Here is a 144,179-nt window from a genome sequence, read left to right as displayed (position 1 = left end):
CGGGCCCAGTTTTGACTCTACCAAATCTCCAATGATGGCAGAATCCCCTGCAAACAGGAGTGGGAGTCAGAGGCTGGAATGACAGGTGTCCATAACACAGAGGACTCAAAAGACTTGGTGAGGAGATAGGGCAGGAGAGAGAGAGTAGGGGGACAGCCAGGACTCTGGCATAGGGAGCTGAGTAGATGATGCCATTGGATGTCTTCATCAAGGTAAGAAACACAGAAGGGATAATGTTTTGAGGGGAAAGGCATGACGTTCCATTTCACTCATGTGACGTTTGTCCTGAAGGAAGTAGATGATCTCCATCTAGAGCTCAGGAGTACAGCCTAATTGAGAGATAACAGATGTGGTAGAATCACTGATATGTAGGTGGTTGTTACAGCTATAATAGTTGAAGGAGACCTGTTTCAAAAGGGCAGAGAAGAAGGAGAGAAGAGTTTGGAGCTCAGATGCTAGAAAACACCAAAGTTTAAGAGCAAAGAAAGAGGAGCAGGCAAAGGCAATGAAAAGAAACAGAAAAATAGGAGAAGACCTAGGAGAAAAAAAAGAACCACGGCCTGGTTGATAGTATCAAATGTTATAGGGAGGCCCAGGAAGTCACTACCGCTCCCTGCATTTCCTGTAATGGACAATTCATGTGCTGTGTTCATGATACACGTCAAACATGGAACTTGAGCTGTCCTCTTCCCATTGAGGCATGGGCAGGTTGCACTGCCAGCGCACATGTGAGCGTGTGCAGAGTACCACCCCCCAGCGAAGCTCACCCAAGCCATTGGTGTCCAGTTTTTGGGGGGCTCCCTCACATACTGCCCACGTGGTTGACCTTTAGTCCAGTGCTTCTTAGTGGTCAAGCTATTAACTTTATTCCCCAGTCCTCTCTAGAGACAAAACTGATATGCCATGGCCTGACACCCCAACTAAATCATACTATTGACCCTCTTGTGGCCTAAGTCCCCAGGAAAACAAAGACACTCCAATCAAGTATGACCATCTTAGGGTCTAGAGATCGTCTTCCAGTAGCTGAGGGTAAAGGCCCAAACTCTCTTTGGGTAAAGCCAATTCTTCATGATACACCAGGTACTATGTTGATAAAGCATGGAAGAAAAAGGACAGGAGCTTATGCAGAAGAAAGTTTTGAATAATTGTCATAGGGAATAAAAAGAGAGTCAAAGGCAAAGATTACCGTGTACTAGTGGGCCGTTGCTAGTAGAGATCACTTGGCTTGGGTAGGAACAGGTAATTCAGACTAGGTATTTCTCAGAATACAGCCAACAGGGGCACCTGGGTGGCTCAATGGGTTAAACCTCTGCCTTCAGCTCAGGTCATGTTCTCAGGGTCCGGGGATCGAGCCCCGCATCAGGTTCTCTGCTCAGCGGGGAGCCTGCTTCCCCCACTCTCTCTGCCTGCCTCTCTACCTACTTGTGATCTCTCTCTCTCTCTCTCTGTCAAATAAATAAATAAAATCTTAAAAAAAAAAAGAATACAGCCAACAAATTGTGTATTGCATTTGCATAAACGATGACATAAGTGACATCCCATGGAGAAGACACAGCAGTGCTGGTGCCTCTAGGTGACTCATATAACAGGAAACCCCCTAAGCCATAAGCCGTTGGTGCACCTGTTTCATAAGAAACATGTTGTACATTTTGCCTGCTGTCACTGTCAGGTGTAGCCAATTTAGGTGACCCTCCTAAATCATACCAACAGAGATTGAGTCACGTCAACAAACAAACAAACTTACCATGAACACCACATGTTCTAGACTCTGCTTACAAAGATGAAAACTATAGGATACCTACCCTCAAATTGTTCACAGTCTGGCTAGGAAAATAACACCTGGGCAATTTGGGGTTTCTAAAGAAAGGTCTAACTACGAAAAGTGGAAAAATTCCCTATGAATGAAGCATATCTATGATAAGGTTCACGAAGACCTTCCCAAGACTATCTTATCCACCACCATATAGCCAGCAGCTAGCAACAACTGGCACATACCAGGCGTGAGAACTGCCATTCATGAAGTGGCTAAATGAGTGTGTGAAACACTATTAAACAGTTAAATATACACACACAGGGAAAATGCAAGTGACAAAGAGGTATAATTTCTTTACCCTGAGTGGTTACACAAGAGTCTGTTCTAATATGGGGCCAGATCGCTTTCCTTCCCAGCCCGATGTTTCACCCTCTGATTTACACCTGAGTTCCACATTAGTCTATTTCGGCTCTATTATCATTGCACAAGTTTGTTCCAGGCAACAGTTGCTGAACCCGAAACTTCACTGGAGTAAGAGCATCCGAATAAAACCCCTCGATCTATAAATCTCGTTTGCAAACACTTTATGTAGCTGATGTGAGAGAGGCTCTAAGATACCCTACTCTTTAAGGAAGTGAAGTAAAGGATTTTTTCAGATTGCAGATAGCCCAAGTCTGCTCTGAGTATGCAGAAATCCTTTCCTCTACGAAACAGAGGATCACAGGGGAAGAGAGGGAAAAATAAAACAAGATGAAACCAGAGAGGGAGACAAACCATGAGAGACTCTTAATCGTAGGAAACAAACTGAGGGTTGCTGGAGGGGACGGGGATGGGGTTACTGGGCGATGGACATTAAGGAGGACGTGGGATGTAGTGATTACTGAGTATTATATAAGACTAATGAATCACAGACCTGTACCTCTGAAACTAATAGCACTTTAAAAGTTAATTAATTAAATTAAAATTTAAAAAATTAAGAAAAAAAGATCCTTTCTTTTATGGGTGCAGCATACTTCAACATTGATTTGCAATCAGACAGATTTGGTCCAAGTCTTAAATCTGCCACTAAAATAAGAAAGACTCTGGAGATGTTGTTAGTATTTAAAAAAACAACAAAAAAAAAACATATCAAATAGGGGAGCCTGGATGGCTCAGGAGTTAAGCAGCTGCCTTTGGCTCAGGTCTTGACCCCAGGGTCCTGGGATGGTGCCCTACATTGGGCTCCTTGCTCAGCCAGGAGCCTGTTTCTCCCTCTCCCTCTACTTGCTGTTCCACCTGCTTGTGCTCTTTCTCTCTGCCAAAGAAATAAATAAGTTATTTTTAAAAAGACATTTGTTAAAAAAAAAAAAGTTTAGATGTTAAGATTTCATGTCCAAGCAAGCTTCTCTAAAAAGTAAGTGGTCCAGGGGTGCCTGGGTGGCTCGGTCGTTAAGCATCTGCCTTCGGCTCAGGTCAGGATCCCAGCGTCCTGAGATCGAGTCCCACATCCGGCTCCCTGCTCCACGGGAAGCCTGCTTCTCCCTCTCCCATTCCCCCTGCTTGTGTTCCCTCTCTCTCTGTCAAATAAATAAAATCTTTAAAAATATATAAAAATAAAAATATATGAAATAATAATATGGTATCTATCTTAGGCTTACATCCTGCCTCCAGTTAAAGCTAGAAGAAAAGAAAAAGGCCCACTAAAACAAAGAGGAGATTTTTTTTTTTAAGCCAAAAACCTGACGTATTTGTTTCATTAAAACTACTAAAGAGCTGTGCATGCAACAAGGTATAAAATAATTCCATTCCAGAGTAGGGCAAGCATTTCTAGGTGAGCAGCGATGAGCTGCTTTTATTCTTGGGGGTGTTCGTCTGGTCCACATGCAGATGAACCTGCGAGGGACAGTGCGAGGTGCTGCTGGGACAGGGAGACCCTAGCTAAATTTCGATGATCTCACGTGAAGCTGTGTTGGATTAGAATCTGGAAAAACCTCAAACTAAGATAGTCTTTTTCACTTTTCATTAATGTGAAAAGACAGCCTCCCGCATGGGAGAAAATATTTGCAAATTATATATCCCATCAGAGACTAGTATCAGGTTTGTATACAGAACTCTTATAGCTTGACAATAAAAAAGACAAACAATCTGACTAAAATATGAGCAAATGATCTAAACAGACATTTCTCCAGAGAAGATATACGGAGGCTCACAAACATACTAAAAGATGTTCAACATCATTAGTTATTAGGGAAATGTAAATCAAAACCACAATGAGATACTACTTAACTCCCATTAGGATGTCTATTAATCAAGATGACAGATAACTAGATAATTACAAGTGTTGCAAAGCACGTGGAGAAATTGCTGGTGAGAATTTAAGATGGTGCGGCTATTTTGGAAATTCCTCAAAAAGTTAATCATGGGGGCGCCTGGGTGGCTCAGTGGGTTAAAGCCTCTGCCTTTGGCTCAGGTCATGATCCCAGGATCCTGGGATCGAGCCCCGCGTCGGGCTCTCTGCTCTGTGGGGAGTCTGCTTCCTTGTCTCTCTCTTTCTGCCTGCCTCTCTGCCTACTTGTGATTTCTCTCTCTGTGTCAAATAGATAAAATCTTAAAAAAAAAAAAAAGTTAAACATGAAGTCAGCAATATGACCCAGCAGTTCCATTCCTAGATATATACCCATGATAACTGACAACATGTGTTTGCACAAAAACTAATACACGACTGTTCCTAGCAGCATTACTCATTGTGGCCCCAAAGCAGAAGCAATCCAACCGTCCACCATCCGGTGAATCAGTAAATAAAATGTGCTACAGTCATACAATGAACATATTATGCAGCCAGAAGAAAGGATGAAGTTCTGCTTTGGATTTCAACAAAATTTAAAACATCTTATCAAGAGATGCCATGAAGAAAATGAAATGATAAACCACTTAGGGGAAAAATATATTTTATATATACACACATGTAGAGACTCATATCTAGAAGATATGCTATATAAAGAACTCCTGCAAATCCAATAAAAAGAAATCAACCAATAAGATCATGCACAAAAAAGTCTACGATAGACCTTGACAAAAGAAGATATCTGAATGACCAATAAACATAGACAAAGGTGCTCAACAACATTAGTCACAGGGAAATGCAAATTAAAGCTGCCATCAGAAATTATTATGCACTTACCTGAAAGGCTGAAATTAAAAAGACTGATAATGCCAAGGGTTAGCTAGGATGCCGAGGAATTGGAACTATCACACATTGTTGATGAGAGTATAAAATCATATGACCACTTCGGAAAATTCAAAGTTTCAAATAAAGTCAAAAAGTCAACATCCTATCTCAGGGGCTTATTGGTAAAGCTGAGTGAGATGATGATGTAAACACTTGGTTCCTAGTACATTTTCTTTTTTTTTTTTTAATATTTTATTTACTTTTTTGACAGAGATCACAAGTAAGCAGAGAGGCAGGCAGAGAGAGAGAGAAGCAGGCTCCCCGCTGAGCAGAGAGCCCCATTCGGGGCGGATCCCAGGACCCTTGAGATCATGACCTGAGCTGAAGGCAGCGGCTTAACCCACTGAGCCACCCAGGCACCCCCCCTAGTACATTTTCAATAACATTTACAGTGGTAGTAACACTATCTTACACTTGTAAATATCTCCTCCAATGAAAATTGAAACTCAACCGACCACCCACTATGTTGTTTAACTACTACCACCGGGGCTAGGTTACACCTGCAGAGTGGGAAATCGGAGGTACTAAGTCTACCTAAGCTTGGGCAGGTGATTATGGAAACTAGAACATCTAAATAAACAGAACCCATACAGTGCCTAAAGCCCGTGAGTCAATTCCATGTATAAAGAAGAATACACAGTTTTCTGTGAATTTTGATGCGGTTGTTTTGGTAGATATCAAGCTCTAACTTCTAGAGTGTCTTTATTGCCAAGAATTGTACCTAATGGATATCTGCTCCCTGGAGGTGGAATGAGAGCGTGAAAGTCAGTGATATTTGTTCCAAATGTTACTTGCTTTAAAAAAAAGTCGTACTCACATTTTGATGCATACAGATGTTCCCCCATTTCAAAACTTCTGCATTAAAATGTTCATGTTTTCATTCTGATCTCCTACTTTTGAGGTGCTGATGAGCTCTAATGGATTCTTTTTTTTTTTTTTTTTTTTGACAAAGAAAGAGAGATCACAAGTAGGCAGAGAGAGGGGGGGAAGCAGGCTCCCTGCTGAGCAGAGAGCCTGCAGGGTTCAATCCCAGGATTGATCCTGAGATCATGACCTGAGCGGAAGGCAGACGCTTAACCCACTGAGACATCCAGGCGCCCTGATCTCTAATTGATTCTATAAAGATAAGCAAGCTTGGTCCCTGCCACCAAGATGCCTAAGCAAGAATGTATAGGCGGATACATAATTATTCTCCCTGAGAATGAAACTCAGAGGACCAATTACCACATACGATCCCAGAGAGCCCCATCAGCTCAATACATCTCAAGTTCACCATGCACACATGCAAGTTTCCTGGGACCACTGCAAAGGGGAAAAGTCACTATCCTGCCTTGTCCCAGAAGTCCTAGATGTCACAAAGAAGGCGAATAGTGCAATTTCTAAAAGATTCTTTCAAAACCCCAGAGGTTTCAAAGAATCTATGAGCTCCCTGAAGCTGTATGGAAAAGAATTTTTTATATCTTTAGGTGCACTTTGCAGGGAAGGAAATCTAGAACTTTCATTAGACTGTCATATGGCTCTGGGACTTGAAACAGATTTTCTTGTTCTAATTATAATTTCAGTTTATCTATGACCTCCCATTACTGACTTAATTGAGAGTTGCCCATAACATTAAAGGCAAAAATTGTTAAAGTCACAGAGATGAACAAGCTCCGTTAAGCAGCTGACACGGTTCCATCGACTGCAGACTATGGCTTCAGGATTCCTTGAAGTCTCTGAGTGCCTCGACAGAGTCTTGACGGATCAGTTTGAAATTGAGCTGGCAATGCCAAGTTTAATTGGCTTTACTCCTAATTAAGCATCTTAACAGTCATAATTAGATTTTACCTTACTTAGTAAATGGCCTAAACTGTTTCTTAACTATGTGCTTTGAGCTATTCAACTCTGTGCCTCAATTTCCTCACTTATAGAATAGGAATAGTAATCAAATCCACCACCAAAGTTAATTGAATGAATTAATATTCATACAACACTTAAGACTCACGCCTGGCACAAAGGATGTGACGTAGAAGTCGTGAATAAATAAGTACTTTGGGGGCGCCTGGGTGGCTCAGTGGGTTAAGCCGCTGCCTTCGGCTCAGGTCATGATCTCAGGGTCCTGGGATCGAGTCCCGCATCGGGCTCTCTGCTCAGCAGGGAGCCTGCTTCCCTCTCTCTCTCTCTGCCTGCCTCTCTGTCTACTTGTGATCTCTGTCTGTCAAATAAATAAATAAAATCTTTAAAAAAAAAATAAGTACTTTGGCTTTATTTTTGAGGCCTGTGGATTTATTCTAGTCTGCATTGTTAAATAGGTGTTGTTGAAGTTCTGGACAAACCCTCAGCAGCTGACTTCATATTAAAGCTTAGATGTGGGGTTCCTGGGTGGCTCAGTTGGTTAAGCGACTGCCTTGGGCTCAGATCATGATCCCAGGGTCCTAGGATCGAGCCCCATGTCGGGATCCTTGCTCAGTGGGGAGCCTGCTTCTCCCTCTCCCTCTACCTGTTATTCTACCTGCTTGTGCTCTCTCTGTGTCAAATAAATAAAAATTATTTTAAAAAAGACTTTTGTTTAAAAAGAAAAAAAAGCTTAGATGTTAAAGATTTCGTGCCCAAGGAATCTTCTCTAAAAAGTAAGTGGTCCAGGGGCACCTGAGTGGCTGGGTCGTTAAGCGTCTGCCTTCAGTTCAGGTCACGGTCCCAGGGTCCTGGAATCGAGTCCCGCATCCGGATTCCTGCTCAGTGAGAAGCCTGCTTCTCCCTCTCCCACTCCCCCTGCTTGTGTTCCCTCTCTCGCTGTCTCTCTCTCTCTGTCCAATAAATAAATAAAAGCTTAAAAAAAAAAAAAGTAAGCAGTCTATCCACTTCTTAGATAGTCTAAATTATGTCCCTGAGCCAGATTCAGCTTCCACTGAGATTTACACTTTGTCACGCTGTCTTGACACTTAATAGAAGTTCTTTTACTGAATTCTGCTTGTCCTATGTTCCTACCTCACCTCGCCAGGGACCCTTTAAGAAACAGTTATTCAGATTCTCCCTATGTGTTGATTAGGGACACTAGTGGGTTGTTGTTTGCCCTTGGAGACAGTGTTGGCACCCACCAGCACCACACACACAGCCCCCCCACAGCCCTTCACCAGCCTGGTACGTCTTCCAGTGCCTTCCATCCCCAGGTGCTGTGCTTGGCCACACCCTTCTCCAGAAAACTGCTCGCAGCTAACAGGAGCCTTTTCACCTGGGACTGTCTGGGAGCTGGCCCTTGGGGGACCACGGAGAGGTATGAAATCAATGTGGCCCTTCAGAGTAGTCTCAAGGAGGGCTGAGAAAGCGTGCCCTCATGCCCTGCCATCCAGCAGTCACCAGATCCATACCGCCACAGCAGGGAGCAAGCTATTAGGGAAGGCAGTTCTCCTCAGCTGGGGAGGTTCCTGAAGGGGCTGACAGCACAGGGCTGGCCGAGGACAGCACAAAATCCCTTCTTCCTGAAAGGGGACTAGAGCAGCAAGCACAGGGACACACAAGCAGTTGGCGGGGCGGGGTGGGGGGGTTCGGTGTGGAGGGGGAGCGTGTGTGTGACACAGCTTTGTCCCAGGCCCCACAAATTGAATCATCATTTCATTAACGTTAGCATCTATCAGTAAGAATGCCTAGTTAAAATTACAAAATTGACTGGAAGGAAGTTTTATCCTCTTGGCTCCAAGTGTTAGCTGGGCTCTGCTTGGGGACGATTTTTGTGGTTGTATTCTGTGCAAATTCTGAGTCAGTCAGGGATGGCAGCAGTCTGAACGTGGCTAGCAATTTCAAGGAGATCAAGATGAGTCAAGAGTGTCTGCCACTTGGAGGTAAGAGCTGGCCCTCAAGGTGTGCGTGTCCCGCCAAGTCCTTTTAGCTGCAATGTCTCTACCTCAACCAATGCAGTGTTTCCACAGAAAATGAGCTCAATATTTTTCTGTAACTCACAGACCTTATGATTTCAAGAGAAGACGATCAGATAGCCTCACAGTATGGGGGTGAAGGTGGGAGGGATGATACCATAAGTCAGTGATGGAACAGCCACACCAAAGTAAAAAATAAGAACGTCTTTCCTTCACCTTCCAGACTTGTCATTACCTATGAATCACAACAGTGAGCAGTGAAAGATTATTAATCACAAGAAAAATTTTTAATAGAGGCAGCCGGTAGGAGACAGGACTCAGAAAAATTGAACTTGTATGAGTAGGGAATGAACAACATTATCACTGGAAATATAATATATTTGAAGCAGGGAATGGTCAGAACCATAAGTGGGAAAGTATTTGGTTGACGAGCAGGCAAAGACATATAGTGGATAATTATGAAGACTTTCGGAGTTCATGCATGAATCTCTGAGGACGTGTTTGGGAATGGACTGCACATTAGAGGGAAGAAATGATTCACTACATGACTTACAAATCTGTAAACCTGTGACTTTGCCAATATTCAGAATGCATTTTTGTTTAAGACAAAGTTTCTAATATCAGAACTTTTTTGCTTGATTGGTTGGTTTGGTTTTTGTTCTTCTTTTTCTTTAATCAGAAAAAACCTAGGATCAGGCATCTGGGTGGCTCCGTCAGTTAAGCATCTGCCTTGGGCTCAGGTCATGGTCCTAGGGTCCTAGGATCGAGTCTCATGCTGAGCAAGGAGCCTGCTTCTCCTCTCCCTCTGCTGCTCCCCCTGCGTGTGCTCTCTCCCTGTCAAATAAAATAATAAAAAGAAAGAAAGAGAAAAGAAAAATCCTAAGATCTTTATTTTCAAGTTGTCCTAAGTTCTCTTCTAATTGTCCGTGACTATGCATATAACTTTGCCCAATCAATTGAAAGGTATAAATTCAAGGAATGGAAAATCCTTAATATCAATTTTTGAGTGTATGCTGTAGAATCAGGATAGTTCAGAAGTAGAGAAGACTCTGTAGTTCAGAGGAATTTGGAGTCAGACAGACCTACAGTCAATTCTCAGTTCTGCCACTTACCAGTTGTGTGGCTTTAGATGTTTCCTTAATCTGAGGTTATTTAACCATTGGTAAAGTGGATTTAACAAGAGTACCTACCACATAGGGTTATCACGGATATTCAATGAGGTAATGTGGGCCAAATGGCTAGCACAGAGCCCGGAAACCAGTATCCGTCCATCCACCAAAGAGGGACTGCCGCTACCATTCTGCTGTCATCATTGTTGTTACGTTGGTGTTATTCTGGTACTAAGTCTACAATTGGCAACCTCTGGAAGAAAAGGAGCATTCTGATCCATGCTTCAAGAAGAACATGTGTTTTAACCTTTCAGAGAAATCGTACCATCAAGGAAAAGGAATTAAAACAAGATTAGTTAAGAATCCTCCTTTTCCTGGGGAGCCTTCATGGCACAGTTGGCTAATCATCCAACTCGTGGTTTCAGCATGGGTCCTGATCTCGGGACCGTGGGATCGAACCCTTTGCGGGGCTCCTCGCTCAGCATGGAGTCTGCTTGAGATTCCCTCTCCCTCTGACCCACCCGCTTGTGCTCATGTTCTCTCTCTCCCTCTCAAAATAAATGATCTCTTTAAAAAAAGAACCCTGCTTTTTCTTTTCTTGACTTTTTTTACATTAGTAAAAGGCAACTTGAGTGCAGGGTTCTTCCTTAAAGCCCAGGATAGGTTCAAAAGGTGCAACTGCCACCCAGGGTTTCTGATTAAATGTCAGTAATGGGACAGCCTGGTTCTCATGTAGCATGTGTGGGAGGCAAAGGGAGTCCATTCTGTCTCAGTTGCCGAATCTTGTGGTGTGGAGGCACACAGTGGCGTCACCACCAGCTGGACACTACCCCCTGACTCCTATTAACCCACGGATTCTCCTTTCATGCCGTATGGATTAATGAAGGAAATCTGTGTTATTTTTGCAGGCTGAGATGCTCTTCCCCTCCATTCTTTTAGGACTTCAAACCTTTTGACATCAGCACAAGATGGATTATTGGTACTAAAATGAGAGTATGGGGAACGCCTGGGTGACTCAGTTAGTTAAGCATCTGCCTTTGGCTCAGGTGATGATCACAAGGTCCTGGAATCAAGTCCCGAGTCGGGCTCCCTGCTCAGCAGGGACCCTGCTTCCTCCTCTGTCTGCTGCTCCCCCTGCTTGTAGTCTCTCTCTCTCTCTCTGTCTGATAAATAAATAAATAAATAACAATAGATAAATGACAATAAACAAATAAAATCTTAAAATAGATAAATAAAATGTGTATTGGTAGCAAATAATTTTTAGAGGGGCTCATGACAGTCCCAGTATGATCTGCATGCCAATCTGTCATCAGTTGTTATTTTTACCATTTCTTTTCAGCAAATCCCAAAGCTGCCTGTACTCCAAGATGGTTAATGTGACTTGTCCAAGGTAAATTAATAAGTAAGTGGTTGAGCCAGTAGGCTCATGTAATTGAACTCCTCAAACAATGTTCTTTTTTCCCTCCAGCTTTTTTTTTTAAAGATTTTATTTATTTATTTGACAGACAGAGATCACAAGTAGGCAGAAAGGCAGGCAGAGAGAGAGGAGGAAACAGACTCCCTGCTGAGTGGAGAGCCCAATGCGGGCTCGATCCCAGGACCCTGGGATCATGACCTGAGCCAAAGGCAGAGGCTTTAACCCACTGAACCACCCAGGCGCCCCTCCCTCCAGCTTTATTGAGGCATAAATCACAAATAAAATTGTAAGATATTTGAAGTGTATATCATGATGATTTGATATAGTATCCACTGTGAAAAGATTCTGCCCATCTAGTTAATATATCCATCACAATATATCTGAATATATATATATATATATATATCTATATATATATATATTTGTGTGTGTAAGAACATTTGAGTTCTACTTTCTTAGCAAATTCCAATTAAACAATACGGTGCTATCAATTGCAGCCACCATGTTGTACAACAGATCCTCAGACCCTATGTAGAGCAATGTTCTCTTTACCATAATTAATGCATTTGTTTATTTATTCAACAAGCACAAACACACCTCCATACTATACTCCAGGCTCCAGGCTGGGTTCTCAGAATATAAAAGTGAAAAATTAGTTCCCAATATAGTAAGAAATTATTTGCCATTTATTTACATGTGCTGCACATGTAAATAAATGAAATAAAATATTTCAGGTACTAGGATCAAAGTAAGACTGGGAAAAATTTCTTTTACCTGGGAATATATTAGTTAAACATACCATAAATACTAAAAAAAAACAAAAGCAAAAACCCAACCCGATGTACCTAAGTAGCTACAAACAGCTGAGTAACACTAAAGCCTATCTTCAAAGGGAGGTATTGCATTAAAGTAGAGTGGCAATACACAGGGAGGGCTTTTATATTATCCTGGGAATTTAGACTTTACTTTGTAGGGGTAATGGGAGAAATTAAAGAGATTAATCATCATCAGCTTTGCATTTCAGAAAATGGATCTGGAAGTAGTGAAGGTTGGATCGGTTGGGTGAGGCGGGGTGGGGGGGGGGAAGAGACAATGGGTGGAATTGATTCCAACTACTAAGGCTCCAGAGGATGTGGTGGTTGAGATCATGGAGCTGGCAGTCGGGTGGAAGGTAGAGAAGATGTGAAAGATAGTAAGGTAGTGGAGAAGTGGGAGGAAGGGCATCAGTAAGGCACCCAACTCTCTTCTTTGAAGGAATGGATAGATGTTGTTATCTTTCGCTGAAAGAAGAACTGAAGATATTAGAGGAGAAATGGTGAGATCAGTTGCCCAAGGAACAAGCAAGGTGAAACATTTCACATTAACCTTCACAGGTGGGAAGGGAAGGAAAGGACAGGGAAGGGAGTCAGGGAAAGAACCCTCATGGGCAACAACACAAAGAGCCAGGAAGAGCAAATAAGATCCAAGGCAGAGAAGGATGAGAAAGCTGGCCACAGAGATGCCAGGAGAACTGTAGGAATGGTGCCACAGAAGACTAAAAAAAAAAAAAAAATGCTGAAATGGTCAACAATGTTAAATGACACAGAGAAATCAAGAAGATACAAGGAAATAAAAAGTGAAAAGAACTTGCTAGATTTGAGAAACAAGATCCTTGCTGACATAACATCTCTGGTGATACAGAGGAGGCAGAAACTTGATCACAGTTAAATGGGGAAGGAATCATTAAAAAGCAAAAGCAAAGATTCCAACCAGAATTGGTGATGGTAGAGGGGGTGTTCATATAATTAGAAGTATAAATAAGATCAATTTTTATGTCAAAAGTTTTCAGTATGATCACACCATTTCATCAAGCTATTCTACTTCTTTGAAATTATACAGAGGAGACAACCTATGAAAGGGGAGAAGATATTTTCAAATGACATATCAGATAATGGGTTAGTATCCAAAATCTATAAAGAACTTATCAAACTCAACACCCAAAAACCAAGAAATCCAGTCAAGAAATGGGCAGAATGAACAGACATTTCTCCAAAGAGTACATACAAATGGTCAAGAGACACATGAAAAAATGCTCCACATCACTTGGTATCAGAGAATTATAAATTAAAACCACAGTGAGATATAACCTCACACCAGTCAGAATGACTAAAATTAATAAATCAGGCAATAACAGAAATTGGTGAGAATGTGGAGAAAGAGGAATGCAAGCTGGAGCAGCTACTCTGGAAAACAATATGGAAATTTCTCAAAAAGTTAAAAAGAGAACTACCCTATGACCCAGCAATTACACTACTAGGTATTTGTCCAAAGGATACAAATATAGTGATTCAAAGGGGTACATGCATCCCAATGTTTATAGCAGCAATGTCCACAACAGCCAAACTGTGGAAAGAGTCCAGATGTCTGCTGACAGATGAATGGATAAAGAAGATGTGGTGTATAGTATATATATAAAATGGAATATTACTCAGCCATCAAAAAGAATGAAATCTTGCCATTTGCAACAACATGGATGGAATTAAGGGTATTATGCTAAGCAAAATAAGTCAGTCAGAGAAAGATAAATATCATGATTTCACTCATATATGGAATTTAAGAAACAAAGCAGATGAACAGAGAGGAAAGAAAAATAAAAGAAGTTGAAAACAGAGTGGGAGGCAAACCATAAAAGACTTTTAACTCTAGGAAGCAAACTGAGGGTTAATGGAGAGGAGGTGGATGAAGGATGAGGTAAATGGGTGATGGACATTAAGGAGGGCACTTGATGTAATGAGCATTGGGGATTATATGCAACTGATAAATCACTAAATTCTACCCCTGAGGGGTGTCTGGGTGGCTCAGTTGTTAAGCATCTGCCTTTGGCTCAGGTCATGATCCCAAGGTCCTGGGATGGAGCCCCATATCAGTCTGCCTGCTCAGGAGGAAGCCTGCTTCTACCTTTCCCTCTTCTGCTCCCCCTGCTTGTGTTCCCTCTCTTCCTGTCTCTCTCTGTCAAATAAATAAAATCTTTTAAAATAATAAATAAATAAATAAATAAATAAATAAATAAATTCTATCCCTGAAACTAATAATACAGTATTTAAATTGAACTTAAATTTAAAAAATTTAATTATATGGAAGAAATGAAAATTTATCTATGTTAAGATTCAACTGTAAGGTATTATTCATCTGAATGTGATTTTCAATGTTTTTTTTAAAGAATTTGCAGTCAAATGCTCTACCACTGAGCTATACCCCCTTTTTTAAAGAATTTGAATGTATAATAATAGGGTATTGAGTAATGTATGTCCTATCTAGATCAGATTTACAGTGAAGATAATGATAGTGAAGCTTTAGGACCCTCAAATAATGAATATTTGAATAATTTTATAGTCTCTTCTTTAAATAGGGCTCTCCAAATTGTATGCTTTAAGCTCTTCCAAACCCCGATCTCCTCTGGGTATATTCATATAGTTATAAAAATAAATTTGCATTCAATAAGACAAACAATTACCCACCCCCCCCCAAAATGGACAAATTATTTGAATGGACATTCCATCACAGAGGAAATATTGGTTGTCAAGGAAATGCAAAATACAACCACAATAAGATAACACTGTCACCTACTAGAATGGATGAAAATTCTTTTTTTTTTTTTTTAAAGATTTTATTTATTTATTTGACAGAGAGAGATCACAAGTAGACGGAGAGGAAGGCAGAGAGAGAGAGAGAGGGAAGCAAGCTTCTTGCTGAGCAGAGAGCCCGATGTGGGACTCGATCCTAGGACCCTGAGATCATGACCTGAGCCGAAGGCAGCGGCTTAACCCACTGAGCCACCCAGGTGCCCTGAAAATTCTTTTTAATGATGATGAGGATGCAGAGGAAATAGATCCCTCCTACCTTCCTGGTGGGATGCAAAATGGTAGCACTACTTTGTAAAAACGATTTGACAACTTTTTACACAATTAAATATATACTTACCATACGACTCAGTAACTTCAGTCCTCAGAATTTATCTAAAATGAATGAAGATGTGGGTTCACACAAAGACCTGTACGAGAACGTTTATAGATAGAAGTTTTATGAACGATCACCTAGAACTAGAAACAACTCAAATGTCCATTACCTGGTGAACAGATAATCTGTCCTCTACCCATGCAATGGAATACTACTCAACAATAAATAGGAACTAGTGATGCATTCAACAGCGTAAATGAATCTCAAAGGCCTAATTGTAAGTGAAAGAAGCCACGTACATAAAAGGCAATGTACTGTATGACTCCATTCCAAAGACATTTTGGAAAAGATCAAACTATAGGAATAGAAATCAGATCTATAGTTGTCAGGGACTGGGGCTGGGAAAGAAAATTTGGGGATGACAGAAATGTTCTGTTTCTTGGTTTTGTGGGGCTTACATGACTGTATATAATTTTTAAAATCATCAAAATAAGCACTTAAAAAGGGTAAGTTCTATTGCATGTAAATGATACCTCAATAAATCTGACCTAAAAGATTGAAGTAATAGGAAAATATTTAATGACATGAAATGGTGGTCATGTAGTGTTAATAAGCAAAGAAACCAGATTATAAAATAAGCTGTGTAAATTTTTATAAATCAAACATTTTATGCATAAAGAGATAATACATAATACATTGAACAGAAGAACATGTACCAACATTTCAACTATAGTTGCTTTTGAGGTATTGATTAATGGGTGAATTTTAATTTTATATTTTTAGTCACATGTATTTTCTAAATTTCCTTTAATAAGTACATAACTTGTGTAATTTTTTAAAAAGTGGATTTTTGTTAATGGTGATAGGTTGAAGGTTTTTAAGAAAAATATTAGGAGGGGGCATTCAGACACCTATATAGGGAGAAAGTTATCAGAAAGGACCGTAGTTCAAGGATAGGATTTTTTGTTTTGTTTTGCTTTTTCTTTTAAGGTGAGTCTTTTCCTATCAGGGAAGAGTGAGAACAAGTCTAGACACCTGTGCCATCAAGCACTGACGTGAGTCTCCCTAAGAGCCACGGTCATGGAATAGTGTTGGAAGCAAAGCCCGATTATGCTCAAAAGCCTTGATGACTCACCTCTTTTTCTGAATAAAACCACCTTAGTATTTCATTCAGTCTTTTTCCCTGGTACCCATCTGTACATACCTTGTGCCCTAGCAAAGGGCTAACCCACCATTCCCAGCCACAGCCTGAAGTTTCCTGATCCATGCTTCTGCTCTGTTCCTTCTGTCTGGAATGCTTACCCCTTTCTTCCCTCCAGTGGAAAGCAATAGTTAATTGCCTGCTCACTACAACAAGCCTATTCCTCATTGACACTCTCCCCTATGTATACTAACTATCTTGTCAATTGTCTGTGATTCCTGTCTCCCTCATTGATCTTAACTCCTCAGGCTCTATATCCTCCACAGCATGGAACACAGTGCCTTATGTATTTTTTTTAAAATATTTTATTTAGGGGCACCTGGGTGGCTCAGTGGTTTAAGGCTCTGCCTTGGGCTCAGGTCATGGTCTCAGGATCCTGGGACTGAGGCCCACATCAGGGGTGGGGGGGGGGGTCTCTGCTCAGCAGGGAGCCTGCTTCCCCCTCTCTCTCTGCCTGCCTCTCTGCCTGCTTGTGAGCTCTGTCTGTCAAATAAATAAATAACATCTTTAAAAAATATTTTTTATTTACTTATTTGAGAGAAAGAGAGAGATCACAAACAGAGGGGAGGGGTAGAGGGAGAAGCAGACTCCCCATTGACTGCTGAGCAGGGAGCCACATTGATGACCCATATCAGAGCAAAAGTCCTTACACCTTGAATCTAATAAGTGATATGATACAGAAAAGTTTTTCTAAAATAAAACTCAAGTATTAATATAACAAAGTTAACAAAAATTTTTACGCAAATAAAACAAAATTAGGATTTATTGAAACAATGTATGTAGTCAATTCCTTTTTCTTTTTTTAAACAAACAGATCTCTTAGATCTTTATCTATTTTCAAGTATGTTTTTCAGGGACAATTACGAGATTATTTTTATGATGGAGTCATGTCCACATGGTCTGCAAAAGAGGATCCAGCTGGACATTGTTTTTATAGGAGTGGGTGCTATAGATCATGAATTGGTCAATTAGGTGGTTCATTTCTTTTTTTTTTTTTTTTAAGATTTTATTTATTTATTTGACAGACAGAGATCACAAGTAGGCAGAGAGGCAGACAGAGAGAGGTGGAAGCAGGCTCCCCGCAGAGCAGAGAGCCCGATGTGGGGCTCGATCCCAGGACACCGGGACCATGACCTGAGCCGAAGGCAGAGGCTTTAACCCACTGAGCCACCCAGGTGCCCCAGGTGGTTCATTTCTTAACTGTAAAAGTGAAATTATGACAAAATGCAGTTAATAAAAATATGCCAATCATATCTATACTTCTTATAGTTGAATGAGTGACCTGGAAGTCACTGAATTCATATACTACAGTAGATATTTTAAAGACTCATGGAAACCATTCTTGTTCATACACCTAGTCAGCCTTCCCCTATCTTTTGGACATTTGGGGGTTCGAATACCTGGGTCATCCTGGAAATGTAGAAGTTGCCATAAATGTGTTACAGTTGGCTAGAAGCAGGAGACTCTCTCAGGAAAACAAAACAAGGAAGGCCCAACTAGCTTTAGGATAAAACCCATGGTTCTGCCCATGGGTGGGTAGGATCCCTACTAAGGTCACAAAGCCTGTTCAGACCACAGGTGTTGTAAAGGTTTCTTACAATATGAATCAGAGTATTTATAGATTTGGGGGATCACCAGTCTGAAGGTGGTGATTGAAGTCATAAGAATAGATATGATCATCAACGGTAAATGAGTAGAGAAAGGAAGGGGAACAGGATGTTCAAGTGATAGAAGAGGAAAGAAGATTGCATTGGAAAAGGTCAGAGAAAACTAGTCAGAGATCTAAGAAAAACCAGGGGGCATGTCATATCTTTCTAAATCCATGAAGGATAGTTGGAAGAGAGGTAGGCAGGGAAATGGGGCCTGGCCCAAAGAGGAAACCACCCTTAAAAGAATTTTACACCATGGAAGGAGGGACGCCTGGGTGGCTCAGTTGGTTAAGCAGCTGCCTTCGGCTCAGGTCATGATCCCGGCGTCCTGGGATCGAGTCCCACATTGGGCTCCTTGCTCGGCGGGGAGCCTGCTTCTCCCTCTGCCTCTGCCTGCCATTCTGTCTGCCTGTGCTCACTCTCTCTCCCTCTTTCTCTGACAAATAAATAAAATCTTTAAAAAAAAAAAAAAGAAATATACACCATGGAAGGAGCCCCACCCACCCTTTCCCATGTGGTAGATAGATGACAAAAACCTGATTGGATGATGGGCACCTGGAGGGTTAATCATATAAAAACAACCCACCAACAAGCCCATAAAAACCCCTAGACATAGAAACTCTGGTGGCAAACCTCTTGGGTCCCCTCACTCCTTAGGAACTTTGTACTATCGCCCAATAAACTTGGCTTTGCTGCCCATCACTCTTCATCTGGTCTACCTCTTTATTCTTTGAAGTGGTGTGACCAAGAACCAGAGGCACCCAAAGAAAAGAAATCCTATAACAGAACCAAGATGCAAGAAGTCTGACTTTCCTGAGATCACCACATTGTGAGAAAGCCCAAGCTAGCTAAAGAGAGAAATGCCCAGCCAGCCTTGGCTGCTTCAGCCAGCCCCGTCCAGGCCCCATCTGCCCAAGCCACAGCTGCCTTCTCACTGCACCTGCATGGGAGATCTTGGGTGAGAACTAATCAGCTGAGCTCAGTCAACTTGCAAAACTCAAGATTATGATTTTTATTTTGTTTTTAAAGATGTATTTGTTGATTTGGGAGAGAGAAAGAGAGAGAGAGCCCATGAGGGAGAGGGAGAAGCAGACTCCTGGCTGAGCAAGGATCCCGATGTGGGGCTTGATTCCAGGACCCTGGGATCATGACCCGACCCAAAGGCAGATGCTTAACTGACTGAGACCCCCAGGTGCCTCAATTTTCAAATTATTTTAAATAACGGGATAGTATGATGGTTCATTATACAGTGTTTCATTTCAACTCCATCTGGGTGTACTGCAATTCAACTCTAATACCATCCATCCAGAGGTAGCACAGATCACACAGGTTGAGGACAAAGTCCTCGACAAGACAGCCCTCACTTTAGATGCCAGTTGCAAAGCTTAAGAGGTCCCCAGGCCACGATCACTTCTGACTAACTGTATACAAATTCACAGGTTCTCATGACCCCCTCAGGTCCACTAGTCCACGAGAGTGACTCACAGCACTCAGGAAAGTGCTCTATTCATTATTATAGTTTTATTAACATGGAGATACATAGGACAAGGTCTGGGAGGGCCCCAAATGCACAGCTTGTATGCCCTGGCCCCATGGGATGAAGGTCCATCACCTTCCTGGTACATCAATATGTCTGCCAACCAGTAAACCCCTCCAAACCTCTGTGTGCAGAGGTTTTTGGGGGGTTTCATTACATAAGTATGGTTGATTAAATCATTGGCCACATGCCTGAACTCAATCTCCAGCCCCCCTCCCTAGAGGTGACTGAAGGTCCTAACCCTCTAATCCTTTGGTTGCCTTTCTGGTGACAAGCCTCTCCATCCAGAAGCTCTCTAGGGCACCCACCAGGACTCATTTCTTTAGCAGAACAAAGACACTCCTGTCACACAGGAAATTCCAAGGATTTGTGAAGCCCTACATCTGGTACCCGAGACAAGACCCACATTGGTTATTATATGACACACAGCCAGAGATCACTAGAGCTGAAGTCAAGCAAATTAAGAACTGAAACATAACCACTGGATTTGTCAATGTCCACCCACATTAAATAGAATTACGGGCTAAAGGGATGGAGCCGATAGAGAGGCAAGACCTAGCTTTTAGTTACCTGCAGGCCAAGCTGTCCTAACACAATGTAGTGATGAGACCTGTATGTATAACCAAATCATACACATGCATGTATATATGAACCAAGAATATTTTAGAAGCTACAGAATGGGAAAACACAGGGACACAAGAAAAAATTGCCAGGAGAGTCAGAGTATTTACATTTTATCTTGAAGGCTCAGGAGGATTTCATCAGATAGAGAAGTCAGGGAAGCATGATGTGGATAATCTGGGAAGTGCAAAAATACTGAGTAGTTATAGAAGATGGAATATTCTGGAATCAGTGAGAAGTTCAGTGTTGTTGAAGCATTGTCCAGAAGCGAGGGAGTCAGAGATGGGAGGCTGAGAGTGGGAGAGGAGTGACCAATAGCAGAAGCTTGTAAATGTAGTTTAAGGCCTGATTCTGACAGGTTTAGTAGACCATGATAAGGGATTTAGACTCTCACACAGGTAACACATAGCAGTCATAGACTTTTTTTATTGTGATAAAATGTACCCACCATAAAATTTCCCATTTTTAACCTGGTGTCAGATTTTAAACATAGGAGTCACATACTCAAATCTGGTAAGCTATCAAATGTATCTCAAGATAATAATATTATTAAAACAAATAATAATAGAGTATTTTTTAAAATAAATACACTGAAGGAAAACTTAAAATGAATAGCTCAGAGGTGTGTGTGGTAGACATGGGAGGGTATACTGACAAGAGCCCCTCAAGGAAGGATGGGCTGCCCAGCCTTGGGTTGTAGAGACATCAGACAGCCAGTTGGCAGCCATTTTGGGGCTGGCCTCAGCTGCCCAGAGCCACCGTTCCGGGAACATGCCCTTCCTGGGTATGTTATTCTTCAGAGAAAAACAACCAATAGAAGAGCTATATATCCCTCTTTTTTGTTCTGAGGGATGATGCCCACTCACACTGAGGAGGGCAGTCTGCTTCACTCCCTCTACCAATTCAAATACTAATCTCATTCGGAAACACTCCCACAGATACACCCAGAAATAATGTTTAGACAAACACCTGAGCTCGCCATGTCCCAGTCAAGTTAACACAAAATTATCCATCACACCAGGGCCGGCTGCTTCCCGTGCCTGTGTGAGGCAGAATGCAAGGCCCTGCCTTCTGCCTAAAGGGGACCCGTTATGGAGGTTTGTTCCAGGGCTCCTGTGGGGGACCCTGGAAGCCCGCAATCCAGCACAACCTCTCTATTTGCCTAATACCGCTTCCCCCCTTCCTTTCATGAGCATTGATCCCTAGTAAATATCTTGTACTCCAAACAAGGTCTCTGTGTCTTCCCCCAAATACATATCTTCTCCACGTCTGCCTGACCTGTGGCAGTAGGGCTCTGGTGAAAACACAAGGAGTTTTCTTTAAATATGTTATTTATTTGATAGATAGAGCACACAAGCAGGGGGAGAGGCAGAGGGAGAGGGAGAAGCAGACTCCCGACTGAGCAGGGACCCCAATGAGGGGCTCGATTCTAGGACCCTGGGGTCATTACCTGAGCTGAAGGCAGACGCTTAACCAACTGAGCCACCCAGGCATCCCTGAAAATGTATGAATTTTGGCAACAGACCCACCTGGGTTCAAAGACAGCTCTCCTACATATTAGCTGTGTGATTTTGGAAAGGTGATTCAGCCTCAGTGTTCCCATCTGGAAATGTGGATGAAACCTACCCACCTTGCAGGGTTGTCATACAGATTAGAAATCACCTATGTGATGTCTGTGGTACATGGAAGGAACTCAGTAAAGGGAGCTCATGTTGTTTAGCAGAGGACGTCATTGGGTGTCTGTCAGGGACATGTAGGGATTTCCCTTGGAGCCATTCTTCCCTTCAGAGGGAAAACCCAGCAAGAGGTTCCTGAGATAATCCCCCAGCAGAATCCGATGCCCAGGAACAAGGCTGGTGCCTGCCAACAATGAGATGTTAGCAGGGACAGTGCATCAGAATCCAAAGATCCCATATTAAGTTCTCCAGATAGCTTTTAAAATCCCTCCCACTGGACTAGAGGTGAGAGAGGAGCACTCCTGTCCTCTCAGTCATGATGGGGAAGGAGCACAAGGACACCTACCTCTCTCCAGAATGGTATGGAGGTGGGTGATCAACTAGCAATGGTCAGGTTGCTTTTGGACCAGTCTCCTTTGGCAAGTCCTGCATGGTGACACTATGGTTAAGTTCTCAGTCACCTGAGCTTTTTCAAAACCTCTCAAGTGCAAAAATAGAACAGAAAATTAAATTAAGAGATAAAAATTAAACTACTTTTAAGGGTCTGTTTCATGATGATTAGCAAAAATAAAATAAAATAAAATAAATCCCTGTTTTCCTGGTCTTGGAGTTTGTTGAGAGAGAGAAAACGAGAACACATACAAATATATCATCATAAACAATGATGAGTGCTATGAAGGAGAGGTTCACTGGATGGGGTAGCCCCCGAGGAATCATGCCTCCTGGTATTTTTCCCCTGTGCAGTATCCCCTTCCATACTGACATGATTTGGCCTTGTGACTGACTTTGACTATTGGGAAATTACAGATTTTATTTATTTATTTGTCAGAGAGAGAGAGAGAGAGACAGCACACAAAGCAGGGGAAGCAGAGGTAGAGGGAGAAGCAGGCTCCCCACTGAGCAGGGAGCCCAATGCAGGACCCGATCCCAGGACCCTGGGATCATGACCTGAGCTGAAGGCAGACCCTTAACCCATTGACTGTGCAGGCGTCCCAGACTACTGGGACATTACAAACACAGAGCCAGCAGAGGCTTGATGTGTCTGCACAATGGTACTAGATCCCTTGGAATGCACTTTCTTAGAGGCCAGTTGCCCTTCTGTGAAGAAGCTCTCTAACTAGTCGCTTTCTCCACCTGGGGCATCCCCCAAGGTCCCGGCCAACAACCCAGTGGAACTCTCAGTCAGTGGCCAACATGATGTGCCTATCTCCTGACCATTCAGCTGTCTCGTCACCTCAGTCAAGACCACGTGAATCAGAAGACCCACCTGAACCCAAGAATCATGGGAAAGAATACTGTTAGTAATTACACCATTGAATTTCGGGGTGGTCGGTAACCCAACAGTCGACAACAAAAACAAAGGTTCTGAAAACAAAAACAAAAGGTCCTATCTAGTCTGCAAAATTGGGAGGACTTCCAGAAAAATTGATGCTTTACATGGACTCTGAAAGAGAAGTATTATCCACCAGACAGAGAGAACAGAATGTACCAAGTCCTGTGTTTGGAAGGCAAGAAGATGCACTAGAATGAGGGGCATTACGCATCTTTACCTAATTATGGAACACATAGAAAGGCAAACATATGTGTGCATACATATTTTATTTATTATATATAGCAATAGTATATTTAAGAGGGAAATGAAAGCCCAAAGCTAAAACTGATATGTCTATTCTAGCTTATTAATACAGATTTGCTATTATGAACCATCTGTGACATGAGTACATCATACAGGGACCATCTGTAATGTTCCTGATCTAATGGTTTCAATGACAGCTCATGCTTTCATTAGCAGATATTAGCGCCTCAAAAAACATTTGTTGGAAACAGCAAAGTGCTGATCCCTTCAGATACTATCAAGTGGGTATACTATAAACTAATGCACGAAAGTCCAGGAAGAAAGGAAACACGTGTTGAATCCCTTCTGTGGCCCAGGACATTTGAGACTCTTTGCATCCATTCTCACATTAATCCACTCAGTAATCTATGGGGTAGTTATTATTCTATTTTTTTCTTATTCAAGAAAATAAGGCTTTTATTTTTTTTTAAAGATTTTATTTATTTGACAGACAGAGATCACAAGTAGGCAGAGAGGCAGGCAGAGAGAGGGGAGGAAGCAGGTTCCCTGCCGAGCAGAAAGCCCGATGCGGGGCTCGATCCCAGGACCCCGGGACCATGACCCAAGCCGAAGGCAGAGGCTTTAACCCACTGAGCCACCCAGGTGCCCCAAAAATAAGGCTTTTAAAGACTCATTAACTTGCCCAAGATCTTACAGCCACAAAGAGGTAGAGTCAGGATTTGAACCCCAGGCCCTCTGCTTCTGAGATCTGTGATACTTAGAGTAGTTGTTCATGGTTGACCATGTTGCACCTGCTTATCCCCTCCTTCCAGATTCTTGTTCAGATAGCCATTTCCTTTTGGGGTGTTTTCCAGCCCCACCAAGCTGTTCTGCAATGCCCAGCAGACATCAACGGGATGTCCTAAAAATTTCACTTGATTTGGTCATTATCTACTCAGAGATACCATCAGATCTTACAGTTTGAGGACTCAGACCCACCAGACTGCCCCCACTTTAGATGCTAATTGCAAGATCCAGGGTGACCTTCCTCCAGGAACTCTACTGCCTCCAGTTAATGCTAGATGCAAAAGGCAACCTTAGCTTGACATTAGCCCAAACTCCAGGATCCTGTAAGTCTCCTTTAACACATAAAAATCCCTTTGAGGGGCACCTGGGTGGCTCAGTGGGTTAAAGCCTCTGCCTTTGGCTCAGGTCATGATCCCAGGGTTCTGGGATCGAGCCCCGCATCGGGCTCTCTGCTCAGCGGGGAGCCTGCTTCCTCCTCTCTCTCTGCCTGCCTCTCTGCCTACTTGTGATCTCTGTCAAATAAATAAATAAAATCTTTAAAAAATTTTTTAAATGCCTTTGGAAACTTCCTTTATCTCTATCCCCCCCCCCCTGCAAGATACATGTTAGCAATCCTCCTCCAAACACATGGTCCACTGATAAACATCTGAAGGGTCTCCTAAGTTTTTTGTTTGTTTGTTTTGTTTTTCCTAAGTTTTTACTAGACAGGTAAATGACCCCTCAAGGTCCTAGAAACCTTGTTTCCAAATTCCTTAGAGACTTATGCTATACGTAACCCCCTCCCAACTTGAAAATATATACTCAGTCACTCCTGACAACCCCAGTGCATCTCTTTCTGCCCGTGGGTCCTGCCCTGTGCTTTAACAAAACCACCTTTTTTGCATCAAAGATGTCCCAAGAATTCTTTCTTGACCGTTAGCTCCTGGATCCCAACCTTTCACATCAGTTAGCATCATCGGGTGTGATAAAAGGGGCTCCTTATTTAAAAAAAAAAAAAAAAAAAAAGACACTCCTACTGCTCAGGAACTTCCAAGGGTTTTAGGAGCTCTAGGTCAGGAAGCAGGGACAAGACCAAATACATGTTTTATTGTACTGCACCTACTTGTGAAGCCAGTGAAATTCAAGGGTGGACCCCTTTGTTTACAGCAGTATTTCTTAGCCCCGGCCACAAGTGGTATTTCAGGCTGATCAGTTCTTTACTCCGCAGGACTTTGCCATTCATCTTAACATGTTTTTCATCTCGGCTTCCACCGGAAATCATTCTAACAACTCAAAATAACCAACACGCACCTGCATGTCAGTGTTCTTACTTGAGAATGTCTGTGTCATGGTGAGTGCAGTGCCTTCTGCCAGTGACAGTTCAGGAACTTACTTACCCTGCAGTTGGTAAACCAAGCATGGGACAGAATTTCCCCCCACAGGGAAATGTCCAGGAATGGGAATGCAATTTGGGCCGGTGGGATGCAGGGGGAGGTTTGCTAGCGAGTCCTCAGAAAAGAGCCCACCCGGAGGAAACAGCTTGTTTGCCTGGGAACCTTCCAGGTACGGTAGTGCACCCTAGCCTTCCTCAGCCACCGTGCCGCCAGCCTGCAGATGAAGCCAAATCCTGGAGGCGAGCGGAGCTGAAAAGCTCTTAGAAAGTCAGCGGGGCTACAACTGATCACTCACTCATCTCCCGACTTTCTCAGTTGAGCGAACCAATAAGTCACCTTGATTCCTGAAGCTAAGGAAGTTAAATAATAAATCCCAAATGCTGGGCTTTCTGTTGCTTACAGAGGTCAACCTCCTGCCTGATAAATCCTTTTGAGGCTTTGAGTTCCTACTCTTCTACCTAAAGTAGAGAACATGTCCCTGCAGGCTAGCGGCAGCAAAGGTCAGGACAAAGGTGTAGATTTCAGTTTGGAAACTTTCCTTTCTGGTCGCTACTCCAGCTTTCTTTCTGCTCTGGCTTCCCCGTCGCTCCATCCTCCATAGAAGCAGTGTTCCAGTTTCAGTCCAGGGTGGATTCCTCTGCTTGCCCTCTGGGTCTCCATGCCTCCTGCTTCTTCACATGTATGTCTCCATCATGTGATTTCCCTCTCTTGACTGTCCAGCTTCTCCCTTTCTACTGCTGTTTGCGCAAAGCACACTCTCTGTGCCCAGACCTCTTTCCTAGTAACCCAGCCCTCCCTCAGACTAGCATTAGTCTTTTTTACACCCTCGGACTAGCATTAGTCTTTTTACACGCTGCCTCGTACTTGCACTCCCGCCCCCCACTCACCCTTAAACTACTGTTATCTGATTTATGCCCCCAACTGCTCTAATGAAACTGCACTGTTTGCTGATGATCTCCTAAATGATAAACCCAATAAACATTTCCATCTTTATAATTTCTAACCTTTCCGCAAAGGGTATTAATCAGTTTCTCCTTCAAAAATTCTGTCTTCTTGGGGCACCTGGGTGGCTCAGCGGGTTAAGCCGCTGCCTTCGGCTCAGGTCATGATCTCGGGGTCCTGGGATCGAGCCCCGCATCGGGCTCTCTGCTCAGCGGTGAGCCTGCTTCTCCCTCTCTCGGCCTGCCTCTCTGCCTACTTGTGATCTCTCTCTCTCTCTGTCAAATAAATGAATAAAATCTTAAAAAAAAAAATTCTGTCTTCTTTTGGTGTCTGTCCTACCATCCTCTGATACATAGTTTCCTAATGTGGGGTCCATGAGCCATGTGGATATGGAGAAACTGCATCTTTATTTGTATTAACTCTAGTTGAAATATACCTTTCTTCCATTATGATTGTTGTTAACAAACCATGGTGGTCTTGGTAGCCCTTGCAGCTTTTCACCAATAGAAATACAGATGTTTTCATTATACGATATAAGAGGCACAAATGTCTTGTTATATTATTTATGCTCATCCCCGCTGCCACACTATGGGCATTATTAGGCCATAAAAAGATGTTAGATCTTTTCAATTAATGTATTAATAAGGAAGCTCAAAGATTCTCTAACACAAGTTTAGGGAATATTTGGTAATAATTCCAATATCATTTAATTTTTTATAATCCACTTTATTTTGTACCTCTTTATTTTTTAAGATTTATTTCTTTTAGAGAGAGAGAGAAAGAGAGAGAGTGAGTGGGGGACAGGCTGAGAGAGGGAGAGAGAGAGAAGCAGACTTCCCACTGAATGTGAAGCCCCACGCAGAGTTCAGTCTCACAATCCTGAGAATCATGACCTGAGCTGAAATCAAGAGTCAGATGCTCAACGTACTGAGCCACCCAGGGGCCCCTATTTTGTACCTTTAAAACCATTATTTTGAAACAGCATCCATGAAATTTACCAAACTGCTAAAAGGGGGCAATTACAAAAATGACGAAGGAGGAGAAGTAGGAGGAGGAAAAAGAAAGAGAAGAAGGAGGAGGAGGAGGAGGAAGAAGGAGAAGAAGAGGGAGAAGGAGGAGGAAGGAGGAGGAGCAGAAGGAGTAGAAGGAGGAGGAGGAAGAGGGAAGAAGAAGGAGGAGGAGGAGAAGAGGAAGAAGAAAAGGAAGAAGAAAAAGAAGAAGATAAAGAAGGGGAAAGGGAAGAAGAGGAAAGAAAACACTGTATGTTTCCTGCCTAATTTTAAAACATTTCTTTAACTGTTTCTCTACTCAATTTTGAAGCTCATGTACAAAGCCACTATCCATTTTTTTAAGGCTCAAAACCATCTGGGACTGCCATCATAGTCAATGGATTTTAAGAAACGGAAGTGTAGATGGAATCGAAGACTTGGCTATATCACATGGTTGGTAATTAATGAGGCTGAGGGCTTAATATACTGCAAAATAAAGTTATGGGAGTGACCTACAAATCCAGATTGGATCCCAGGGCCATGGCCTGATTATAATTTGATTGACTCTGTTAAAGTCTCTGAAGTGACTATATCAGAAGGAAGGGGGTCAGCCTCTAAGGCTCAAAAAGGAAGAGATAAAAATTGGCCTTCTTTATTGAAATACTACTCAGAGGAGTTTTCACTCATCAGAGTGTTTGATACTTGGTTAAGGCCATTGGGCCAAGGTCATAAATGCCATCAAAGGCCAAACAGATATGTCATGCAGGTCCAAGGGAGACACAATCAGAAGATGAAATGAGAGAGCAAATGAACTGATAAGCCAGATGTTCTTCCGTGGAAAGCTGATCCCAAAAGTGAGATGGATATCTCATATCCTCCTAGCTTAAAGTTATTAAATATTTCCATACACTTTATTCATTGTCCAGGATAAGCAAAAACTAATTGCATGGATTTTACATAGTTGTGTTTCTGGGACAGTGATTTCTCATTGCAATTTGACTTTCTGCATTTAAAAACCAGACCCATAAACTAGGTTAATGGGAGTCCATTCCTGAAAGATGGATTCACTCTTGGTATGCAGAGGTATCAGGCTTCTAATCCTGATTTACTATATATACCATCCTGTAAGTTCTCTTGGGAGACCCAATATATCCCTTCTTCATGAGCAGAAAGCGTCCATCACCTCCTTGTGGAGGACAAATCCGTTTCTCTTAGGTGTTACGTGCTGATGACTTCTAAATTTGTGTGTGGAGGTCAGAACTCTCCTTAGACCCATATATCCAGCTTCTGGCCCTGCCACTTACAAGCTGCCATGACATGAGAAATTACTTAATCTCTTTAAGCCTCCACCTCTTTCTCTTTAAAATAACAATTTAAAAAAAAACTGTATCAGATTTGTTGTGAAGATTGGGTGACTTGGCATGGTTTATCACACATTTTCAATGGTATTAAGCTGATAGGGAATTTTTAACAATAATTGTCAGAGACTTGGTAGATAAATAAGTAGATGATACAAATACATAATTCTCAATAGAGGAATTCCAAATGTCTGTTGAGCGCTTGAACAAATATTTGTCCCCAATGATAGTACCAGCTCTTTGGTATTTCTCTCTCGGGCTCAGACCACGCCTCACAAGCTCCAGGCTCAGATGTCCAGTTGCTTGTCAGACAAGTCTACTTGGATGCCTGTTGGTATTTCAATTCTATATGCCCAAAACAGATGTCTGATTCTGTCCCCTCTTTCCCACACACCAGGTCTTCTACCTCAATTCATTGTATTACCCTGTTCATTGGGCAAGATACCTAGGAACTGTGCTTAATTTTTCTCCTGCCCTGTCCTTCCATATACACTGTGTCAGCAAGCTGGGGTTAGCTAGACTTGGCCTCTTTGGTGGTGCCCGGGCCTACCTGGACGCCAGAGAAGAGTCACCTGGTCAAGTTCCTCAGGGAGCTAGGATGGGCATCTGTCTTTTCTCTTTCCTCACAAAAATCCATTCCCTTCAGAAGTTCACCTCTCAAAGCTACACCACCTGAGCAGAAGAGAGGGGGAAAAGAGCAAGTTCTAGGGAGACTGATCTGCCTGGAAACCCACCTAGTAACTTGGGATGACCAACTGGAAGCAGGCCCCCTTTCCATGGGCTGGGTTGCAGCTTTCCTCCTAATCCAAACCCTCTCTTCTGCTCTCAGTCACTCTACTCTGGCCTTGGGAACAGGCTTCTTACACATCTTCTTCTCATAGTGTCTGGTCCTCTGTTGGTTAGCAAACTTTCCTATGAGGTCAAAAAGAACATTCTTTTTGATGATCTCTGCGCTTCAGTATTTGGGGTTTTGTTTGTTGTTGTTTTTTTTTTTTTTAAAGATTTTATTTCTTTATCTGAGAGAGAGAGAGAGAGAGAGAGAGAGAGAGAGAGAGAGAAGGGTGGGGGGAGGGGCAGAGGGAGAAGCAGACACCCTGCTGAGCAGAGCTCCATCCCAGGACCCTGGGATCCTGGCCTGAGCTGCAGGCAGACTTTAACCAACTGAGCCATCCAAGGGTCCCTGTGCTTCAGGATTTGTAATGTGCAAGGTGCTCTCAGGTAGAGGGATCAGGGCAGGGCCCCTCTCCTCTGAATCCAAGACAGGTACTGAGACTACTTATTACCTCTTTTCCAAAATTTACTTCTTCTTTGTAATAAACAACTGGTGTGTTCTGTAAGACTCTTTCTTATAATTTAATTCTCCATGACAGGATACTTTTGATCAATTCTATCATTCATCTTTATTACTTTTATTGTGCAATCTGTTAATTTTTTATGAATGCTTTGTTTTTAATAAATAAAAACCTGTAGGTTTCTCATAAATAAATTAGGAGTCTGTAATTTTGTATTAGTTGTAGTCAAAACATTGCAGTTAAAATTGTATATCAGAGCTGTTTCAAATTTTTAAATAAATTTTCATTTTATTTATGCTGGAATTTTTCTTTTAGGTCTTTGAAGAGATATATTCTGAGTTGAAAATGTGGGATGTCTGGACTCTTGATCTCAGGGATGTGAATTCAAGCCCTGCCTTGGGCTCTACATTGGGTGTGAAGCCTACTTTAATTAATTTAATCAATTAATTAATTTTTTAAAAAAGCTTTGTAAGATATGTACCTTCCACTATCCCACATATGTCCAGTACTAGGCATAGTAAGTGTGGTAGGCAGAAATAAGATAGCCCCCAAGGCCTCCACTCCATTCTATACACAAACCTTCTCCCAGTTCTTCATTAGAATATATTTTTTTAAAGATTTTATTTATTTATTTGACAGACAGAGATCACAAGCAGGCAGAGAGAGAGGAAGGGAAGCAGTCTCCCTGCTGAGCAGAGAGCCCAATGCAGGGCTCCATCCCAGGACCCTGGTATCATGACCTAAGCCGAAGGCAGAGGCTTTAACCCACTGAGCCACCCAGGCGCCCCTCTTCATTAATGTCCCAAGTCGGTTGCCTTCAAGATAGGACAATTATCCTGGGTGGGCCAGACCCAATCATTTGAGTCCTTAAAAGGAACTGGCCCTTCCTGACAAAAATAAATTCAAAACAGGAGGAACTAAAAATGAAAAGCAAGGACGCTTGGGTAGCTCAGTTGGCTAAGTGTCTGCTTTCAGCTCAGGTCACAATCTCAGAGTCCTGGGATTGAGCCCATATTGAGCACAGACCACATAGGGCTCCCTGCTCAGCGGGGAGTCTGCTTCTCCCTCTCCCTCTGCTCCTCCCCTCTACTTGTGCTCTTTCTCTCTATTAAATAAATAAATAATCTTTAAAAAGAAACAAAAAAAAAAAGGAAAGAAAGAAAAGCAGATTCTCTATTATTGGCTTGGACGATGGAGTCAGCCTTGTGGCAAGGGATGTAGGCAGCCTCTAGGTATTAAGAGCAGTGCCTGGATAAGAGCCAGCAAGGAAATAGGGATGTCAATCCTACAACAGTAAGAAACTTAATTCTGCCCTACCATGTAATCTGGGAAAGGGACACCAGATGAGAATGCAACTAAGCTGACGTATTGATCTTAGCCTTATGAGACCTTGAGTAGAGAACACATCCACACCATGTTCAGACTTCTGCCCTGCACAACTATAACATAATTAATAGGTATATTTTTTTGCCATTAAGATTTATCTGTTTGTTTGCTTATTACTCAGTAATAGAAAACGAATCCAGTAGAACTTGTTTATACTGAGGTCTGACCTCCACACCATTTGATGTGGTATGAATCAGCCCAGTAGGGATAGCAATGTTCCTGGAAACCATTTTTACAATGGATATCTTACAATAATTCAGCTATACACACAAGTGATTGAATAAGTATATCCCATGAGGTCAAATGTGTCCCATTTCAACTCTCCCTTAATCGGAGCCAAAAAATAATAATAATTGTAGATACTCTAGTGCCCCCCCAACACAAAGGCAAATGAGATAAATAGGAACTGAGTGGAGAGCTGACAACCTCATTTACAGAATAAGGTTTAAATGTCTTACTTTTGCTAATTTTACTCCTCCTCCCAACAAAAGAAATTGAACCCTGTGGACATATTTGCCTTGGAAGGTTTTCACACAAGTAAGGGACCCTGAATTTCAGTTTTATCAGCTTAATGGTAAATCTCTTTCTCTCTCTTAGTACCTGGAATAAGAATGGCAGGTCTCAAATAATTCTTTTTCATGTAGCCATATTAAATTAATCATTAAATAGTTGCCTACTTCAGTGACGTCACAATTTTTAAGTGACTAAATGTTAATTGAGTTATGCCTGTCTATGGAGTCCACTTCCTATTTCTTGTATCCTGGGTCACTCATAATGAGACATATTATATATATTGACTTCCTCATCTCTGCTTGTTTCCAAGAAAGAAAAGGTAAGTAATTCAGTTTGGGAGTTTCAATTAGTAATTAGTTATCAGCCTGTTCTATAGATAAACAGAATGGCTTATCTCTGGGTTCTGATGAGACAATCTTGTACTTCATGTTGGGATTTAATGTCCTTGGGTGGGGGGGAGTGAAAGGATAACCTTCCAGAATTGCAGTCACTTGATTCATGGAGAGGACCCCTCTAGTTACAAAGAGAGTTCTGATTATAATCAATTTTTCAAAGGAAAAAGTTAAAGTATAGTATAACAATGCCAAATAATCTGCTCTTGCTATAAGACACTTTTGTGTAATTTGTGTCAAATGTAGTTTCAAGAAAATGTAAATACTGATTTACAAGGAGTAAAAAAATGCTTTCCATTAAGTTTAGTAATGAAAACTTCAAAATATGTTCAAAATTGATGGAAGCTTGCAGTTCTTCTAATGAAGATTACTAACCTATATTATCAGAAAAGACTACTTTCAGAGAATAAGATGATGGTCAAATTTCTACTTGTCTGTATCTGAAACTTGCTAAAGGCTTTCCCTACCCCCACTTAATCTAGATTTTTTAAAACCTGAAAGTTAAAATGCATAATCAACTGCTGTAATATTTGGATACAAGAGGTTTTGTAGGTAAAAAATATTGAGCTCCCATAAAATTATTCAAAGAAGTTAATGAGAAGATGAAAATGATTTATCCTGTTGAAACACATTAATCATTAAGGATTTGGGATAGGAAGCAAAGAGCAACTTTAAAAAATCCTATTTGGGAACTACTTTGTCATCATATTGTGTCCTCAAAACAACTGCTCTGAAATGCAATTTTTTACTTTTTTTTAAAGATTTTATTTATGTATTTGAGAGAGAGCGCATGAGGCAGGGAGGTCAGAGGGAGAAGCAGACTCCCCATTCAGCGGGGAGCCCAATGTGGGACTCAATCTCTGAACTTTGGGATCATGACTTGACCGAAAGGCAAACACTTAATGACTGAGCCACCCAGGCACCCCCTCATCTCAATTTTGAAGATCATATCTATTCTTTGAATCACTTTTATTTTGAAAAATTAGAAAGTATGGAAAATATACTTATGAGTTCTCCAGATTACAAGTGAAATAACGATTCTGTGGTGGTCATTTTTCCCTCTTTCACTCTGTATGTTAAAAATTCTGATAGTGAGATTATTCAAAGCAGAGATAAAGAGTGCATTGGAGGGAGGGGGGATAACTGAGGGGTGAAATGTGATCTCACAATGCCCTGTACCACTTATTTTCTAAGATCTCTTCTCATTCAAAAGACATCCGTGACAGAAGGTTTTCTGTGTCTCTATCTCCCACTGGGACACAGCCTGCTTATCATTTCCTCAAAAATGGAGAGAAAATGGATTTCTCTTTATCAAAATTTGAAGACCTTCAGGGATCGAGATTAAAATAAATTGAGGCACTCATGGGACAGAAAGTGGTTTTATCTTCAGCCATTGTGAGATATACGTCTCATGCATCGCCATTCTCTTTCCAGCTCCAACTTGGCCAAAACAAGGAATGCCTACCAGTTAACACAAGGCCTATAACACATTAGAGATAAATGGATAGTAGGGTCAGAAGCAATTGCACGTTCCAGTTTCTGCTGACAAAAAAAAAAAAAACTAATGCTGCAGATAATAAAATACTGCTGATGTTCTACTACGCTGCAGGAGTTAGTCTTTTATTTACCTAGATACATTTGCAAAAAAATCATTCATCTGCAATTTGGCATCCACTTGGCTTGCTCCTGGTAATGACATGCTTTTCAGAGTGCTCTCACGTCCACCTCCCAGGAATTTTATTATGTAAGCAACCAGAATTATTATCTCTATAGGACAGATGGGACAAAAAGTTTCAAAAGGATTTTCTTGAAATCAGCTAGATAGTGGTAGGGAAGACTGTAATGCGGGCCTCCTGGAATTCAACACCAAGCCTTTCTCTAGACCACTTCCCCTGATGAAAACACTAGGCAAATGTAAAGGACTTAGAAAAGTAGTTAATTAGAGCTCCTGGGTGGCTCAGTCGGTTAAGCGTCTGCCTTTGCCTCAGGTCATGATCCTGTGGTCTTGGGATAGAGCCCTGCTCAGCGAGGAGTCTGCTTCTCTCTCCTTTTGCCCCTTCCCCTGCTTGGGATCTCTCTTGCTCGCTCGCTCGCTCTCAAATAAATAAAATCTTAAAAAAAAAATAAAAAGGAAAAGTAGTTAATTAAGACCATTATCCTGGGTTTTAAGTCACTTTAAAGGTGTTTAAAATTAATTATTAATTCAGGGTATTTTATGTAATTACAATTTTTAATCTATTATTTTATAACATGAGCTTATTGTTCCAATATTCACTGTTTCATCTGTGCACTTATGTAGGTCTCTTATTACAGATCATCAGTCCATTGGTAAAAAGAATAGCCTACATATAAAGGAAAGTTTCTTCAGACACCTACATGCACATTGACTAAGGTTATGAATTTGTAATCATTAAATTTATACTCTTTAAGCTTTGGAAGGATAAGCAGAATGAAGTGGAAAAGAGAAAACAGTCATTTCTGGCTTTGACAAGTGGTCAAAAATGGGCCACAAACAGAAAATAAAATGGAATATTAAGTGTGTTACCCAGCCAGAATATACATGGCCGATGAGGTGGATAAGGTGAGCAAAAGAACAAATGGGAGGGCTGTTGGAATGCCTGAAAGGAATCGGTTAAAGCAATAACTATGAAAGATGATGCCCTTTAAGGCCCAACTTAAATGGCTCTTCCTCTGTAAAAATCTACTCTCATTTTCCAGAACAAAATTCTGTCCTTTAATGACACATAACCTCTTCTGCGGACTTCATCAGACCAAAGCTACCCATGACTGAGCATAAAGAGACTCTACTTTAAGACACCTGGATGGCTCCATGGGTTAAGCCCCTGCCTTCGGCTCAGGTCATGATCCCAGAGTTCTGGGATCGAGCCCCGAGCCTCGCATCGGGCTCTCTGCTCGGCGGGGAGCCTGCTTCCACCCCCCTTTGCCTGCCTCTCTGCCTATTTGTGATCTCTGTCTGTTAAATAAATAAAATCTTTAAAAAAAAAAAAAAAAGACACGGTCTCTCTTGGGCTCATTCTTAGTGGCAGGTTGGAGGTGGAGAACAGGGAAAGGATGAAAGGAAGGAGGAAATAATTCTGATGTTTATGTAATGTCTACTATGAGATTAACATTTTGCTGGACACTTTGTGTCATCTCCTGAGACAACTAAGGTTTAGAGCGTTTAGTAATTTATCCATCAATTTATCAACTGATAAGTACTAGAGTCAAGATTTGAACCCAGTTTTTTCTTTCTCTAACACTGGTACTGAGCTGATTAAGTATTTGCTGGAAAATTAGTTTCATTGTGGCATTTACAAATGGCTGAAAGAAAACATTTCACAGTGGTTCTTTTTTTTTTTTTTAAAGATTTTTATTTATTTATTTGACAGAGAGAGAGATCACAAGTAGATGGAGAGGCAGGCAGAGAGAGAGAGAGAGAGGGAAGCAGGCTCCCCGCTGAGCAGAGAGCCCGATGCGGGCCTCGATCCCAGGACCCTGAGATCATGACCTGAGCCGAAGGCAGCGGCTTAACCCACTGAGCCACCCAGGCGCCCTCACAGTGGTTCTTAATGATTTCTGGGTCACAGCCCTGTGCAAGAACCTCCCATAAAATTACATATATGCAAACACACAACATTTTCCATACTATTTCTGGAGGATCCCAGAGCCCCCAGAGCGCATTCAAGGACTAGCTAAGGAACCACGGAAACTAAAAATCCCGTGGATTACACTATTTCCCTCTCCCACCCTCTCCCATCCCATTCACCTCACTGCTTCCCTCTTTCCACAGTCTGAGAGCAGTCAAAACCAGAGAAAACGTAAACACATGAAACGTCTGATTGGGAACAGTAAATGCAAAACTCCAGTTTAATGCTGTATTTTAAAATGTCATGGGGAACTTCAATGTGGAGACCTTAGAGAATGTATTCTAACAATCTTTAAACTTCACAGTTTTGACCTTCCGACCAAATATGATGTAAGACTGAGAGATGAGGTTATCAGAATTCATCCCCAAGGGAATGAAATAGCTGAAAATCAAGCTGAATGGAAAATCCCAGGAAGTATACTACCATTTGGGGGAAAAGAGGTTTATTTCTGTCATTTTGCCCGAGGAGTTTTTCTTGAAAAAATGTTCTTGGATTTGGGGGACTAAATCAAATGCTTCAAATGAAGTTTGTATGATTTTTATTTATGCACTGAATTGTTTCAAAGAGGGTTTGAGATAGCATATAGGCATAGAAAAAAATAGCAAATATTATGAATTAAACGTAGGAAGAAAGTAAAGGTAGAGACATAAAATAAACCCAGGAATGGAGCTGATTTTAAAACATGAACTCTTGGGGCGCCTGGGTGGCTCAGTGGGTTAAGCCGCTGCCTTCGGCTCAGGTCATGATCTCAGGGTCCTGGGATCGAGTCCCGCATCGGGCTCTCTGCTCAGCAGGGAGCCTGCTTCCCTCTCTCTCTCTCTCTGCCTGCCTCTCCGTCTACTTGTGATCTCTCTCTGTCAAATAAATAAATAAAATCTTTAAAAAAAAAAATAAAAATAAAACATGAACTCTTGGAGCGCCTGGGTGGCTCAGTGGGTTAAGCATCCGCCTTTGGCTCAGGTCATGATCCCGGGGTTCTCAGATGGAGCCCCATGTCAGGCTCCCTCTCAGCAGGGAGTCTGCTTTTCCCTTTGCCCCTCCCCTGCTTGTGCTCTCTTTCTCAAATAAGTAAATAAAATCTTTTAAAAATAAAATAGGAACTCAAAGTAATTTTAAATAATTATTCAGTACTAAGAGTTATATATTAAGTATATGTTTTCCATAAGTTATAAAATATCTTCACATACAATATCTTAATTGATCCTAAATTGACTTTGTCACAGAGGCAGTTATTATCTACACTTTCCAGACAAGGAAAATGAGGCTCAATGACGTAACATGGAGTCTTTGCTCTTTTCATTAGATTACACTGGTAGGTAGCAAGCGATCATTACAACACCTCTGCATCTCAGGAATGGAGGGATGCCACACAGTTCTGTGCAAGAACAACATACATTTGACTCCTGGGACCCGGTATCGTTGTGAGAAGATTACGGATACTTTACGGGTAGCTTCAGATCTGGAGGTTGGACACATAGAATTACACTTCAGACTTGGGAATAGCCCTTTAAGGTAACACTTAACTCCCTTCAGGTTACAGAGGAGTACACTGAAGCTCTGAGAGGTCAAATGTCTAGCACAATCATCTGATCAGTTAATGGTAGTGCCACAACTGGGGGCCAGCCCTCCTAAGGTTTTGTTTTGTTTTACTCTATAGTTCTACATCCATTTCTATGATTTTTTTTTTTTTTACATGCCCAATTCTGATTTTCTTTCTCTTCAGTTTCCCCTGTATCTACCCGGCTAAGTACTATATGCATACAGACATGGCTACAAGACCCTGCAGGACCTGGCACTAGTGACTTCTCCAGCGACTCACCCCCTCTAAGAGTCTGGGAACACTCCTGACTCAAAAGGGTGCTCAGCTTGTGTGTGTCACCCTGAGAGAGCTCTCCTGCTGAGACTATGAGCAAAGGCCATACCTCTGAGAGTAGAAAACGACTGAGGGGACGCTGTAGCTGTCCATCACTCACGAAAGACTTGAGTGAAGGCACTTGGATGGGAGTGACAAAATGGCCTCTGGAACCTGGAGGCCATGGGCAGGGACCTCCCTTCGCCCAAAGTAAAGATGAGTGAATGCAATTCCACGTAACTTCTCACGTCAAATCCCTGTGTGTTATCCCTGAAACCTCAGTAGAATCCCACCCCCCCCAACACACACATACAAAATACTCCAGAAACAACCAGTGAGTTCATACTTGGCAAGGCCATTCAAACTATGTACTAACCAACAGTAGCCAGCTTGGCATCAAGGTGTCAATATAATTACATAATGAGAGACATCAAAAGGGAAAGAATATTGGGCCAGAGGAACCAGGATCACTAAATCCCAGTGACTCTTCCCCAGCAAAGACTGTCCTTCCATTGCCAACACTAGAGGATATGGGTTAGTAAATGAGCTTCCTCAAGAAACTTTAAATTCCATCAGAAGAGGCACGAACTTTGCACACTCTGCTCCCTTGCCTGAACTTCATTTCCCATTCCCAAACTTTTGTCCCTTCGACAAACTCTTACTCATCATTCATATTCCTGGTTCAAACATCATTTTTCTCCAGATAACCTATCCTAAAACTTTAACGAACTCTACTACCTCCTCTTCCAAAACTGTGCTCCTTTAGAACAGGTTCTGCCTTCGGTTGCAATGCCTAGCAATGCAGAAACAGAGTAGGTACTTAATAAATGTTAGTAGAATGAAAAAAAGAGTTACTTCGTTTTTCCTTTAAACATATTTTTTCAATAGGTAATTCATGAACACTGCAAAAAAAAAAAGTTCAAACTGCACATGAAAAATTCTGGGAGAAGTAGATCTTTCCTCCATTCCCATCCACTCTCCCCTTAGTTCCAGTCGTGTTTCCTTTCAGGCTGACTACACACATAAGGGTATTTCGGTGCACCCCTGTCACTTTTTGAAAATAAAATCATAAAATATACATATTACCTATATAACAATAAAATACGATTTACAAATACATGAATATGTTTAGCATAATATAATTAATTACAGTAGTATATTGAGCATAACAACATAATTGCTATATATCTATATATAAGTAATACATGTGATATAAATATGTATGTCTGCATCGATTTCTGTGCCTTGTTTTTGCTTGTCAGGCTTTTTTTTAAAGAGCCGTGTAATATTCCACCATAGGGCATACCATAATTTACTTCACATTGTCTGATTTACGGTTTGCAATTTACAAGTAAATCCATTTTCCCTCTCAAAACCCGGTCCCCAAACACAGAAATACCACCGCCCTTCAACCCACCGCCGAGCGGCTCCCGCATTTTCAAACACCTTTTCATAAGCCCAGGGCGGGGCCTTGCACCGAACGCGACGTCCGCCTTCCCACACGTGTCCCGCGCCCCCACTGCAAGGCGGAAAGACGCGGCGCCCATGCGCGTCGCGGCGACGGAACCGAACCTTCCACTTCCCTCCCCTCCCCCAGCGTCTCCCGGCCGCCCGCGTCGCCCGCTCAAACGTGCCGAAACAACCGGCGCCGGGCCTCGGCCGGCTCAGGGTGGACGGGGCGCGGCCTGGGCGCGGCCGGCTCGGCGCTGGGCGGAGCTCCGGCGGGACGGGGCGGGGCTCTGGCTGGGCGGGGCTCCGGCCGGCGTGCGGAGCTCTTCCCCTTTCCTCCGGAGTCGCCGGCGGCCGCAGCACTTCCGGGTCGGCGCGGAGGCGGGGCGGAGGCGCCGCGGCGGCTGTTATTGTTCGACTGAGCTCGGCCGGGAGTTGTCTCCATCGGCTCTGCGGGTGTCAGTTTGTCCGACTTCCTCTCGGCCCCTCACTCCCGGCGGCTGACGGCGACGGCTGCGGCGGGCGGGGCCTGGCGTTTCGAGGCCGAGCGGCGCCGGGGTGAGGGGCGCGGAGGAGGAGGAGGAGGAGCAGTAGCAGGAGGAGGAGCCGTGTGCCCTGGCACCGAGCGGCCGCGGCCATGGCGTACGCCTATCTCTTCAAGTACATCATCATCGGCGACACAGGTGAGGGCCCGGGGTGCGGCCAAGCGGGCGTCGGCGGCCTCCCGGCCCGGGCTGAGCGGCAGACAGCGTCTGGCAGGGGCGCGGGCGCCAACGCCGCCCGGCGCCTCTCTCCCGGCCGCGCCGCTCCATTTCCGCAGTGCTGGAGCTGGTGACGTGGGCACTGCAAGCGGCCGCGGCCTGGCCAGGCCCTGTCCGCGGCCCCCGCCCCGGGCAGCCCTGCAGCTGGGGGCCGCGGCAGCCGTTTGCGACTTAAGATCTAGGGACTGTGTGACAGGAGGGGCGGCCCAGCCGAGGGCCGTCAGGGTCTGACTTAGATGATTGCACCCCCTCGCCGGGCCCCTCACCTTGGGCCTCTTCGCAGCCCTCGAGAAAGAAAAAGGCAGGCAGAGGAGAGCAGAAGGTGATGGGAGAAGGGTTTTGCGTTTCCTGATCAGTCACTCGCACCTTTTCCATCCTACACGCATCTGTCAGAAGCTGGGCAAGGTGCTCCTGGTGTGGGACGGCCAGCTGAGGAGGAGAGAAGGGAACCTTTAAAAAAAGATTTTTTTTAACACCCTCCAATCCCGAGTCAGAATAAGTCCTGTCCCGTCGCTCGGCAGCTGGGGAGTCCCTTTCGAGGTCATTAAGGCGTGAAAGGTCTGTCGATTTTGCCACGTGTAAACTGGGGTTATTTGGTAGTAATGGGAGGCCGTTCAGTGCTCTGGGTGTGTGCTTGCGTATGTGTGCCTGTGCGTGTTGGAGGCACTGTGATTTCTTGGATATATCAGAGTCAGGGTCGCAACTGCCCATTTTCGGGTGGCCTCATGTACTTTTGAAGCAGAAAGAAATTCAGCTGTTCTCGCTTGAAGTAACATCTGAGTGTATTTCGCCGATAAGTAAACAAACTTGTAAAATAAACTTAATACCTGTGATTTTGGCATTATTTTGAATCTAATAATAAAACTAAGGCTCGTTCAGGTGTTACAACTATTTATATACCAGAGTCTGATTTCAGTGAGGACTCTTGCACAACTTTGGGCCCTTTTCACAACTTTGGAAACATAAGCAGTTGCACTAGTGATGTAGCAAATTCAGTAAGTAACACAAGAAGCATGTTGATTGCAGCCTAAAAAACTTGCTGTCCCAAACCTGTCTTTTTAGCAAGGTTTTTTTTTTTTTGATGTGTGTCTGTACAGAGTCTGTATGGTTTTCTGTGTAGTTTCTTGGGTAGAGGAAAGCTTTGCAAATGTTTAGTAGCAAATTTTTATAATTTTTACAAAAAGCTGCGGCATGTTTTGAAGGAGAAAGAATTGGATTGAAAGCCTATTGGAAAATTTTTATTTAGGCTGTAAACCTGAGCTGGAGAGGAAATTTATGTTAATTATGATATGAATGTGTTTGAGAAGTAAGAAGAGGAGTGAATATAGACATATAGAAGTGGTGAAGGTGCAAATTATCCTTTGCAGGTTGCCTTCTTTCAGCTTACTAATTGAGCATCTACTGTGGGTAGAGTAGTGGAGCTACAAATAGTAGAAAGCTGGTGCTGGTGCTTTTGGAACTTGCCCTCATTCAAAAACAACTCCCAGGCAGTTTAAAGGGAACACTCTCCCCACTCTAGCCAACCTAGTTTTGCCGTCAGATTAGTCTTCCTGAAACCTGGCTGTTAAGAGACTGTTCCTTTGCTCACATTCTTTGGTTTGACCTTCCAGGAACTCCAGTATTTTAGCCTCTGTTTTCTTTGGTAGCCTTCTTTCCCACTACTCCCTGCCTTCTGGCAGTGAGGCCTGGTGGCTGATTTCTGTGCTTTTTCCTGGTTCCTACAGTTCCCTCTGCCTCAAGTGCCTTCTCAGTGGAAAGTCTACCAATCCTTCAAAGTCTAACCCAGGTCTTCCATAATGCTCTCAGAGTCAACATATATTAAGCTCTTTTGATGTGTCAGGCTTTTTCTGGTATCCTGGCTGGCAGTGACTACTACTCCTTTATCTGGGTGCATCCCACTTTGTATTTTTCTGTTATTAATGCCAGACTGTTTTATAGGTACTTGTGTAGGCATCTGTATTTGATTATGTGCCTCTGGAGGGCAGAAAAGCTGTTTAGTATAGCTTTGTATTTCAGGAAGAGCCTAGTAGAAGGTCTTGTATATTTAGTTAAATTATTGAAAGAATAGCCAAACAAGCCACTAAGTTCATGTTAATATACATTAATAACTTAACTGTAGGAGGTTTTTAGCCTGCTTCTGCCACTTTTTTTTTTAAAGATTTTATTTATTTATTTGACAGAGAGAGACACAGAGAGAGAGGGAGCACAAGCAGGAGGAGTGGGAGAGGGAGAAGCAGGCTTCCTGCTGAGTAGGGAGCCCAGTGTGGGCCTCGATCCCAGGACGCTGGGATCATGACCTGAGCTGACGGCAGACGCTTAACGACTTAGCCACCCAGGCGCCCTGGATTCTGCCACTTTTTAACTAACTTTGGCCAAAATCATTTACCATGTCTCCTTAATTCAAAATATATGCACAGTTGTAAGTTACACTATATGTGGCCCTCCCCACAAAAAGATATTAAATCAGTAGTGTGATATCCATCCTGATGTCTTCAAAATTCATAGTATGAAAAACATATATCTTAGAATGAAGGAAATTGCTACTTTTCCTGTTTCTCACTTTCCCTATTTTATAATAAGTTTTCATTTTTAATTTTTACTTTTCTCTCAATAATGAGATAAAATGGAGACAAATGTGAAAGTACCATGCACACCTTGTTTTTTGGAGTTTCCACTTCATAGAAGAGATTTTTTAAAACTTTTTCCATGATCATGATGATACCGTTGAAATGCTTGTTTTCTTAACTCTGGAGCCAGGTGCAGTTAAAATGTAGCTTTAATATTTTTCATTGGTAGTGTCTTGTTCCTGAAAAATCATTTAGGTAAATGTGTCATTTAAATCTAGATATAGATGGAAATTGGTTTTTAACTAGCCTGGCCTAATAGCATAACCAGATAATTATCAAATAGGGAAAGAGAAAAATTATAATAAGCCTATAATTGTTGCTTCTAAAATTCTAGCAACTGCCTACCATTTTAACCTGATCACTAACCGTCCTTGCCCTTTTTGCCACTCTGGTAGGCAAACAGATGCTCAAACCCAGTTGTATTCTATCTGAAGTGACCCTCTTGCTTTGCCCCCCACCCAAAAAAGATGAAAAGAAAGGTTAGGTCAAAACTTTTTCACCTGACCAACTCTTGCTTATCCATTCTTTTAAGATTGTTCGTAAACCCCACTACTCCCTATTGCATCGTTCTCATCCCCTCCGCTCTCCCTTCATTCTTTGTTCGCCCTTCTCCCCGCTCGTACATGCTTTTTTTTTTTTTCTTCTTTTTCTTAAAATCTTTTGAGGACAAGTGCTACATAAGAAAATAAAAAATAATAAAATAATAAAAAATAATAGCTAAGTAGCTAGGCCCTTGGAAGACGTGCTGCAAGACTTTATTTGGAAGGTGATAGTTGAGCTGAAATTAGAAGGATGCATAGGGATTTGCCAGGTGGGCATGGGGGAAATGTCTGGTAGGTAGTTGGAAGTACATGTTTGCTGCTTGATCAATCTCACATATACTTCTTACTGGTGATTTTAGAAAATTAAAAATAGAGCCATAGTGTGAGCCATTTTATTGAAGACTGGGAAAGAGAGGGAAAGAGTGAGAAGTGAAGAGCTGACTGCAAGATCAGGTTGGCAGGAATATGAGGGGCTGGAGTGTGTATGTGTGTGAAGGTAGGGCAGACTTGAAGTTGAAAGGTCAAAAACATGCGGCATAGAGGCAAAATCCTAGAGGCCTTGGGGAACGGTGGCATTAGATTTTGTAGAGCTTTAGAGCTGTGACAGAAGGAAGACCTATCCTGTGGGAGACTCAAACTTGAGTTTCTTTAGATTCTCATAAGTCACCTAGAGTGGTTTTTCTTTTTTTTATATAAAGATTCAGTGGTCCAAACCCCAGAGATTTTGATTCGCTAGGTCTGAGGTGGAGCTCCTTGTCACAAAACCTGAGACCAGAAACACCATTGTATTTCATTATATGAACAAGTTTGTTAGATTATCTTCAGAAAACAAACAGGGGAAAAACAAACTAAGAAATTTGAAGGTAGAAGAATGCCACTTATTTTATGATGAAATATAACATGCATATAAAAAGCATATGTATGTATATATTGTGTATGTACAGTTTAATAGTTTTAAAGAACAGTAATGAATTATTATACACCCATGCTAAAGGAACACGGATCCTCATCACCTACGTCTTCCTTTCCCAGGCTTCCACCAGCATGAATTCTGTATTAATCCTTCCATTGCTTTTCTTCGTAGTTGTGGAACTTTTTCATCTTTGTATTGTTTTATTTTGTCTGTTTTTATATGTGTTAGTTTTATTCAGTGAGAGAGCTAAAACATGTCTGAAACATACCTTTTAACATCATCTAGAATTTAGACAGTTTATTCTTTTTCTATTTTTAAAGATTGTATGTATGTATGTATGTATTTATTTATTTATTTATTTATTAGAGAGGGAGGGAGAGAGAGAAAATGAATATCTTATGCTCAGTCCCAGGACCCTGAGATCATGACCTGAGCCAGAATCAAGAGTCAAGACGCTTAACCAGCTGTGTCACCCAGGTGCCCTTAGACAGTTATTCTGGTCTACTTAAATTGTTGCTTTCAAGATTTTTGAGTATCCCTTTCCTTTTTTCTTTCTCTCCTAACCAGTTTGTTTGCTGCTTGCTTCCCCTAACATTTATAATGCTACTGGGACTTCCGTTGAATCCTAGATTCAACGTTGAATCATGGTGCTGTTTTTCTCGTCCTTTTTCCTTTCATCTCCTGGTGATCCTGCCTCCTCCTTATCTCAAATAATGCCCCTCTCTTCTTCCTCAGTGCTCTTATCCCTTTTGTTCTCATTCTGTTCCTGCTCCACCATGAAATGAATTTTCTCTTCTCTCTGATCCTTCTCCCCCACTCTATCTCTACAGCTCACTGCCTTTTGCAGTAGCCAGTAATTTTGCTGGTGTTTTGAGCAGATTCTAATTTTGCCAGCTTAGCTGTTTTTCCCTCTCATTTTGGCCCAGCTGTGTTTGCTCCATTTTGTTATTCTTTGCTTATCCTGAACTGCAAGGCTGTGTCCTTTGCTATAAAAGATACAGCCGAATACTGACCTACCTTGTCCTCTTTTCTAACTTTGCTTTCTATGTGAAAATTTCCCATTTGGTTCATCAACCTCATTTCTTTGCAAGTTTTAGATACATTCTAGCTGCTGTTCTTCACTTGAAAATAAAAGACACCTGGCAAAAAGATACTAGATTCCCTTTGCTATCATTCACTTGTAGTCACCTCCCTTTTAATTCCTACTGAACTTCTCAATGCAAGCAACTTGGGTCTTATCCTGAAGATGCTGTTTAAGAAGACCTACAGTGAGTCCTGGACATCTATATTTTTAAAAAGCACTATTATTTACTTATTTATTTATTTATTTTTGAAGATTTTATTTATTAGAGAGAGCACAAGCAGGAGGAGAGGCAGAGGGAGAGGGAGAAGCAGGCTTCCCACTGAGCAGGGAACCCAATGTCCGGCTCTGTCCTAGGACCCTGGGATCATGACCTAAGGCAGATGCTTAACCGACTGAGCCACCCAGGGCCCTTAAAAGCACTATTTTTTAGTGGTAGTACTGTGACATTCCTCTGCAGGTCTGTCATGGGTCTTTTGTGTATATTTTTCTAGAATTTATCTTTTTTTTTCCTATTGTCAGATTTTCTGCTTTCTGAAATTTTAAGTTAATCCATAAAGTATATCCAGGCTGAATTTATGTGGAACTCTTCATCTCATGAGTTTTTGGTACCATCTGTGTAGTAGATTCTTAGGAACCATTCTTCACACTTCTTATAGTTTGTATACAATATCAAAAGGTTTTCTTTTTTTATTACTTCAAAAGATATGTGAGGTTACCATTTTATAGATAAAGAAACAGCGTCATTTGGGGCGTTACTTTTCTAAGTTTTTACTCTTCACAGCTATGATGTAGCTCTCTAAATTTCTCCTAGTTTGCTCTTCAGAATGTACCTATTTTCAGGTGTAGCCAACAGTTAGTGTGTGTCTGGTCAAATCTGAAGGAGAAAGGAAGGACATGAGTATTGATGGATGCATGCCACAGTGAAGCTCTTGGAGCAGGAGAGAGCCTGGTGCAGAGTTTGTGCTTCAGAACATGGGAATGTGTGCTAGGTAGCCTCCACTGGGTGGGCTACATGCATTGGCCAGTTTGGTTCTTTTTGTTTCAAAAAGGATTTAAGGACATTTATATAAAATTTTGTGATCGTTTTATTAATTCAGATGGGAGAAAGAAGGTACATTAGTTTTGTGTTGCTGTCATAACAAACCACTGTACTCTAAAGCAGCTAAGAGAACACAAATTTAATATCTTACAGTGTGAAAGAAAGTTCTGTATAAGTTGATAATACATAACAGCATATTTCGGAAGTCTGCCATGTTTCTTAGTGGGCTAACAACCAGGTTTCAGCTGGACCAGGTTCCCTTTTTGAGGGATTCAGGTTGCTTTTTCAGGTTGTTGGTAGAATATACTTTCTTGCAACTGTGCAGCTAAGCTCTTCATTTTCTTGCTGTCATCTGAGGGCTGCTCTCAGCTTCTAGAGCCCACCACATACCCAGTTCCTTGGCTTCTGGTCTGCTTCCTCCATTTTCAAGGACAGCAGCAGCCAGCCAGCCAAGTCCTCTTCCTGGGTCATCCCATCTCTCTGACCAAAGTTGGAAAATGTTCTCTGTGTATAAAGACTTGTGTGATTAAATTGGACTTATCTGGATAATCTAGGATAATCTCATCTCAAAGTCTGTAATTTTAATTACATCTGCAAAGTGCCTTTTGCCGTGTAGAGTAACGTAGTCACAGGTTCTAGGGAATAGGGTATAATTTCTTGAGTGGCATCCTTCTGCCTACCACTGAGGGTAAAGGAGAAACAGTAAGTCGAAGTCAGAAGCAGCATTAATACTTGATTTTTTGTGTGTGCACGTTTTTGAAGTGGGCATTGTATTAAGCTATGCAAAGAGAGAACCCTGCTTACTTACTTTAATTATAGAATGCATTATTTTTTTTAAAAGCATGTATGCATATACTTAATTATTCCTGATCATGGGTCTTGAAAGGCATTTTTCCTCTGATTTCCTCTTTAAAAGACTACAGTGTGGTGTAGTGAAGAATGTAAATATACAGCTAGTATATTTATATATTTATAGGGCCTTTTCTACTGGTACAGGTCATCGAATCTGAACAGTAATATCCATGATGAAGGCTCCATTTTACAGGTGAGGAAAGAGAAGCTGTCACATCCCAGAGCTAGTAACTGACTAAACTGGAGTTTGGAATTTGAACCCACGTCTTTCTGACTCCAAAGTCCATACTCTCCCGTATCATAGGTATTTCTGCATTCCCACAAATTCCATTCAGACCTCTTTTGTTGGCTTACCAACAACTGCTTGGTTTGTTGAGTTGTGGGAGTACATAGTCCCTCAGTCCCCTTTACTAAAAGATACCACATCCACTTATACAAAATGGGGATAAAGGATAAAATAACAGTGAAGTCCTCTATAAAACAAGAATAAAGTCCTTTCTCTGCTCCTTACCAGCTGTATGAGCTTAGGCAGCATCTTTCATCTGCCTTGGTGTCCTCATCTATAAAATGGAATGAATAAATGAGATAAGATAAGTAATAGTGACTTGAATGAGAAATGGTTACTGTTTCATCTTAACTTTATATGCTGCTTCTTGAAATGTTACCATAATTTCCTGAGGTCCATTGAAAGAGTAACACAAACTTGACCAGTGCTGTGTAGGTTTGAGTAATGCTGTTCATAGCAAAAATAGTCTTTTGTCCCCTGTGAATCCTAACATGTTGATCTCTCCCCACCCCCCCCCACCCCCCGCCACCATCCCTGGTTAGCTTGCTAGTTGGTAGCCAGCTGATACTTTGAGACATCTACTATCCTTGATCTAATTGTTTCTTTCTAACTGTATTGTGTTTTCTTGCACTTACTATATTTTTCCTGTATTTGTTTGCATGTAGCAGAAACTTTTTATGGAAGGCTCCTTATCTTCTCAACATTGTTTTAACAGGATCCAAAGTTGTTCAAGATTCATTCTATTCCAGGTGTATTTACATATATTTAGCACCTTTGCTTAATCTAGTCTACGTGATCATTCAGGTCCTCTCATGATTCAGAAAAACCGTCCATAGGGTTTTGTTCTAGAAGGACCTGTTTGATAATAAAAGAACAGAAACCTACTTCTACTAATCTACTAGCTCAGGAAAAGAAGTTTTGATAATGATTTAAAGAGTGCCCATAGGAAACTAAGAAAAATTGTAAACAAGTGTTAGGGAACTGGTTACCCTGAAATGTTTTCCTCTCATGGCTTCTCTTTCAATCCTTGAGATAATTAGGGATATGTGTTTTTTTGCTTTTTTTGTTTTTGTTTACAAAGATTTTATTTATTTTAGAGAGAAAGCATGTGCATGCGTGCGTGCATTTGCACGCAGGATAGCACAAGCAGGGGAGGGGGGAGAGGATGAAGGAGAAGCCAACTCCTGTGGCGCTCTATTCCAGGGGCCTGGGATCATGACCTGAGCTGAAGGCAGACGCTTAACTGACAGAGCCACCCAGGTGCTTCATGTGTTTTTTGTTTGTTTGTTTTTTAAGATTTTATTTTAAATAATCTTTATACCCAGTGTGGGGCTCAAACTCACAAGCCTGAGATCAGAAGTTATATGCTCTACCAACTGGGCCTGCCAGGCACCTCTTGTGTTTTTTGTTTTAAACATGTATTTTTTTTTCCTTTTGAACAATGTTTTTATTATTGATTTCTGACTTTATTCACATAGGTAAGAGCATGTAGACTATGTTGATTATTTAGTTTTTTAAGCTAATTTTGTAGCCAGTTACTTGGTCAGCGAGTATACATATTCTGTGTGTGCTTGAAAGGTGTACTGTTGGTTCAGGGTTGGTTCAGGTTTCCATACATGTTCATGAGATGAGATTTACTATCTGTATATTCTTGATAGTCCCTTGAGTTTTGGGGTAAGATGTTAGTATCTATTATGACATGGTTTTGTTTTGTTTTTAGTTTTGTCAGAGTGGTTTTTTTTTCCCTCCAGTAAATTTGAGGGCTGATTTGTAAGGTATTTATGGGGCTCAGGTCTTCACAGCTTACTGAAGAGTTACTCTTTGTCATTAAGTTACTCTCCACTTTTTACATACTGTGGAGTTGTTTGTGTTTTACATATTATTTTTTTTGGTAGTGCAGTTTTGGGTACTGAAGTGTTTGATATTAATTTTGAGTCTTATATTTTGGTTTATATTTGCCTGGTATAGACTTTTTCATCATTCTCTTTTCTTTGGAAAAGAAAGAAGGGTTTATTTTGTTGTGCTTTGTTTAGGAAACAAATATTACAGATACAGTTGAAGCCCTTTGTATACTCTTCACTGTTCTTTGTCGCTAGAGGTAACCACTCTCCTGAATTTGGTGTTTATTATTTCTATGAAAGTTTCCAAATGATTACTACATATGTTTGTGTGTATTTGTAAACAGTGTATAATCGTTTATGTATTTTTTCAACTTTATATTAATGAAATTTTACTGTACATGCTCTCAAACTTTTTTGTTCAATATTATTTTGGGAAATTTATTGGTATTAATATATTTTGTTCTATTTTATTGGTATTAATTGCTAGGTTAGTTTAATTTTAACTACATTCTGTTGGTTTAATTTAATTATATCCTATTGTTTGACTATACCACAATTTTCCCACTCTTTCCCCTAAGGAAATTTTAGGCTGAGTTGTGTGTCATCTTATAAAAGACAGTATGGGGCACCTGGGTGGCTCAGCAGCTATCTTCGGCTCAGGTCATGATCCCAGGGTCCTGGGATGGAGCCCTGCGTCTGCTTCCTGCTCAGGCGGGGAGCCTGCTTCTCCCTCTGGGGTTCACCCCACTTGTATTCTCTCTCTGTCAAATAAATAAAATTAAAAAAAAAAAAGAAAAAATAGTATACTATGTGGATTTTTTGGTGTGCACCTCCTTGAACATATATGCTGAGTTCTGGAGCCACACCTTGAAGTGGAATTGTGGGTGTGAGGTGTGCACATCTTTTGTTTTATCTGTGAATCTGTGAATTGAAAACATTCTTTAGAGTAATCAGTTAAATCTCACTCTTGTTCTTTCAGCCCTACTGTCATCTTTTTTTTTTTAAAGCTTGTGTTTTTTTAAAAAGCCCATTGCTGTATTATTAAAAGATTCAGTCTGAGAGGCTTTTACTAGGAAAACTGAATCATTGATGTATGTATGTATGTATGTATGTTTTTTTAAGTGGAGCCCATCGCAGGGCTTGAACTCAGGACCCTAAGATCAAGAGCTGAGCCAAGATCAGGAGTTGGACACTTAACTTCCTGAGCCACCCAGGCACCCCAATCCTTGATGAATTTGAATTAATTTATACTATCAGGTCCCATACTTGTTCAGCCACATGGGCAGGGATCAAGACATAGATCATAAACATGTCCATTTACCATGATCTTTTGGATAAGGCAGGCACTGTGTCCTGTTATGTCCTAACTATGTCCTACATAGGAAGCAATATGGTGGTCAGATTTCCCAAGCATGTATAATGTCACCTATTATATTCCTATATATGTAATGTCACCTATATATTCTTTTTAGGACAATGTAGAAAGAGTCTAATGGAAAGAGGATACCTGTCACTAATTCCTATTTGTGCAAATGAACAATTAACTAAAATTTCTGAGTTTCCTGTTTGTGAAATGAATAAAGTACCTGCCAGGTGTACCCTGTAGGCTTGTTCACAGGTGCTGTGGGGTTTTGTTTTTTTGTTTTGTTTTTTTCCCCCAAACTTTATAGCTGTCTTTGAAATTCAAGTGTCAGTAATTTGTTTCCCTTCATTTATTTACAGTTGATATGTCAGTGTAAGTGGTGTATTCACGCTTGTTCTGCGGCCCCCAGTGTTGTTAATGCCGATAAATGATTCCTTTAGCATTTGTCCCCCTTAGCAATAATTACTGTGCATCTAGGAGGGAAATAGAGTTGATCCTTGAATAGTGTGGAGACTAGGGGCACCAACCCCCACACAGTCAAATCCACATAATCCACTCCTCAAAAATGTAACTACTTATTTGTACTGTTGATCAGAAGCCTTACCAATAATATAAACAGCCAATTCACAAATATTTTTTATGTTGTATGTGTGATATACTGTATTCTTTTTTTATTTTTTAAAGATTTTATTTATTTATTTATTTGTCAGAGAGAGAGAGAGAGAGAGCACACAAGCAGGCAGAGTGGCAGGCAGAGGTAGAGAGAGAAGTAGGCTCCCTGCGGAGCAAGGAGCCGGATGCGGGACTTGATCCCAGGACCCTGGGATCATGACCTGGGCTCAAGGCAGCGGCTTAACCAACTGAGCCACCCAGGTGTCCCTATATACTGTATTCTTAAGATCAAGTAAGCTAAAAATAAAATGTTATTAAGAAAACCATAGGAAAGAGAAAATACATTTACAGTACTCTCTTTATTGAAAAAAATCCACATATGGACTTAAGCAGTTCAAACCCATTTTGTTCAAAGGTAGACTGTAATATGTTATTCTAAGTCCTCTCTGGTCATTTTAGCCTAGACAGCACTCTTGAAAATTTTCCAAGAGCCTAGTATTTGTAATTACAATATCTTGATTAGTTCACGGGCTCCTCTGCTTGTTACCTTGGTGAAGTTCAAATGTCTTCAGCTTCAGTTTTCTCATCTAGAAAAAGACAGCAGGAATGCCTGGCTTGTATCTACCCTACAGGATTTTTGTTATTTGAAGTAAAAAAAAGTGTGCAGGTGCCTTTTAAGCTGCAAAGTGCTTTATTAATAGTAATATCTTAGAGATAATTTTTCTAATTGGTTGAGCATCCTAAAATTAAGTTAGTGGGGGAGGTCTTGTCTATAGAAAAAGTGATTCATTATGCTGACTTCAAACTGTAATTACTTGAGTTGAAGGAAATAAGATCACGTGTTAATATGCAAAATGGTGATTCTTTGATCATGGAATTTTCTTTGGACTCCCTAAAGGAAAGTCATTTCCTATCTTAGATATCCTCACAGGCCTCTTGAGATTAAGAATAATATCAAGTAGGAGGTGCTCTTTTTCAGTAGTCTTCAGGAAAGGGATGTTAAGATCAATAGTTATTTCCTCGATTTCTTCCATACCCACTCTTGGTACCTTGAGATACCTTAGATGAGTTCTCTTGATTTTGAGCTTCTTTGGAAAGAGGCAGTTTTTTTTTAGGTTTACAGAAGTCTTCAGTGTAATGAATCGATTGATCAAAGGTTATCTTTTTATCTCCTTGCACAAAGTATTATTAGTTCAGTTTAGTCTTAACTATTTCAAAGGTCAAAGTAAAAGTACACGTTTCCAAAATTACTTATGCTCAAAGCTTTACTTAACTGGATATAAAAATTAATAAATACGGAAATGAGTTATTAATTATAAATTAAAGCAGTAATCATATACGTAGTGAATTGATTCACCTGTCTTTAAAGTAAAAGTATGTGTTACACTTTTTCAATAATGTAACCTTTGGTATAAGGTGAAGAAATTCTACTGGTTTCACTGCTAGGTGGATTTTTAAGTGGCTGAATAACTGGATCCATGAAGGGCTGCCCTTGTAGGCAAGCTGGAAGGAGCATGCTGCTGCATTCAGTCCTGGTTTTTTTTACATTTTATATTTGTAACAACTTGGATAAAATCCAGTTTGGTTGAAAGAGCTAATGTGTGGATTAGAATCCAAAATGACCTTGACAGGCAGAACGATTAACTAAAGTTAGCAAAATGGAAATTAATGAAATTAAAGCCTTATATTTACTGAAAAAACAACCATACAGGGGCACCTGAGTGTCTCAGTCAGTTGAGCATGTGACTCTTGATTTTTGGCCCAGGTCACGATCTCATGGTCATGGGATCGGGGCCTGCATTGGGCTAAGTGTGAATTCTGCTTGGGATGCTCTCTCTCTCCTGAAATAAATATATAAAATCTTTTAAAAAATTAAAAACAACCATACAAATACAAGATGGAGGTCAGCTGGTAAATAGCACATGTCTAAACACTTAAACTTTTACATGACTTGGTTCGGTATGAGTCACAGGATTGATAAAGCCAACAAAGGAATAAATGTGATGCTGGATTAGTAAAAGTATAATGTACAGACAAGGCAGATGATAATTCTACTCTATAACTCAATTATGGAAATTTGTTTTAGAGGGATACCTACACATTGGAGTCTGCTCAGAAGACCAGTCAAGATAGTATGAAAGCTATATCAACCATGATATTGTAGGAACAACTAACGGAAACATTTTTTTAAAGATTTTTATTTATTTGAGAGAGCAGGGGTTGGGGAGGAGAAGGTGCACAGGAGCAGGAGGGAGGGACAGAGGGAGAGGGAGAAGTGGACTCTCCACTGAACAGGGAGCCCCATTCGAGACTCTGTGTCAGGACCCTGGGATCATGACCTGAGCCAAAGGCAGATACTTAAGCAACTTAGTCACCCAGGCTTGGGAAACATTTTTGTTTGTAACTTCCCCCCCCCACACACACAAATAATGGAAACATTTTAATCTAAAAAAAGAGAAGATCTAAAGGAGCATGTAATAATGACTTTTAATACTTGGGTATTTAAATAAAAGAGACTTAAGCCTACCCTTTGTGGCTTTTCATGGGCAGAACCAGGACCGTGAGTAAAGGAGATAGATTTGGACTCCCTATGAAATGGAAAGAGGTGGGGAGCACCTGGCTGGCTCAGCTGGAAGAGCATGCAACTCTTGGTCTCAGAGTTGTGAGTTCAAGGCTCACACTGGATATAGAGATTACTTAAAAATAAAAACAAAAAAATTTTTTTTTAAAAAGATGGAAAGAGCTTGTTAAATGGTGAGTTGGTTTGTTACTGGAATTGTTCAGATAGAGGTTTGATTGATACATATTAGGGCTTGGAGGATGGAATTTATGTGAAGATTAGAGGATTGGAGGGCGCCTGGGTGGCTCAGTGGGTTAAGCCGCTGCCTTCGGCTCAGGTCATGATCTCAGGGTCCTGGGATCGAGTCCCGCATCGGGTTCTCTGCTCGGCAGAGATCCTGCTTCCCTCTCTCTCTCTCTCTGCCTGCCTCTCCATCTACTTGTGATCTCTCTCTGTCAAATAAATAAAAAATCTTTAAAAAAAAAAAAAAAAAAAAAAAAAAAAAGATTAGAGGATTGGATTCATTTTCATTTTTTGGTTTTGTTTTTTGGGTTTTTTAGAGAGAGTGTGGTTGCACACACATGTGTTAGGGGATGAGGAGGAGAGGGAGAGAGAAAATCCCAAGTAGGCTCTTTGCCCAGTGTGGGGCATGGTACAGGGCTCAATCCCACAATCCTAAAATCACTACCTGAGCTGAAATCAAGAGTTGGACACTCAGCCGAGCCATCCGGTGCCTCTCATTTGTTTTTATTTATTTTTTTAATTAATTAATTTATTTATTTGACGGAGATCACAAGTAGGCAGAGAGGCAGGCAGAGAGAGAGGAAGGGAAGCAGGCTCCCTGCTGAGCAGAGAGCCAGATGTGGGGGCAATCCCAGGACCCTGGGATCATGACTTGAGCCAAAGGCAGAGGCTTTAACCCACTGAGCCACCCAGGCGCCCCTGTTTTTATTTATTTTTTTATTAAATTTGAGAAAGAGAGCGAGAGCACAGAAGGAGGGGGAAAGAGAATCCCAAGCACACCCCATGCTGAGCACAGAGCCCCCACTCAAGGCTCGATCCCATGACTCTGAGATCAAGCGAAAACCCAAGAGTCAGACAGTGAACCACCTGTGCCACCCAGGCCTCCCCAACCTCGTTTTTGTTTTTAAGGACATTTAAGATACTATGTGGGCAGTCCTTGTGCTAGAGTTAGAAAAATGAATAGAACTATCTTATCCTACTGGGAAGACAAATTTGCCACAGTAGTTATAAGATAATGTAATGCACTAGGCACAAAGTACTGAAGGAACATGGAGAGGATTCATTCTGATTGCAGTGAATGGCTCATAACATACTCAGATTTTCAGCAAACATTTATTGAGCACCAATGTGTGCTGAGTGCTGTGCTTCGGCTTTCATATATGTTCTCACAGTAATCTTCGGTACCTACTGGCTCCATTTTACAAATTATACATCAAGTATGATACCATCAGACATGGTCTCATTTGTTTGAATAATTCCCTCACCTAACAACCCTCTAGAATCAGTTTTTACTTTTGCCCCTACTTTTTATATTTGTTATGTGGAGAACAGAGAATTGAACTGAGCTCCTCGCAGTCAGGTTGTACAGGGTGTAGCAGGATAGGGTTTTTGTCAGCATTCTGTGGCAATTTAAGACTAAAGGAGATCTGGGGACCATACTGTGAAGAGAGCACTGTGTGGCACTAAGTTGGTTTGCTTATCCTCTAGATAGCTTCACAGAAGCCTTGTTCCCCGTCTCTCAGTGGTATAAATTTCTACCCTTCACTCAGATTTCTGGCAGGAATTAGTGATCCCTTTCCACTTTTTAATCTTGTTTTCTTTTTTGGCCTCCCCCCCCCCCCCATTCTTTCCGGCTTCAGGTTTCCTTTCTTGGAGAATTTACCTTAGAAATGGAAAAACCATGTTGGATTTGAGCATGGATATGTGAATTTTTGGCCTTAGCTATGAGTAAATCTTGTTCAAAAGTACTACTGATTAGTATTCTTGAGCGGCTTTTAGGAGTTTTAAAAAAAGGAAATCAAAATCTTCTCATAGCACATTGTTTTACTCACAGACTCTCATAATTTTCTCCGCAGACCGACATTTAATATAATCATTTTTGGTCACACAAGAAGTTTTGCTAATTACTTAAAAGCCACTTCAATATGGAGGTTGTTAGACAAGGCCCATTAAAATATTGCTTATGTAGTGTTTGATGCAAAAATAGATCCTTTGAAAAACTTCTCTGTGTATTTTTTAATGGTCTATCCATTAAATTCTATCCATCTGTAAGCTTGTGTGTATGGGTGTGTCCCAGTTTTACCAGTAGGATTATTTTTTAATGGTCTATCCATTAAATTCTATCCATCTGTAAGCTTGTGTGTATGGGTGTGTCCCAGTTTTACCAGTAGAATTATACATTTAGTACTGTTCTACACCTTTTTTTTTTTTTCTCCTGAGGGTACATCTTAGGTGTCTTAACATATCACATATATAAATCTATCATTCTTTCTAAACACCTGCATAGCTCAACCATAATTTATTCAGTTCCTGATTCTGTTATTCCTGCTCTGTGGTAGGTAGCAAACAGCAGAAACCTACTATGGTTAATTTAAGCAGATTTCATTAGAAAGATTGAATGTTCATAGATTGATAGGAAAGCAATATAATCCTGCCTGAAAATAGCAAAACCAAGGAAGGCAAGGCACAGTCAGATTCCTGCTGTCAGTATATCCTGCTGAAGAAGATACTGGGGACATATCAGTGGTCTCTCATCTCCACTGTAGCCACCATGGATTCTCTGTGGTCCCTGATATTGGAGCATTCTTTCAAGATTCCAGATTCTGGACAAGAGCATCTGATTGGCTGAGTCTAGATTACATTTATATACAGCTGCCGGGGAGTTCAAAGAAAAGTGCTCTGATGCTAGGTTGCCAGAAATAACAAACGTTCATCTAGACCTGTTGATGAATATTGTTATACACAGTATAACACAATTCTTGCGGGCTTGTGTAAGAAGTAAAATCTGTGGCCGACTAGGATTTATATTTGTATTTTGATAGATACTGCCAAATCACCTTTTATTAAAAATAGTGGACTTAGAAAGAATATCTGATTTTGAGTGTGGTATATATTTTGTGTACTTAATTCAACAGGCTAATCTCAACATTGTGTTGACTGATGCCTAGTCTGTGTTTAGGAATTTAGCAGTTCTGTTTAATTGCTATTATCATGTGCTTTCATGTGCTCTTGCCGGTTTCATGTAGCAACTGCATGAAATAGTTCTTTTTGCTTCTAGTCTTTAACTTTGATATCATTTATATCATGGCATACTACTTAGAGATCATGTACAGTAAATTTATTTTATAAGTATCATGTACATTCACATCACAGAGCACCTTCTTCCTTCCAGAACATCATGGAAAAGTATCCTCTACAAGCTCCTTCATTGAAATATGATTTTGAGATGTTGCAGTTCTTATTTGGAATCTTTGCTTATGAAAGGATTAGGAAAATGGTCAGATTGAAGTGTAATATACCTGATCTATTAACTGAAACTTGTTGGGATAAAGTTAGTGTCAAGGAAATTATGTTTATTTTTTTAAACCTTTTTCCCTTATTACATTTCTGCCCTGTCAGTCATTTAGTTGCAGAGTTTTCCCTTCTTTCTCTTAGTATTACTACTAGTAATACCTGGAAAGTGAGATAACATTATTTTTAGTTAGGAAAGATATTGGTTGCAGTCTGTCAAAAAGAATAAATTAAGGAGGTTGGGTGGTAGAGTGGAAAAATACGATTTATGGGGCACCTGGGTGGCTCAGTCAGTTGGGCACCAGACTCTTGATTTTGGCTTAGGGTGTCATCTGAGGGTTGTGAAATTGAGCCTCATATTGGTCTCTGTGCTTAGCACAGCTCTTCCCCTGTTCCCCTCTTCCCCTCTGCCCCTCCCCTCACATTTTTTTTCTCTCTCTCAAATAAATAAATATTATTTATTTATCATTCCTGCTTTACTAACTTCACAGGCTTAGTATCATGGTTGGATAAGATTGCATGCAAGGAAGGAGCATAGTCAGACCTGCAGACTGTCAAAAGCCATGCAGATATTTTAAATAAGACAAAAGTATATTAACATAACTTGATTACAGGAGTCCTTCGATGCAACAAGAAAGAAAGGAAGACTATCGGTATTGAAGTGAGTCCTTTGGGTATTTGGCAGCTGGCATGTAGCCCAGCTGTTCCAAGCCAGGTAATTGCCAAAGGTGCTAAGTGGAAACCAGGATAACTATGTTTTGGACTTTACTGTGGGGAACCTATCTTCAGTATTTTCAGTTATTTATGTTATACCAACTGTGCAGGGGCTTCACATTAGTTATAACTGAAAAAGTAAACTGAAGAGGATTGGCCACTGAAACCGGCATTTTTGTTGGCTGTATGTAAAGGGCACTGGTTATTGAACTTCAGCACCCGTCAGCAACACCTGGACAGCTTGGTAACACAGATTGCAGGGCTTCACCCCGGTTTCTGAATAAGTAAGATGGGGCTGATCATTTGCATTCTAATAAGTTTCCAGGTAATGCGTAAGCTTCTGGTGTGAGAACCATATTTCGAGAATCTGTGCTTTAGGGAAACCATGTAATTTATCATATAGGCTGATCCATTATTTATTAGGGAAACACGAGTTACTGAGCCTTCCCTGGCAAACCAGGGTGTAGGGTTTATCCCAGTTTCACCTAATGGGAGAATCTTTTTACAGAGAGGTTTCTGGAATAGAATTATCACCTGCTGGTTGACTCATGATACCTAAGTTGTATTTATTTATTTGTGTAGGTATGTACATTAAATTCCCAAAAGATGATTCAGTCAGATTTTCCCCTTGATCTCTGTCCTTTTAAATGTTAATTTAGGGCGCCTGGGTGGCTCAGTGGGTTAAGCCGCTGCCTTCGGCTCAGGTCATGATCTCAGGGTCCTGGGATCGAGTCCCGCATCAGGCTCTCTGCTCAGCAGGGAGCCTGCTTCCCTCTCTCTCTCTCTCTCTCTCTCTGCCTGCCTCTCTGTCTACTTGTGATCTCTCTCTGTCAAATAAATAATAAAATAAAAATTTAAAAAAAATGTTAATTTAAAGAGAATGTAAGTATTCTGGAATCTTCAGCTGACTTATTTTGCCACGAATGATAGCAAAAGTATTGTAGATGAGTTCTTTCAGTGGATGTGTGGTTGGATTAGACACTAGAGAGTAATTTCCAAGTTTGTTTTTGTCAGTCATGGTAAGAGGTATTTGATTGCTCAGGGTTCAGATATGTGTGTAAGTGCATATATCTCTTTAAAATAGAAGTTTCCAAATAGTACTTATGCTTGTATAGTATATACAGTCTCATATTTGCCGTTTTCTAGGTCTTTTTTTATGCTGGTTGTGATCCACTAAATTGATTTCATGATGTAACTGGTTACAGTCTACTGGTTAAAAAACACAGCACAGAGGACCTTATGGTTCAGCAAATTGTGGTACTCTTAAAATTCTGAGAGGTAGTTGTACTTCAGTGTTCTTCATTCTGATGCTTCTCAAACACTCCAGCCATTTACCAACATTAAAACAGGTAGAGGGGGGAAGCCCCATGAGTTGGGAATAAGAAAGGAAAGGTGTGTTATTTTTAGCACATGGTGCTATCTTACTTCCTGTTAGATTTAGTATTTGATCATTTAAAATTCCCTATGGAAAGTAGCAAATGCTTCATTTTATTTTACAATTTTTTAAAATTTAAATTGTATCTGGCTTTGTAGTTTTTGAAAATACTGCACTAAAAAGCAAAAACAAACAAAAAAACACCTAGTAGGCCTTCTCTAAGAAAATCTATACTTGGCTCATATTCAGAAGCCCTCCACTTTACCAACTTAAATTTGGTTTGTCTTAGTGAAGGATCTGTTAACCATACTGGTTGGATCAGTCAGAGTTGAGCTAGGAGACTGAAACCACACGGGAATTTGCACAGGGAAAGTCTAATGTAAAGAATCATTAACTATATCATGGGATTAGAGTAACAGGGAATTGGCTCAGAGGTAAGGAGAACTCTAAAGAGTACAATAACAGCAGATAGAAGACCCAGGCAGAGCATGGAAGGAAGGAGCCAATCTGGCATCCAGACCTTCTTGGAGGGGCACGGCTGAGGCCCACTGAGGGTCTGTGATGGATTGGAAAGCTGCCGTCTGTGTGCTGTGGGAAGCCTTCCATGGGGAGGAGCTGTGTTGGGACCTTCATGGGAAGCAGCCTGAAGGAGTGCTGGGGGAAGTTGGCTGCGGAGAGGTGCGGAGTGCTGCCTTCTGCTGATGACACTCGCTGTCACGCCAGCTGGCATGGGAGAAATGTTCTAGTGTCTCCAGCAGGGCAATGAAGGTTTGGAGCTAGGAGGCGCTTGATTGATAACTCATGTACACACTAAAAAGCTGAACTTTTCAGAGGAAAATTACACTTAAGTTAGGGGCTGATGATAGAGATGGAATTCTGATTCAGCACAGTCAGGTTTTCATTCTCTAAACATCTGAAAAATTCACTGTTGAGTAAAAAATTTTGACTTACTATTTTTTGAGAAATTGATTTTTTTAAACGTAGATTAGAGTTTGTCGCATCATAGAAATGACTAGTCTCACTTTGTGACCTTTTCAGTGAGCATGCGGTATATTAATCTAGTATTCACTGAGCATCTGTCTTCTAAACTGGGCCACAGTGCAAGGTGGTTTTCAAAATACAAAAAGGTAAAAAAAAATAAATAAATAAAAATACAAAAAGGTGAATGTTACTGCCCCTGAAGGAGGAAGGTGGATGTGTAAACTGATAATAAAAGTATAACGTGATAAGTGGTTAATAAAGTATGTATAGAGTACTGTGGCCTTAGCATGGGATAAAGTGTCAGCCTGCCTTTCAGCGCTGGGGAAGGAAAAAGAAGCACAGTCATGTGATCTGCGCTCTAGCTCCTGTATTCCTCAAAATAGCCTTATGAATAAAGTGGGTGGTATGATTACCATTATACAAAGAAGCAAACAAGGGCTGGAGACCTGAAATAGCTGTTCCTTCCAGTGTCACACACAGGATCCTAATCTAGTCCAGAAGATTTGTTATCTCTTAAATTAGTGGTGTACTTTGAAATTCAGAAGGCTTCACAATTTAAGTTTTTAAATGTAAAGCACGGGACTACTACTGTGAAGGATTTAAAAAGTGAAGTAAATATGCCCCTGCCTTTAAGGGGTGTATACTCCAGCAGTGCTGATTGAATGTGATAAAGGCTCTGATGGAGGTACTAGAGAAAGCTTGGACTTTCATGAGAAGTTGCAGAATGCAGAATGCCTGTCCTCCTCCATGGAAACCTTAGGTAGGGTAAGATGACATTTGAAAGAAAAAAATTTGAGCGTTGAAAGAAAAGAGAAAAAAAAAGATGGCATTTGAGCTGGTCCTTAAAAAATGGGTAGAGTTTAGACTAGTAGAAATGGTAAATAAACAAAATGTAAAAATAGGAGGGGAAAAGTTGTCATTTATCATGTATCTTTCAAGTGCCACACCTTGTAGTTCCTCAGTATAAACCATCCAACTTATAGTATAGTTTCCTATTAGACAATTACTAGATATAAGACTGGAAAGATAAATTCATTAAGCATATTGGACTTAGGTTGTGATACAGTGTGGTTGAATTTGAACTTTAATCTGTAGGCAGTAGAAAAGGTAGACTTTTTAAAAGAAAAGAGTACCAGACTGGAGTTAAGATTACATTAGGAACTAAATATACATGTGTATATATTCAGATTATAATTTAGTGGCAGACACATTCTGGACGTTACATGCAATCCTTTCTTTCTGTCTTTTCTCATCCATCCGTGGTGCAGCCATATGTAGGACAGATTCGGAAGCTGGAGCATATATAGTTAGGTGGTTATTACAGCGGTCCAGGTGGGAGGTAATAAAGGTCTTATGTAGGGCAGTGGTAGTGAAAATGAAGAAGTGGTTACTGGTGAGAATTGGAATCAACAGGGATTAGAAAAGGACATTGTAGGGAGTGAAAAAATTAAAGATGAAGGTAATTTTTCCATTTCAGAAGACTACTTCAGATACAGGATATTTTTCATTTATTTTTAAATATAAAGTAGTAAGTACACATAATAATGTTAAAGCACTTTGAAAGGGCAGAAGATTGGCTATGGGCAACAGGACATGGTGGTGAAAGATGATGACATAGAAAAAAGAAACAGGTCAGTGGTTAAAATTTTGGTAAGGTCCACTCGGCAAAGCAGTGCGCTATGCATAGTGGTGTCCTTTGGAAGAGCGTAGTGTGGAAAGAGAAGGAGACGGTTACTTTGCAGTGGAGAAACCTATCAAACTACCTCAGGCAAGTGACCAAGGTTAATGTCAACAGTAATCAGTCATGTGGATGGTATGTACTCTTGTAATGATAGTGAGTACCTTTGTAGAGGTAGAGATAATCTCTGTGGTCTTCCTCACAAACATCAGTAACTCCAGTCAGTCATGGGGGAAAGGTGTGACAGATCCCAATTTGAGGGTATACTCTGCAATGCCTTCACCATACTCCTCAAAGCTGTTATGGTCTTCAAAACAGGGAGAATCTTGAAAAACTATCATAGCATAGAGGAGCTTAAGGAGACAATATCTCCAGATGTTGTATGAGTCTTCTATGGGATCCTGAGACAGAAAAAGGACAGTAGGTGAAAAACAAGGGAAAAAACTCAAAACTTGGGGAGAGGTAAAAGCAAAGAGTTTTCATAGAATGCAGGGTAAAGATTGGCTATGAAGATAAGGCTTCTTCACTCACTATTATGTGTCCATCATAGGTCCTCAGCAAATAGTGGCTGCATAAATAGTAGGGTTGGAGCTCTTCCTAAGCCTGGTTTTTAAAATGAATTGTGCTCCTCAGTTAAGCCTCACTTCATCTTCTGGCCTTGAGCTCAGCCATACCCAGGGCAAGTGAGGTCGTCATAGGTCATCAGTGTTTTTCCTCCCCAGCCTTTATGGCAGAGGATATTGTTTTTTCCCCTGAAACCCGGCATTTATATTGTTTATTTTATACACACAGCAAGAAAGTCTTCATATTTTAAAATCAGAAGAATACCTAACTCACTTTGTGAAGGTAGGTATGTATTACGGAAGCTTCCTAGTGGTTATGGCACTTGAGTTAAGTTGCAAAGATAAGTAGCTGTTAGCTAAGTGGAACAAAGTCACCGAGTATTGGGGAAAGAACATTTAAAGTATGCTAGACAAATGTGTGCAAACAGCCAGATGTGTAAGAAATACTGGCATTATCTGCTTTAGTCATTTTCATTTTTGGTATAATCCCAGGAGTGTTTAAAGTATTTAGGGTACTTTAATATTGTAAAACCAAAGATACAGAAATGGGAGGGGATGATTTGCTTCAAGGGAAGTATGGCTGTATCCCAACAACTTCCTATTTCCTTTCACTTTATCAATTCTTTTCTTTTTTAAAGCTTTGTTTATTTATTTATTTGAGAGAGAGAAAGCGCGCACGAGCATGAGCCATGAGCACAGGCGAGCATGTGTGTGCATGCTAGTGGAGGGAGGGGCAGAGGGGAAGGAGAGATGCAGACTCCCTGCTGAGCACGGATTTCCCCATGCCGGACTTGATCCAGCCACCCTAAGATCATGATGTGAGCTGAAATCAAGAGTCTGACACTCAGCCAACTGAGCCATCCAGGTGTCTCTCACTTTATTGATTCTTTAGCAACTCTTTCAGCCTTGTCAGCATAATTGTTTCCATACCTTCCATTTTCAGGGAAAAGATATCTTGCGTTTTGAAAGGTACATCTTCTTGGAAACTTTCTTTAATTTCTTTGTTTTTATTACTAATTTATTTATACTAGTGTCTGGACTATAGGAAGTACTCCATAAATTTTTTTTAATTTTTTTCTTTTTTTAAGATTTCACCTATTCATTTGACAGAGATCACAAGTAGGCAGAGAGGCAGGCAGAGAGAGAGGGGGAAGCAGGCTCCCCGCTGAGCAGAGAGCCTGATGTGGGGCTCAATCTCAGGACCCTGAGATCATCACCTGAGCCGAAGGCAGATGCTTAACCCACTGAGCCACCCAGGTGCCCCTCCATAAATATTTTTTTGAGTGACTGTCTCTTAACCTTTCCTCCTAGCCTTCACTGACAGATTTCTCAAATAAATGTTCTATATCCCCTGTTTTCTCTTCCCTTACTGCTCTTAATATTTCTGGTGTTTGAAGCACTTACAGATTATAGTAGGAATTATTACAGATGATGGCAACAAGCCTGGAAGACTAACAACAGAAAAGTCCCAGGAGGAGGAATGAACGATGACTCTTCATACGTCTATTGGTTTCCTAGGGCTGCTGTAACAGATTATCACAAACTTGTTTTAGGGCTTAAAACAACGGAAATCTCTTCTCTTGTAGCTCTGGAGGCCAGAAGTCCAGAATCTGGGTATCTGCAGGGCTGCTGTCCCTCTGAAGCCTCCAGGGAAAATCCTTCCTTGCCTCTTGTAGCTTTTGGTGGTGGCCTAACTCAGTCTCTGCCTCTGTCTTTGCACAGCCTGTCACCTGTATCTGTCTTTGTCTCCCCCTGCCTTTCTCTTATGAGTACATTTGTCATGGGATTTAGGCCCCAGACAAAATCCAGACTGAAATTATCTCAGAATATATATCTTAATTATATCTGCAGAGATCCTTTTCCTATATAAGATCCCTGATTCTAGGGGTTAGTACTTGGACATACCTTTTCAGGGGCCACTCTTCTGCCTACTACAATAAGGAACCAGATCAGTATCTAATTGAATTAGTTGAGAGGATTGCTGTCTTAGGGAGGACAATGTATGGAGAGCCAATAGGATAAGAACAACTCTGAAATCATTTTATTTGAAAGAATATCATAGATTTGTGAATATTTTCTTCAGTTAATTTTAGAAGATAATGTGTTTAAAATTTTGAACTCAAGATTGGATGGGTTCGGTGGGAGATTTGCTCCTTAGCTGTATTTATCTTGAAGAATCCTCAACATTTTTATTAAAACTTTTGAATTTGTAAGACTTGAAAATTTTACATTTGAGCCTTATGATAGAACTTTGAAGTAGGAATACTATATTTTCTTTTTCCCATTTTACACATGGAGAAATGGAGCATAGTTTCTATATCTAATTTGTCCAAGTTCACAGGTTATGAAATGATACAGATGGACTTGAACACTGGTGTTTCAACTGTAAAGCTTGTATTCTAATATACCATGCTGAGTTTATTAATTTCCTGTTTAAAAAGAGCAGACTTTATTGTTTTTTCTTTACATGTCTTTCAATTTGGAATGTTAGTGCAAAGAAGAGTAAGATTTTTCTATTTTGACTAAATAAGCTTCTGATATTTCAGCCAGCTCACCACATCTCTGAATGATCTGTGTTGGAGGTCTGTCATTTTTTTGGTATGACTTTAAAACATACAGTTCTTAAAAAAAAAAAAAAACCAACAACAAAAACAAAAAATAGTAGGCAGATCGGTAAAACAAGCTAGTTCTTTGAAAAGATCAGCAAAATTGATAAACCTTTGCCAGACTCCTCAGAAGAGAGGCCTCGAATAAACAAAAGCATAAAAATAAAATACACAGTTCTTCAGCAGGTTACTTTTAGTCATGAGATAGGCCATTCATTCATGGAACTTTTGTTACATTTTGTTTTTGAGAGCCAAGTGTGGTAGATGAAAACATGCAGCCATGATTTCAGAATGGTAGTTGGACAAAACTTATCTTCAGTGGTTAGGAATTGGCTCTGGTACTTTTCATACCTTTGCTTTTTTAAATTTTAAATCCATGTGTGTTAATGATTTTTAAAAATAGAGCCATTACCAGTTTTTAAAAATGACATTGAAATTGGTGGAAGTCAGTTTAGGCGTAAACAAATGAACCTCTGTAGAATACTTGGCACTAGGCCATTGTTTCTTATGGAGAGGGACACACTGCCTAAAAATCACTGGAGGTCTTATTAATTTAATTTTTGTGTCCAAGCAAAGAGTTCCTGAATTAGAAGCTCTGGGGTAGGCTGTAGGAATTCAGTTTAATGAATATTACTTGTAATTGTTTGGCACTCACATGGTACGTAGGTACTCACTTCTCACCACAGTACAGTCCTACTGAGTGGATGGCAATGTGGACCCAAAGTAAAAGAAAAAGTTAAGGTGACATCATCGTAGGAACTCTAACGGTGGTATTATTAAGTATATTAATTTGTATTGAAGAATTAATAGCCAAAGCAGTCTTGAGAAAGAAAAAAGCTGGAGGTTTCACCATGCTTCCCTATTTCAAATTATATTACAAAGCCATAGTAATCTAAACAGTATAGTATTGGCATAAAAACAGAGACAAGGATCAATAGAACAGAATAGAGAGCCCAGATAAACCATGTATACATGGTAAATTCACTTATAGCAAAGGAGCCAAGCATATTCAGTGGGGAAAGGGCAGTCTCTTTAATAAATGTCATTAGGAAAACTAGACAGCCACATACAAAAGCATGAAACTGGACCACTAACTTACATCATACATAAAAATTAACTCAGAATGTATTAAAGACCTCATTGTAAGACCCGAAACCATAAAACTTACAGAAGGAAACACGGGCAATAAGTTCCTGGACATTGGTCTTGGTGATGATTTTTGAATCTGACACCAAAAGCAAAGCAGTGAAAGCAAAAATAAATGAGTGGGACTGCATCAAACTCAAAAGCTTCTACATAGCAGGGGCACCTGGGTGGCTCAGTGGGTTAAGGCCTCTGCCTTCAGCTCAGGTCATGATCCCAGGATCCTGGGATCGGCCCCTACATTGGGCTCTCTGCTTGGCAGCAAGCCTGCTTCCCTCCCTCACTCTCTGCCTGCCTCTCTGCCTACTTGTGATCTCTGTCTGTCAAATAAATAATAAATAAAACCTTTAAAAAACAAAACAAAACAAAAAAAACCCACAAAAGCTTCTACATAGCAGAAAACCCATGGAGGTCAGTGGTTCATCCAAGCCCACCCAGGTAGTGCTTTTAACCACTACATAATGCTGACAATTCAGTCAGAACCTCTGGGTTTGAGACCTGATACAGATTTGGTGATTTTTTTTTGGTAAAGATCAAAAACTTCTAGTGGGTAGAAAGTGGGAGCTACTTTACACAGAATGGTCAGGGAAGGAAGGTGGTGGTGAGAAACCAGCCATGGGAGTCTGTCTGCATGGAAAGAGGGAAGAGAGGATGCTTGAAGGCCTTGCAGATTCCAGATATAGAATGAAAACCAGTGATAGAAGGATTGGGAGAGGCCACTTTTGCTTTTTTTCTGTTTAATTCTGCTATTACATAAAACAAATGTGTTTTTTAAAACAAACCTGTCTTTTTTGCTGGTTCCTCTCTTTCTGTGGCTCTAAGTACTATCTTATGCTGACAGTTCTAAGTTACATCTCCAACCCCAGTATCTTTCCTGAAGTCTAAACTCATATATTCTGTTGCCTACCCAGCCTTACCACTGGGATGTCTAATAAACATCTCAAAATAACTAAACTGGAATTGATAGTCCTTCCTACTCCACTTATAATTTTCCCCCGTCTTCATTGATCTTCATTGATCTTTCATTTGATCTGGCAAAAATATTGGAGCCATTCTTAATGCAGTTCTCTTTCTCTCAAAACCCACATCCACACTATCAACAAATTCTCTTGGCTGTGCTTCAGAATGTATATAGAGTTCAGTCACTTCAAACCCCCTCCATTGCTCCTGCCCTTGTCCAAGACACCATTTCTTGCCTCATTGAGAAAAAGCCTCCTTAACCAGTCCCTGCTTCTCTCATCTGCTTATACTTAACAGGTTGTTCTCAGTGTTGCAGCCACAATGATTGTTTTAGAATTTAGGTGAAATTATATGACTCTTCTGATCAAAACCCTGCAGTGAATTGCCCATTTTATCACAAGTAAATTTTAAAATTCCCATGGAGTCAGCGTGATCAGACCCTATGATGCCTGCCACCTCACCTCTTAGGGGCAGGGCCGTTCCTTGGTTTCTGAGCTGTATCCATATTTGGCTTCACGACAGTTTCTCCAACACATCCCATTTACAGCTTTTCCTCTAGCCATTTCCTTAGCCCAAAGTGCTCTTCTCTCAGTAAGCCACTTGTCTGTTCCCTCACCTCCTCAAGTCTTGACTTAAATCTCACCTTCCGAGTGAGAGACCACCTCATTTAAGCACCCCTCTCTTTCCTTCCCTCCAGTATTCCAGGGCTCATGTATTAGCTCAGCTTTTTCTCTGTGCCATAACACATAACGCTTTGCACTGCCACGTCCTCTTCATCCCTCCATCCATCCACATTCCCCACCTCCCCAGTATATACACATACATACAGACATGCTCACAGACATTTAAAAAAAAAAAAAAAAAAAAAAGGTTTTTTCATAGTCTCTTCTCACTCCAGAAGGACAGAGGCCTTTATCTTATTGTTTACTGATATTCCAGTTGTTTAGCCTTAGAACACAGTACGTGCTCAAATATTTCTAGAAAGTTTGAATTTTGGCATGCATTAGAAGTACATGTGGTTAAACTAAAAATGAATAAAATGTGCTTCCTGCCTTTAGGGAGCCTGAATTATATATAGACGTAGTAATAAGTGATAGTAATATTAATAGTAGTAACAAACATTTGTTGAATTCTCTACTGAATTTTATTATGTGCCAGATACTGTTTTAAGCACTTAATGTGTGAACTCATTTAATAATCCCCATAACATCTGAGGTAGGTATTATTAGCCTCCTTTTTACAGATTAGGAAGATGAGGCCCTGAGAAGATAACTAATTTGAGGTTCTGCTGATAGTGATTGGCAAGGCTGGGGTTGGAACTCAAGGAGTATGGTGTGGCTTTGGAGTCAGAAATTATAACCACTGTGTTATGCTGTTCTTAAGCATTAAATGAGCTGACATGTAAATCGCTTAGAACAATATCTGGCATGAGAGAAGCTTTATATATGTTTATCGGTTGGGAATCATAAATTTTAAATATTTCAAGGTTCTTGACTGTATAATACAGTTACAAAAACATGAAAATATTCATTGGCCACTTTAAGTATTCTTCATTTAATTATCTTTTCTAAGTGTCTCCCGTCAGGTGACTATCATTCTCTATGAAAATGAAGGATGAATCCATTCCGAGTCCCACAAAATATAGAGGGTTTTATCAACTATGTAAAAATGTTGGAGTACTGCTTGAATTCCATATAATGCCATTTATGAATGGGGATCTGATATTTACACTAATAAATAGCTGAAGAAGAGGAAAGATATGGAGCATGCTTTTAAAGAACTATCTGAATATTAAGAATTAAGAGAGGTTCTTGGGAAAATTGTGAAAAAAACCTTGGAGATTTTTGCAAAGTTTATACTTTAAAAAGGACAAGTATTAAATTAAAGATGTCTGCAAAGGATGCAAATTACCCAGAACCTCTAACTTGAAAGATACTTTGATTACCTGAAGGAAGAATATGGAGTCTTTAAAATGAAGAACCAAACAGCACGCCTTTTCTATACTCAACTAGCAGAATAAATGGTATTAATTTATCAGGCTAAATGGTATTAATATCACTAAAGCAATACATATTCTGTTGTGAGGTAAGGAAGTTTTTTAGGCTCTTATATCACTTACATGATTGCCAGTCTGTTAGATGATTCTTGAGGTTTCTCAGTAATAAAAATCTGTGATTTCTAATTAACCATAATCTTTTCTATATCCTATGGGGAAATTTTTTATGTTAAAAATAAAAATGAAGAAAAGACACAGAAATCTTAAATGCATGTTACTGAGTGAAAGAACTCAATCTGAAAAGGCTACATACTGTTGATTCCAGCTAAATGACGTTTTGGAAAAGGCAAAACTATGGAGACAGTAAAAAGATTAGCATTTGCCAGGGACTGAGGGTGAGAGAGGGACTAATAAGCAGAGCATTGGGAATTTTTAGATCAGTGGAACTATTCTATAAGATACCATAGTAGTAAATACATTATACATGTGTCAAAACCCATAGAATAGACAACACCAAGAGTGAGCCCTTATGTAAACTATGGACTTTGAGAGTGATAATTATGTGTAGGTTCATGAATTATAGCGAGTCTTATGGCTCTGGTGTAGATAGTGATGGTGGAAGAGGCTGTGTTCCCGTGGGGCAGGGCGTCTATGGGAACTTGTACTTTCTGCTCATGCTCAGTTTTGCTGTGAACCTGAAACTGCTCTTGAAAATAGAAAGGGGTGGGGGGGATGTACTGCCTGGGTGGCTCAGTCAGCTAAGTGTCTGCCTCTTGATTTCAGGTCAGGTCATGATCTCAGGGTTGGGGAGCCTGCTGAAGACTGTCTCTCCCTCTCCTTCGGCCCTCCCCTCTCCCCCTGCCCCAACTCTGGAAAAAACAACAACAAACCCTTGGGGCTGGCTGTCTGTAGAGCCTGTGGCTCTTGATCTTGGGGTCATGAGTTCAAACCCCACATTGAGGGGTAGACTGTATTTTAAAAACATTTTTTTAATCTTACAAAAATACCTAAAGGTTCATATCTCAGATGTTTGCTAATTTTTACTTTCACACTTAAAAAATAATAATTTTCCTTTCTAGCCTACATCTGAAAGGCTATTCAGAGGAGCTAGAAATCTGATAAAATGAGTTTGGCTTTACACCTTTTGTAATGTAAAAAAAGAAATCATGGATAAAAGAGAAGAAAACTAAGGTCAGATGTTTTGAAATTCCAGCTTATTTTTAGTTAAAACATTTAGAAAACTTTGAACAAATAAAGTATTTCCCAAAGCATAACCATATACACACATATTTCTTTGATTTGTTTACTGGGCATTTTGACAGTCTTTGTAACATTTGACACTAGGGCCATTCAGCGAAATCATTAATTGCCGTATCTCTGCCATAAGACAGCAAGATAGTCATCATCTTCTCTCATGGAGGTTATAATCTAGTAGAAGACCTTGAACAGCTTAGTTTAAGTGTCACTTCAGAAAGACCTTCTCCAGCCCTTCAGTCTAAATTATAATCTTGTCACTCGTCCTCATAGTACTCTCTTCTTTCAAATGGCAGTTATTATAATTATTTCAAATTACAGTTTATATGGATTGTCACTGGTAATGTTTAATTTTTCTACCTATACCCGACTATAAGGAAGGAAGCATTCCACGTGATTGTATAGCATTCAGTAAAGATTGATAGCATTCAGTAAAGCCTTTTGAATGCAAGAGTAGACGAAGTGCAGGATGCTCTTGAGTAAGCAGACTTGGTCTAGTGTGAAGATAAGGGCCTAAGAATGAGTAGGAAGATGATAATCGAGTTCAATAACCAGTTCTCACATGGTGAGTAGGGTGAGTACAGAAAATCTATCTTTAATTAGGACTGTGGAAGTTATTCATGACCTTAATGAAGTGAAATTTGGTGGTAGAGTGAAGGGATGCAGTTCAGATTAGAGTTGATCCTGGGGACGCCTGGGTGGCTCAGTGGGTTAAGCATCTGCCTTTGGCTCTGGTCATGATTCCGGGGTCCTGGGATCAGGCTCCCTGCTCAGTGGGAAGTGTGCTTCTCCCTCTGCCCCTCCCCTTTCCCCTCTGTCTGCTCAAGCTCTCTCTCTCAAATAAATAAATAAACCTTAAGAAAAAAAAAAAAAAAAAGATTAGAGTTGATCCTGAAATGAATTAGCCAGAAGATAGAGCAAAGTAGATCACACACATTTAACTGCCAGTTTGTAGGAAAAGTAAGATGAATTACAAAAAGAGATAACTTTGTTTTTAATATTTTCACTACTACACAAAAACAAAGTGCATGAACTTAACCTTAATTGCTAGAGTACTATGGTAGTAGGGGCTACTAAGGGGACCTGCTTGGTTGTCTCCTAAGAGTACCTGCTAGTTTTGTCTTTCAGATTAAAATGTCAAATGACTAACAAAGGATGAAAAGCTGTTTTGGATTGGTTAACACCTTCCACTTAAATTATCAATCCCATAATTTCCCATGAAATCAGAGCTCTGAGAATTTGTGGTAGATTGTTTATAGAGCACCAAAAACCCCAGCTGCATCTTTTCTGTGTGCTTTTGTAATGTGTTTCTTAATTTGGGGGAGTTTTGTCTCATAATTTTTTTTTTTTTTTAACTTTCAGGTGTTGGTAAATCATGCTTATTGCTACAGTTTACAGACAAGAGGTTTCAGCCAGTGCATGACCTGACTATCGGTAAGTTTTATGCAAGAGATGAGAAACATTCAGAAGTTTTGGGCAGTAGAAATAGAATGTGCTAAAGGGAGTCCATTCTATTAATGATGAATCAAAAAGAATCTGTGAAACTAGATCTGTTGCTGCACAGTTTCATCCCATCACTTTTTGAAAATGTATAAGTATGGGGCGCCTGGGTGGCTCAGTGGGTTAAGCCGCTGCCTTCGGCTCAGGTCATGATCTCGGGGTCCTGGGATCAAGCCCCGCATCGGGCTCTCTGCTCAACGGGGAGCCTGCTTCCCTCTCTCTCTCTCTCCCTCTGCCTGCCTCTCTGCCTGCTTGTGATCTCTCTCTGTCAAATAAATAAATAAAATCTTTAAAAAAAAAAAAAAAGAAAGAAAATGTATAAGTATGGTAAAAATATTATCCAACTTTGTAAAAGTTGTCAGAAGACAACAGGAAGACATAAATATTTAAGATTGTGATTGTATTTAATAATGAAACAAATGATTGCAAGACAGTATAGAATACGGGTATGATCAGAGACTGGACCAGCTTGCCAGAGTTCAAATCAAGGCTGTGCCACTGACTAGCTGGATGAAGCCACATTACCACTCCATGCGTCAGTTTCTTTTATCTGTAAAATGAGAATAATAGCGGTACCAATCTCACAAAGTTATTGTGAGCAATCAACGAGTTAATAAATGTGAAGCATTAGAACAGTGCATGGTAACATGGTGAATGCTGTAGGTTTACCTATAATTATTAATTGAGAAAAACTGCCAGCAGTCATTTTTAGTGTCCTAAGTTGCAAAGAATAAATGAGACAGTCACCAGTAACTGTTAGACTGAAATCTACTTTAATTTTATAACTGATAGTTGGGTGTATCTTCTCAGCTGGTGACTGCTTATTTTCTACAGCTCTCTTTAAATTATCCTTAAAAGCAAGTTCTTGTGTCCTGTGTATTTTTATTTTTATTTTTATTTTTTTAAAGATTTTATTTATTTATTTGACAGAGAGATCACAAGCAGGCAGAGAGGCAGGCAGAGAGACAGGAGGAAGCAGGCTCCCCGCTGAGCAGAGAGCCCGTTGCGGGACTCGATCCCAGGACTCCGAGACCATGACCTGAGCCGAAGGCAGCGGCTTAACCCGCTGAGCCACCCAGGCGCCCCCCTGTGTATTTTTAGAATACCAAATCAAACACAGAGTTTGTTAATCAAATTATTTAGATGACTTAATAGTTTTCAGCCAAGCCACATGTACTTTGTGGATGTATGGAAATCTTTTTCCAAGTGGCTGCTATCCATGAGAATATTCAGATTCCATTTTAATTTTGATAGTTGTAAGGATATACAATAACGAAGGGTAAAACAGGTACTATTGTTTCATGCTGGCCCTTATTTCATTTCATAGTTTACCCTCAGTGAGCCCAGTTTTGTGTAGGATCTGCTCTTTGCCCAGATGGTCTAAACCTGGGTAGCTCTCTCTTAAGCCTGACTCAGTCCTGACGCAACTAGCCACACAGTTGCTTTTAGTATAGGGGACTAACCAAAAGTATGTCCCCTTCCGTGAAGCTTTCATATACATTTCTGAGGGTTGTGGTACACCTGATGGAGAGGATGGCCATAAGCCTTCTGTCAGAAATCGGCAAGGCCTGTGCCTGTGGAGAGAGAGAAGGAGATGGACCAAAGGGAGTTGTTTGCAACTCTAACTCCCGCAGGTGTACCAGCTGGCTCCCCTCTGGGTTTACTGGTGTGTGGTTGTGGGAGGTCGGAGGCTAAAAGCAAAGGGAAGCCAAGCATCTTCTTTCCTCTGTCTGCCTGGGTTAACTGTGTGTCCTCCAAGACTCTAGCCCCAGCCTCTGGTGGTGACAGGCCCACTGATGATGTGGCTCATAAGGTGTGCCAACCCCAGTTTCTCTGTTCCCCCAGCCTTGGGATGGTAGCACTTCCCTGCAGGTGCTAATCTCTCGGCTTCTTCACCATCCCTTCTTTGAGCTTCTTAGCTCTTTCTTTCTTATAACTAACTCCCTACATGAAATTCCCTTGATTTTAAAACTTTAATATGGTTTGTGTTTTTCTGGTTGGACCTTGGCTGCTACACCTTATGACACCATCACAGCAATTTATTTTTCAGGTTATTAACGTGTATTTATTTTAAACGAACATTGGAAAGTTTGCCAAAATAGGTGTAAGACATTATCTCGATTCCGCTGCATACTTGAACTTTGCCTGAGGAGTAGAAGAGGGTGAAAAAGCTAAGGTCAGGTCATGACTAAGAAGTATTAGACAGTCAAACAGAGGAAGTAAAAGACCAGGATGAGTCGATGAAATACTCCTCACCCTTTGACTACTGTCTCAGTGAGAATTGTTAATGTAGGAATCAAAGAAGCAGTGAAGCAGTTTACAGAGAGCTTCCTGGATCCAGTTACACTGAAGCTCAGGACTAGAGCCTTGCTACTCAGGTGTGTTCACACACTATTACACTGACCAGCAGCATCAGTATTCTCCGTGAGCTTATTCAAGAGTTTACTGAGTCAGATTCTGCATTTGAACAGGATCTCCAAGTGATTCATCTGAAAATTTGGAGAAGCATTGGAGCAGTGGCTTTTAGATACTGATTACCCATCTAGGAATTTGTTTTGTATTGTTGACTTATGTATGCATATATGTGAGCTCACCCTCCCGCACACATCCTGGCCTCTCAGTTGCTTTACTTCCTCTCCTCCTGGGATCTTACCTCCCCCTCTTTCTCAGCTACTCACTCCCATAGTCACACCCAGGACCTGGTTGTTATCAATGCCTGGAAGCCCTCCAGAATCTCAGTTTCATGCATCTGGCCTTTTGACTGTTCTCCTTTCCTTCTAACTTACACCCTCTAGTTGCTCTCCCTAATGATTTATTTGCCCCATCGGTCCTATAATCCATTGATCCTGCTATCTTTCTATCTACTCTGACCCCTCTGGTAGTCCTGCTTCCTTCCTTACCCAGCTTTAATTCTAGCCATTGTAATTATGTCATTATAATCACTCCCACATGTACCCTCAATCTCCCACCCACTCCTTTGCTCCATCACACGCTTATGGCTAACCCATAGGTTAAATCTGGCTACTTATTCTGTCCTGCTTGGAGAAAAACACAGAGCCGTGCTAACTAATCTTATAGTAATTTCTTGGACACTAACTTCTAACTGCTTGACAGTTACACCTTATTTCCAGTCCACTCATTTTCCACTGTGCTGTACAACTGTGTTATACCGTCTTGCTCTTTAAGCATGCACCACCTTCCCTATCTTCACTCTCAGATAATAACCTTCGTCTATTTCAGAAAATAGAGGCAAGCAGAAGAGCCATTTTTACAGGTCTCCATCACCACATAGACTCACCAACCCTCACCACCACCTACCATGAACTCATAAACTCCTCCTTTTCCTTGCTACCTGGATGAACCAGGAGTCGCTAGCCAAGGCCTGTGCAAGAACATGGCTTCAGCAGCTTTTTGTTCTCCCAGGTGTCATTAATTTATCCCTTTTTGATTGTCATTTTTCATGACTGTTATCTTTTTCAGCTTTCAATCCTTTTGTTTGCTTTTAGCAAAAGTCCTCAGAAAGAATTGTTTGTATTTTCTGTCTCTGGTTTTTCTCCTCCCCTCATTCTTTTTTGAATTTACTCCAGCTAATCTCTCTCCTCCCCATGTGCACATCTCCAGCTGCTTCTTCAACATCTCCTTTCTTTTAGATGCCTGATAGGCATCTCAAACTTAATGTGATCCCAATTGCTCCTGATTTTTTTCCTCCTAGATCTTCACAAGTGTACCTGTATGCACACACAGACACCCTCATACCCATCCTCTTGCCTAGATTTTTCTCCTTAACTTTTTATACAAGTGATTTTAAATGAATATTGTCTGCCATTACTATAAAAGTAAAGTTCATGATAGCAGATATGTTTTGTTCATTGCTGTATCTCCAGGGCCTGGTACATATAAAGACTATAAATGTTTTCTAAATTTAGAATATACTATCTGGGGAGAAAGCTTCAGAAAGTAACATTTAACATTACAGTGCTTGATACATGCATTTGTCTAATGCTGTTTAATTACATTGTGTAGAAATAATGCTAATTACAACCCACTAATTCCCATTGTATTTATTTGGCTACCTAGTAATGGACAACTTGACAAACACTGATCTGGGGGCCAGACCATTTATATGTTGATGCCACCTTCCTGCCTATCTCCCCCAAGTCTTTAAACTAGTCATCCTATAAGAAATGACTGTGAGGGGGCGCCTGGGTGGCTCAGTGGTTAAGCCGCTGCCTTCGGCTCGGGTCATGATCTCAGGGTCCTGGGATCGAGCCCCGCATCGGGCTCTCTGCTCTGCGGGAAGCCTGCTTCCTCCCCTCTCTCTGCCTGCCTCTCTGCCTGCTTGTGATCTCTCTCTCTCTGTCAAAAAAAAAAAAAAAAATCTTAAGAAATGACTGTGAGGAGTCATTGGGGGAAGAGGTGGTAGAATCAAAGCATTATTTCTTGTACCTGACTTCCCACAAATCAGTTGAAAACACACCTCTTTTATTTGGGATTCAGTTTTCAGAGATCATTTGAGTTACCTAAAATAACATTGCCAAGAACTAGGAAGGTAGCTTAGAGGACCTGTGAACATCTAATTTAGATCTCACAAAGTCTGTGTTATCTGAATAATAAAATGTAAATGTATTTTCTTGACAGGGTGTGGTTATTATGAAAACATTGTTAAAAATCCAGAGAAAGTTAAATTCCCCTTATGACTTGTCTTTGGCCTTCATCATCCACTGTTGTGTATGTCACCTTCTAGAGTTTTAAAATGTATCCATAAACACATGGAGCTGTTCTGATTTGCACTCCCTCTGTGGGAGTACTGAACAGAGTACCTGGTTCTGCTCATCCTTGCCCTTCACTGCTGCTTCTGAGTTTTTACTCTTTGTGAAATAGAGAAAAGTGGGTTTTTTTTACTTTACAGTTCCTGAATTTTTTGTGAGGCTGAGCATTTTTCTGTATGTTTTAGAACTGCTTCTATATCTTTTCTCTTTGAATTAACCTGTTTTTATCTTTGCCTCTTCTAATATTAGTTTGTTTTTTGTTTTATCAGTCAGATCCTTTGATGTTTTTCTTATGACTTTCAGGCCTCACTAAGGAAGACTCCCCAATACAAAACTTACATAATATTCTCTTAATTATTCTCCAAATACTATAAATTTGTACCCTATCTGGTATATGACCATGTATATGATTTTCTTTAATCTGTGTGTGGCATGTGTCCCCACACCATTAATTGAATAAGCCGTCTTTCTTTCCTGTTTGAACAGGAACCTTTACCATGTGCTAAGTCTCCATATGTAAGCAAGCCTGTTCAGGGCCTCTCAGATCTATTCTGTTTATGTTTGGGGGGTTTTTGTTTGGGGGTTTTTTCCTCCTCTATTTCATGAGAAAATATCACATGGGTATTTATAGTAATTGTAGCCTACTTAATATGTGATTGGCATTTTTTCCTATTCTAAGTTTTCTTTTTTTTTTTTTTTTTAAGATTTTATTTATTTATTTGACAGAGAGAGATCACAAGTAGACGGAGAGGAAGGCAGAGAGAGAGAGAGAGAGAGGGAAGCAGGCTTCCGGCTGAGCAGAGAGCCCAATGTGGGACTCGATCCCAGGACCCTGAGATCATGACCTGAGCCGAAGGCAGCGGCTTAACCCACTGAGCCACCCAGGCGCCCCTCTATTCTAAGTTTTCTTAATCATTCTTGTGAATTCATTCTTCCAAATGAAATGTAGTCTCAGTTTGCCAAATGCAAAATTTTTAGTGAAGCTTTTAAAGTTTGAGAAGAATTTTATTAAATTTATTGGTTAACTTGGAGACAATTTATGTTTTTAGTATATTAAAATCACCTATTTATATACACATGTGTTTGCATTTTTTCCAACCTTTTAAGTGCCCTTCAGTAAAGTTTAACGAATTTCTTCATATAGACCTTGTGCTTTCTTTAAGTTTATTTTGGCATATTATAGATTTTGTTACTGTTGTGGATAAGGTTTTTTTTTTTTTCACCATTATTTTTGTTTACTTAGTTTGCATGCTCTGGATAGACTGGTCTTATTTGTAAGTCATAATTTTTTCTTTGGCTACAATTTGTACCTTTTAGTTTTGTTTTTGTAATTTGTGACCTAAATCTCTAGAATAATTTACAAGTTGAGGACGTTATAATCATTTTCTCTTTGATTTGAATTCCTCTAGTGGTTTACCTTTGAGTATGGCATATGCTGTTCACTTTTCGTAGAAAATTAGGGAAATCACTCTTTAATATCTACTTTTCCCCTTGTTTCTAGAATTAGGGGAATAGAGCCTTCTTCCCACAAGTCTCTGTTTTGAACATCCGTAACATCTACCTCCCAGAACATGTCCCTGTGTTCTGCTGGTCTACCTCTGCTCTCTGCTTTGGCACCCCGTGATCACCTGGCCCTATTAGGTGGCCCTTTCTCGACAGGCTATCATCAGTAGTTTATATGTGAATGGTGGTTTAGAAATTTTGGTGTATAGTATAGAATAATAATAATAATAGCTCATACATACTGAACACTTACAATATGTCAAACACTGTTGTATTTTGTGTATAACCCTTTTAATCTTGAAAAAAATCTTAGATGGGTATCATTAATACCATTTTACAGGTAAGAAAACTATGACACAGAAGCAATTTAACAATTTGCCAAAGGTTGCACAGTTAGTAGGTATCGATCACTGAATGCTCAATAAATTGTTACTCTGCAAAGTTTCAAGTTCTTACTATGTAAGGATGATAATGATCTAGAGAGAGTTAAAAAGTATATGTATTTACATTCAGAGTATTTTGTTCTGGAAGGTTTCAAGTGAATAACCTATCTGAAAAAATCAGAATCTCTCCCTAACAATATCAGGTAAATGAGGCTTTCTTGCATTTGGCTCCACAGACAATTTCTCTGGCAGCCAAATTGGCTGTTAATTGAAAATGTATCTGGGAAGAGAGCCTCAAGGGCATAGGGGATGATGGTTTATCCCTTGGAAAAAAGATAGGGAAAATGGGATTTTCAACCATATGTACATACTTAAGGAAAAAGATTTAAAAATTTTAATAATGCAGAAGAGAAATAGGTTTTCATTTTTTTGTGTTACCGAGTCTTACAGGACTTTCAGGTTTCAGTACTTTCTTTTGCTGCATCGACTGGAAAGGTAAAACCCATGTTGAGCCCAGTTACAAGTAGGTAAATGAGAAAGAATTATGGTTCTGAAGCTGAAATCAGATTCTGTTTCTGTTTCATTTCAAACAACCTTTATTACTTTGAATAAAGAGATAAATGTACCGAAAATGCATTTGTGGCTAGTAAGTTAAACAAAAGGGGATCTATATTAGAATACCTGGGGTTTTATATAGAACCTGCAGAAGAGGGAAGCCTTGGACTTGGGCAGGAATGAAGCATCGGAGGGGCCAGGAAGCAGGGGCCGTAGCTGCTGTCTTGCAGCAGCAGAGCTGTCGGGAGCCTTTGATCTGCTGGGACAGAATGCATGCTGGTCACTTGTCATATCTGCGTCCCTCTGCTCAAGATGTCAGTTCCCGAGAAGGAGCATCTGCTTGCCCTTGCTTGCCTTGCCTGTCCAACCTTGGTATCCATCCAAGGGTCTATTTCTAGTTTTTTGGGTTTTGTGGTTGTTGTTGTTGATTGTCAAATTTGACATTATATATTGGGTTGAAGAAATCTTTAATCCCAGTGAACAGTGCAGCATTTTTAGATTATGGTTAAAAGCTCATCTCTGACAATGACAGGGAAAACAGGATTTCTATTTCTAGTTTATGGCTAGAAACAATAGAGTCATGAAAAGGCTCCCAGTTAGTTAAATATCTAGCTGTGTAGAATTTTGTACATTAGTACATTCCTTTTAAATATTAACACCTCAAAGAACATTTGTGTGGTATTTAGCTACTGGTTTCCTCCCCTCGGGTCCTTTCATTTTCATGTCATTAATGGTAAGCTGGTGGATGGTTGTTTTGGGTGTCTCCCACCCTGTGGCACAGAATACATGTGAATATATGTATATATATATTTATACGCATTTGTAATGAATCTATAGATTGGTAGATAAAAAATGATTTTATATGGCATAATTTTGGAATTTTGCATTTTTCATTCTAGTACATCATGACTCCTGGGGCCTCTCTACCTCTTCTTTATTTCTGAGTCTGAGAAACAGACCATTAGTTTTTTAGTATTGACTCTGTCCCTCAGATGGAATCAGTATTAAAATGCAGACTGAAACCTTCAAGTTACATATCCTGAAAGAACAAATTACCTGTCTGTCCCATCCTCCTGATCGTGGTTGGGGGAATTACAGGAAATGCTGAAATGGAATTCTGACACTGGGCAGTGTGCCCTTCTCTGGGCAACTAGAAGCTGTTTTTCTGCCAGGATGACATCTGGTTTCTGAGGACCATGTGTGTCTTCCCTTCACCCTGACTCTGATCTAAATACTGATAGAGCACACTCCAAGCAGTAATGACTTGGTGTAATATAAGTGATAGACTTCTTTCAGCATCTCCTTCACAGCTGTGTGCTGTTTCGAAATTATCCCCCTTTTTTCCTCCTCCTCCTGTTTTGATGATTGCCTGAGTGCTTTCAAAAAGGATGACAAAGGAAGGAAAAGAGCCAAAGTAGTTAACTTACAAGTGTAAAGTCTGTACTCCCTTTGACCTGCGATTCTTTTTCCTGTAATTTGTCTAAAATCATAATCATTGGCTGAAAAATGTATGCAGAAAATTCATTTCGGTTTTAACTACTTAGTGAAAATTTGGGAATGACCTGAACTTGTAGCAGTAGAATACCAACTCAGTAAAGTTGGCTTATTATGCAGCTATCAAAAATAATGACATAGTTTTATAGATTTATTGATTTGTAATGAGATTTGTGATATGGAATAATATTTATGTTATTGACTGGAAAGCATTTCTGTGCTCCCTTTTATATAAATTGTTCACTTCTGTGTATATACACAGAATATGCTACCTATGGAGCAATGTCCGGAAGTACGTTTAAACAGTGGTTCTCTCTAGCGGGTAGATTTAGAGTTTTCTTTTCTAGTTGATAACCTACACTAGGAACCAAAACTGTGATGCTGAAATGCATTTATTCCTTTCAGTAATTTTTATACCACATTAATAGTTCTTAAGAAATTTTAGTATTTGTTAACTAATAATGATGGTTCTTGAATCTCATTTCTAGTTTTTATATTATTGATCCTCTGAAACAGGAAGACCACAGTTTGTTTTCTAAGTATACTAGACTTGAATTTCTTAGTATTTTAATTGTGTCTTTAGCTTACGCCTTTTAGCACGTCTGCCTTAGATTATATGTTTTCTGAGGGTAGGAGTGGTATTTGATAAAGTTCATCTGTGTATCACCTGGCTTAGTATGTCCTAGAAATAGACATCCTTTTTAAAAAATCCTTAAATGTGAAATATAGTCCCTCTCATTTGTGTAACAAATCATTTTTTGTCTGTTCAGGTGTAGAGTTTGGTGCTCGAATGATAACCATTGACGGGAAACAGATAAAACTTCAGATATGGGATACGGTAAGTATTATAGTAAATACCTTGTATGCCCTAAATAAAGTTGTTTTTTGAAAGTACAGTATATGTTTTGTTTTGTTTTATGTCCTTTTTATGCCTGTTATGGTTCGTTGGTACCAACACCTCTGCAACCATGAGATGAAATGTGGTAAAAGATTAGGTTTTCTTATGCAGTGTTTTCAACAGGTGTACTGCAGATGTTGGGTGTTAGTGAACATATCTGAACATATCTGAACAAATGCTTGGGCTATGGGGTCTAAACGGAAATGCTCTGGAAACTGTGCTTTTAAGAAAATAAAGCGCCATCGCATGGAGCACCTGGGTGGCTCAGTGGGTTAAGCCTCTGCTTTCGGCTCAGGTCATGATCTCAGGGTCCTGGGATGGAAACCTGCATTGGGCTCTCTGCTCAGCAAGGAGCCTGCTTCCCCCTCTCTCTCTGCCTGCCTCTCTGCCTATTTGTGATCTCTCTCTGTCAAATAAATAGATAAAAATCTTAAAAAAAAAAAATAAAGTGCCATAGCAAAGGACATGTATGAGATAAAATGTAAATGTAAACACCATAGAGTCACTTGATCTGACAGTTTGTTAATTTTAAAAGTTTGATATAAAAGTTTGAGGGACTCCTGGGTGGCTCAGTTGGTTAAGCGTCTGCCTTCGGCTCAGGTCATGATTCCAGGGTCCTCGGATTGAGCCCCATATCAGGCTCTCTGCTTGCCCGGGATCCTGCTTCTCCCTCTCTCTCTGCCACACTCTCTTGCTCTCATTCTTTGTCAAATAAATTTTTTTAAAGAAAAAATAAAAAGTTTGATTTAGTCCCAACCACTTAAAGCTACCATGCTTCTCTTACTTAATATTTGTTGAGTGCCTGTTCTGTGTCATGCCATATAGCTTTTAGTAACAGTTTGTCATCTGACCACAGAACAGGATTTGAATGACTATTTTCTTTATCCTCCCAACTTAAATGCATAAAAGAGAAGTTACCTTACTATATACAATGGTTGCCGTAAGGTAGTGGTTCTCAAACTTTTTGGTCTCAGAATCCCTTTATCCTTTTAAAAATTAATGAGAACCCAAAGAGCCTTTGCTTATGTGCCTTATAGCTATCAGTATTTACCATGTTAGAACAAAACTGAGAAACTTATTTTAGAGAGGGGGAGGGGGGCAGGGGAAGAGGGAGAGTGAATCTCAAGTAGGCTCCTTTGCCCAGTGCAGATGTTTAAAGATGAGTGTAATAGGGGAGCCTGGGTGGCTCATTAGTGAAGCATCTGCCTTTGGCTCAGATCATGCGTGACCCCAGAGTCCTGGGATCCGGTCCCTTGTCGAGCTCCCTGCTCAGCAGAGAGTCTGCCTCCCCCTCCCCCCTTCTCGTGTGCACACATGTTCACCCGCTCTCTCTCTCTCAAATAAAATCTTAAAAAAAATAAGCATAATAAACTCATTATATGTTGGGATAAGCAAAGCAGTTTTTATGGGAATTGACTATGTTTTTCCAAAACAAAAAATTGACTGTGTTTCCAAAACAAAACTTTATTTTTCTAGTGAGAAGAATGTCGTTTTGTTACATTTTGAAAAAATCTCTTCATTGTCTGCTTGATAGAAAACAGCTTGGATTCTCATATCTGCTTCTGCATTGATTCTTTTTTTTTTTTTTTTTTTTAAGATTTTATTTATTTATTTGACAGAGAGAGAGACAGCAAGAGAGGGAACACAAGCTAGGGGAGTGGGAGAGGGAGAAGCAGGCTCCCTGCTTAGCAAGCAGGCCGATGTGAGCTGATCCCAGGACCCTGGGATCATGACCTGAGCCGAAGGCAGATGCTTAACGACTGAGCTACCTAGGTGTCCTGCAGAAATTCTACATTGAGTCTTACGTGTGTTGTTTAGTTGGAGTGTATGAAGAAAATACAATTCCACATAACTAGGTAGTTGGGAAACAGAGGACCTCATCTACCCTTAAGGAGACAGGGACCCCTGGGGGTCCTGGGAAATCACACTTTGAGAACTACTGCCATAGGTCCATAAGACTTAATTCTTCACAGATCCCCAGTTGAGAAAGATCAAACAAGGTCACCTGTTACGACAAAGAGCATGTTCTCTAAACTAGTAAATGAAATATAAAATATGGGGAATTTTATTGTAATATACCCATGTTTTGTTTTGTTTTTTTCCTCTTGTCACTCAGTCTTGGTTTCTTACCTGTCACCTATAATAGTTACTTAGGGAAGAAGCCTTGGAGAATACAGTCTCACAGACTGGATTCTCGGGAAAACCAAGCAAGTTGCTTCAGGCTGTCATGAGACTTAGGTTTCCTGATAAGTATCCCATAATTGTCCCCAAAATGGAAAACCCTGAATCTCTATTTTGCGCTGTTCCAGAGTTATACAGTGTTCTTAGGTTCTTGTGGTTTCTTAGCTCTGTTTTTGAAGTGGAGACTTAAGCTTTTACTGTTTCTTAGGCCCCTCCCACGCCCACCCCAAGCGTGTAGTGTGTCTCATTACCTTTTTTGATTTATATTCTCTTAGGCAATATGATTTCAGAACTGCATGGAAAAGAGAAAAATGAAATATGCAAAGTCCCTTCCTTCCTAGAGATTTAAAAATTAAAGCTCTCCAGCCAAAAAAAAAGTATTTTCTACTTTTGTATTAAGAGAACTGATTGTTATGCATAACATAAAGTATTTTCTACTTTTGTATTAAGAGAACTGATTGTTATGCATAAGCTAGGTTGCTTTCTTAGCTAGGGAACTCATGCAGCACAGTGTGCTGTGAACCAGCCTACTTGCTATTCTCTAATAAACACGTTTTTCATACCTTATACTGTGCATGAATACTTGCTTTGCTTGAAGTACTTTACCCCCTTTTTGCATTGAAGACCAACTCAGATGTCACCTGACACCCATGGGATAGCGGATTGCCCCCATAGTATTTTATGCATATTTGTGTTAAGAGCTCTTATCCTGTTGTTACGGAAAGTAGTTGTTTACCCTTCTCCGAATAATCATGAGGGAAAGTACCATATGTATCCTACTCAGCTTTGTGCTTTAGATTAATAGATGATTGACTGATACAATGTTTGGTGAATTTTCTTGAATGAATGAGTAAAGCGTCTCATTCTAAGCAGCTTGTAGGATCATTGGATTTGTTCAGGAGATAGCATTACAAAAGTACATAGTTCCAAAGGGAAGGTTGATACTGTAATGAAAATTATGTGAAATTAGAGGCACAAACCATTTCATTGTAGTTTATTCTAGTGTATTTAGTCGTTCTTCTGTCCTTAAGGTATTTTCTTTAAATAATCCCCCGCCCTCCAATTTTTTTTTTTTATTTCTTTTCAGAGTAACAGTATTCATTGTTTTTGCACCACACCCAGTGCTCCATGCAATACATGCCCTCCCTAATACCCACCCACCTGGTTTCCCCCCTGCCCTCCAATTTTTGAAACTTGAAGGAGACATTCATTACCCAGTTGTTTAGTTTGTGGGTTAACTAGTCCTGCCTTTTTTTTCCCCTTACCTTATGAGTTGATTATTTTGTACTGCCGTGATCTTTCAGAAGAGATCTGTAGTAATTACTTATTTTGGACTTGTATGAAAGAGAAATAGAAACAAACAAACAAAACCCTTGTTCATAATTCCTCTGTAGAGGCAGAGGAACAGCTTCTCTGTATCTAAAACAGAGAGACTGGTACCTTTGAAGACATCATGACTCCCAAAAAAGAATTCCGTGGCTTCCACATGAAGGGTGCTAGGAACACAATAGCCTCTTTCAGATGAAAGAATGGAAAAGGAAAGAATGTTTAGACAACTCTGTTAACTTACTACTTTTGAAGTTGCTTCTTGAGTGTCTGCCTTAGAGGTTTGCCTCTTATGGTCGTTGGTTTTCTTCTTTCTTTCACCTAACTTCCAAAAGTCTTTAATAGATGTTATCACACACATAAAGGTTCATTCCACACTTAGTTTTATATCCGAATGGAACATTGTTTCCCGTATCATCAAATGTCTACTTTTGGATAGGAAACTACATTTTTAGTAGCACGGATCATGTCTGTTCCTGGCCCAGGACATTTACAAAACCATCCTAGTATCCTTTAGGCAAAAATTTGCCAAACATTACTATTTGTTTTATCAGCCTTAAGAAATGATTTTTTCCCCCAGTGACTAAGTCCCAGTATCTTAGGATATTTGTCATCCATTGTATATCCATTTCTGTTCACAAAAAATAAAAATAAGGAATTTTCCTTGCAAAATTTCCATATCCACCATCTAGCATCTTTGCTTTGAAAATAGTTGCCAGAGATCTCCCCCAGAGGCTTTGTTGCAAGCAGAGGTAACTGTATCCTTTGGCCCTCTATAACTTTCTTTCTTTTGTCAGAAGTCAGATGAGTGATATTCTTAGTCTCTGTGTGAGTCAAAGAAGAAAACAAATTGTACCCAGTTCTTACTCCTTGGCTAATGGAAGGAGGGTGTAAGAAGTCCATTCTCACTCTTAGACTCTCATCCAGCCTTTACCCACCATTTTTTAAATTCTTACTCCTCTTTTTGTTTTATTTGTTTGTTTTTGTCAAATTTTCAGTTACCTTCCCAGTATATCCAAATAAATTTTACTCTCTCCCCCTATATTTATAGTATGGATGTTCTAAGTCCCATGTTTCTGCCCAACTTCCCTCAAAATATTTTAGATTTACTAGTATTTTCCCCCTCAATTATGACATTGGAGCTGCATTAAAAAAAACACTCATTTGCTTCCTACATGCTGAAAGTACCTTTTCAGCCAATCACCAGCATTTTTTGGTCCTTTATAAAGTGTGTCCATTTATACCCAACTTCTTACCCCAAAGAATGGGTGTTTTTATATATCAGTGGGGTGGTAAGGATGGATGGCCAGAATTCAGTGGGACCAGGGAAAGGGCCTAGAACCAACCATCAGGCCACAGTTCTACCTCTGCCACTCCTCTCCGTTCCCATCCCCACAAGCCAAGGAGTGGAGAAGCTTTGTCTCCTATGACAACTGTTCATCATCCCTCTCTTAAACAACTACAGGGACAGGAAACTCTCAAACATTCCATTCTACACTAATAATTACTTCCCACCTGTGTACAAGACGGAAAGTAAATATAAGCCATCTCTTACATGGCAGTGTTAAAAGAATCTGAAATCCTCTTTTTCATGGTAAATATGCTTAATTTTTTAAAAAATTTTATATCACTGTTCTTTCTAGATATTTACAATCCTGTTTCTCTTCTCAGAAGGATTTACTTTTGTTTCTGTAGGAGACTCCCTTAGAAAGCCTAGACTTCAGTAGTACAGGTTGACTTTTTCTCTGTGCTTGCTGTGGTGGACACAGGCAGCCTAAAAATCAATCTGATTTTTAGTAATGTTCTTGTCCTCCAAACCAAAGTCTTGTTCATATGTGTAGATTTCAGTATATTTTTTCTGAATCTTTATATTGTGAGAACCGGGAAGAACAATCACAGGGATTTTTTTCAAGTTGAATCTTGAGTAAAGTACCTGAGATTTCATTCTTGGGCGCTGGACAACTTATTTGGCTACGTAGAAATCCTTTTCTCCTTTTGGTTCTTGGCTGGGTTCCTTATAGCTGGAATTGTTAGATAAATCATTAGCAGTGAAAGTAGAGGTATTACCATAATACTGATTTTCACAGATCTTAATTTTCTAACTTTATTGGCCCTTTGGGATCAGTCATGATAACATAATGTGAGTACCTACTGTGTATACTTCAGTGGCTATTTAACAGTTTGTGTATAGTTAAAGAAGCCATAGTTCAAAACTGAACTGGGCAGGATTTGTTTCCAGACTATCAATACCATTAACAGACTAGGCCAATGTGTGGGGTATCTTTCTTACCAGGCAGGTCTCAAGAATTCAGAAACTATTCTGAATATTGATCTTTGCTTATTATAAAGTAATCATAGATTTTAAGATGCATGGTTATGTTCATAGACCTCACTTGGAATGTTTGCATTTTTTTTTTTAGCTTGAGTTTTTAATTTGTAATGGTAGGCAAAACCAGATTGAATGGATTCAGTATAAAGTGATCCATTATATACAGCATTTCTATATTATAACATGTTCCTGGTAAAACAATATAGGAAGAATGAGAATGGTGTGTAGGCATGTGCTATTCTCCTTTTTAAAAATCTGTTCTCCCGGGATGCCTGGGTAGCTCAGTCGGTTAAGCATCTGCCTTCAGCTCAGGTCATGATTCCAGAGTCCTGGAATTGAGTCCCACATCTGTCTCCTTGCTCAGCAGGGAGCCCACTTCTCCCTCTGTTTGCTGCTCCCTCTGCTTGTGCTCACTCGTTAATAATGTCTCTCTCTGACAAATAAAATATTTAAAATTAATTAATTAATTAATAAAAATCTGTTTTTCCTTTCACTGTTTTTTTATCTGAGCTATAAACACTGTAGTTTTATTTTATTTTATTTTTTTAAAGATTTTATTTATTTATTTGACAGACAGAGATCACAAGTAGGCAGAGAAGCAGGCAGAGAGAGAGGAGGAAGCAGGCTCCCCACTGAGCAGAGAGCCCTATGCGGGGCTCGATCCCAGGACCCCGGGATCATGACCTGACCCGAAAGCAGAGGCTTTAACCCACTGAGCCACCCAGGCGCCCCAACACTGTAGTTTTAAATCTTACAGTCGTCTTCCTCTTGACAGTGTATTCATTTTAACTCCTCCGATAGAATGCCCCTGCAAGATTGTTTTAAAGGACTTTTGCCTTTTCTCAATATTTAGAGCAGTAAACCTGATTACAAACTAAAGGAAAAATTACCTTTTTTGTATTATTACCAAGACTCCTTCATTGGTATATATAATTCACAGTGAAATAAATCTCTTAAAAATGTAGTCCTACTTTGGAGGGGGTGTGCTATGGTGAGTGCTGTGAAGTGTGTAAACCTGGCGATTCACAGGCCTGTACCCCTGGGGCTAAAAATACATTATATGTTTATTAAAAAATTGAAAAATTGAAAAAAAAAATGTAGTCCTAAGTTTTCCTGTGCTAAGCAGTTAAAAAAGAAATTCTCATAATGCGTAATGCTTGTGTTTTGAACTTGGATTTATTAAAAAACTTTTTTGGAAAGATACATATCAGTAAATTATGGTAAAGTAATTTTAATGAAATTTCATGCTTCTAACTAGTATCATCTAATGTTTTAACCTCACACTATGAAATGAGTTGGTTATTTGTATAGTTCTTTTATGTGATGGCTTTCTCAGTATTCAGTTTAGCATTAGACACTATTTGAAGTGGCAGAATTGCTTGCAGGGTACCAAGAGAGGGCCTAATCTTTAGTTTCCACATAAGAAAAGTTATTTTTACTAACTCTTAGCATGTTAGAATTTATTGATATCCACTTATTTAGGTGGGATGGAGTAATGACCCATTTTGTGCACTTGATTAGGACATTAGGATTCATTCTTTTCACTGGAAAGGCTTTCTCTGCATGCCTGCTGTGTGCCAGACCCAGTGCTAGGTGCTGGGGTTGGGGGATATGGGAGGGAGGGAGTATATTGTGAGGGCCAGGAAGAACAAGAAGTTAGTGTGGAGTGTTAGAACAAGGTGGAACTTGAGTTGTCTTTGTGAATTCTGAGGGTTGGAAGGGCTCAGTAGTTAACTGGAAGATCAAACAAAGCTCAGCATACAAACATGAATATTTTCCACGTTAGTAGATTTTGAATGCAAAAATTGTGAAAACTGGCTTTGTGTTTACTTAATTTACATACTTTTAAAAAAATTTTATTTATTGGGGTGCCCCGGTGGCTCAGTTGTTAAGCATCTGCCTTCGGCTCAGGTTGTGATCCCAGAGACCTGGGATCGAGTCCCGCATCGGGCTCCCTGCTCAGTGGGAATCCTCCCTCTTCCACTCCTTCTGCTTGTATTCCCTCTCTCACTGTCTCCCTCTCTGTCAAATAAATAAATAAAATCTTTAAAAGAAAAAAAAAAAGATTTTATTTATCTGAGAGAGTAAGAGAAAAAGAGAGAAGGAGTAGGGGGAGGGGGAGAAGCAAGACCCCTCCCCCCCACTGAACAGGGAACCCGATGTGGGACTCGATCCCAGGACCCTGAGATCATGACCTGAGCCGAAGGCAGATGCTTAACCTACTGAGCCACCCAGATGCCCCCACCCCATACTTATTTTTTCTCAAAAGTAGAAAAGTGAGTAAAAATGCAGAAGTATTTTTGGTAAGAACCGTCTCAATTTTAAACCCAGAGGCAATATATATATCCTTCACCAGCCTTCTTAAAAACCAGAACATTAGTGCCACTAGTAAAAGAGAGAAATTAACTAATTTTGCATAATCTCTGAAGTCTTTTTTCACAAGTGGATATAAAGATGACTTCTACATCCTGTTGCCGTTTGACAAGCATTATATATCACATACAGAGGAAATTGATTAAGTGTGCAGAAAAAATTATACAAATTAAATTCAGAGCCATTTTCTGTTTTTCATAATAAAATGGTTGCTCAAAGAATTCCATCTGATGACTGTTGAAAGCTCACTGCAGTTTATGATATAACTGATAAAATCTGCATCCTTGGCCTTCCAACAACCTTTACACCAGCAGATGGTGGGCGTAAAGATGTCATTCATCATTTATTTACAATGGACTTTATTTATTCTAGTGTCAACAGCTGCCCCAGGGAGTGGGTTATTGAATTCAAATGTGAGGCTCTGGGTTATTTGCTTCCTTTCAAATTTGTCTTCAGAGCTTAGTTGCTAGGAGTCCATTCTGTGTTCTAATAATGATTCATGTATTGTGAAGCCATTCAGTAAATTGGGTTGTCAGGGATTGCCCAAAAAGGTTTAGAGGTCTTGTTGTTTGGGGGCCGGGGGGGGGGGGGGGGGGGGGGGGGGGGCGCATGTGTGTCTGGTTGACTTTGAGCAATAGTGGTATTTTGTGACTTTTTCCTAAGACTGGTGAAGTTAACTTTTCTTTTCTTTTACACGCTCATTCCCTACCTGCCCATATTCTGTATATGAATAAAAAGAAAATATAGATGACAGTTTATTAAAGAAAGCTCCCAACCTTTTCTTTCCTGACAGGCGGGGCAAGAGTCCTTTCGTTCCATCACAAGGTCATACTACAGAGGTGCCGCAGGGGCTTTGCTAGTGTATGATATTACAAGGTGAGAACTTGGAAATGTATCTGTTCATTTGGTCAGTGCAGAGACTTTCTCTAAATAAACATGATTGCCAGTTATAAAAGTTTTATATGGTTTTGCCTTTATTCCCTGGCTGTTTGACTTTAAAACTTGTGTCTTTAATTAAATTTAAATTTACTACAGAGATCTACAATGAAATTATTTTCTTATATAAATAAGCACCCCCAAGTTAATCAATTTGATAATATAGTTTATACATTGGAATTTTCCAAGCAAAGTTACATTTAATTTCCAGATACTATATTTGAGATCTGTTTCTCATTACGTAAGTGGATATGGCTAAAAATAGTTACCTTTAATGGAATGTATACAGTTCATTGTACACTACTAGGGGAAACACTTTGAAAATAGTAATCAGATTTTCTTCTATATTTAGGAGAGATACATTCAACCACTTGACAACCTGGTTAGAGGATGCCCGCCAGCATTCCAATTCCAACATGGTCATTATGCTTATTGGAAATAAAAGGTAAAAAGACTAATTTAAATCTTCTTTGCATTAATGATGAAAACTGTGGATAGCTGTTTATGCAGTAACTGATTTTCTTACATGTTTGTCCAAATGTACGTTATTGGTTTCTTAAATTATAAAATTTTGAAAATCCCAGGATGTTTCTTTTGGTTTTTAAAATACAGTTAATAAGCTTTGTTGGAAATCATTACCATCATCATCATCATTATTATAAGAAATAGTTTGTATTGGAAGGTAAACTTGAAAGAATAATTTGAAGGAAGTTCATCTGATTAGTAGTTGAAAGAAAACCCACTTATTTATTTGGGGGATGGGTCAGTGTTAAATATTATCCAAATTATTTTAAATACTTCACAGTAGAAATAGGTGTGCAGAACTCAAAGGAATATTTTTTCTCTTTTTTATGACTTAATGTGCATTACGAGTTTGTGCAATACATCTCTTGGGTTTATTTACACTTAAAGTTCTGAAACACTTTTAATATTGTTCAGTAGATATCACATTAGTACTTTTAAGCTTATTTCTAAGATTTTTTTTTTAAGATTTTTATTTATTTATCTGACAGAGAGAGATCACAAGTAGGCAGAGAGGCAGGTAGAGAGAGAGGGAAGCAGGCTCCTTGCAGAGCAGAGAGCCCGATGTGGGGCTCGATCCCAGGACCCTGAGATCATGACCTGAGCCGAAGCCAGAGGCTTTTAACCCACTGAGCCACCCAGACGCCCCTATTTCTAAGGTTTTGTATTAGTGTCATCCTAATCTTATTTCATTTTATAATTCTAGGGAGCATTATTTGCAATGAATGCCCTTGTGCTCTACATTTAAAATAATAGTACATGGGAAAACAGTTTTTTGGCCATAGTTTCTCTAAAGTTTGAAGTAAGAAAGTTTTCACCATTCTATTTGAAAATTACAGTGGCAACAAATAAAATGTTCATACTTTTAAATGTTCATACTTACATCTTACCAGTGTCTTCTTTTTGTCTGAAAGATGGTGAGTAGGTTCTTGCTGATGACTTAAAATTGGTTGTTGCCCATGAGAAACTTCTAATCCCTGTATGAAAAAGAAAAACATAGTATGTACAAAGGTGTTTCCTACTGCAGAATGAAATGATAATTACATGATGTGATGGAGGTGCTAGCCAAGGCCTGTGGTAGTAGTCATATTGTGTTATATAAATGTTTCATATCAACCCATTGTACACCTTAAACTTAAGTGTTATGTGTCAGTTATATCGCAATAAAAAATAATACCTGGGGCACTGGGTGGTTCATTCGGTTAAGCTTCTACCTTCAGTTCAGGTCATGATCCCAGGGTCCTAGGATCGAGTGCTGCATTGGGTTCCCTGCTCGGTGGAGAACCCACTTCTCCCTCCCCTTCTCCTCCTCCCCCTAGCTCATGGTCGCTCACTTGTGCTCTCTCTCTCTTCCTCAAATACATAAATAAAATATTTAAAAATAAATAAATAATTCCTAAATAATTTTTAAGAAAGTATTTTTTTCACAGCTAGTTGATCCCCCAACTCTAAGCTGTAGTTACCATGGTCTTCCTAAACTTCCTATGTGAGATGACTACTTTCTTAATTGTAGAGTCCTTTAGTGAAAAAAACAAAACCCTAAATAAATGGAGGGATATACTATATTCACTGATTGGAAAACTAAATATTTTTAAGATGGCATGTCTTCCCAAATTGACCTAAAGATTGATTGCGATCCCAGTCAAAATTCTTTAGGCTTTAAGAAGGTAAAAATTAACAAGCTATTTTAAAAATCTGTATTAAAATGCAAAGGTCATAGGATAGCCAAAGTTGGCGGATTTACTGGTTTCACTATACTGATTTCAAGATTTATTATAAGGTATTGAAATCAGTTTTGTCTGGTTTTGGCATAGATAGATGTAAATCAGTGGAACAGAGTAAGATGCCCAGAAGTATATTCATACACACACACACGTCAAGTTAATTTTTTGACAAAGGTGCCAGGGCAGTTAAGTTGGGAAAGGATATTTCATCAAATGGTGCTAGAACAATTGAGTAGCCATGTATCAAAAAATGAACCTTGACCCTTACCTCACACCATATACAAAAGTTAACTTGAAGTGTATCATAGACCTAAAAGTAAGAGATAAAAATGTTTTAAAATTCTAGAAGAAAACAGTTTTAGTGACTGTGGTTTTGTCAAACATTTTTTCTTTTTTTTCCTTCCTTTCAGATTTTATTTAAATTCAAGTTAGTTAACATACAGTGTAGTATTAAAGTGGTAGAATTTAGTGATTGCATATAACATGTAGTGCTCATTACAAGTGTTCTCCTTAATGCCCATCACCCATTTACCCCATCCCCCTTCCCACCTCCTGTCCCAACAACCCTCAGTTCCTTGTATTTAAGAGTCCCTTATGGCTTGCCTCCCTCTCTGTTTTTATCTTAACTTTATTTTTTCTTTCCTTCCTGTATGTTCATCTGTTTCGTTTTCTTAAATTCCACATGAGTGAAATCAGATGGTATTTGTCTTTGACTTATTTCACTTAGCATAATGCCCTCTAATTCCATCAACGTTGTTGCAAATGGCAAGATTTCATTCTTTTTGATGGCTGAGAAATATTTTAATATATATTTTTATATATTTATAGAATTTTTATAGAATTTTTATAGAATTTTTATTTTTCTATGATTTATATAGTTTTATATTATAAATAATAATATACAATTATATATATATATATATATATATATATATATATATATATATATCTTCTTTATCCATTCATCCATCAATGGACATCTGGGCTCTTTCCATATTTTGGCTTATTGTGGACCTTGCTGCTATAAACATTTGGGTTGCATGTGCCCCTTTGAATCACTGTTTGTATCCTTTGGATAAATATCTAGTAGTATAATTGCTGGGTCATAGGGTAGTTCTGTTTTTAACTTTTTGAGGAACCTCCGTACTATTTTCCAGAGTGACTGCACCACTTTGCATTCCCACCAACAGTGTGAGAGGGTTCCTCCTCCTCTGCATCCTCACCAATGTCCATTATTTCCTGAGTTGTTAATTTTAGCCATTCTGACCAGTGTGAAGTAGTATTTCATTGTGGGGTTTTGTTTTTCTTTTTTTTTTTAGATTTTCTTTATTTATTTGAGATAGGACACGGGGAAGGGCAGAAGGAGAGGGAGAAGCAGACCCCCTGCTGAGCAGGGAGCTGGACTCAGGGCTTGATCCGAGGACCCTGAGACCATGACCTTAGCCAAAGGCAGACACTTAACTGACTGAGCCACGAGGCACCCCCTTGTTGTGATTTTAATTTGTATTTCCCTGATGATGAGTGATGTTGAGCATTATTTCATGTCTGTTAGCCATTTTTGTATGTCTTCCTTTCAGAAATGTCTGTTCATGTCTTTCCCCATTTTGTAACTGGATTATGTATTTTCTGAGTATTAAGTGGTTAAGTTCTTCATGGATTGTAGATACTAGCCGTTTATCTGATATGCCATTACAGATATCTCCTCTCATTCCATTGGTTGCCTTTTAGTTTTGTTGATTTGTCAAACATTTTTTAAATGGGACAGAAAAAAGGCATAAAAGGGAACAAACCAACTATATATTTGACTCTTAAATAACACACAGTCCAAAATTTGCATTTGATTACCAAAAATTTAACTGCTAATAGGCTACTGTTGACTAGAAGCCTGAGAGCAAATAGTTGAATAACACATATTTTGTATTTTTTTTTAAAGATTTTATTTATTTATTTGACAGAGAGAAATCACAAGTAGGCAGAGAGGCAGGCAGAGAGAGAGGAGGAAGCAGACTCCCTGCTGAGCAGAAAGCCCGATGTGGCGCTCGAACCCAGGACCTGGGATCATGACCTGAGCCGAAGGCAGCGGCTTAACCCACTGAGCCACCCAGGCACCCCCATATTTTGTATTTATATGTCTTATATATTGTACTCTTACCATAAAGTAAGCTAGGGAAAAGAAAATGTTACTAAGAACATCATAAGGGAGAAAAATACATTTGCAGTACTATATGGTAATGGGGGCAAAGCAAAGTGAGAGAGTGAGTCTTAAGCAGGCTCTACACCCAGTATGGAGCCTTATGCAGGGCTCATTCTCACAACCTGGAGATCATGACTTGAGCCAAAATCGAAGAGTCAGACACTTAACCAACTGAACCATATAGGCACTCCCCTGTACAATACTGTATTTATTGAAAAAAATTCATATGTAAATGGACCCTTGCAGTTAAAATCCATGTTGTTTAAGGTTCAAATTCAACAAAACTAAAAACTTTTGCTTAAAAAAAGTTTCAAAAATGAAAGGGAAGCTGCAGACTAGGAGAAAATATTACAACATAAAACCTATATCCAACAAAATGTTTATTTCTAGAATATATGAAGAATTGTTACAATTCATTAATAAAAAGATAACCCAGTTTTTTTAATGTGCAAAAGAACTGAACCAGCACTTTACTAAAGAAGATATGTATTGTTGGCAAGTAAACACATAAAAAATACTTAACACCACTAATCATGAAGGAAATGCAGATTAAAACCTCAATGATGGGGCTTCTGGGAGGCTCATTTGGTTACGCACCTGAGCCTTTGGCTCAGGTCATGATCCTGGAGTCCCTGGATGGAGCACCTCATCGGGCTCCCTGCTCAGCAGGGTGTCTCCTTCTCCCTCTCCTGCCCCTCCCTCGCTCATGTTTTTTCTCTCTTTCTCTCTCTCTCCCTCCCAAATAAATAAATAAAAATCTTCAAAAAAAAAAATAAAATCCCTATGATGTATATACCATTATGTACTCCTTAAAATAGCTAAAATTAAAAAGATTAACATACTGAGTGTTGGCAAGGATGTAGAACTGAAACCCTTATAATGCTTTTGGGAATGTAAAATGATAACAACCACATTGCAAGATGTAAACATACATCTAACATACTGCCTGCACATTCCGTTCCTAGATATTTATCCATAGGGCCACACAAAGAATTACACACACAGTCTACCAGCTTTATTTGTAATAGCCCCAAAGTGGGAAACAACCCATATTTCAAATAATAAGCAAATGGGTAAGTTGTGATATAGTCATGCAGTGGAATACCACTCAGCAATAAAGAATGAGCTATTGGTATGTGCAACAAAGTGAATGAATCTCAAAATAATTATGGAGTGAAAAAACCCAGACAAAAATGAAGACATATCATGTGATTCCATTTATATAAAATCCTGGAAAATTCAGAAAGCAGATGGTTAGTTGCCTGGGGTAAAATAGGAAGAAAGGATGGATTATAGTGTGGGGTATGAGGAAACCTATGGGAGGCAAATGGCTTCACAGGTAAACATGTCAAACTCATCATTTTATATTAAATGTGCAGTTTCTTTTATGTCAATTATACTACAGTAAAGCTGGAAAAATAGTAAGATAGCAAATAGCATTTTACTGTATAGATTTAATTTTAGAAAGTTATTTTAATAGAAATCAAGGTTTGCTGTTTAAGAGAAAATATTTACTTACATGATATTTCAATTGGAAAAGGCCAATTATTGATTACTTCTTTGTAACTGGAAATATCTATCATCTTGGCCTTTGCTCAAGGCTTTTCATGGTTATTCTTTCCTCATGTAAATTATTTCAACCTTTCAAGATTAAAGCTATTGTAGGGAAACTTTAGTCTTTGTGATATAGAAGTATTCAACTACCATTCAGTAGTGATGTGTGAAATAATAAGAGGAGAATATTTGGAGAATAAAGAGAATTTTCATCCTTTTAATCTTAGCAGTGTTTTCTTTGAGTCTCAGACATGGTATATGGCAACTTACTGATGGCTTAAAATTTTGCTCTTGCCCATGAGGAACTTACAGTCTAAATGTAAAAGGGAAAGTCCTATTATATACAAGAGGTGTTTCTAATGATTGTAGGTTGGTGACCCTTGTAATTAAGAGTATAGTAGCTATGGAAAGACATTTTAAGGAAAAACTAGGAGAAGGGAACAAAGAATGTATAACATGCTGAGAGTGAATGGGAATGAACAGAGATAAATGAGGTGATTATTATTAGATGAGGTGAATTGGGGTAGACATGGAAACGGGGAATAGGCGATTTTTGAATTAGATGCATTAAGCAGTAGGGATCCAGTGAAGGGATTTGAGGAGGGCAGTGACCTAGTCAGAGTGACAGATGACACAGATTTTTCTTAACTATGGCATTTTAAATTGGTTATACAAGAAATAGGAAGCAGGGTCCACAAAGATGAAAAATTCTTAATAGTCAAGGGTTATACTACAAACTCTAAACAAAAAGGGTGTGAATTAAGAGAATGATTTAGGAAAGAAGGGTAATTAACTAATGAAAACAGTTTAAATGTTTTATGATTTTTATGCCTGGAAGACTGAGGAAACAACCAAAGTAAGGAAGGGTGTGATGAAAAAAAAAAGATCATGCATCCTAAATTGCCACTTTTTTTTTTAACAACCCCTCAAAAGTACATGTCTTTAACCCTCTTTGCTAAGATAACATTTGCAAATGCAAATGTAATCAGAAATAATGGTGTGGAAAACAGAGTAATTTTATCCCCAAATAAGGTATTGTTTAAATAAGATATGGCATACACTTAAAATAGGATAAAGGGTCCTTAAGGGAAGAGGTGTTTTCTTGAAAATTTTGCACAGTTGAAAGCTAATTTTCCCTTAAGAATGACTGTCAGATAAGGGGGATGAATTCCAGGAGCCTGTTACCACATCACTGTTGCTAGGGTTTTCCCCCCATTTTTTATTCCTACTAGAATATAAGCTCCTTAGGGCCTGTGGGCGTTTGGGATTTTTGTCTATTTTGCTGCGTAGTCTGTCCCCAGATGTAGGAAAGGGCTTGGCATATAGGAGGCTCTCGGATTATAGTTGGGTGTATTACCCTGCCTGTGCTATAATATTTGTAAACTTAGTTTGCCCTCGTTTTTGTTCTCACCTTAAACCACTAAAGTTTCATAGCATAGGCATCTAAACAGCATGTCATATTCTTGTGGTTCCCTTTGTAATATTTTATACCAAACTTTCTAACATTTCACGTTGTTAGGAGTGTTTTTTGAGCACTTGCATCACTAAATGCTTAGATGACTTCTTATGAATTATAAATTATTTTTTAAATGTAACAACTGAAAGTTACAAAATCACTCAGAAGTTTCAATTACTTAAACAACAGTTACTGAGGGGTGCCTGGGTGGCTCAGTGGGTTAAAGCCTCTGCCTTCGGCTCAGATCATGATCCCAGGGCCCTAGGATCGAGGACCCTGGGATCATGACCTGAGCAGAAAGCAGCGGCTTTAACCCACTGAGCCACCCAGGTGCCCCTGGTCAGCCAGCTTTTTAAAGGCATCCAATTCCTGGTGAATTTTTTAACATTGAAACAGTGATGTAACTTAATATTAGATGGATGAGACTTTAACATCTTTGTTTTGCTTTATCCCTAATTTGTGTGATATAAATTTGCATAAAATACCACCATTGTTTACACTCAGTAAAACTAATACTGTAAAAGACTCCAAAGGGGAAAATGATAAAAAATACAAAATACAGTAGTGGGTATGAGCATCTTCCAGTAAGAAGAAAGAGACAAAGGAGCAGTATGGAATTGTATTCAAGATGTTAATTACCTGTGGAAATTGAAATTATGGGTCTTTTTTTTTCTTTGTATTTTTCCATATTTGACAAAAACTTCTTTAATTTTTATCAGAAAAAGTAATCCCTATATGACACAGTCATCTGGGTGGTGATTCCACCTCCTCCATCAGCTCTTCCTAGACTGTGAACTTGGTTGTTTTAACCTGCCCTCTTTGTTCCTCCATTTCCTCATCTGTCAGGTACATTAAATGAGATAATCCATGTAAAACAGTTCACAGTACTAGGTTTATACTGTGTTACTCATCATCCAAGGAAATGGTTAAATGAACTGTGATGGGATATTAATTAATCACTAAAAATTGTGTTTGTGAAAAAGATATAATGATATAGGTTCTAATATTAAGTGAAGAAAATCAGGACATGGAGTTACAGATAGAGCATGGTTATGCATATATGTGAAAAAGGTCACATTTGGGTAGAAAAACAGGACCAAGAAGAATGATTAAGTAAGTCAATTTTAGAATGACTACACTATTTATAGAGTAACCTCCCTCCTCTCCCTGGTACTCCTGATTCTGCTTACTCTGCTTTTCCACATTTACCACTTTCTAACATACTATATTCTTTACTCAGTATTATTGTCTGTCCTCTACTGGAATGTACACTTTTTTGTGTGACTTCTTCATTAATACATCCCAAGGGCTTACCAGAATTCCTGGCTTATAAATATTTATAAGATATTTATAGATATTTATAGATATTTGTTGAATGAAGGAACGATTTCCTTTTCTTAGATTTTTCTGTATTTCTTATTTAATAATGATGATAATGGATATTTGTGAAACTAATAACCGAACTAAAGAAAAAGTAACATTAATGTGCAGAACCTTTCACAGTCATCAGAGTGACATATATTAACAAGTGTGATCTTACCACGTGTTGGTGAGGAGGTGATACAATGGGAACTTGCAAACATTGCCACTAAGAGTATAAATTATGCAGCTGTTTTGGAAGACACCTTTGTACCAAGTATATATTCAAGTGCAGTGGCTTTTGAGCTTTCTCATTTGTCTTAAATACATTTTCTATCATGTCTTAGTGCACAAATTATATGTATACCTACATAAAAAACAAAATTCCGTAAAACGGTGGGCAATACGGTCTGATATTTTCTCTTCTTTTCCATACTAATTCACTGAGTCATGGCACATGTATACCAAATACTGTACTTGGAAAATACAGTACTTTCTAACATTTTACTACCTTGGAAAAGTTTTGGCACATGTACACCAAAAAATGTATAACTTTTTATTGTAACGCTGTTTATAATAATGAAAAATTATAAATAACTTTTTCAAATGGAAATTAAAAATAAATTGTGTTGCATTCATTTACTAGACTATATAATATGGCAATAAAACATTAAGAAACTAGATCTAAGTAGAGTATGTCAGTAACCCCAAAAAAATCATGTTGACCAAAACTAACAAGTTGGAGAATGATAGCTACATCTGAATTTTTCTTAATGTGCAAAAACCCTTTCTTGTATGGCTATAAACATGAGTATACATATAAAAAATACATGCATGAGAGTGGAAACACTAAATACAGAGAAGTGGTTACCTTTGAGGTGAAAGGAAAGAATGAGATCAGGAGCAGACAGGTACAGAAGAGGTGAATCAATTATAACTTGATTTTGTTTCTCAGCAGTGAAGAAATCTGATATAAATGTGTTCGAATAATCAGGGCTAGATGGAAGTACATGGGTATTCTATTCTCCATCCTTTTCTGTGTGCTTTAAATATTTTATAATAATAAAAACTATAAGTTTTTACAATAAAACACACTTTTTTTTTTTTAAAGATTTTATTTATTTATTTGACCGATCACAAGTAGAGAGGCAGGTAGAGAGAGAGGAGGAAGCAGGCTCCCTGCTGAGCAGAGAGATCGATTCGGGGCTCCATCCTAGGGCCCTGGGATCATGACCTGAGCTGAAGGCAGAGGCTTTAACCCACTGAGCCACCCAGGTGCCCCAATAAAACACACTTTAAAGAGACCACTGCTTCCCGCCACCTTCCTAATACAGTTCCTGTACAATAAAAATGAATACTGTTCTTTCCCCCCAAAACTTCTAGTTTAGACTTTTGTTTCTCTCTCCCTTTTTCTATTAACAGTTTTACTGGGAGTTAAACCAAGTAAGATTAATAATCTAATTAATGTGTCTTTAGTACTTTGGATTTTATTAAGCAATTTCCTAGAGCTTCTGGAAATTAAGTGATTTGTTTTTAAATTACATTCATAGAAACTCAGTCTGGCTGAAAGTTGAGACTAGTGTTCTCTCTTGAATTGTTATTTTGAGTAAGAGATTTCCCTTCTTTGGGAACCCACTATACTCTAGAGCTGGGTGTTGATAGATGTTCCATTTAGGTTTCTCTTACTTACAGTGTTCTAGGACTCTTAACTCCGGATCTTCTCCTATTGGATCATTTATTCCTTGAAACTAAGCACATTCTAGCCATATGACCTTCATAATACCCGGAATCAGTCAGTTGTATTTTATGTGTTAAAAATTAATCAAAAGAATAGTCAGCACAACTTTGAATCTTTTGTTACACTTTTCACAGATAGCTCTATTTATACTGTGCTGGTTAATAACATGGCCTTTTATTTCCTATATTTAGTGATTTAGAATCTAGAAGAGAAGTAAAAAAAGAAGAAGGTGAAGCTTTTGCACGAGAACATGGACTTATCTTCATGGAAACTTCTGCTAAGACTGCTTCCAATGTAGAAGAGGTAAATAAGAGACACTTCTATTTAATTTTATTTTTTTTAAATACATATATTTTTATCCCCAGGGGTACAGGTCTGCGAATCGCCAGGTTTACACACTTCACAGCACTCACCATAGCACACACCCTCCCCAATATCCATAACCCCACCCCCCCCAACCCCCCTCCCCCCATCAACCCTCAGTTTGTTTTGTGAGATTAAGAGTCACTTATGGTTTGTCTCCCTCCCAATCCCATCTTGTTACATTTATTCTTCTCCTACCCCCTTAACCCCTCATATTGCATCTCCTCTCCCTCATATCAGGGAGATCATATGATAGTTGTCTTTCTCCGATTGACTTATTTCGCTAAGCATGATACCCTCTAGTTCCATCCACATCGTCGCAAATGGCAAGATTTCATTTCTTTTGATGGCTACATAGTATTCCATTGTGTATATATACCACATCTTCTTTATCCATTCGTCTGTTGATGGACATCTAGGTTCTTTCCATAGTTTGGCTATTGTAGACATTGCTGCTATAAACATTTGGGTGCACGTGCCCCTTCGGATCACTACGTTTGTATCTTTAGGGTAAATACCCAGCAGTGCAATTGCTGGGTCATAGGGTAGTTCTATTTTCAACATTTTGAGGAACCTCCATGCTGTTTTCCAGAGTGGTTGCACCAGCTTGCATTCCCACCAACAGTGTAGGAGGGTTCCCCTTTCTCCACATCCTTGTCAGCATCTGTCATTTCCTGACTTGTTAATTTTAGCCATTCTGACTGGTGTGAGGTGATATCTCATGGTGGTTTTGATTTGTATTTCCCTGATGCCGAGTGATATGGAGCACTTTTTCATGTGTCTGTTGGCCATCAGGATGTCTTCTTTGCAGAAATGTCTGTTCATGTCCTCTGCCCATTTCTTGATTGGATTATTTGTTCTTTGGGTGTTGAGTTTGCTAAGTTCTTTATAGATTTTGGACACTAGCCCTTTATCTGATATGTCGTTTGCAAATATCTTCTCCCATTCTGTCAGTTTTCTTTTGGTTTTGTTAACTGTTTCCTTTGCTGTGCAAAAGCTTTTGATCTTGATAAAATCCCAATAGTTCATTTTTGCCCTTGCTTCCCTTGTCTTTGGTGATATTCCTAGGAAGATGTTGCTGCGGCTGAGGTCGAAGAGGTTGCTGCCTGTGTTCTCCTCAAGGATTTTGATGGATTCCTTTCTCACATTGAGATCCTTCATCCATTTTGAGTCTATTTTCGTGTGTGGTATAAGGAAATGATCCAATTTCATTTTTCTGCATGTGGCTGTCCAATTTTCCCAACACCATTTATTGAAGAGGCTGTCTTTTTTCCAGTGGACATTCTTTCCTGCTTTGTCGAAGATGAGTTGACCATAGAGTTGAGGGTCTATTTCTGGGCTCTCTATTCTGTTCCATTGATCTATGTGTCTGTTTTTGTGCCAGTACCATGCTGTCTTGATGATGACAGCTTTGTAATAGAGCTTGAAGTCCAGAATTGTGATGCCACCAACTTTGGCTTTCTTTTTCAATATTCCTTTGGCTATTCAAGGTCTTCTCTGGTTCCATATAAATTTTAGGATTCTTTGTTCCATTTCTTTGAAAAAAATGGATGGTACTTTGATAGGAATTGCATTAAATGTGTAGATTGCTTTAGGTAGCATAGACATTTTCACAATATTTATTCTTCCAATCCAGGAGCATGGAACATTTTTCCATTTCTTTGTGTCTTCCTCAATTTCTTTCATGAGTATTTTATAGTTTTCTGTGTATAGATTCTTAGTCTCTTTGGTTAGGTTTATTCCTAGGTATCTTATAGTTTTGGGTGCAATTGTAAATGGGATGGACTCCTTAATTTCTCTTTCTTCTGTCTTGTTGTTGGTGTAGAGAAATGCAACTGATTTCTGTGCATTGATTTTATATCCTGACACTTGACTAAATTCCTGTACAAGTTCTAGCAGTTTTGGAGTGGAGTCTTTTGGGTTTTCCACATATAGTATCATATCATCTGCGAAGAGTGATAGTTTGACTTCTTCTTTGCCGATTTGGATGCCTTTAATTTCCTTTTGTTGTCTGATTGCTGAGGCTAGGACTTCTAGTACTATGTTGAATAGCAGTGGTGATAACGGACATCCCTGCCGTGTTCCTGACCTTAGCGGAAAAGCTTTCAGTTTTTCTCCATTGAGAATGATATTTGCGGTGGGTTTTTCATAGATGGCTTTGATAATATTGAGGTATGTGCCGTCTATCCCTACACTTTGAAGAGTTTTGATCAGGAAGGGATGCTGTACTTTGTCAAATGCTTTTTCAGCATCTATGGAGAGTATCATATGGTTCTTGTTCTTTCTTTTATTAATGTGTTGTATCACATTGATTGATTTGCGGATGTTGAACCAACCTTGCAGCCCTGGAATAAATCCCACTGGGTCGTGGTGAATAATCCTTTTAATGTACTGTTGAATCCTATTGGCTAGTATTTTGGCGAGAATTTTTGCATCTGTGTTCATCAAGGATATTAGTCTGTAGTTCTCTTTTTTGATGGGATCTTTGTCTGGTTTTGGGATCAAGGTGATGCTGGCCTCATAAAATGAGTTTGGAAGTTTTCCTTCTATTTCTATTTTTTGGAACAGTTTCAGGAGAATAGGAATTAGTTCTTCTTTAAATATTTGGTAGAATTCCCCCGGGAAGCCGTCTGGCCCTGGGCTTTTGTTTGTTTGGAGATTTTTGATGACTGTTTCAATCTCCTTACTGGTTATGGGTCTGTTCAGGCTTTCCATTTCTTCCTGGTTCAGTTGTGGTAGTTTATATGTCTCTAGGAATGCATCCATTTCTTCCAGATTGTCAGATTTGTTGGCGTAGAGTTGCTCATAGTATGTTCTTATAATTGTCTGTATTTCTTTGGTGTTCGTTGTGATCTCTCCTCTTTCATTCATGATTTTATTTATTTGGGTCCTCTCTCTTTTCTTTTTGATAAGTCTGGCCAGGGGTTTATCAATCTTATTAATTCTTTCAAAGAATCAGCTTCTAGTTTTGTTGATTTGTTCTATTGTTTTTTGGTTTCTATTTCATTGATTTCTGCTCTGATCTTTATGATTTCTCTTCTCCTGCTGGGTTTAGGGTTTCTTTCTTGTTCTTTCTCCAGCTCCTTTAGGTGTAGGGTTAGGTTGTGTACCTGAGACCTTTCTTGTTTCTTGAGAAAGGCTTGTACCGCTATATATTTTCCTCTCAGGACTGCCTTTGTTATGTCCCACAGATTTTGAACCGTTGTGTTTTCATTATCATTTGTTTCCATAAATTTTTTCAATTCTTCTTTAATTTCCTGGTTGACCCATTCATTCTTTAGAAGGATGCTGTTTAGTCTCCATGTATTTGGGTTCTTTCCAAATTTCCTCTTGTGATTGAGTCTAGCTTTAGAGCATTGTGGTCTGAAAATATGCAGGGAATGATCCCAATCTTTTGATACCGGTTGAGACCTGATTTAAGACTGAGAATGTGATCTATTCTGGAGAATGTTCCATGTGCACTAGAGAAGAATGTGTATTCTGTTGCTTTGGGATGAAATGTTCTGAATATATCTGTGATGTCCATCTGGTCCAGTGTGTCATTTAAGGCCTTGATTTCCTTGTTGATCTTTTGCTTGGATGATCTGTCCATTTCAGTGAGGGGAGTGTTAAAATCCCCTACTATTATTGTATTATTGTCGATATGTTTCTTTGATTTTGTTATTAATTGGTTTATATAGTTGGCTGCTCCCACGTTAGGGGCATAGATATTTAAAATTGTTAGATCTTCTTGTTGGACAGTTCCTTTGAGTATGATATAGTGTCCTTCCTCATCTCTTATTATAGTCTTTGGCTTAAAATCTAATTGATCTAAGGATTGCCACTCCTGCTTTCTTCTGATGTCCATTAGCATGGTAAATTCTTTTCCACCCCCTTACTTAAACCTGGAGGTGTCTTCGGGTTTAAGATGAGTTTCTTGTAGGCAACATATAGATGGATTTTGTTTTTTTATCCATTCTGATACCCTGTGTCTCTTGATTGGGGCATTTAGCCCATTCACATTTAGGGTAAGTATTGAGAGATATGAATTTAGTGCCATTGTATTGCCTGTAAGGTGACTGTTATTGTATATTGTCTCTCTTTCTTTCTGATCTACTACTTTGAGGGTCTCTCTTTGCTTAGAGGACCCCTTTCAATATTTCCTGTAGAGCTGGTTTGGGATTTGCAAATTCTTTCAGTTTTTGTTTGTCCTGGAAGCTTTTAATCTCTCCTTCTATTTTCAATGATAGCCTAGCTGGATATAGTATTCTTGGCTGCATGTTTTTCTCATTTAGTACTCTGAATATATCATGCCAGCTCTTTCTGTCCTGCCAGGTCTCTGTGGATAAGTCTGCTGCCAATCTAATATTTTTACCATTGTACGTTACAGACTTCTTTTCCCGGGCTGCTTTCAGGATCTTTTCTTTGTCACTAAGACTTGTCAATTTTACTATTAGGTGACGGGGTGTGGACCTATTCTTACTGATTTTGAGGGGGGTTCTCTGAACCTCCTGGATTTTGATGCTTGTTCCCTTTGCCATATTGGGGAAATTCTCTCCAATAATTCTCTCCAACATACCTTCTGCTCCCCTCTCCGTTTCCTCTTCTTCTGGAATCCCAATTATTCTAATGTTGTTTCGTCTTATGGTGTCACTTATCTCTCGAATTCTCCCCTCGTGATCCAGTAGCTGTTTGTCCCTCTTTTGCTCAGCTTCTTTATTCTCTGTCATTTGGTCTTCTATATCGCTAATTCTTTCTTCTGCCTCATTTATCCTAGCAGTGAGAGCCTCCATTTTTGATTGCACCTCATTAATAGCTTTTTTGATTTCAACTTGGTTAGATTTTAGTTCTTTTATTTCTCCAGAAAGGGCTTTTATATCTCCCGAGAGGGTTGCTTTAATATCTTCCATGCCTTTTTCAAACCCGGCTAGAACCTTGAGAATCATCATTCTGAATTCTATATCTGACATATTACCAATGTCTGTATTGATTAGGTCCCTAGCCGTTGGTATTGCTTCTTGTTCTTTTTTTTGTTGTGAATTTTTCCGCCTTGTCATTTTGTCCAGATAAGAGTATATGAAGGAGCAAGTAAAATACTAAAAGGGTAGCAACAACCCCAGGAAAATATGCTTTAGCCAAATCAGAAGAGATCCCAAATCGTGAGGGGGGAGAAAGGGGATAAAAAGGGGTTCAGAAGAAAAAATATATATATATTAAAAAAAGAAAGCTGATAAAAAATATAAAAAGGAAAAAAATATATATATATATATTTTAGATAAACTATTTTAAAAACGTTAAAAAAAGAAAACGGTAAAAGTTAAAAAAATTTAGCAGAAGGAAAAAAATATTGAATTAACTGCAAGGCTAAAGAATCATGGGGAGAAAGCCATGAGTTCCATACTTTGCTTTCTTCTCCTCTGGAATTCCGCTGCTCTCCTTGGTATTGAAACTGTACTCCTTGGTAGGTGAACTTGGTCCTGGCTGGGTTTCTTGTTGATCTTCTGGGGGAGGGGCCTGTTGTAGTGATTCTCAAGCGTCTTTGCCCCAGGCGGAGTTGCACCGCCCTTACCCGGGGCCGGGCTGAGTAATCCGCTCGGGTTTGCTGGGTTTGCTTTCGGGAGCTTTTGTTCCCTGAGCGCTTTCCGTAGAGTTCCGGAGGATGGGAGTGAAGATGGGGGCCTCCCGGTCTCCGGCCCGGAGGAGCTGAGAGCCCGGGGCCCCACTCCTCAGTGCGCCCTCAGAGAACAGCGCCCAATGACTCCCGTCACCCTGGCATCTGGCCACGCTCCGAGCTGACCGAGCCTGCGACCGGTTCAAGGTAACCCCGAGCTGAGAGTCACTCCTCGGCTCTGTCTCTGTAGCCGGCTTCCCTGTTCTAATACCGGTAAGCTCTGCGACACTCAGACACCCCCGATCCTTCTGTGCCCTGTGGGAAATGAGGCCGCGCTGACCCCGCCTGGGCTTCACCCCAGTTAAGCCTCTGGAGTGATGTCCCTCAGCGGAACAGATTTTTAAAAGTCCTGATTTTGTGCTCCGTTGCTCCGCCGCTCGCCGGGAGCCGGCCCCTCCCCCCGCAGTCTATCTTCCCGTTGCTTTGGATTCACTTCTCCGCCAATCCTTGCAGAAAGTGGTTGATTTTCTGTTTCTGGAGTTGCTGTTCTTCTTCTCTTCAATCTCCCGTTGGATTTGTAGGTGTTTGCAATCTTTAGATAAGCTATTTAGCTGATCTCCCGCTACCTGAAGTAGTCTCAGCCTGCTACTTCTCCGCCATCTTGACTCCTCCCATAAGAGACCCTTTTAAATGTTCATCATCTTTTCACTTAATTGAAATGTATTGTATACTTTAATATTACTTTATTGGTATATCTCTCATAAGCTTTTTAGTCTTTGAATATTGTAGAGTAGGAAAATTTCTTCTGTTTGAAATGCCTTACCTTGTACATTTATCTTAAACTCTTAAATCATATTCTGAGCCTTCTCTTGAAGCCGGAATGCTTTAACACATCTTTGCATGTATTTATCCTGAGAGAAAAAAGGAACACTAATGAAATTTGGAAATATATTGAGATACATTTATAGCTATTTGTATCTACTTTTGCTTCAATAGGGAAGGTATTATATTATTTCTCTGTAACATTATACAAAGCATAAAGTTTAAAGTATCTCAATTATTTCCATTGATCAGCCTGAACTGCTCGAAGCTTTCTGAACACATCGTGTTCTTTTTATGCTTTCTGTATTTGGATATGGTATTTATATACTATACGTAGATGAGTAGATAGTTAATTCTCCCTAAGGATAAGAATCACCTCCCTAAGGTGAAAGTATTGCTACACTCTATTTTATAAAAGTCAGGAAAGAGGCTAAAAAAGTAAGTAGTTTGCCTAGAGTAATGCTGTACTTTCCTCCTCTGGGTAAGACTCTCAGCAGCAGTTACGAAAACAGTTACGAAAGGGATTTGAGAAAATAAATGATTTTAAAATGTCATTTTTCTAAGGATAGCAGAGAATAAGATGCTAGGCAGGAGCTTAACACTCTGCCTTTAACATAATAAACAGTGAGTAAATATTTTTTAAGAATGTACTTGTGGCTCTTCTAATTAACTTCTGAACCAAGAAATTGACTATAGTAATTCAACAGCATTGGTATTTTCACTGAAAAATTCTTTCTAAAGTATGACATTATACCTATCTATACTTGATGAGGTGCTCTGTGACTGTTCTTTAATGCATTTCCTACAGCTACCAGTTAATGCTTTACTTCTTGTTGCCAGTAATTACCATTTAATTACATACAAGAGTAATATTGCACTTTGCACAGTGAACCCAGAGAGAAATTTGTTCTGCCCCTTTGTTCAGCTTAAAATAGACAGGTAAAGCTGCCCATTTCAGAGAGGCACTCCTTTATTAGCGGTGTTGTATTTGGAAACAATAATAGCCAATGTATCGTGAGAGTTTCAGGACCTCTGAAACATATCCTATGGATTATTGTTGATTTTCTTACTGATTTTAAGAAACTCTAAGGCCAAAATTGAATATATTTTGGTTAAAAAAACCTTATACTATGGGGCTCCTGGCCAACTCAGTCAGAAGTGCATACAACTCTTGATCTCTGGGTTATGAGTTTGAGGCCAAGGGTGTAGAGATTACTTAAATAAATGAAATGTAAAAAGAAAAGAAAATACTATAAAGTCAGATGATAAAGCATCAAATACTAGAAAGTAATCCTAGATTTCTAGTTCTATTTCTGATGCCTTTGTGTTCATTTTCTTTATTCTTAACTAGTAACAGTAGGTATATATTTGTAAGCAGCAAATTACTGTTGTCATTTGGCTGAACACTAAAGTAAATTCCATTAATGTTTTACCAGCACTTATTACAGAAATTCTGTGTTAATAATAAAAATAATTGTTTAAATTTGATCTGGGCAGGAATTTCCTACACTCATGAGAGAACTTTACTTAGTTACGTAAATTAACTTGCTTCTCAGAAACCAAGGATGTTAAGAAATAATCTTTTCTAATTCCATTTTTAAAAGATTTATAGACAAGCACTACTTAATATCATCATCCATCAGATTTTACCTGAAAGCTAAAAATATTTCATGATCAGGTATTTTGAGGAGGGTAGAGTACCATTCTGTGATCCACAAAGAGCAAAATCAAATCTGAATCTCTATAGGACTTAGGAACTAATTAAACATGAACGCAACAACCAAAGGGCTTCAGCATCTAGAAGAATGCTCTCCTATCTGCCAAGTACATCTAAAACTTCGAATATTATATGTAAAACAATTACAAGAAGACTGAAAGTTAGAGTGAAGAAGGCTGACCAGCTTAGAAGCCTTGGGATCTGAGGAAAGTGACATATCAGTGATTTCCCTTGATTTTCTTCAGATTGGGTTCTAGAGAAACTGGCAATCCAGAAAGGCCAACAGGTGCAGGGGGAAAAAAGAAGCCTACTTTCTAGCCAAAGGACCAGGAAAGCAAACCATTCTATTATACCCAAACATGGCAGAAGAATTATGGTTCTGCTTCTACCATTAGCTTACTTTAATGAGGTTTCCCATACTCATTTTTCTGTGGGATTGGTGTCAGGGGAAGCCAGCAAAAGTGTAGGTTTAAATTAGATCCAGAATCTCACAGTGCCCCAAATGTCCAGATATCATTAGAAAATCACTCTTCATACCCAGAACCAGGAAGATCTCAAACTGAATGGGGAAAAAAAAAAAAATCAATAGATACTAATAGCAAGATGACAGAGGTGTTAGAACTGATAAAAATTTTTTAAGCAACCATCATAAAAATGCCTCAGCAAACAATTAGCATGCTTAAAACAAGTGAAAAAAAGTCTCAGCAAAGGTAGTATAAGTAAGAAGAACCAGATAGAAATTTTAGAATGAAAAATATAATTAACATAAAAAAGGCTCAGTGGATGGGGTCAACAGCAGAATGAAGGGACAGAGTAAAGAAATAGTGAACTGGATGATAGAAAAATAGAAATTACTCATTCTATACTAGAGAGAGAAAACAGACTGGAAAAAAAATGAGCAGTGCCTCAGGGACCTGTGAAACCGTAACACAAACTCTAACATTGTGTTATCAGATTCCTAGAAGGAAAGCAGAAGGAAGATGGCTCTTAAAGTACTTAAATAATGACCGAAAATTTGCCAAATGTGGCAGAAGACATAAACCTAGATTTAAGAGGCTGAGCTAACTCCAGACAGGATAAATCCAGACAAATCCACACCGTGCCAAATTTCTGTGAACGGTCAAATCTCTGAAAGCCAAAGACAAAGAAAAATTACAACAGCAAGAAGCAATTTACTAATTCAAATGACAGCAGATTTCTTGTCAGAAACAGTGGAGTCAAAGAAATACACAGTAGTTTCAGGAACTGAAAGAGAATAATTTTCAGGATGCTAGAACTAGCGAAAATACTTTCAGGAATGAAGAAAAATAAAAACATTATCAGGGTGAAAGAAAGCTAAGAACTTGTTAATAGCAGATCTACAAAACAGTGGCTAATGGAAGTTATCTAACAAATGAAATGATAAAAGAATCTTTGAAGGAACACTGGTAACAAAAAGTATGGATAATTACGATAGACTTCTCTTAAAACTTACAAATCTTACAAATTATGTTTGACAAATGAAGCAGAACAATAATGTCTAGTGTGTTCTTGGTGTATATATAGGAAATACCATAAACCATGGTGAAGAAAGGGCCATCAGGGGAGGTAAGGGTATATACTTCACCTGATTTGGTAAAATGACAACACTAGTAGACTGTGATAAGTTATGCAATACCTGGAATAACTACCAAAGAATATACAAAGAGATAGACTAATAAACAATAGGTAAATCAGTATGGAATTTTTTAAAAGGTTCAAATTAACCCGCAGAAAGGTAGGAAAAATAAAACCAAAATCAGCCACAGAAAACAAAATGGGAGACTTAAGCCCTCACATTGCAAAAATGACATGAAATGTACATGATCTAAATATATGAATAAAAAAAATGGCAGAGGGGTGCCTGGGTGGCTCAGTGGGTTAAGCCTCTGCCTTCAGCTCAGGTCATGATCCCAGGGTCCTGGGATCGAGCCCCACATCTGACTCTCTGCTCAGCAGGGAGCCTGCTTCCTCCTCTCTCTCTGCCTGCCTCTCTGCCTGCTTGTGATCTCTCTCTGTCAACTAAATAAATAAAATCTTTAAAAAAAAAAAAATGGCAGAGAGTATTAAAGAACATGACCCAACTATATGGGTATCTGTAAGAAATTCACTTCAAATATAATGATACAGGCAAGCTGAAAATAAAATTATTGGAAAAGATACATCATATAAACATTAATCAGAAGAAAGCAAGAGTGACTTTATTTATATAAAATAAAATAGACCTACAAGCAAAGAAAATTGCCAGAGTCAGAGTGGGACATTATGTAAGAGTCTGCTGGGAAGACCTGGCAATCCTAAATGCATATATATCAAAAAATAGAGATGCAAGATATGTGTAGCAAAAACCAGTAGAAAACTGGAAATAAACTAAACAATGGAATTAAACTAGAAATCAGTAATAGCCTCCAATTATGATAATGGATTTGTCTATGTCTCCTTTGAGTTCTATTAATCTGGTTATCAGTAAGAGGATAACTGGAAAAAAATCTCCAAAGACTTGGAAACTAAACAACACACTTCTAAATAATCTGTGTCTGGTGGACATCTTAAAGGAAACTTAAAAATACATTGAACTGAATGAAAATGAAACTATAACATATCAGAAATTATAGGTAACGGGTACTTCAGTACAGATAGGGAAGTGTGTAGCATTAAAGGCATACAATAGAATAAAAGTCGTCTCGTCTCAAGTTAAGAATCTTAGCTTCCACCTCAGGAACCCAAAGCAAATAGAAGAAAGGAAATAATAAAGGTAAGAACAGAAATCAGTGAAATTGAAAACAGGTAAATTATGATAGAGAAAATGAATGAAAAACAACTTTTCAAGGTCATTAAGACTGACAGACCTCTGTTAAGATTGATCAGTGCAGAAAAAGGATTTGACAAAATTCAATACCCATATGTTTTAAAACTTAAAAAAAAAAAAAAAAAGGAATTGAAGAATACTTCCTCAGCTCGTTAAAAAGCATCTACAAAACCACAGCTAAAATTATACATATGATGAAAGGCTAAATCTTTTAGCCCTTAGATCAGGAACAAGGCAAGGATGTCTACTCTCATTATTATTGAAGATATTGGTGGAAGTTCTAATTAGTGCAATAAAGCAGGAAAGGGAAATAAAGGCAGACAGCTCAGAAAGGAAGAAATAAAACTTTTTATTTGTGGCTGACATGGCTGACATGATTGTCTCTAGGAAAACCCAAGGAATTTACATACACCCACACACATACACATACACATACACAATCTAGTTAATGAGTGAGTTCAAGAAAATTACAGGATACAAGACAAATGTATAAAAAAATCTCTTATATTTATGGTGCTCAGTCGGTAGAGCATGTGACTCTTGAACTCAGGGTTGTGAGTTCGAACCCCATGTTGGGCATAAAGCTTACTTTTTTTTTTTTTTTTAGATTTTATTTATTTATTTGACAGAGACCACAAGTAGGCAGGGAGGCAGGCAGAGAGAGAGAATAGGAAGCAGGCTCCCTGCTCGATCCCAGGACCCCGGGATCATGACCTGAGCCAAAGGCAGAGGCTTTAACCCACTGAGCCACCCAGGCGCCCCCAAAAAACTATTGTATTTCTATATATAGCAATGACCACCAATATTTAAAATACAGTACCATCTATAATCACACAAAAAGAAAAATACCTAGGTTTAAATCTAAAAATAACATGTACAGAACAGGACATATATGCTAAAAACTGCAAAATGCTGATGAAAGAAAGAAAAATACAAATAAATGAGGAAACATACTATGTTCATTGTTTGGAGTACTCAACCTAGTAAAGATGTCACTTCACAGATTGATCCAGAGGTTTAATCCAATACCTATCAAAGTTCCAGTAAGATTTTTTGATAGATATTTGACAATATTATTTTAAAATATAGAGGGACAAAGGACCTAGAACAACTAAAGCCATTTTGAAAAAGAATAAAGTAGGGGAATGGTTCTTTGATTTCAAGCTTTCACGTAGACTGCATGATACTGGTAAAGGAATAGATACATACAGCAGTGGGACAGAATAGAGAAACAATAAATAGACCCATACAGATAAGCCCTAATGATTTAACAGAGGTACAGAAATAGCTCACAGAGGAAGATAGCCATTTCAGTAAATGCTCTAGCAATTGGATGTTCCTAGACAAGTAAATGAACCCGAGTCTCACACCTTATACAAAAACTAACCCAAAACAGATCCTGGAGTTAAAAGTAAAACATTTAGCTATTTATATTTTAGTGGGGGAAAGGGAGAAAATCTTCAGGCTATCGTGATAAACATGCTTGTCAATAAAAGCATTTATGCTTATGGATCATGATTCATAAAAGGAAAAATTGTTTGCCTTTTAAAACTTGTGCTCTGTGAATGATCCTGGTAAAAAGATGAAAATGAAAGACTGCAGACTGGGAGAAAATACTTGTAAGCCAAATACCAACAAAGGACTAGTATCTAGAATAAAAAACTCTCAAAACTCAATAGTTTAAAGAAAAAATCCATTTAGGAAATGGGCAAAAGACATGACCAGAGATTTCATCAAAAAGGATATATAAGCAAATAAGCACTTGAAAAGATACTCAACATCAACCAGCTGTTAGGGAAATACAACTTAAGACTTCCATGAATTATCACTATACATCCATCAGAGTGACCAGAATTTAAAGTGACAACACCAAATGCTGACAAGGATATGGAGAAACTAGATCACTCACACATTGCTGGTGGGAATGTAAAATGAAAGGGCCACTCTAGAAAGTTTGACAGTTTCTTTAAAAACTGTACATTTCAGGGATGCCTGACTGGCTCAGTCAGTAGAGCATGTAACTCTTGACCTCAGGCCCATGAGTTCAAGCCCCATATTGGGGGTAGAGTTTACATAGTAAAAAATAAATAAAATGTGGAGGAGGAAAGCAAGGAAGTGAGGGAGGGAAAAGAAAGAGAAGAAAAGAAACTAGACATTCAACTACCATGCTATCTAGCAGTTGCTCCTCTGAGCATTTATCCCAAAAAAATGAAGATTTCCAGAAACCAGTACACAGATGTTCATTGCATCTTTATTCACAATATGGCCAAACACTGGAAACAACCTGGATGTCCTTCAACAGATGAATGATTAGACAAAGTAATAATAGTACATCCACATTACAGAATACTACTCAGCAGTAAAAAGGGATGAACTAGGGGACCCTGGGTGGCTCAGATGGTTAAGCATTTGCCATTGGCTCAGGTCATGATCCCAGGGTACTGGGATCAAGTCCCGCATTGGACACTCTGCTCAGCTGGGGGCCTGCTTCTGCCTCTCCCACTCCCCCTGCTTGTGCTTGCTCTGTCAGATAAATAAAATCTTAAAAAAAAAGAAAAAAACAAAAAAAGATGAACTATTGATACATGCACAACCTAGATCAGTCTCCAGAAATCTGTGCTTAGTGAATTAAGTTAATCCCAAAAGATTGCATACCGTATTGTTCTGTTTATATTACTTCCTTTAAATGACAAAATTAGAGAAATGGAGAACAGATTAGTCACGGCCAGGTTTAAGAGGGGGTGTCAGGGTGAAAGGAAAGAGGATATGTTTACAAAAAAGACCAACACGAAGGCTTCTTATAATAATGGAATTGTTCTGTATCACTTATCAACATTTTGATTATATCAGTGTCCTAACAGTGTCCTATACGTTTCCAAGATTCTACCATTAGAGGAAACCAGGTAAAGGTTACACAAGATCTCTTTGTATTATCTCTTAAACATGCATGTAAATCTATGATTACTTCAGAAAGTTTTATCAAAACACAATAATAACCACATACAAACAACTTTAATTAAAGTTAACCTGTTCTTAAAGATCACAGTGACATTTTTTTTTTTTAAATAAAGATTAAGGGACACCTGGGTGGCTCAGTGGGTTAAAACCTCTGCCTTTGGCTCAGATCATGATCCCAGGGTCCTGGGATCAAGCCCCGCATCAGGCTCTCTGCTCCACGGGGAGCCTGCTTCCTCCTCTCTCACTCTTTGCCTGCCTCTCTGCCTGCTTGTGATCTCCGTCTGTCAAATAAATAAATAAAAACTTTAAAAAAATAAAAAATAAAAAAAATAAAGATTAAGAGGCCTCATGATTGTATTACAAGAAAATACAAATGTGAGAATATGGTGGAGCGTAGTTACAAAAGCTTAAGTGATATTTTTTGAATTTATAAAGCACACAATTTCTTTTTCAAATTATTAAGTTATTAATTTCTTTTAAGGGGGCACCTGGGTGGTTCAGATGGTTAAGCATCTGCCTTGAGCTCAGGTCATGATCCCAGGGTCCTGAGATCGAGCCCTGCATTGGGCTCCCTGCCTGGTGGGAAGCATGCTTTCCCTCTCCTACTCCCCCTGCTCTGTTCCTGCTCTCGCTCTGTCTCTCACTCTGTCAAATAAATAAATCTTTATATATATTTTTTAAGATTTTATTTATTTATTTGTCAGACAGAGTGAGCACAGGCAGACAGAGTGGCAGGCAGAGGCAAAGGGAGAAGCAGGCTCCCTACTAAGCAAGGAGCCTGATGTGGGACTCATCCCAGGATGCTAGGATCATGACCTGAGCCAAAGGCAGCCGCTTAACTAACTGAGCCACCTAGGCGTCCCTAAATAAAATCTTTAAAAAAAAAAAAAAATCTTTTAAGTATGACTCTTTGGGAACTCTCTCACATTTTTGCACAGAGCAATTTTTTTTTACAAGTTCTTCTATGCTGTATATTATGTATTTTAGCTTATGCCTAACAATAAAGTTACTGTTCAGATTTTTATTATGCATACTGTTCAGATTTTTATTATGCATACATAGACTTTCTTAGTAAGATTGTTCAGAAGTAAGAAGAAATTATACTAATATTCATGAAAGAGACCCCTGAGCTATATAGAATGAGGAAGACCTGGTCAGAAGATAATAATGAGTTTTACATGGGGCGAAGTAACTGAGGGAAGAACTCCAAAATTGGGCTAAACATTAAGATGTCTTGCACTTTAATAAATAACCGAATATTTTTAAAATAAAGTTCATTCATGACCCTGTGTGCATGTCAGACTTTAAAACCAATTAAGTACATCATTAAGTAATGAGTATTTCAATGACAGTATACATTTATCCATTAGTTTATTTTTCTACATCACCTGTATTAAAGCATTTTACTCAGCTCACAGTGAAGTTGATGGCACTATTTTAAATCAATTTAAACAGTTGTCACCACTTAAAAAAGGAAACCCATATACCCATCATCGGGCTTCAGAAGTCATCACCATTTTGACATTTTGATGTTTTTTTTTTATTATGTCCTCTATTTTTTTAAGGAAATTCCAGAAATATTTTACCGATAAATATTTCAGTGACAATAATTTAAAAAACACATAACCATGATACCATTATACGTAGCAAACTTAGCAGTAATTCCTTTATAATATCTGATAATCAAGTATGAATGGCATCCTTTTTATTTCATTCAATTGATGTTGAAAAACAAGTACTTGTTTCTTTCTTTGAGGTCAGAAAAGACTATCAGGTGTTGTTTCTGCTTTGAGGAGAGGGAAGGAGGAGAGCTAAGCATTCATCAGGCATCTGTCTTGGGATAGGTACTCGGCACCAGTGCCTGTGGCAGGAGAGCCAATACCTCAGTGGGAAATTATACAGCTCATAAAATTGCAATATACGATCTCCAGGATTTCAGAAAGAATTAGCTTGCTAGAATTATATCCAAAGAGGAATCATGATGAAACACAGGAGATAAATATGCTAGTTTTACAGGGTCTAGAGGTTCTTAGTGGCTTAGACTTGGCATTGGAGCACACAGGAATGAATTTCAGGGAAATTTGTTCTAAGTACTGTGTCTTATCATTGCCATCCTCTGTGGGAGAGGCAGTTCAGGACAGTGGGTAGAACCTTAGGCTCTGAGCTCAGACAGGAAATTATTGTCAGCTTACCGCTTAACCTTGGAGGACCCATTTCTGGAAGAGTGGATCATGTTAGGAGTTAAAAGAGTAAGATAGCTATCCTAATGACACATCCTACTCACCCAGTGAGAGTGGTAGTTGATTTTTGGGCAGCTCACAGAAGGTCATTATCTCCCCTCTTACTTTTTTAAAATTTATTTGAGAGAGAGAGTGCATGTGCATATTTGTGCACACGCATACGCTAGTAGGAGGAGCAGAAGGGGGAGGAGAGGGAATCTCAGGCGAACTCCACATGGAGCACAGAGCCCAGCATAGGGGTTGATCCCATGACCCTGAGATCATGACTTGAGCTGAAATGAAAACTTGGACACTCAACAGACTGAGCCACCCCCATTATCCCCTTTTTGTAATCTATTGAGAGTTACTTAATTCCTAGCCAGTCTTGGACTGTAATACTAGAGAGGAACTTGGGGAACACCTGCATTGAAAGACAAGTCTCTTAAAGGCCATTTTTTTAAATATAAAATAAAAGAGAATTACAGTAGTTTCTCCTTATCTATGGGGGGATATGTTCCAGGACCCATGGTGGATGTCTGAAACTGCAGGTGGCACCAAACCCTATATGGAACTATATATAAAACACTATATATATATAACACATTTAACATATATGTGTTTCTACACATATATACCGGTGAAAGTTTAATTCCTAAATTAGGCACAGTAAGAGATTAATAACAATAACTTAATTGATAGAGCAATTATAACAATATACCACAATAAAAGTTTTGTGAATATGGTTTCTGAAAACGTCGTCCTATACTATACTCACCTTGGTGATGATGCGAGCTGGTACATTGTCTGTGTTATAAGATGACGTGAGAGGCGTGACATAGGCATTGTGATGTAGCGTTAGGCTGCTCTTGACCTGATTGTACATCAAAAGGATGTTTCTGGAACATGGTTGACTGAGGATAATAGAAACCATGGAAAGCAGAACCGCGGATAAGGGGGACTACTGTATATTAAAAGATAGAAAGATTTATAGAGAGCCAGTGTCCTAATCATGGACCATTTGACTAAAAGTTCTTGTAGAAATTTAAACTTAGGGGTATCTGGGTGGCCAGATCAGTTAAGCGTTCGCATTCGGCTCAGGTCATGATCCCAGGATGCTGACATTGAGCCCCACATCAGGCTCCCTTTTCAGCGAGGAGCCTGCTTCTCCCTCTCCCACTCCCCCTGCTTATGTTCCCTGTCTCAACTGTGTGTGTCTGTCTCTCTGTCAAATAAATAAATAAATAAAATCTTTTAGAAAAATTAAGAAGAAAAGTTTTTTTTTAAATTTAAAACTACATCGTTGTTTATTAAGGTTAAACGTGGTAGTATGATGATTCCTTTCTGTGTATAACCAAACCTGTTGCCTTTTGCTGTTATGCTGTAATCTATTTTTATATTTTAGTCAAGATCTAATTACTATCATGCAAGTAGAGACCATGACATTTTTAACTCTTGTACTTCCCTGGAAGAGATTGGTTGATTTGCAGCATAAGATGACAGCAGTTTTCCGACCTTAGTTGAGTTGTTGCTGAAAGTAAGTTTACTATTAATCTGTGGATCTGTTGATTTACTATTCTGTTGAATGATTTCATCCGTGAGAGATCTTTTGAGGGGAAGAACAGCCAAACTGGTGTTAGAGAAAAATGCATAGGATGGCCCACAACAAAGAATTACATGGCATAAATATCAGTAGTATTGAGGCTGAAAAACACTGAGCCAGAGTAATAGGATACAGTTAAAATCAGTGAAGTGAAGCACCAACAGCTCTGTGTCATCCACGCGTCCTCTTTATTCATTTAGAAGTACGTGGGATGATGTATGATGATCTTAAAAATGCTTTATTTAGGGGCGCCTGGGTGCCTCCGTCAGTTAAGCATCTGCCTTCAGCTCAGGTCATGATCCCAAGACCCTGGAATCAAGCCCCAAAGTGGGCTGCCGGCTTGGGGATTCTGCTTGTTCTTCTGCCCATTCCTCTCCCCAACACATGCTTTTTCTCGCTCGCTCGTATTCTCTCTCTCTCTCTTTCTCTCTCAAATAAATAAAATTGCTTTTTAAAAATGCTTTATTTCAGGGGCGCCTGGGTGGCTCAGTGGGTTAAGCCTCTGCCTTCGGCTCAGGTCATGGTCTCAGGGTCCTGGGATCGAGCCCCGCATCGGGCTCTCTGCTCAGCTGAGAGCCTGCTTCCCTTCCTCTCTCTCTCTGCCTGCCTCTCTGCCTACTTGTGATCTCTGTCAAATAAATAAATAAAATCTTTTTTAAAAAATGCTTTATTTCAGAGCCGCCTGCATGGCTCAGTTGATTTGAGCATCTGACTCTTGATTTCAACTCAGGTCATGATCTCAGGGTGGTGAGATCAAGCCATCAGGCTTCAAGCTCAGTGCAGACTCTGCTTGAGATTCTCTCTCTCCCTTTCCCTCAACTCCCCATCCCCCCGTGAACATGCTCACTCACTCTAAAATAAGTAAATAAATTCTTTTTTAAAAAGTGTTTTAGTTCAATGACAATCGGGGAGAAAGTGAGGACAGAGTGCTCTTAGGAAGTGACACCACTCCTGCTTCTGTTTGGTGGGCTCTCTCTGACCTGTGAGTTCTGCAGTGAGTATCCTCAGCTGTTTTCAGCATCTTCCTGATGATTTGATACCTGGATCCAGGTTCATTCTATCCCTAATCCCTCCTGACCTCCTTCCACGTCAGCCACTGCTAACACCATCATTCAGCACTGCTCTACTTCAATACCTTGAACTTTTTATTTTCCTTAACTCTGCCCTCTCCTATTCCAGTTGTTTTGCTCTTGCCCAAATTTATGCTGCTGTTCTTCAACTGGGATCTTAAATCTAAAATGACACCAAGACTGTACTTTCCAATATTTTGGGGGGGGGGGGTGCCTGGCTGACTCAGTCAGTTAAGCATCTGACTTGATTTCAGCTCTGGACATGATCTCAGGGTCATGAGATTGAGTGTCACATCAGGCTCCATTCCGGGCATGAGCCTGCCTGGGGTTCTCTCTCCCTTTCCCTCTGCCCCTCCCCTGCTCAAAAAAGATTATTTTTCAGATTATTTTTTAGAGAGCATAAAAATAAAATACCTTAGTCTGCCTAAACTAGAAATGACTTACAAAGGTAAGAATTCCTCAGACTAAGATCTACTGTTTATAAAATCATATAAGATTAATACCACACACATATAAACATTAGCTATACACAAACATAGAATGCTTTTCTATGTAAAACCTCCTCTATTAGCAAACTGCTATAGTATACAAATATTATGTTTAAGTATATTGGTTTCTAAACTATAAGTTATAATTTCTGAGTTACAGATTATAATAAGGGAATTCATTCTTCCCGTGAAGTGGATTTTAGTCACTCTTACACAACTTGGAATAGTTCTAGATGTGCTATTATCATTTATCCTTTTTGTTATTCACTGAGGTAATACACCCATATCTGTGATAGTAGAAACACACCCCAGAGTTCATCTCCTAAATGTCAATGAAATCAGAAAGCCAAATGCAACCAAAATAGTCTTGTCTATATGGTATTTTCCACAGTAATAGGAGACTAGAGCCTAACTCTGAATTTTCAGTTTCTAGTATTGATTCTTTTTAAATATGATATTTGGATACTATGCTCATACATTTGAGTTCCTGGCATTTGGAGGGGAAAACCCATTTAATTGCCTATCATTTATTCAAGTAATATTTATGCTGAGTATACAGAGCACTTATAGTGAAATGAGGAAAATGATATTTTTTAGGAAATTTTAGGAAATGGATTTTTAGGAAATCCATTGTAGGATTTTTTTTAGGAAAATGAGTTTAATCTCTATTTCTGACAAAAAAAAAAATCCCCTTGACTTCCATTTTACTAAAGATTTTGCTAATAAGAAAATAAGAATCAGCTATGTGACCAGCAGTAAATATTTTTGAATATTATTTTTGGCTTCTGTTTTCAACCGAGACCTTGAAGGTCATTGAGGACACCCAAGATACCATGTGTACCTGGTAACTGTCTGGCTCCTCAGGGAAACACCTTGTCAGCTGCTACTGGCTGGCAGTTTATTGCAGAACCACAGCTTTGTTGAGTGTCCTACTCTGCAGTGTCCCAGGAAAATCTGGCCTCTGTCGTCTACCCTGTGACAAAACTGAGGAGTTGGTATGAAGATTATAGGAAACTCCTTCTGTCACTGGAATCCAGTGATGTTGGTTCCACACGTGTGGTGTCAGCATTTAGAAGAGTGTCTCATAAGTGGAAAATGTATTTCAGAAGAATTTTCAGGTGATTAAAACATGCCAAGTACCTGAAACAATGCAGTTGTGTATTTGTATGGCATGTTGTCAGAGTTCTTTCACATACGTTATCCCCTTTCCGCTGCGCCACACAGTAGAGAATAGCAGTAGTAAAGACTATTCAATCCTCTTTAAGGAGCATTAATTAAAATGATCACCTCTAGAGGTGCCTGGGTGGCTTACCTGGTTAAGTGTCTGCCTTCAGCTGGGGTCTTGATCCCCAGGGTCCTGGGATCGGGTGCTTCGTTAGGCTCCCTGCTCAGCAGAGAGTCTGCTTCTCCTTCTCCCTCTGTCGCTCCCCCTGCTTATGCTCTCTCTCTCTCTCAAATAAAATCTTTTTAAAAAATTAAATAATAGAGGGGTTGCCTGGGTGGCTCAGTGGGTTGAGCCTCTGCCTTCAGCTCGGGTCATGATCCCAGGGTCCTGGGATCGAGCCCCGCATCAAGCTCTCTGCTCGGCAGGGAGCCTGCTTCCCCCTCTCTCTCTCTGCCTGCCTCTCTGTCTACTTGTGATCTCTGTCTGTCAAATAAATAAATAAATCTTTAAAATAAAATAATAGAATAAAATTATCACCTCTGCATGAGGTTCCATGATCAAACGTGTTTAGGAGGAGCTGGTATGTATCCCCCTTGTAGAAAACCAAAATTCCCAGTAGTTTATTAGTTTCTGAGGAACCCCTGTTAAGAAGCTTGTTCACTTTTTATTTAACCCAGAGATTTCCCAGTGTGATTTAACCATTCTCCCCCCAAAAATGGAATTGGGGTAGGGGATATGTAATAGCTAAAAAATGAATGGACCTGGCTGGCTCTTTCAATGAAGAATATGACTCTTGATCTTGGGGTCATGAGTTCCAGCCCCACATTGGATGGAGAGCTTACTTTAAAAATAAATAGTATGAACAATTCCCCGCCCCCAAATCAGTTGTATTTAGAGCTGTGCTTCTCAAACATTAATGTTGCTCAGATCACCTAGAAATCCTGTTAAAAATGCAGATTCTGATTTCGTAGGTCAGGGGTGTGACCTGAAAGCCTGCACTTGGAACCTGCTGTCTAGTGTTGTAGATGCTGCTGCTCCTAGGGCCGGGCTCTGAGGAGGGCAGAGACTGCGGGGTTCCTTCAGCTCTGCTAGCTAACGGAAGAAACTGGAGGGCTACTCTCTTTTTCTGTTCCTTAGAAACATTCCTTCAAATGATTTCATCCTCTCCTTCTCTAGTGATTCTTGGCTCTCAGCATATAATTAATCAGGTTTCAATCATTTTAAAAACAAAAACCTGTCATTCCCAGTTCTGGATATGTTCTCTTCTATCTTCTTGTAAACTCCATCTCCATTTCCTCATTCTTTTTCACACCTCAGTTCACAGATCGACTTCCTCTGCCATGGCCAAGGTTACCCTGCACCTCCTAATTGCCTGTTCTAACAAATACTTCACTGTTCTTGCCTGAACCAGTTCCTTTGGGTATTTGAATCTTCAGTAGCCTATGTCTTAAAGTGTTTCTTTTTCCCTCACCCTACATATAGTCATTTATTCAGTGAATATATATTGCTTTCCACTTGTGTCTTGTTATTTCTACCTGTGAAATATCTTCCCAAGTTGCTCTCTTCTCTCATTGCCATTGAATTCCCTGTCTTAATTTTTCAATCCTCTACATTGTTGCCTCTGAGATGTTCAGAAAAATGAAAATTGAATGTCACTCCCCAGTTTTACTAAACCGATGTGTAGTGGGCTCCCCACAGCTTCAGAATCAAACTCATTAGCTTGGAAGACAAGTCCCTTTATTGGCCAGCTCCATACAGTGTGCTCTCTGTATTCTACTAAGAGCTCACCAGCTGGGTGGTACTCTCTCAGCCTGCTTCCACAGAAAGTGTTCTCTACCCTTGAGATGCCCTTCCTTCCTACCTGATCCTTCAAGGATATAACAAAGTCTCATACCTCCTCTTGGAATGCCATGACACACAACACACCTTCCCTGCCCCCTCCGCCACCAGCCACCAGGCACATGCACACATAGTCAGCAATTATGTGCTCTTTTCTCTGTGTTCATTCCTGTATCTTCCTGAGCATGAATTTATCTTAGCACTCTATCATGATGGTTGTTTTTCATGTTGGTTCAACATAAGGGCAGCATTCCTTGAAAACGCAGACTATCTTTTCATCTCTGCATTCCCAGCACCTAGCACAGTTTCTCCCCTGTATAGTAGATAATAAATGTTTGGATGGTGAAGAATTTATTTAATTACTTCAATCTTGTCCTTTTTCCTTCAGTCTTAATCTTTTATGCTTTGGTCCCACTTGTTAATATGTAGATGGAATTCTGTCTTAAATCTTCTTTGCTCTAAGCATTCTAAAACCCATGAGATTTTTGAAATCCCAGAACAAATTGCCTTCTCCTTTGATAGGAACTTCTTTCAGTAGCTACCTGGGGTCTTGGTAGTTTGAAAAGATTTTTTTTTTTAGACCCAGGAATAAATGTCAGAGAGATTACAGCAGGCTAGGAAAAATACCCCTTCCCAAAAGCCTCATGCTAACTTCATGAAGATTTCAAAATGCCTCAGAAGTGATGTATTATTTTATTATAATTATATATGTAACTGTGTGTGTATAGTTTTATTTATATATATTTATTTAATTTATATATAAATATATGTTTAATATATATTTACATATTTAATATATATTTATATATAAATATATATATAAAGGAGATGTGTGTGCGTGTCTGTGTCTTTCCCTGTCTTTCTTCCTGAGAAAATTTCGTTTTCTCAGAGTTGTATATTACCAAAACTCATAGTATTATATTCTCTCTAGGGACTAAAGATGATTGTGGTGTGAACCGCGATTAAACTTGCCATTTGTTTAACAGTTGTCTCCTTATCAGATATTCTCACTCTCTCAGCCATTTGATGGGTTATTTTTCTCTGTGTGCATCAATTTTACTTACGGGAAACCAGAAAAATATATAAACATCAAACAATGTTGAGGCAAAAGTCTAGTAATTTAAAATATCTTTTAAAAAGTCTTAAACTCTTGGGGTGCCTGGCTGGCTCATTCAGTGGAGCACTCAACTCTTGAACTCGGGGTTGTGAATTTGAGCTCCACGGTGGGTGTAGAGATTGCTTAAAATCTTGAGGGGCACCTGGCTGGCTTAATTGGAAGAGCATGTGACTGAGTCTTCATCTTGGAGTCATGTGTTCGAGCCTCATGTTGGCTGTAGAGATGACTTGAATAAATAAAGAAACTTTAAAAAAAATCTTTAAATAAAATATCTTTAACTATTGAAAAATCAAGTCTGACAGTTCCTGGCTTAGCTGCTAAAGTACTGAAACATAGAACCAAGGGCGCCTGGTTGACTCAATTAATCGTCTGCCTTCAGCTCAGCTCATGATTCTAGGGTCCTGGGATCACGTCCCGCATCGGGCTCCCTGCTTGGTGGGGAGTCTGTTTCTCCTTCCACCCGTCTCCCTTGTGTGCTCATGCGTGCACTTCTCTCTCATGCTCTCTCTGTCTCAAAATCTAAGCATGAATAAATAAATGATAGATACAGCCAAGATAATAGCTGAAAGCATAGTCAACTAGCTAGCCCTAAGACAGATTGCAGTAGCTTGCCAAGCCATCTGACAGGATAGGTGAATTTCTATGTCTAGGGAAAACACATGACTTGCGTAACCAAAAACACCCAATTTCAAGGCCCCTTGCTAATGTTTGTGTCCTGTCCCAGTACCTCCAAATTTAATTTGTGTTGAGAGGACATCTTACTTGCCTTGGGCTGTATTATAAGTGGTAGAACAGATATTTCTATAAAGCTGGAATGTGGTATAAACTGAAGTGTTCTTGTCCCTTAACCCTGTTCTCAGTGTCAAAGGTACCACACGACTTTTTCACTGGAAATTTGACCTGTCTTTATCATGTTTCCAGCATCTTTGGAGGAGTGTTTAATAAATACTTAGACCCTAATAGGAAGATTTTGCTGACCATCATCAGTTTCTCCACCCCTTACTTGGCCATCACCCAGCAGAACTTGGATCATCCAAGCCAAACTAACTTTGAAATTTGCATCCGCTTTCTCTACTGAACTAAGGGAGCTAAACATTCTTGGAGAAAGTCCTGCTGATATGTGCATATCACACACTGACGTACTCATGCACTTACAGTGCGTAGTCATGTAAGCACACAGTTATCTAGATCACCAGCTGCCAAGACTTTCCACCTGTATCTGACATAAGCATTAGAATTCCGTGTGTCTAAAATAAACTCTTCATTCTCTCCTTGAAACCTGATTTTTTTCCTTTTTATTTTTCTTAAGGATTTATTGGTTTGTTTTAGAGAGCGAGTACTAGCAGAGGGAGGGGGAGAGGAAGAGAGAGAGTCATACTCCCCACTGACCATGGAGCCCAACACAGGGCTCGATCTCACAACCCTGAGATCATGGCCTGAGCCGAAAGCAAAGAGTTGGACACTTAACTGACTGAGCCAACCAGGTGCCCCTCCTATTTTATTTATCTCAATTCATAGCATACCCTTACATGTCAGGCATTTTAGCCAAAAGTGGAGTCACCCTTAAATACCTCACCATTCTTTCCCTGTTATTTACCAAGTCCTGTTAATTTCTCCAAAGTAGATATTAAGTTTGATCTTGCTTTCCATTCTTGTTGCCACAGTTAATTTGTCGGGCCTTCATTTCTTATCTGGATTATTGTTTTAGACTCTCTACTGGTCTCCGTGTTGCCAACCTTGCATCCTTATAAATTCATCATAAAATAAAATGAACACATAAAATAAAAGAAAATTCCTTTGAGTTGTGTTAAAGATAAGTGATCCTGATAAAGGGAAGGTAAATGTGGCAGAGTGTCAGTCCTGCTGCTCTTGCTTCTGCTGCAGCTGTGTGTGGTCTTGGACAGATCATTTCTCCTTCTGCAGCTCAGTCCTGTCTATAAAGTGAGAGTTACTATAGACCAGATTTAGCAGTGGACCTCTTTCTTCTAATGAAACACAGGAAGCCGAATGAAAGAAAAGCAGAGTGGGATGCCAGGAAGATGAGAGGGAAAGAGGAGTTTCATTCTCCTTTCACTGGGCTCTCCCTACTTCTCCCTCATCCCCTACAAGATGTCCATGAAATACAATTTGAGAGCTATTTATTGTACTGGATGTTGTGTGTATCTTTAGTTTCTTACTGAAACTAAATCAGATAGACTCAGAACATTTTAAAGCCACAGAATTTGAAGGAGTTTGTGTTTAAACTGCCTAATCTTGAGTTCTAATCTGATGTTCCTTTCACATGACTTCCCTGTCTTTGCATAACATTTAAGCCTTATCTTACTGTATTTTATTTTCAGGGCTCACTGTACATGTTGTATGTTGTTAATTTATTTTTTTAATTTTCATTTTTTTTTAATCAAGATGCTTTAATTCACTGAAGAATAGAGATAACCATTTTTTTACCTTTTTTTTTTTTTTAAGATTTTATTTATTTGAGAGGGAGAGTGAGAGACAGCACAAGCAGGATGAGGAGCAGAGGGAGAAATAGACTTCCCACTGAGCAGGGAGGCCAGTGTGGGGCTCTATCCCGGGACTCAGGGATCATGACCTGAGCTGAAGGCAGACACTTAACCAGCTGAGCCACCCAGATGCCCCTTAATCCTGATCACCATTTCTCTCCTTTACTCCGCTGTGTTTCAGGACACATTCGCATTTCACATGTGTACCTTCTTTGTTGCTCCCCCACACATCATCGCACTCACACATTTATGATGCTGAAGGCTAACAAGCCGTGAGTGCTTACTACTTGCCAAGCACCATTCTCAGTGCTCTACATGTTCATCCTCCCAATGATTCTGTGAAGTAGGCATTAATATCATCAGTATCCTCATGCTACAGAGACGGTAAGCAGTGCGTCCAAAGCAACACATCTAGTAAGAGGTGGTGCTAGAGTTAGAACCTAGACAGTCTGGTTCTAGAGCTCTACTCTTGGCCATTGTGCTAATATAGTATAGGGAGAATGTCATCCCACAGATCTTCTTGGAAGCAGATGAAAGTAAATTAAAGTTAATTTCCTTATTTTTACATGTATTTTGAATTTCTTTCAGAAATAATGAAAACCTGTGCAAATTACTTAGCATAGTGACCAACCCATTAGTGAGTACTTAGTAAATATTGGTTATTATTAGCATCATCACATGGACACCTGTAATGTTCATAGCATTGATTAGGGATTGAGAAGAAAATTAAACATTTTAATTACCTCACATTCCCCAGTTCTAAGAAAAAAACTGAAGAATCAACTGATTGTACAGCATACTTTGCTGTCATCTAAGATGTTTATTTATTTAAAGACTTACTTTTATGCAGCCTCTGCACCCAGCATGGGGCTTGAACTCACAACCTTCTGATCAGGAGCCACATGCTCTACCAACTGAGCCAGCACGGCATACCCCTGTTCAAGATGTTTCAGTGAAACTAAGATACTTTGATTTATTTTGAATTCTTACCTATCAGATGGTATAGTTTTCCTCTTGCCACCAGGTGGCAGCATGTGACATAAAGAAATAACTTAAATCTTTTACTTTATTGTAGACAGTCTTCAGTATTTTGCTTTAAAAACTGTCAAACCATAATAAAAATGAAACATTGTTCTGTGTTCGCCTCTGCCTCTGTTCTCTCTCATTGGCTGTGAAGGAAGGCCCTTTAAGCATATGATGTCCTTGGCCTACATCTAGACCTGCCGCAGTCCTGCCCTGCACACATTCTCCCTCTGCCAGTGCAGAAAGTGTCTTTTTCCTGCATCTTAAACAGAGATTTAAGCCCTTGTTCTTAGATTTTCCCAACTGAATTGTTTCAGTTCAGCAACGATAGGAACTCTATCCTCCTCTTCCCTGTATCTTCCATAGGACCTAGGGAAGTACTGAGTCTAAGTAACAATTTAACAGATGCTGCTGGGTGAATGACACGTGGCAGGATATGCGTCAGCTAGTGTGTTGAATATTTCTTAGAATTATGATGCATTTTGTGGTTATGTTTATTTTAATTTTTGCTAGGGAAGTCACTGAAAATGGACTTAAATTTAGGTATTATTAGTGCCAGGGGCTGAAAGATTAGTATCTGAGGTGGAAGGCAATTAATGGCTAATGAAGGTAAAGAACTGACCGTGACAGTTAATCAAAGTCGGGCAAAGGGGAGAGCTAATGGTAAAATGAAGAGGGAATCAGGCCTCTCTGATCTTGGAGTGCAGTCCTGCATGGGAAAGCAAGAGGCTCGCAAATTAAGTTGGCTACACGGAAATCTATTTATACTTCATAATTGTGGATCTGCCTAGGTACTGTTTGTTCCTCAGTGTGAATAATGAAATCTTCCGACATCGGTTTCTTAGCAAATGTTTTTTCCTATTCTGTAACCTATTAATATTCAGATTTGATTGTATTTGTGGAATATAGAAGTGTACAGTGTTCTTGCTTACAGTTCTGACTTATGTGGCAAAAAAGAGTGATCTTTAGGTTGTGCTTTGACAGTATTTAACTAATGCTAAACATTTTCTGTAGGTGTGCCATCAACTTGCTTCATTTTTCTGATAATAAATAAATGTTCCAGATAGATTAATTTATCGGGTTGCAGCCTCTCTCCTTAATGACGTGGACCATCGTCATTAGCACTTGTACTCTGCCATGAGCTGTGAGATGTCCCCAAGTTTGTTGTCCCCACACCTGCTGCCGTATGCAGGCTCCCCCATTGCCTCTGCCCCTGATACTGCTTGGGTTCATCCCCGCCTACCACTCACAGACACGCCCTCAATGCATGCTTCCCTTTTCTTTTTTTTTTTTTTTTCTTTTCTGCTAAGATTTTATTTATTTATATGTCAGAGAGAAAGAGCACCAGTGGGGGGATGGCAGGCAGCGGGAGAAGCAGGCTCCCCTGCTGAGCAGAGAGAGAGCTGGATGCAGGACTCAGTCTCAGGACTCTGGGATCATGACCTGAGCTGAAGGCAGATGCTTTAACCGTAAGAGCCACCCAGGTGTGCTTCCCCTTTTCTTTATCCTACCCCCTCCTCAAAAATTGTTTCTATGGCCTGGGAAATAGAAGAAGTGAAACTGGTTAAAATTACATTTAGAACTGGAAGGAATTTCAAGTTAAGACTGTCCTATGAAAACAGGAGAGCTTTAGTGTAAAGGCTTTGTAGTATCTAGTTAAATTGTTGCTCATTTCTTCATTGTTGTTTGTGTTCTAGAGGTGTTTCAAATCGTTATATTGCAACCTTGAAAAATATATGTATGGATTGCTTTTTAGTGACTTGAGTGAAATGAGCAATTAAAATTCTAGCCAGTTGTTGTAAGAGGTATCTCTTATCCCTCTGAGTTCTTGAAATGCTTGCAGCTCTGAGGGACAGATACTGTTTCTAACACCCAAGGCTCTTCTCTTAGAAGTTTCATTTCATCTCTAATAAGCCTTAACAGTATTTGTTTAATGTTCATTGTATTTGGGGATTCAGCAGTTTCAGTCGATAGCCACGGGCTTTTAAAACATGTGAACTAATGTCTGCATTTGTCACATTGGCCTTTAAGGCCTCATTAAGATTGATAATAAATCATTTAATAATACATTTTAAATATAATTTTGCCATCATGTAAACAAAACAACCTATTTATATGCTATTATCTTTTTAATACGCCCAGTGGAGTGGAAGATATTTTATTTCAGTATTTTCAGTATATAATCATGAGTTGGAAGGCAAGTAAATGTAGCATTGTCCAAAGACTATCTCATGGGGCGCCTGTGTGGCTCAGTAGGTTGGGCCTCTGCCTTCAGCTCGGGTCATGATCTTGGGGTGCTGGGATCGAGCCTCATGTCAGGCTCCTTGCTCGGCGGGGAGCCTGCTTCTCCCTCTGCCTCTGCCTGCCTCTCTGCCTGCCTGTGTGCTCTCTCTCTCTGACAAATAAACAAATTAAAAAAAAAAAAGACTATTTCATTGAGATGATGAGAATTATGAAAGGAAATATAACTATTTGTATATATTTCAATTTGTAATGAAATTAATTGCATGTCATTCTGATATAAAATACATCCTTTTTTTTTTTTTTGTAAGATTTTTAAATTTATTTATATGACAGAGAGAGAGACAGCCAGAGAGGGAACACAAGCAGGGGGAGTGGGGAAAAGCAGACTTCCCGCGAAGCAGGGAGCCTGATATGGGCCTCGATCCCAGGACCCTGGGATCATGACCTGAGCCGAAGGCAGATGCTTAACGACTGAGCAACCCAGGCACCCCAGATATAAAATACATCTTAAGTCCATTGAGTACAACTGTTCTTAAAGGTACTTAAATACTAAGTACTATTCAGTACTACAAAATTAGTAGTGACTTAAAAATCTTAATATCGCATAGCTTTCTTCAGCCAGTTTTTAAAATGATTCATCAACAGATTGGTAAAAATGTCCATTTTTGTACATAAATTGGCACATTTAGTGTCTTTTATAATATAAACTCTTATTTAGGGGCGCCTGGGTGGCTCAGTCATTAAGCGTCTGCCTTCAGCTCAGGTCATGATCCTGGAGTCCCTGGACTGAGCTCCACATCAGCTCCCTGCTCAGTTGGGAGCCTGCTTTTCCCTCTCTGCCTGCCTGCCTGCCGCTCCCCCTGCTTATGCTCTCTGTCTTTCTCACTGTCAAATAAGTAAAATTTAAAAAAAAAATGCTTGTTTATATGAAGTTGTAACTCCTTTATGGGATCTTGTAGTTCTGTCTGATGTTCTAGGGAGATGTATACATGCAGGGGCCCCTTTAAGGATTTTGAGCCCTGTGAATTTATGAATCTGTTGGCTTCAATATTTAGTTAGCCCGGTTTCTGAGACCATCAACCGTTAATTGACATATTATTGGAAATAAAGTTAAGTTTTCCCTTATTTATAAGGGTAACTTCAATTTTGAGGAATGTGAATCAATTCAGAGTTGGCTGGAAGCCAGTAACTTCACTGTAACTCCAGTGCACACGAAAAGCGCACTCGCTTCCTGAGTGCCTTGTGAATCTGCAGTGATTAATTCTTCTCATTATTTTGCTGCAAATTCTCATGACCCTCTCTGATGATTCGATCAGCCACTTAGAGTTTATGCATATTCATATCTCCGCGCGCCTGCCGTAGTCACTCGCGTCTCCGCTGCCGACTGGTGTGTTCTTGGTGCAGTAATTGAGCTGCGGTAGATTGATTACTCTGGGGAGCTGTAAGGCCTTTAAAGGTGAAAACATATCAGTCCTGTTAATTAGGAAACAAAAGCTCCGGTGGCAAGTTCAGCCATGAAATGTTTCCAATGTGGAAAAGATTAAAAGTAGGATTGGTTCCTTTCTATGAACCTGTTTACTTTTTAAATTTGGACTTAAATCTGTGGCCATGCTAGCGGAGAATCGCCTTGTTTTATGAATTTTCAGAGAACGCTTGCTGAAGGGGACCTGACTTAGAAAATGAATGCTGTTATCTGTGCTCTCTCAGATGGGATAGTTTAGAGCGTGAATTTATAGGACACCTTCGGTAACACTGGCACTATTCGTATAAAACATCTCAATATTTATTTGTATTTATTTGTGTTTTTAGTAATCTTTACCGTCACTGTGGGGCTAGACCTCACAAACCCAAGATCAAGAGTCACGTGTTCTCCTGACTGAGCCAAGTGCCCCCTAATAGCTTACTGTTTTACATAGAGAATCCTTGTGGATTCATTTGGTGTTTAGAGGCTTAATTTGGTTGGTGTTTTAACACTGATTTTTTTTTTTTTTTTTTTTTTTTTTTTTTTTGGTCAATTTAGTAGTATGCTACATGGGATAGGGTGAAACTTCATTCAGCACAGCATAAAAATTGAGCTGCTTTTTATCTCTATCTTAAGCATCCTTTGATTCTTTCCTTCTTAAACTGTATATTAAGTAATACATTGCCCTGGTGAAAAGGATCGTATATGGAACAGTGGTCTCTAGGAGTAACATCGTTTCAGGATGGAAGTTCATGCAATGTATCGAACTGACATTTTTTTCTTATGTGTGGTATCCCTGCCTGCCCCCTCCAGTGATGAATTTTTCTTTTGGGATATAGTTCATATGCCATAAAATTTACCCTTATTTTAAAGAATACATGTCAGTAGGTTTTAGTATATTCACAGTGTTGTGCAACCCTCACCAGTACCTGACTCGGGAACATTTTTATCACCCCAAAAGAAACCCATTACCGCATTATCAGTCACTCCCTGTTTCCCTAATCCTTGGCAACCAATAATCTCTTTCTTTCTCTGGATTGACCTCTTCAGGACATTTCAATAAATGGAATCGTGCTATGTGTGGTTTTTTTACATCTGGTTTCTTTTAGCATAATGTTTTCAAGATTCATCCACATTGTAGTATGAATGAGTACTTCATTTTTTTTTTTTTATGGCTGAGTAATATTGCATTGTAAAGTTATACCACCTTTTGCTTTTTACTCATCAGTAGATTAACATTTGTGTTGTTTCCACTTTTTGGCTATTGCTGCTGATAATGAACATTCGTATAGATCCTTGCCTTGTTCTTGATCTTTAAGAAAGCTTTCAGTCTTCACCACTTGGTATGATGATAGCTGTAAGTTTTTCATAGATGCTGTTGAGGAAGTCCCCTCCTAACCCAACTTGTTTATCATGAAAGGTTGTTGGATTTTGTTAAATGCTTCTTCTGCCTCTGTTGAAGTGATCATATGGTTTTTGTCCTTTATTAATTAACATGCTGTATTACATTGGTTGATTTTCTTACATGGAACATAATGAAATTCTACAGAGTTTTTACATAATGTTCTTTTACTGTTATGATTTCAAATAATTTGAATCAATTTCTCTACTCTATATTTCAGGCATTTATTAATACAGCAAAAGAAATTTATGAGAAAATCCAAGAAGGAGTCTTTGACATTAATAACGAGGTATATATACATATATATATATGTATAAATAAGTATTATTGGCTAATATTAATTTAGAGTTGAATTTTAATTACGACATGGATTTAGGAGTTTAGATTTTTTGAAATTCTTAAAAATGGGTCTGTGATGTCTGTTAACACATTGTTAGTTTATAATCCTCTAACTAAAGATTTGTTCTGTGTTCTATAGTAGATAAATGTTTATGTTCTAGTAGGGCATCACTTTGTGAAAATGGATTAAAATAAGTGACCATTTATTGCACACACTGCAAAAAAAAGATAAACCCTCCAAAAAGAGAAGAAAATCCACTTTCATACATGCGTCCATATGGTGTCCTCTGCTTTGGGAAATAATTTTCTAGTGTGTAAATGCACGTACTATGTTACTAATGCATGAGGCTCTCTCTGTTGTCTAGCTTGAAAGAGGGAAATACCCAGTTTGGAAATGATTCCCAGTATAGCATAGCATGTTTTCAGGAGACTAATATATGTAATTGGCAGTTGGCATTGTTTTTGGTTTTGTCTTCTTTGTAAAATTATTTGATGAATATGATTAGGATGAAATGTAAAGTTTTGAAGCATATAATTCAGTGTTTACCAAAGTTATCCTTCTGACCTAACTCCCCACTGCACTTATTTATTTCAGAACGTTTATGTGGATATATGGTAGATTATTTACTTTGACATAAATATTTTTGCCATTCCATATTGAGACTTGGTGCTCCCAAGAGAAAAACCCTTATCCTTCCCACAGTTGCAATTAGGAAAGCACAGTGTTAGGAATCCTTTATTGCATGTGTGGCTCCTGGCCTGTACATACATGAGGCTCTTCCCTATAGGTCTCAATATTCCTTGCTAAAACAGACAGCAGTCTACCTGAGGTTTCCAAAAAGTACTTGATTTTCTCGTTTCTTTTAATTTGAAGGTACTATATTTCCTAAATCCTATCTTCTAGGCTTCCGTGCGGCAGATTTGGAGTTACTTTAAAGACAGCAGTCAGAGACTAATGCCAGATAAGTGGAACAGTAATTGGGCCTCCGTTTAAAAGGGAACACTCACTGTTTCTGTCTGGTTTCATATAGTAGCTGACTGCTTTGCTGTGCGCGGGGCCTCTTCGAGTGTAATGTGCTGTCAGGAGCCAACAGGCCGTGCGATTTATTTGGCCCAGTGCCAAGTCTGACTCCTTGATTCCTCAAGAAGTTGCTACCAGCCCAGAGGGGGCAAAACCAATGAGCCATAGGGCATGCTTTTTATTAAAGAGGAGTCAAAAGAGCGAGAAGAAACCACATCAGCTGCTGTCAATACTGAGCAAGTGCCAGAAACCCCCAGGCTACTACCGGGGCAAAGCAACTGCCAAGCACTATAAAGCTGAGATTTACTGTGACGGAAAGTTTCCTTCAGAGCTTAATTTCTGAAGCTACTGTATTACTTTTCTCCAAGTGTTGTGTTTGTAGGTAAAAATCCACTTGAGGGAGTGAGGGCTGAGACAGAAGTGTGAGTTTGATGAATGAAAGAACTACTCTGTGTGTGGGTTCTTGGCGAGCTGCCATGTCTTTGGGGATCATAGAAATTATTGATGACACAGAACACTCATATGCCCTTAGCCCGCGCAGCTGATTCAACATGGGGCAGAAACGCTGTCTAGAGAAAAGCTTGGACGTCATCTTAGAGCAGTACAGGGCTGTGCATATTTTTACCCTTTAAAGATGACTTGCAGTAATCGTTTTAAACAGCGTCTCCTTTCTGGGAACACCCCGCCAAGCGGCACTTCGGGTTCTGTCTACTCACAAGTACCTGGGAGGATAAAGGATTCTTTTCAGAAGGATTTCCACAGTATTAGTTTCAAAAGGAAGGAACATCCCCCTCAGAGATACTGTTGTAATGGCGGCAAAAATCCGCTTAATGTCTTTTTTTCCCCCAGTCATTTGTGGAGAAATTATGTCATTAAGAATTCAATAGAGTTCTTTAAATTTAGTTAAACTCTACTATCTGGTTGGGGCCCGTTGACATTTTTATCCCTTTACCTTTCTCTTTCAGGCAAACGGCATTAAAATTGGCCCTCAGCACGCTGCTACTAACGCCACACACGCAGGCAATCAGGGAGGACAGCAGGCCGGGGGAGGCTGCTGTTGAGTCCGTTTTTACTGTCTCGCTGCCCAAATGCGGCTCCTCACTTCCTCTTTCACTCTGTCCTCCTGCTCAGCTGAGACATGAAGCTATTTGAAATGGCTTTATGTCACAGGAGACTTTAATCCTTCAAATTCTTGTATAACTTTGAATAAATGGTTAATGTTCACTTAAAAAAGACAGATTTTGGAGATTGTATTCATATCTATTTGCATTTGATTTCTAGGTCAATTGATGTGATTATTTTTGTTAAATGTTGTCTTGTGCCCTTACCTACGAACTGAACTGTATTAAACACTACAAAGTCATCTTGAGTATTTTAAATCAGTTTGTGTGGTTAGGTTTCACACCTGTGGTGACCTAATGTTTAATATTCTAGAACTGTCCTCAAAAAGTTTGTCAATTTTCAAGGCTGTAAGGAAAACCAGAAGGACTCTTTTAATTCTGTATTTATCATTTACTTTCTGTATATACAGTTTAACCTGCTTGGGTGTACTTTGCCAAGCTTGAATTCTTTAATGCATTTGCATAAATTCTATACCATTTAGAGCTTAAAGCTACAGAAGCATTGTTAGGAATTGCTTGGACACTGAATTTTAAACTTTTTGACATTGTTAACAAGCATGTTCATCTTTTCTTGTCACTAGTCCCAAGAAAATATGCTTAATGTACATTACTAAAGGCTATGTATGTGTTAACCTGTTTTAATGCCAAAAGTTTGCTATATGTCCACAGTTTCTTTAAGACCTCTTCAGAAAAGGATTTGTTTGCCTTAATGAATACTGTTGGGTACAAACACAGTATAATGAGTGAAATGGGCAGAAGCAAGAACTCCCTACACCTAAGCGACTCCAAGAAGAATGAATGTCCACATTTAGATGGCACATTATGAGGACTTTAATCCTTCCTTAAACACAATAATGTTTTCTTTTGCTTTTATTCACATGATTTCTAAGTATATTTTTCATGCAGGACAGTTTTTCAACCTTGATGTACAGTGACTGTGTAAAATTTTTCTTTCAGTGGCAACCTATAATCTTTAAAATATGGTAAGCATCTTGTCTGTTTTGAAGGGGATATGACAATAAATCTACCAGATGGAAAATCCTGTCAAAAGTAGAAAAGCTTTAGTAATTTACTCAGTGTGGTGGTTTTATCCTTTTTTTTTTTTTTCTCCCTTGGTCTATAATGAAATTGTTACAGCAGTGCAAAATAAAATCCTATGTATAAAAGTGTTCCTTTTTTTATTATGACCACATCACTTAAAAAAACTTTTTTTTTTTAATACATCCACATGTATTTATTTGAGCTTATTTTTTAAGGGGTCAGCATGTTTTAACACCTTTTTAAAAAATTTTGCCTAAATGTGATCGGACTTAACAATATTGAAATCCTTTTTGTGATGGATGATGTAAGCAAGTATTTCCTACCTTTCAGCCAGCATAAAAGTGCATTCAAACTAGAAGAAGGGTTTATAAAGAAGTTCTAAGTATGAAACTACTTTCAGTTCACTCACTGACTTCAACCTTCTGTGGGTCTTCCTTGAAGATTCAGCAATACTCTCGTCAGAGCCCTGCCATTACTCTTGTGGGAAAACACCTAATGTCATCTTAGGTGTGTTTTAATGAACCCCCTGTGGCCAGAGGGAAAGGTGAGAGGAAACCAAGTTTCTTGAGGATTGTTATTATAAACTTGTCTCTCCTTAAAGTGGTCATATAAAATTCACTGTCATTAATGATGAGTAAAAAATGTTGAGACAACCAAGACTTGTTCTGCTCTGTACTGGGAAGAGGGTGCTTTTTTGGAAATTGTTACTTTGAAGCTGCTGTTAACTTTACCCAAAGTTCAGTGTGTTTCTTTTCCATCCATCTCCCTTAATTCTTCTCTAAATCAAGTGTAGGAGGAGAAACAAATGGTAAACACAAACAGTAGCAGACTAGCACATGTATTTTAATACCCTAAGAAAAGACGGAGCCCTCCTACAGCCCTTACCACAGGACCTTAATCTGCTTCCGACTTGGGCAGCAGGGTGAGTAGTAGACTTCTCTATAATTCATTACCACTTCCTCCACAAAGCTCATCTTCTATTAAAGAATATGTGGGATGAACCGTTTACATTGGTTGACAAAGAAAATAAGTGTTGGCTTCTACTCTTTGCCCATTTTATTCCTATATTTCTATCATAAATACTATAATATTGGCACCTGTAATTGAATCTTTAATACTATAATTGAGTCTTTAATTGAACTTTGATCAATTTCTGCAGCATCTGTGGACACACTTAAGAGCCAAAAAATCAGTCACTAAAAAACTAAATACAACTTTTAATGTCTTAACATATAACATTCCAAAGTTGTAATCTTCATAAAGACAGTGTTACTATTTGTCTTCTGAATTGAAGACAACTGAATCGGGAGCAAATTTTTGAAATAGTATATAATTTGGTATGTAATTCAAACAACATGGGAGCTGAACCGAAACTTCATACACAGTTTGTTTTTTATTTTAAAATAGCCTGTTAACAGGAAAATAGCCCCTATTTGTCCTCATAGTCAAGAAGGTAGAAATGTAAATGATACCAAAATGTGTTTAATCACTCAAGCAGTGACTTATGTCTGGCTTTGGCACACATTAAATATTCTCTCATAGGTAGTCGAACCCTTTCAAAGCTCAGTACTAAGATTGACAGGATAGGGTTTGACTATATAAGCTAAAAAAATAATGAAAATATTGTTTCATAATAAACAAGAATTGACTACAAAGAGACTGAAATACTGACCTGTATATCTTAGAAAAAAGAGTTTACGTGTGTTTTGGTGTTCAAATGAAAATGGAACCTAGCCCCATGGTAGAGCATTTGATGATGTTTACTAGATAATAGTATTTACTTGGTTGAAGTCATGATGGGAAGCTTTAAAGGGCCAGTATGTTTTCAGTATTCAAAAGCTTTCTAATATCATGAGGCCAACTCTTAAAACTGAAGGATGAAGGACCAAAGTCCTGATGGGGGAAAAAACAAAAACCAGTTCACCCTTAAGATTCTTAAGTATCCCTAAAATATAAAAATTCAAACATACAGAAATAAAACAGAAAACATTTCTCACCTGTGAGATTGGAAGAATTTTAAAGTATGACAGCACATTCCGTTGGTCAAACACTCTCAGACTTTGCCAGTGGAAGTGCAAATGTAATGTGTTGCTGGAGAGACACTTGGTCATACCTAAGTTTTTTTTTTTTCTTTTTAAGATTTTTATTTATTCATTTGCCAGAGAGAGAGTGCTGTTGATCCAGTGATCTCACTTCTAGCAAAATACCCTGATGATAACCTTGCAACAATGCAAAAGCACATAGGCATGAAGTTGCTCACTGCAACATTGGTTGTAATTGCAAAATAATTGGAGATGACTTAAATGTGCATAGAATGATTGAATAAACCATGGGACATCCACCCCAGGGAGCCCTACACAGCTGTACAAAGCATGAAGAAGAGCTCGATGAACTGATGTCATTTCCAGGATATATGAAGGGAGAAAAGTGAAGTGCAAAGGTGTCTACAGGTTACCATAATGGAATCAAGAAGGTAATATAAGAAAATATGCATGTATCTGCTCATTTGTGCAAAAGAAACAAGAATAAACTAAAAAGACTGGTTACCTACAGAGGGTGAGTAGGATTGGTATAGAAAGTAAGGATTGGGAATGGGGTATTTGGGTTAAGTGACCTCTTTTCAGTATACATTTTTCTTTAGTCTGACTCAGAACCATAGTAGTGTTTTCAGCACTCCAAAACTAATTAAAACCAACCATGATGTTCAGGGAACTTGGAACGAATGACCCTGCCTATATTACAAATGAGCAACATTACCACACTGAAGGGACAGGAAAGAAAACTAGCATACAAGCAGCAACTTTGGGAAACAGGATATGACTCTATAAGGCTAAAGATGTAGCAAACTATACACAATTATGTTGTAGGTAGTAGAGATGTATGGATTAGCAATTCTAAAAACACCTTTAGCATATTTAGATTGAGCAAATAAATATATTGTGGATAATGAAAGGTCCATATTGAATAAAGTCACAAATAAAAGTTGGGAAAGACTAGAATGGACCCTGTGGTGTTGGATTGAAATTGGAGGTGTTAGGAACTCAACGGTTTTTCTGTGTATGGATGCACAGAGAAATACAGGTAGATGAGTGAGAAAATACACCTTTCCTAGTTTTGTCTACTCTGAGAAGGGCCCGAAAGTGAAGACACCCCAGCAGCTGTGAGCACACCTAGTACGCAGATAGTGGTTTCTAAATACCTTCTATTAAGGGAACTAGGGCACCCTGGCGAAATGGTTGATTCCAGGGCTGGGGCAGGAAAATCATAAAATAAGTCCAGAATATTTTGATGCCAGAAAAGTAAGGAAGTGCTCATAAAATGATGGGAATGGAAAGGGGGGCATTACTAGGGACTCAGGCACCAACTTAATGCTTCTGATGGCCAAATCGGGAATGCTTTGAAAAAAGTAACTCGTGTTAGTAATAAGATCGTAAACCATGGGACCAAACATCCATGGTACAAATGAATAATTGCATAAATAAATGAGGGAAAGAGGCAGCTTTTCCTTACAGTAGAATACCAATCAGTAGAGCTAGAAAGCATGATGCAAACAAAATCCTCAAAAACACAGTAACTGTTAAAGATAGGCATCATTGATGAATGTTGAATGCAATGGGCAAAAGAATGACAAGAAATAAGATATGTACGTAGGCTCAGTGTATCCCCACAAGATATTGTTACAGAAGGAAAAATACTAACTTGATGTTTAGCCAACTTGACACCACCTTCATCAAATGATCAAGATGTGAAGACATCATGTACCATTGATGGGATGCGCTGAGAAGGGCAGGGTTCTGTGGGATTCTTGCCAAAAAATGTATAACCTTAACAAAATCATTGGGAAACCTCAGAAAAACCCACACTGAGGAACATCCTTAAAATAAGTGACTAGCGGGGTGCCTGGATCAGTTGAGCTTCTGACTCTTGATGTAGGCTCCAGGTCATGGGATTGAGCCCCATGTTGGGCTCTGCTCTGCTTGTCCCTCTCCCTCTGCTCCTCTCCCCACGCCTGTTCTTTCTCCAGTAAGATCTTTAAAAAAAAAAAAAAAATGACTAGTACTTTTCAAAAATATCAAGGTCATGGAAGATAAAGAATGAAAAACTGTCACAGATTCAAGGAGACGTGACAACTAAATTCAGTGTGGGATGCTGGGTGGACCCTGGAGGAGGGTTCTGATGAAGGAAGGGTGTGCAGGGGGCTTCTCTGGTACTAGCAAGATTCTGTTTCTTTTTTTTTTTTTTATTTTTTAAAAGATTTTATTTATGCATTTGCCAGAGAGAGGGAGAGAGAGCACGAGCAAGGGGAGCGACAGAGGGAGATGCAGTTTCCCTGCTGAGCAAGGAGCCTGATGTGGGACTCGATCCCAGGACCCTGGAATCCCAACCTGGCCAAAGGCAGACACTCAACCAACCGAGCCACTCAAGCACCCCAAGATTCTGTTTCTTGACCCGAGTTGGGAGTTACATAGATATTTGTCTTACGATTTTTAAACTATGCTTATGTGTTTTACGCACGTTCTGATAAATAAGATTTTGTCTCATTAAATGAAAATGCTGCCATATGAGCTATCAAAACAAAAATGTGTGAAGTTTATCTTATCCCTTAGTAATGGGTTGAATTGCACCCTCCCACCCCCCAAAAGAATATACTGAAATCCTAACCCCCAGTACGTTAGAATTTGTCTTTATTTGGAAATAGGATTATTCACCTATGTTAATTAGAATGAAGTCAGTGTAACTGGGGTCCTGAGAAGAAGATAGCCATGTGAGGACACAGACCCAGGGAGAAGACCACCTGACGGTGAGGGCAGAGGCTGGAGTTCTGCAGCCTCGAACCAAGGAATGCCGGAGATGACCAGCAAGCCAGTAGAACCCAGGATGAGGCAAGGAAGGGCTCCCTCCAGCATCAGAGGGAGTGCAGCCCTGCTGACATCCTGACCTGGAGCTTAGTCTAGCCTTATGAACTGTAAAAGAATCCGTTTCCATTTTCAGCCATGCCCTCTGTGGCCCTTTGTTACAGCCCCCCTAGGAAATTGACACATCCCTTATATCCTGTGAATGGGGACATATTTGGATGGGTTGTCTGCGTGCCTTCAGTAAAAGGTCGCATTGCATCTGGCGGCTGATGGGAGGGTAAGAGCTGCTTCACCACCCAGCCGTGGGGAGTTCACCCCTAGAGAAGCATCCGTCTCAGGGGGTATTACATCTCCCTGCCTCACATTAACTTAATCTACACATCAAGATGCTATTCGGAACATGAAAGATTTGTACACATTAGACTTTCTTGATAGGACATTGGAGATAGAATATTTATCATTCCTTTCGCCCGGAATTCAGCTCCAAATCCCAGCAGGTGTCACAGGTACACAACTGTGATCTTCGGATGGGGACTGAGGACAGAAGGCGGGCACCTAGTTAGAGGCTGAGCTGGCCACCAGAGAGCAGGCCCGCTGCATTCTTATACATGACAATTTTGCATTAAAATAGCCACATTCCAGTCCCCAGGAGCTGCAGCTTCACGGAATTCACATTTACAGGAACTTGGTAAGTGGCCACAAAGTCAACTCTCCACTAGTCTTTTAACATATGCCTGTGCATGACTTGGGAGCTGCTGGTGTACAAGTTAGCCAGACCCCACATCCTCTTTCCAACTAGTATAATAAAAGTACTTATTGAGGACTGTCATCATAGATCGCTCGGTCAGGGGCTGTGGTCCCAGAGTCACCTATTCCTAGGACCTGTCCAAAACTCACGACCTTTTTTTTAATGTTATGTTGTCCAAAACCTTTTTTAAATGTTATGTTGTCCAAAACTCATGACCTTTTTTTTCAATGTTATGTTGTCACCATACAGTACCTCATTAGTTTTTGATGCAGTGTTCCATGAGTCATTGGAAACTTAACAATCGTAAAAGACAGTGAGCTTATTCCATTGACCAGCCACGGCACAATGGGCAAAAGTATTTATGCAGAAAATGGGCATGTTTGGGATGAAAAGCAAGGATTATTATATAATTTATTAATAGTTGGCTAGGGCTGTCATAACAAAGTATTAAAGACTGTGTGCTTTAGGGGCACCTGGCTGGCTCAGTCAGTGGAGTGTGCAACCCTTGATCTCAGAGGTTGTGAGTTTATACCCCATGTTGGGTGTAGAGCCTACTATCAAAACAAAACAAAACAAACACCCAACAACAACTGTGTGGTGGTGGCTAGAAGTCTGAATTCAAGATGAGGAGGGCAGGGTTGGTCCCTTCTGAGGGCTGCAAGGGGGGATCTGCTCCCAGCCCTTGTCCTTGGCTTGGAGAAGCCCCTCTGTCCCTGTGCCTCTTCCCATCATTTCCCTTTGTGTGTGTCTTTGTATCTGCATTGTCCCTTCTTATAAGGACACCAGTCATGTTGGATCAGGGCCCACCCCTAATACCTCAAATTAACTGGATTACTGCTGTAAAGATTCTATCTCCAGATAAGGTCACATTTTGCCATACTGGGATTTAGGATTTCAACCTATGAGTTTGGGAGGTAGGAGAATTTAAGTCAGAGCATAACAAAGGTTGGTTGTGGAGTATGGATTTAGAGAGTAAGAAAGAGAAGCACTTAGCTCTTTAATCAGCCCAGTATGTGCTGATGATTAAGCTGGGATTTGGGGAACACCACACGGGA

The 144,179-nt window shown here is 39.5% G+C and overlaps 1 protein-coding gene across 1 annotated transcript; it reads left to right on the top strand.

Moving 5' to 3' along the window:
- Positions 1-39,907: 39,907 nt before the first annotated feature.
- On the top strand, positions 39,908-137,645 carry RAB2A (RAB2A, member RAS oncogene family). Its single transcript, XM_047725223.1, has 8 exons — positions 39,908-40,196; positions 72,160-72,231; positions 81,772-81,839; positions 90,902-90,984; positions 91,397-91,489; positions 101,783-101,894; positions 134,219-134,287; positions 136,324-137,645. The coding sequence occupies exons 1-8, from the start codon at positions 40,151-40,153 to the stop codon at positions 136,417-136,419; spliced, it is 639 nt and encodes a 212-aa protein (XP_047581179.1). The 5' UTR covers positions 39,908-40,150; the 3' UTR covers positions 136,420-137,645.
- The last annotated feature ends 6,534 nt before the right edge of the window (positions 137,646-144,179 follow it).

This window comes from Lutra lutra, chromosome 4 (assembly GCF_902655055.1).
Source record: "Lutra lutra chromosome 4, mLutLut1.2, whole genome shotgun sequence".
NCBI lineage: Eukaryota > Metazoa > Chordata > Mammalia > Carnivora > Mustelidae > Lutra > Lutra lutra.
Note: the sequence above shows the minus strand (reverse complement) of the source record. Positions and strands in the feature narration are given on the sequence as shown.

Excerpts from the sequence above, each read along its gene's own strand:
- RAB2A (XM_047725223.1), top strand. The coding sequence starts at position 40,151 with ATGGCGTACGCCTATCTCTTCAAGTACATCATCATCGGCGACACAG. Across the intron at positions 81,840-90,901 it reads AACTTCAGATATGGGATACG|GCGGGGCAAGAGTCCTTTCG; the intron begins GTAAGTATTATA and ends CTTTCCTGACAG. Across the intron at positions 134,288-136,323 it reads TCTTTGACATTAATAACGAG|GCAAACGGCATTAAAATTGG; the intron begins GTATATATACAT and ends TTTCTCTTTCAG.